The sequence below is a fragment of the Pristiophorus japonicus genome, chromosome 5 (assembly GCF_044704955.1).
Source record: "Pristiophorus japonicus isolate sPriJap1 chromosome 5, sPriJap1.hap1, whole genome shotgun sequence".
NCBI classification, from domain to species: domain Eukaryota; kingdom Metazoa; phylum Chordata; class Chondrichthyes; family Pristiophoridae; genus Pristiophorus; species Pristiophorus japonicus.
This window is the reverse complement of record NC_091981.1, coordinates 129,389,041-129,533,219: the sequence shown is the minus strand read 5'-3', so window position 1 is coordinate 129,533,219 and position 144,179 is coordinate 129,389,041. Positions and strand designations below refer to the sequence as shown.

At 42.4% G+C, this 144,179-nt stretch overlaps 2 protein-coding genes across 5 annotated transcripts; both read right to left on the bottom strand.

Moving 5' to 3' along the window:
* Positions 1–5,414: 5,414 nt before the first annotated feature.
* On the bottom strand, positions 5,415–28,176 carry LOC139264455 (ferroportin). 3 transcript variants are annotated; one of them, XM_070880962.1, is made up of 8 exons: positions 27,685–28,176; positions 27,438–27,505; positions 25,291–25,450; positions 21,039–21,154; positions 19,126–19,252; positions 12,640–12,903; positions 11,237–11,956; positions 5,415–6,347 (listed from the first exon to the last, which is right to left on the bottom strand). In XM_070880962.1, the coding sequence occupies exons 1-8, from the start codon at positions 27,761–27,763 to the stop codon at positions 6,097–6,099; spliced, it is 1,785 nt and encodes a 594-aa protein (XP_070737063.1). In that variant the 5' UTR covers positions 27,764–28,176; the 3' UTR covers positions 5,415–6,096. The 3 variants fall into 3 exon arrangements, with proteins under 3 accessions (XP_070737063.1, XP_070737064.1, XP_070737065.1); XM_070880963.1 differs by having other exon boundaries at positions 27,981–28,176; XM_070880964.1 differs by having other exon boundaries at positions 27,442–27,505; positions 27,981–28,176.
* Positions 28,177–36,145: 7,969 nt separating this feature from the next.
* hycc1 (hyccin PI4KA lipid kinase complex subunit 1) lies at positions 36,146–139,700 on the bottom strand. Of its 2 annotated transcripts, XM_070880967.1 has the most exons (12): positions 139,615–139,700; positions 110,171–110,250; positions 108,004–108,105; positions 103,391–103,570; positions 101,053–101,133; positions 93,975–94,090; positions 91,826–91,921; positions 75,859–75,972; positions 74,705–74,792; positions 52,814–52,973; positions 44,470–44,756; positions 38,861–38,947 (listed from the first exon to the last, which is right to left on the bottom strand). In XM_070880967.1, exons 2-11 carry the CDS (start codon positions 110,219–110,221, stop codon positions 44,503–44,505), a joined length of 1,242 nt encoding a protein of 413 aa, XP_070737068.1. In that variant the 5' UTR covers positions 110,222–110,250; positions 139,615–139,700; the 3' UTR covers positions 38,861–38,947; positions 44,470–44,502. The 2 variants fall into 2 exon arrangements, with proteins under 2 accessions (XP_070737067.1, XP_070737068.1); XM_070880966.1 differs by lacking the exon at positions 44,470–44,756 and having other exon boundaries at positions 36,146–38,947.
* Positions 139,701–144,179: the final 4,479 nt, after the last annotated feature.

The window sequence follows — 144,179 nt, the reverse complement described above, 5'->3', positions numbered from 1 at the left end:
CCCAGCACTGATCCATTTGGAACACCACTACCCACCTTCTGCCACTGTGAATAGCTACCTTTTACCCCTACTCTCTGCATTCTCTCTTGAAACCAGCTAGCTATCCATTCTACTACTTGTCCCTTGAGTCTGCATTCTCTGACCTTGTTCATCAGTATTATTGGGTACCTTATCGAAGACCTTTTGAAAATCGAGATAAATTACATCTACTGCATTACCATTATCTACTCTCCCTGTTACCTCTTCAAAAAATTCAATGAGGTTTGTCAAGCAAGACTTTCCCTTTCAAAATCCATGTTGATTATTCGTTGTTACTTTTTGGAATCTAGGGGGCTCAAATTCAGCCTCCCGAAAAGGCCTCTTACTACCAGTGGCCTGATTTGCGGTCGAATGACCGCCGCCAGCGAAATTCAACTTGGTGGATTTTCAGATTGTTCCCACTTTCGTCCAGCTGCTGCCAACCGGTCCTAAGTGCGTAATCAAAGTGCACACCGCCGATTTCCTGCACCTCCAGCCAAATTCAGCGTGAAAAATCTTTGATTCACCGCGCGGTGCCCACACCAGCTTTTTCTGTCGGTGCACCTTGTTTTCTGTGTGTGGGACATGACTGCGCGGTGGCCATTAAAGGCGTGGGCTAACTGATATAGCCATTGTTTTTTTTGTTGGCCAACTGCCAGGTCAGGCCGACAATTATGTCCTGGGTTTGGCCGGGCTACTAATAGGCAGCCTGGCACCCCCTCTTGGGTGCCAGGCCGCTGGCCCAGCCAAAACCCTCACTGCCAGGCCCAGTGGACCGAAGTTTTAAAATGGCGAAGACCACTTTTAAGTGAAGGGGGTTGCCGTGGTGACAAACACGTGTCATAACGTCATCACCGCTCGACTGATGATTGACAGCAGCGGTGACTCCGTCCCGCCTCCACTTCCACCCTTCTCGTTGTCGATCTTCTGCTTACCACCCCACTTGCGCCGCCATTATGACCAACTTCCGGTTCGCCTCACAAAAGAGGCCACTCATACTGCGCGACGGAAAAAACATTTAAAAAATGGAAGGTGCGCCAGGTTTCCAGCGGGTCAGAATTTCTATCTCATTGTGTTCTTCTATTTTCTCCATTAGTAGGGATTCCATTATTTTTCCTACTACCGATGTTAAGCTGACTGGTCTATAATTCCCTGAACATGTTCTATCCCCTTCTTCGAATGTGAAAATGAAAGAGATGAGAGGGTCATGGTTAACAATAAATTGAAGCTTTTTGCAATGCCTGAGGAACACAGTGCCACCTACAGACCGAGGGAGACAGCACCACCGAAAGCCCGAGGGACACAGCGCCACCTACACCTGTGGAACATCATCATCATAGGCTGTCCCTTGGAATCGAGAAAGACTTGCTTCCACTCTTAGCATGAGCTCTTAGGTGGTACAGACAGTGGTTAAAGGAAAGGATGGGCGGGGAACCTGGTTTGCCGCTCTCTCCTTCCGCTGCCTGTGCTTGATTTCTGCATGCTCTCGGTGATAAAACTTGAGGAGCTCAGCGCCCTCCCAGATGCACTTCCTCCACTTAGGGCCAGAGACTCCCAGGTGTCAGTTGGGATGTCGCACTTTATCAGGGAGGTTTTGATGGTGTCCTTGTAACGATTCCGCTGTCCACCTTTGGCTCATTTGCCGTGGACAAGTTCCACGTAGAGCGCATGCTTTACGAGTTTGGCATGCGAACTATGTGGCCTGCCCAGCGGAGCTGATCTAGTGTGGTCAGTGCTTCAATGCTGGGGATGTTGACCTGGACGAGGACGCCAACGTTGGTGCGTCTGTCCTCCCAGGGGATTTGTAGGATCTTGCAGAGACATCGTTGGTGGTATTTCTCCAGCGACGAGGTGTCTACTGTACATGGTCCACTATACTGTGGAACACAATGCCATCGACTGCCCGAGGGACACAGCGCCACCTACTGTCTGCTCCAGTAACTCATGAGTGTGGAAATTACAGTTGGAGGCTTGCAGCCGGCGTACACCTCCAAACCAAAAAAACCCAAACTTACCTGATATCTCCGGAACTTCGGACTGTTCCGGTCCTGGGCCTTCAGGTATATACCTGCATAAAGGCCCACTGATCACAGGAGCGCATACAGTTTGCAAGCGTCCCTGGGATCCGTGGGCCAAGCCATGGGGATTCCATTTACGTACGGAATCCCCTTAAGCATAATAGAAATCACAATAAATATTTTTTGAAAAATAACTTAAAATTTTAAAACTGGACAAAATTTACCTAAACTAATTTTAAATGTATGTGTATGTTTAAATCATTTTAGAAATGTTATTTTAACATTTATTTTAGCCCTTACACTGGTAAAAGCTGGGAATACTATTTACTTATGGTAAAAGCTGGGAATATTATTTGAATGGGGAGAAATTACAACATGCTGCGGTGCAGAGGGACCTGGGGGTCCTTGTACATGTATCCCAAAAAGTTAGTTTGCAAGTGCAGCAGGTAATCAGGAAGGCGAATGGAATGTTGGCCTTCATTGCGAGAGGGATGGAGTACAAAAGCAGGGAGGTCCTTCTGCAACTGTACCCCAGGGTATTGGTGAGGCCGCACCTGGAGTACTGCGTGCAGTTTTGGTCACCTTACTTAAGGAAGGATATACTAGCCTTGGAGGGGTTACAGAGATGATTCACTAGGTTGATTCCGGAGATGATGGGGCTACCTTATGATGATAGATTGAGTAGACTGGGTCTTTACTCGTTGGAGTTCAGAAGGATGAGGGGTGATCTTATAGAAACATTTAAAATAATGAAAGGGATAGACAAGATAGAGGCAGAGAGGTTATTTCCACTGGTCGGGGAGACTAGAACTAGGGGGCACAGCCTCAAAATACGGGGGAGCCAATTTAAAACCGAGTTGAGAAGGAATTTCTTCTCCAAGAGGGTTGTGAATCTGTGGAATTCTCTGCCCAAGGAAGCAGTTGAGGCTAGCTCATTGAATGTATTCAAATCACAGATAGATAGATTTTTAACCAATAAGGGAATTAAGGGTTATGGGGAGCGGGCGGGTAAGTGGAGCTGAGTCCACGGCCAGATCAGCCATGATCTTTTTGAATGGCGGAGCAGGCTCGAGGGGCTAGATGGCCTACTCCTGTTCCTAATTCTTATGTTATGTTCTTATGTTTTTTACCAGGCATAAGGGTTTCATGGGCATTCACTCAGCAGTAGTTGGGCAAATACCCAACTCTGCGCCTGCAAAAGTGTATTTGCAGCGATTGCAGAAACCCGAAACTTGCGGGGCCTTTCTGAAGGCTGCAGACAGCGTACGCTTTCGGAAGCACCGTAAAATGGGCCAAAAATTGCGGTCGGAGGCATCCCACAGGCGGACACCTCCGACCACAAAAAAACCCGAAAATACCTGGTCGTCTCGCTCCAACGAAAACTTTGGGTCCCAGGCCTAGCTGCACAGCCCAGCACAGAGGCACCCACATCCCAAGAGCGTAAGTGCTTCCTGGGATCACGTGGGCCTAGACCACCAATGAAAATGTAATACTCTCATGCATAGTAGGAGCTCGGAGCTCCCATTACTATGAATGGAGGAGACCTCTAAAAACAAAAAAGCCCTCAAACATTAATTTAAAAAAACACTATTTAAAATTAATAAAAATCGAATTAAATGGTTTAGAAAAAAAAATTATTTTTTTAAATTTTAAAAAAGTTTTAATAGTGTTAAACATAAACTTACCTTCCTGAGCAGGGTTTTAATATAAAGATAAGTAATAACATTTATTTTTTCTATCTTTTAAAACTCTTAAGCCTGGTAAACAACCTAAGAGTTTGAAGGACATTCGCTGGGTAGTTGAGCAAATAGCCCAATTCTCCGCCCGCGAAGGCCCAGGGAGGCATGCGATCTGTCAAAACATCGCAAGTGCCGGGTGCACATCTTACGGAGATGCACGGAGAAGTCGCAATTTACGGGCCATCATCATTCTTGCGTAAAGTGTGTTCAATCAGAGCCAAGATCCAAGTGGAAATGGATAGCCCCACTGCCGAAAGAGGACTCATCATCTCAACAGTCCACGAGCGAACGTCTCAGGGAAAGGAGATTGACGCAACCACACCGCTTGTGAGAATGGGAATTGTGAAAACTCTGAACATCGTTAATCACATGCAGACCTGGTCTATTTAATAGACTGGCTATTCAAAGCTGTTACCAACTCAGGAATTACACCAATTTAGAATCTCAGATTCTGGTCACCCCTATAGTTAATGCTTGGCAACCATTTGTGCTGATTTACAGTGATACACTAAATTGCCTGTTGTACATAACCGTTGCTTCTCATTTTGTTCGGTAATTAGCCCATTAATAATTTGTGCTCAACTGCTGTATAACCCTGATTATATATAGGGTTGTCAATTAAGCATGTGTGTATCCAACTTTAACTTGTGCTTTATAACCAATAGTGTTTAATGCATGACTTCTTCCTTGATAATTTGGCACTCACTCAGCAGCTGGAGGGTAACCGAAGGTTAGTAAATTAAATTAATTTTGATCCCACGGAGTTAAACATAAAACAGTTCAGTTGCCGAGTCAGGTACCACCCGGCCCTAGGCTGAGCTGGCAGGAACAATCCCAGACAATTCCTTAGTCAGGAATTAAAGGTAGGAATTAAGAATGTGACTCGTTCCTTGGCATATATTTGTCAGGATATCAAAACCCAGCTTTCCTACAGAATGCACTGGATGAACAACCCGATTGTTCCATGTTTGATTTATAGGACTCGAGACCAGTGTCGGTAAGACTTCACTCCCCAGACTGCCCTGGGAGATTCAGAGTTTGCAACATTACAACCTTTGGCATAAGACCTTAAAACTTGGTGCCCAAATTAACATTGAGGCTAATTTTAACTCCTGGGCGGGAGCGCGGCCGAATGAATGGCCAACTCGTCCGGGATCAACAGCCGGAACCCATCCGATTCTGATGGTCAGGCCTCAGTAACATGCCGGCTAGGAAGTCAACAGGAAGCGACAATTTGACCGTTAAAATCGGACGGCAGGAGGATGCCATCAGGAACCAGAAATAACAATCCCTGCCACTGAGTGGGTGGTATGGGGAGGGTCCAGATACGATCACGGTCAGGAGAGCCCGTGAGAGGGGCAGCTCAAAGTTTCCCGGTGGGGTCTGAAGGTTCACTTCTGCTGCGCCTAGCCCACAAGCAAATGACAAAAGAGTTAAGTAAACCTATCTTGCTGAATCTCTTCTGGTTCCAGCTACTGATGCAACCAGGATCCAACCTGGATTTTTTTTTAAATGACTGCTCCGAATTCACGTGAGTATCCTTGGCACTTGCAAATTAAAATTGCAGTCGGCATGATCAAGGTGAGAGAACAGCGGGTAAGTCTCCAACTGCATTTTTGTCAAAAATGAGGTCCGACAAATTATATTTTTAATTCAAAATACCCACAACCACAATTTTCTTCAGATTACCAATGGAGCAAGGCAAATTTCCTAAAATGTAGTTGTGAGTTAGTGCAGTTATTCATTTCTGTCCCACCATCAATGTCCCTCATCCTGCATGTTTTCATTTGCGGTATAATCAAATTACCAGAAAAGAGCTGAATTGTCTTTACATTTTATCTAAGACTATGCAACTTATGAAAGCACAAATTGTAGTCAATGTGACCCAATTAGGTATCTTCCCGATAGGCTGGAACAGTTGAGTTTTTGAAATACTGTAGTTTTGTTTTCAGCAGTCTGAAGTCCATATATAAAGTTCCTTCAATCTCTACAGGCCCATTTATAAATATCTAAATCGTTTATTTTTTAGGATGTGCTGTAAATACTTTTTTGCGTAAACCTTTGTTACGTACAGTTAAATAGTTGCGTTTATATTCTGACATCAGTGGAGGAAGTTGGGCAGTAGTTGACTAAGAATCTGCTGTGTCACAATAAGGAGTTAAAGAATTGCCATTTTCTTCTAGCAAAGCTGCACAAAAGTGCATTCTGGATTGGTAATCAGTGAAGTCTCAGATGAACCGTGCTTCTGTGTGCATCCTGTGATGTTTGGAGAAATTCAGCATTTTCCAATTTACTAGTTCTTTTTGCTTTTCTATCGTGCTCTAGAAGCATCTGTCATTACTTCTTTTTGTATATATAAAATACATTGTGTGCCCGGCCATTACAAAGGTAACCGAGATAATAACCAAGATCCCAAAATGTTGAGGATTGGGTGCAACCATGACCATAATGAAATGAAGCAGATCCATCAAATAGTTCATTGAACTCTGTACACCATTTACAATTCCTCGCTGGCATTCTGGGATATTCTCCTGTAGAAGTTGAGTCACGGTCAGGTCAAAAGCCCATAGACCTAAAAGAGAAACACAGGTTTGTAATCCTGTTCTAGGTAAATTGATTGTTATCAACTAGTAGAACAGATTGCTTGCATGATCCAATATTGCACAACTTGCTGAGTACAATTAATCACACATTTAATCCCATGTTTAGTATACATCACTTCAACCAAGAACGTGACCCTAATCATTTCACTTTTATTTTTGTCCATACACTCTTAGTGGGTAACTGTGAAGCACGTCATAAGCAGCAGAAATCATTGCCATTGGTAGCCATGCAGTTCCTCTATAATTCCATGAAAGCAAATATAATTAAAATACATCATTCAACTACTTCAACCGCTATCACTATCACAATGCATCTTCCTAAAAACCTATCAGTATGTCTTCAGGTTCCGGCTGATATAAATTTATGTTTGATGTTTTATTTTTATTTTTTTACCTAGACAATTATTTATTCTAATTTTGTACATGAGTCTGTATTTCAAATGTTCCTTATTCATAGATGTGGAATTTGAAGAAATTGTCCAAATTGAAAGGGGAAAAAACGCAATGTACTTTCAAAATCTGTTTGCTCAAAGCCAAGTTAATGTGTACTGAATACATTTTGTTTAAACAAATACATCCATTTATGGCAACATCCGTTTATGGCAAAATCCGTTTATGCATTCAACCATTAAGCAGCACAATATTCACAGATCACACACACATTTTCAAAAAGACAAACATATGAAGCATGATGATTGGCTGAGGGTAATTTTAACTTTTATCGCTGGTCAAAAACCGGTGATAGTGAATCGGCTGCCCATTTTATGCCTCATCTGATACTCTTTTCCACTGACTTCATCACATGACCGCCTGTCTCCAACCGCCTCGCCAAATAGCTACCCTCCCCATATCTTTATAACTAATAGACAACTATTAAAAGAACATTTAAAAAGTACACTTTTAAAAAAATGTCCCTACGGTTTTTCTCACAGGCTGTTTGCAGCAGTGTCCAGGATAGTAATCTATAAGTCCTGGAGACTGCAGGACAATCCTGGAGGGTTGGAAACCCTAGGATTACAGACATGTAGAGCTTTCAAAATGCACAGCCCAGAGGCCAAGGGCCACCAGAATCCTAACAAGCTGCCAGTGAAATCCTTCAGCCAGAAAGCACTTACTCCTTCCAAAGCAGCTTACTTCAAAAGAGTGGTAAATTAGATGTCACACATCTAATACCTAACACCAAACCAACTCATGCTGCAAACTCGCCAGTTAAATAAGTGAAAATTAATGCCCTGCACTTGACTTTAATATTGTACTGAATATTCATTTGTCACTGGTTAAAATATAAGATGGCATCAAAAGGAATGTGTATGAAAATGTTGGTTTCTCCATTCAAGAAATAATGATTTAATTGCTGCATTGCTGGTACAGCTGCCAATTCCCCATTGGTGTTTGCCATTGCTTTTCACTTCTCATGCATAGGCATCCTCTCAGGGTGGTTATGCAACACAGAAGAGTTATTCAAGATCCCTGGGATGTTATACTGCAAGGTTGCCACTGATCAGCCCAGATATGTAAAGCAATGCTTCAAGATATGAATGGTGTGTTTGATAAATCTGGTTGTAGAATAAGCTTCAATGTACCTACACTACTCTGTTTTAGTGCAGGGGCGTCATGAGCCACAACTGCATAGGGTAGCCTTGGGCTTCCTGGTGCCATCCTTCCACTCTTTATTCCTCCTTAAATAAAGGTGCCTTAAAATAAGGCATAACATCAGGTGCAGGGAAGCAACTATTATTCTGTGCTGTTGGTCATATAGGGAACAGTATTGTGCATAGAGGCCCAAAAGGCAGTATGGGTGTAAACAATGGCCCTCCGGACTCTTAAGAAAACCAGCATTTCTGTAGAATTATGTTGCTGCTGCTGCTGCTTTGGTCAGTAACCAAAGTGATGAAGACATTGGTCCTGCTGAATAATGCAACTGTGATCTCCATGATACATCTCTGAGCAGAAAACTAATTGACACTGCAAATATCTCCAGTGCTGGCCTGTAAGGAGTCCAACATATTAAAACTGTCTTTAGCAACCACTGACTGTACAGACATTGCACGTTGTCCAAAGACCTTCCTGAAGGAGATGGCACAGCCTCCACGCTAAATCTCAACCGTCTGAGGCACATCACTTTTGTCATTGTCAGGTAGCTGTAGCGAGTATGAAAGACTTGTGTAATAGAATGAGGCATGATAATAAACCACACAAGGAACCTGGCATCACTGGCTACCCCTTACCGCTGATGCTTTTTCTCCTTTGTCAAGTTCAGTACAATGAATGCAGTCTGCATAGTGCACAAAAACCCTAGCATGGGAAAAACTGAAACAAATTCACCTTTCAAATAAGGACTGCAAGGGAGAAATTTTAACTTTTGCCGATAGTGTAAAGCGGGCGATATTGGATCGGCTATGCCTTATACACCTCACCTAATTTTCCTTTCCATTGACTTCACGAGAAGGCATAACAGGTAGCCAATCCAATATCGCCAAAGTTAAAATCATCCCCCCAATTTTCTTACTGAAGCCTCTCCAGTAAAGCTTATTCCATGTAAGTGAGACAAAATACATTCTGCCAGAGATTTCTTACAGCTACAATATGGAGCACATCCCTCTTCTGTACCCAATATGCCATCAACTGCCTAGCACACAAATAAAATGAATTATCATTCGTCCTTCAATTTTATAAGTGTTGGGAAATGGATGATAAGCAAACACGATGCAGCAGTCCCGCCTTTGCTGGCCTCTATCACAGACATGTTGCTGCCATTAAGCTTCATGCCGACCTAAATTTCAAGGCTGTTAACTTATTTCCTCTGTAATCCAATGTCATTACCAGCCAAATTATCTTTTAAAACTGTTTTAGTACTGGTTACTAAGACTGAACCAAAACCATTTTTCATGTCAGAACACATCTCCAAAAAATAGCACTGAATAGTTTTCATAATTTGTATCAATGAACATCATTGTTTTAATGTCGTTTCCTGGGATATGAATGTAGGATCACATGATATCGTACATCATGTTGTACACAATGATGTGTTTAGAAAATATATTTAAAATGCCACATTAGTCTGAAAAAAATCAATTTGATCCAATTGAAAATTATTTTTCCTTTTGTTAATCCAACATAATTTATTAAAATTATTACTGTGAGGGATCTTCAGTATGGATGCATAGCTGTTATTCCCCAGAATTCCTGATGTTAGTCAGGCCAAGTAGTGCCAAAGTATTTTCCCACAGGGAGAGAAAATCAGACGTGGTATCAATCTTGTGCACTTTCTAATGTCCAAAAATAGAGTGCTGTAGCCAGGTAGCACAGTGATATGATGCATTAGTGCCATTTCAATGTACTGTGCCATGGAATGATGGATATTAATTTGTTATCTTGCTCTCCCATATCCTCATTTCAGCTATGCTACACTGGAGAGGTATGTAGCAGAGGCAAGGCAACACCAAACAAGGAGGGAAGCAAATTGGAGAGTATTCTCTTATCTGCTTCTGCACACACCCTTGTGGAAAATTTCTATAGATCCCATGTAATAAAACAGCAGAATTTGATTTTATGTAGATGTGCTGAATATTTAGTTATTTGTGTCTCTAGCCGGAGGTGCAAGCCTACAGGTACTAGCGATAAAAAAGGCAAATTCTGACTCCTCATCTCTCTCTCTATATGGTTACATATAGATCACCCAAGGCATTGCTCACAAGTAGTTTAGGAGCTAGGCTGCAGTTGCCGATGCTTAATCCTGGTCCAGTAGCAACCTAAATGTGACAACAGTGGGTTGCCCATCTATGTAATACAGCAAACTTACTGAAGCAATATATCATACACCTGGCATGCGGAAAAAAAATAATTCACACGTTGCTGATACTGAAAGATCAGTATATCATGGTTATAATATTTGTAATACGATTAGAAAAGTTGCTTAAGTTGCAAATAATTGTATTTCTTTCCTCCTCAAACCTCTTAGTCTTAGTCATCTACATTATGCATTTTATTTAGCCCGACCTCTTATGGTGGATTCAGCATTTATAAAATGCATACATTTTATTTATTTTTGCTTCTCTGCTCCTTCCTCCACCATCTTCCCCCACTACCACTGCAGCTGGAACCACTTTGCTTAATTTTTTTTTAATGTAGTTGATTCAAATTGCAGCATTTGAGTTGGCTGCTTTTCTGTGGAACCTTTCCTGATCTCGATTTCAGTAAGTCAGTATGGTTAAGTTTCTTACTTAAACAGAAAAATACAATATGTAATTATTTTCTGTTGTGGACAGAATGTGCTACCCTACACATTTAATGTGTGACATGTTGCATGCAAGACTTTCAATTATATACGCAGTTGCACACAAACATACATAAACACACAATTATGTATATTTAAGGAAAATAGGTATTTACATAAATGTTTCTTCCTTTCTCGCTTGGAGCCAATAATTGACCAGGAAGAAGAGGGATCAGCACCAACAAAGCAGTAGACCAGCAAGGAATCAGCATGGTCAGGGGGCGGCGAAGACATGCAAGAGGGGAGAAAATTGGCAAAAAAAGTCCCAGAGCAGCAAGGCGTGGTTTTATGACTGCAATTTCCAACATGGTCAACATTCTAATCTTTGCTAGGCCATCCTAAAAGGAGATGGTGAACATAAGACTAGTTATTTATACATAGAGGTGGGGCTCTTGCATATGACACTATAACCAGTTGTAAAGTGGCATTGGTAGAGGACTGGAAGACAATCAGCTCATTTTTCAGGCCAGGACAGTACTCAGGTCAAGGAGAGGGGAACAAAAAAAAGAACCGAAAAGAAAGTTTAAAAAAAAAATCAAGTGCTAAATGCTTCATTAACACATTGTTATTTCACAAACTCACCAATTCTTGCTGATATAACACCAGAAAAAAGTAAACTGATGGAGATGTAGGAATCTGGATAATTCCCAGCTGGGAGACTGTCATACAGCAAGGTGTTATTTGTCCAGTGAATAGAAGAGCGATCCGACAGCAATGGCTGATTCATATTTGTGCTCAGGAGGTAGGAATGCAATTGATTCATCTCTGTGTCTGGAACAGTCCAGTTCGCTAGTGAAACATTAGTATGTGGAGATATCAGAATGGTGCTCACATCCAAGGGACTGCCAGGTGCAAAAACAGAAAACACACAAAGTAACAAACAGCTTAAGTGCAGGCAACTGGATATGACTCCTGTAGAGACCAGGCCGTAACATTTTCGTAACAAAATGAACAAAACAGTGCCCAATAGTCCAACAATGGTAGAAATGCCAATGAGAAGGCTAAGAAGAGAGCCACTTATGCCTTGTGTATAGGCATACCCTGTGGTGATACAGTCAAATCCCAAAACTGTGGTGTACAGAAACGCTAAGCTCATTCCAGCTAGGAAAACCGACTGCTGGTAGTATGCTTTCCAACCGATTTTGCTGATGTACAGCATCCTCTGTATCCTTCGTAGAGCAGTATAAAACCCCAGAAAGTTTTGCTGAGCAGATAACTTCACATTCTGATCTGAATCCGAGGAGGAATTTGGAGTTATTTCTGATTTGCTGTTACATCCATGCTTGGAGAACCGCTGAACATCTATGAACATAAAATTAAATAATCTAATATACTGTTATGTAGCCAAACTTCCCATTTCTTTCAAGCTGTCTTGCTCAACATGTTTTAAAAACTACCGACACAGAAATATTTTATTCCTAACAGAAAAGACCAATGGCAAACTGCGTGGCAAGTGAATTTAGAATGACCCAAAATGCAATGAATATTAATTTGTGTTTAATGGTAAATACAACCCCAATGGTTCAGTTCAGAAGTGTAGTGCCTAGTGTGGAAATGCACCGTACAGCCCAAAGTTCCAGGTTCAATCTGCAGTCAATCTCCTCAGCATCTCTGGGCGAAGGAGGAGGGACAACACAGACAGTGCAGAATGTCCCGCTGCAGAATTCAACTTCGTGGCATCCATTCTGGACATCGAAAGTGTGAGACACACATTGCAATTTCTAACCCATAGTGTTTCTCATGTCTACAACAAGCCAGAACAGATCATTCAAAATGAAAAGTGGTTCAGATTGATTGATTGATCAAAAAATAAAGAACTTACTTTTCTTTATTGCGCTTTTCACGTCTTCAAGATGTCCCAAAGCATTTAAGTCATTGAATTACTTTTGATGTGTAGTCACTGTTGTTTTGTAGACAAATATAGCAGCCAATATGCACACACAGCAAGGTCACATAAACAGCAAATTAGATAAATGACCTTTTACCTTTTGTGCTTGTAGTCTCTCTCATTCTTTCGAAATAGTTAAGCTGTTCTTCATACCGTTCTGGTCCAGCCTTGAATGCAAGAGCAGGCACCATTCTGTAAACTTTTGATAGACAAATAAATTCAACCAGCAGTGAAATTAAGGTCCAGCCCAGAATGAAGACACAACCAACTACATTCGATGCTGAAGTCATGATCTGGCCCACAGTTACTGTAGCCAAGACGTTGACAACTTGGTCTATTCTTCTCATAGCAGCATTCACATCTGTAATGAATATACTAAATTAGTGTAGGATAATACTAGCCTTATATTTAGGATAATTCAGGTTATCAAACTAAATGAACACAGTTTACACTCTGCACTGTCACATCAGATTCTATCACATCAGATTTTTCTGCAATTAATTTCAGTCTTTGATAAGTCAATAATTTTAAGATGTTCAAATTCTAATTTAAAAGACAAAGTAAAGTTTGGAATAAATACCCAGCAATATTTTGAACTGGATTTTGCTTTCAGCGGCAAAGGAACAGCTTTCACCGCTCACCTTGCATACTGTTGCTCAGAGACTTTTTGTGGGTTTATCAGAGAGGATTTCCACTAATCCGGCCTCTGTTTCAGTGCGACAGCCTTTACAGGGGATCTGAACAGGACAAGCAACAGCTAGGCGCTTCAAATAATCAGATTGAAGTAACCATTCCCTTAATTAGACACACAGACTGCAAACCAGGAAGCAAAAAACAAGAAATATAAATTACATTTAAATCATTTACAGGAAGCGAAATAAAGATTGCAAAATATAGATGGAATTAAGGGAGCGAGATAAAAAACAAAAAACTTTCTGCAACATTAAGTTACTTCTGAGGAAATGAGACTCCACGCTTGTAAAATTATTTTTTCATGGCCAGAGATTGTTCAGCAGTAATTATCACATATTACACTGGTAAAAACTTACTTATTCCTAAATGCACCATCCCTAACTTTTTCAGCCATATTTAGTATGGAACTAGTGGGTAAGTACCCTAAATTTACGCCACTAGTGATTTCAGTGCCGAATCTATCGGCGAAGACTTCAGCAGCCACCCTGTGGAGGAGCAGGATATTCTCTGACAAAAACGTCTGGAATTTTGCATTTAACTGCACATGCATAGATGGCAGAAGTTGCTGTCAGATTTACCCTGTAATAATGGCAACGCTGATAGCCTCACTTATTATCGCAGCAAAATACGGACCAATATTTTAATAACTAGTCACAAGCAATGTTTATTCTACGGAGGAAAAATAAATTCAAGTGAAATAAATGATTTTGGGGAGAGTTCTTTCCAGGGACAGATGAAGGAGGACATGGGCTGGAAATAGATTGGGCTGGAAGTAGGTAGGGATACAAGGGTGGTGAGGGATACAATTAAGTGATCGTATATGGCCTTGTCTGTGATCGAGACAATGAGAGTGAGAGGCCATGCAAGGTGACAGTGTGTATATGGGCAAGTGAGTTTAAATGGAGGGAGAAGTTAAGAGAGGTCAGGAGGGCAGTGAGGGGGAAAGTTGAGATGGAGATTGAAATCATTGAGGATGAGGAGCTGCTCAATGCGGAGGCTGGAAAGGAGTGAGGATATCTCAGTGAATTGTACACAACACGCATTTTGAAGGAGAAGCAAAATGGAATGGAACAAGATGAAGTACTTGAAGAAGGAGAAGGTGCCAGAGGAGTTGCGCGGAGGGGGAAAGAGACCAAGGTGATTTGCATGGCAGATTGTCAAAAGTATAACCAGACAGGGAGGTTTCAGTAAGACATGTATTGCTACCCACGAGCAAAGTTTCTATCAAAGCCAGGATGTCAATGTAATGATTGTGGATGTCAAGGTCCTTGTTCCCAAGTTAACAGACATTCTGTAGACCAATGTCAAGAGAGACGGTGATTATTGATCTGCAGCACAGTCCAAGAGGGAAACAGTGGGTGGGATAATTGGGAGGGAAAAGAGATTGGTGAGATTATCTCCCAGTGGGCATGTTGGGTAGGAAGGGCAGAGAGAGGAAGATGTGGCAATTGCTGCTCTTAAGGCAGCAACACGGGTGCCTCGCGGGGAATGCTGAGAGAGGCACAGGTCTATTGGCTGAATTCAAGAGGGATTTAAGGATTTTTTTCCTTAAAAAATTAGATGACGTATTTAATGTAATTCATTCACACAACAATTACAAGATCCTGGGAACTTGATTTTCCATCTTGTTATCAATGTTGGTAATTTAGATGAGATCAATTTGAAAGGAAATACTGTTCATTTCCACAGTTTTATAAAGCACAAACACATTCTATGATAATACACAGCATATTTCAAGAACAATTACATGTTGTTGAGAAATAAATTCACTAATAGCAGCACCTTCATTACAAATGGTATTTATTATGTACATAACATTAACATAATCAGTCAGACCAATTACTTGCTATGAATGTAGGAAAGGGACTATAATTATCAGCAGTTAGATATTTTGCATAACCAAATTTCAGATGAAGGAAACACAAGACTATTAGGACTCATCGCAGTAGACAAACCACAATTATCCACTCACAATAGTCTCGGCTACAATTAGATAGATAGGCCGGAATTTTCCCTTTGAAATGAGTGTAGGTTTGCAAGCAGGTGGGCAGTTAAAAGCGCTGAAATGGACAGCGCGTCAGCAAGCTGCCTTCTTCTCGCTGACTTCTGCCTTTAATTCCGGCACGTTTCTCAGCGCGCCAGGGACCCACTCGGGAGAGATGGGCGATCTAATTCAAGCATTTAAGAGCTTGTTAACCGATTAACAGGCTTTTACTTCTTGTGCATGGCATTCATGGGCTTCCTGAAACTCGCCTGTCAAAGCTCAGCATGAGATGACCGGCTATTGAGTGAGTTCAACAATTGACAGTTGAAATAATAACATACTCACACCTGCTTCCTTGCCAGAGGGAAAGACTCTTGCTGATATCATTGGTGCAGAGATTTTGCTTTCAGGAGTTTTCAGGTGATTTCTGCAACCTCGGAAGTCACTCTCACTACATTGGAAGATTGTGTCTCTGATCTCCACTTTACCTGGCATCTATCAAATCAGCATAGGTGCAGCAAATGCTCTTTCATCTAGAACCTCAGATTCGGAACAAGATCAGCCCCAGCACCAACACCAGCAGCAGGAGCAGTCTTCTCCTCAACAACTTGCACATCGCTGGAGGAGATACCTCCAACACATGGTATACAGGCAGAGGATGAGCTTCTTGGTCACGACTGAACAGCAGTGCCTCAGGAGGCCCAGGCTATCACGTCAGGTCATGGCAAACATTTGTAGCTTGCTGGAAAATCCACTGCCAAGTGGACCTGGTGGACACATCTTAACAGTGGCTGTCAAAGTCACCATTGCCCTCAACTTCTTCACCTCAGGCTCCTTCCCGGGATTTGCAAACATTTCCAGGATCTTGCAGTCGGCCGCACACAGATGTGGGTGTGTGTTACTAGGTAGAGATTGTTGGTGGGTGAGTACTGGGGGTGTGGTGCATTGAGCAGTGTCTGAAGCTTGTGGTACAGATGGTGGCATGTAGCATTTGTTGAAGCCTTCACTCACCCTGACCACCTGTAGGAGCTCATTAAACTTCTTCCTGCACTGTGTGGGGGTCCTGGGGAGCGCAGTGCTGCCCGTGACATGGTGTGCCACCTCCCTCCACATAGTCTGGCAGACTTATGGCGGGGGCCTTCTGCCAGTTGGTGGGTACAGGAGCACCCGCTTTCTCTCCACCACTAAAACCAATGCTTCCAAAGCTTCATCGGAAAATCTCCGCGTTCTCTCCCCGAGGCATGGCGATCTGCCATCTGGATTTGTAAATAAGTGCTCCTTCTTATGGTTGTTGAGGTAGCGGAGGCCCCGACCTGCGTGAGAACACCAGCAGCAGATCGGGGCCATAAAACGAGCGGAGGTGCGGCGCTTGGGAGCAGCGTGGAGGCCCCGACATGCATGAGAACACCAGCGGCAGATCCGGGCAATAAAAGGAATGGAGGTGCGGCGACTGGGAGCAGAGTGGAGGCATACTACTTCAGGGAGCAGCGCGAGTTGCGACGACAGCGAAGACTGATGTCATCAAGGTCCAGGTCGGTGATTGGAGCGTGGGCAGATACAGCAGAAGTGGCGAGAGACTGTGGAGGGATGTGATTGGGGCCCAGAAGAGGCGTGAGTTTCTGGGCCAGGGGCAGCATGGGCCAGCCCACACTGCGATACCCGTGCATCAGAGCTGGTCTCCAGTCGTCTTGGATAACCCTTGCCACTGGACCAAGACCCAGCTCTGTCAAGCCCGTGTGGCTGGCGTGCAACGGTCACCACACGTTGAAAAAATTCACGCACAGGCATCTTCCACTCTTCAAGATGTAGTTCAGGATCTGGAATATTAGGTCCTTCATTGAAACACCCATGTACTCATCCTTTTTAGCGTGGAAGCAAGTCATCCTTGTTTCGAGAGACTGTCTATGATGATGATGATGACCCCCAACAATGCTGAGAATGAGGTGCTGCAGCATCAATGAACCTCCCCTTTATGTAGTGCAAATAGCCTGAAGCAATCATTACTTGCATTTAGATTGCCCCTGATATTGGTGCATCTTTTCAGTAGAACACCAATGAACTTGGGTTTTTTTTTAGACAAGAATCATGACTGCAATCATTTTAATGAGGAATGAGGATGAATTTTGTGTACACAGCCTTGACGATTTTCAACTGGTGCTACTTAACCATTTTTAGTCTAAACACTGTCCATTTCTTGGCAAAAGTTAATTTCTATGCCCTTTAGAAGCAAAGAACTTTCTTCCTTTGACACCAATCACTGTCTCTCCCACTAACCGCTCAGCACCTCCATTTGTACAATGCTCTTTTAAATAGGCAAGATGAAGTAAAGCCATCTGTGAAGTCATCGGACTCGTTCCACTTTAATTGGCCAGGAAAGCCACATAACTAATTCAATTGGAGTAGTTCAGTTAAAAACACACTGACTAGCACACTAAAAGAACATCCGGGATAGCGACCTGCTATCCCCCCCCCCATAAAGATTCCGGCCACGAATGCAACAATTTTTTCCCGTTATATTGTAAAGAAAAATCTAATCATAATTAAAATGGAATTGTACCAGCACTGTGTATGTATGCCTCAAGCAGTGAATGTTCAGTACTACATAAACCAAAATATTTTTGTTCTGCAAATTACAGCATAAATTAGATGAGCACAGTATCAATGAATAGAAATGAGCACTGAATCTGGAATATGAACCTAAACAAGGCTGAATAGAGTCTCTTCAGAATAGTTTGCAAATATCCACATTTTTGTCCTTTTCAAACAGTATGCTCATTCTGCAACAGAAATGTAATTTCAATATCCTACAGAAAGTATCTCTCTTCCAGGCACCTACTGAAAGAAATGGATAAGGCCCAGCTATATTTCATAATTCATACTACTGTAGCTCAAGCCACAGCAGTAACATTTTAATTCTAACTTTAAAGGCTAACCCCTGGCAATCGAACGTAAAGAGGATGGTGCCCTCAAACATTCACACCATCTCCACCCTGCCTCAGTCCATTTGCTACTGAAACCCTTATGGGAACATATGAACAGGAGGCAGCCGTTCCGCTCCTTGAGCTCGTTTCACCAATCAATTAAATCATGGTTGCTCTGTACCTAAACCCAATTTTATTTCTATATCTAAGAAAAATCTACCAATTTCAGTCTTGAAAGCTTCAATTGACCTAGCATCCACAGCCTTCTGGGGGAGATAGTTCAGATTTATACTATTCTTTGTGTGATGAGGTACTTCCTGATTTCATTCCTGAATGGCATGGCTCTAATTTTAAGATTCTGCCTTTGTCACTTCCAGACTCAATTACTTCAATACTTTCCTTGCTGGCCTCCCATCTGTCCATAAATTCAACTTGTCCAAAACTCTTCTGCATATATCCTATCCTGCACCAAGACCCATTGACTTATCATCCCCTCCTTTGCTGACCGACATTGGCTCCGTCATTCAATGCCTCATAATTACATTTCCTGTCCTTGGCTTTAAATCCCTCTATAGCCTTGTCCCTTCCTGAACTCAAAACTCCTCCAGCTCTACATCCTCCCCACAAATACTGCATTCCTCTGATTCCATCACCATGTGCACCCCCCCACCCCCCACCACCACCAGATACTGTACCTTCAGCCGCTTCCACTCTCTGGATTACCCACCCTAAACCTCTCTACCTTTCCAACTCCCTCTCCTCAAAGCTATAAACAGGAGCAATAATTGACAATAATACTCCCAAGTGAGTTGATCGTTACTTGTTATTGCTTTTCATCATTTCCTGGCACCGTTGTCTGAACAACAAAATTTGCTCTCGAGTTATGTTTATCATTTAGCAATACAAGTGATTTCAAGGGTCACATGGAGTTTATTTTTTTACATGATAATATACAAACACACATGATTCTCTGGAGCTGTCTTACCAGCAAGTCCACTCCTGTTGCATCCTGTGATTACAATAATCCAGTCCCTCTGAATGGCAACTGTCAAAGCTGTGCTTGCAAGGTTTGCTGCATCTGCTAGACCGATGACCACCATGTAACAGACCACCTTGTGTGAGTTACATTAAACAAATGGACAATAGATAACAGAAATGCTACACATACATTTACACATGCAATAACAAATTTTTTTACGGGATTTAATCTTAGCTTTAATCCCTACTTTAAAAAATTGTAACTTTTCTAATCTCTTGAGTTCTTAAACAGGAAAACATGTGTACCAATTTAGGTATGAAAGCTAAACATTCATATTTATTTCTGAAGTTCTTTATCAACATCAAAGCAATGTGCTCAACCATAATAAGTGTTCTGTTTTTTATTGTTTGGTTGCGAACTCAGAGCGAATTACTGTTAGCAGAATGTATTTTTCAGTCATCTGTTCATCCAGTGAAAAGTCCTTCTAGTTAAAAGGGATGTGTTGCTGTTGACTGCCAATGTATTCATATAAAATGGTCTTTAGCTGGTCTGCCAACACTACTGCCAGAACATACTCTTCTATGTTTTTTATTTCAGATTACATCTGTGGAAAGAATCAGATTTTTTCTTAGACTCCTTACTGCCATTCTACATAATCAGTTGAGAATCAGTTTCTCTTTCTCTGTGCATAGTTTTAAAGTAATCCCATTAATAACCACCTTAAAACTGAAACAACTGCAGTACCGAGTTGTCAACTGTTGTACAGTTTTATTGCCTATTTGACCCCTTTTCTTCCAACAATTTCCAGAATTTCTATTACGGTCAATGGGAAATGGCTGGAATGTTTTCCTCTGCTTTTGAGGGGGTGGGGGGGGGGCGGGGGCAGGGGAATAGTGTTGGGGTCATGCCAATCTATTGTTGCTATTAACATTGGTGTAGATTTCAAATGAAATTGCTTTACCATTGTGGTCAAGCATGTTGTATGTTCGGAGTTGTTTTGTTCATTTTGATGATTTAGCACAACAAGGTCTGTAGATCAAGGCCCACATTCACAGAACAAGCGAATATTATTGTGTGACTTTTATTCTTTGATGGTATTATGCAAAAACAAAAACTCAGGCAACATATTGAGTGAGAACTTCCTCCACTCACACTGAAAACCTGTTAAAAGGTCTGAGGTGAATGTACTAAAATGGCACATTCAGAACAGTTCACAGATATTGATTTATAACTTCAATTCTGGCAAAATTTATATTCGTTGGGTCATTGTGGTGCTTCAATCAGTCCTTCTGTTTTAATGGGGCATGTTTTTACTGCAATTAAAATAAAAAGGAAGATGCAACAGTTCTATTTTAAAAAAAACACATCAGTACCACATAACAAGCTCAATTACAGATTAATTAGGTCATCAAAAATACTTTAACATTAATTACATTTTAAGTACTAAGTTGGTTACATGGGATTAAATGGATACGATGGTCCTGAAAACCCACAATCACATTCTGCTACTGAAACAATGGTGGATCGTGACTTCCAACGCGCCCAAGAGTCTCCCCGACCCGGTCAGATTTCTGAGTTCAGGTAATTTGCATTTTGCTATCAGATGTCTGCTTCAGTTTTGACATGGTTAAGGTGCACATTGAGGGGGGTCCAGATAATGTGGTGGTGACCCAGCCACTTGGGGGCAAGGCTGGCAGTCATGCCTCCATTTATAATGTCAGGTTGCAAGGGTGTATATGCAACAACTGTTGTTCCCAGGAAATCTCAATAGGGTGGAGACCTGGAATCAGCAGGTGTCATCCCAATTTCTGCTGTTGAAGGTCTCTGCCCACCCTAAATCCACCAGTAAGTTCACAGGTTTTCACAGCCACTGTTTTGTTTAGTTTGGTGTTTTAAAAACATGCTCAACAGATACTTACAATGAGCCATCCATCCCAAGTTTGTTCAATCCATTTCTTGTATGAAAATACCAAAATCAGGATGATACTGCAGAGAATGACGGAACCATTCTGAATAAACAGGGATCCATGAGCAACTAGATATGATTCATAAAGGATACATTAAGTTTAAATTATTTATGCAAAAAGGTTTTATCTGAAGTATATTAACACAGGCCTCTGATTTCTTGTACTTTCTGGAATTACCCACCCCCACCAACAGTTAGCATGAATTTATTGGTGAATATAATGGCACGCAGCATTCGTAACAAACTAGATGAGTCGATGGCACAAATGGGTATGATCCGATAGACATTACAGAGACGTGGTTGCAAGGTGACCATGGCTGGGAACTAAATATTCAGGAGTATTTGACAATTCGGAAGGCCAGACAGAAAGGAGGTGGGGTACTCTGTTAATAAAGGATGAGATCAGTGAGTTAGTGAGAAACCTCAAGATCTTGAATCAGTTTGGGCGGAGATAAGGAATAATAAGGGAAAAAAGTCACTGGTGGGCATAGTTTGTAGGCCCCCTAACAGTAGCTACACTGTTGGACGGCATTTAAATCAAGAAATAATGAAGGCTTGTAAAAAAGGAACGGCAATAATTATGGGCGATTTTAACCTTCATATTGATTGGTATAAAGCAAATTGGCCAGGGTAGCCTTGAGGAAGAGTTCATAGAATGTATTCGGGATAGTTTCCTTGAACAGTACGTTGTGGAACCAACCAGGGAGCAGGCTATTTTAGACACGGTACTGTATAATGAAACAGGATTAATAAACAACCTCCGAATAAAGGATCCTCTAGGAATGAGTGACCACAGCATGGTTGAATTTCAAATTCAGTTGGAGGGTGAGTAAGTTGGATCTCAAACCAGTGTCCTAAGCTTAAACAAAGGAGACTACAAAGTATGAAGGCAGAGTTGGCTAAAGCGGACTGGAAAAATAGATTAAAGTGTGGGACGATTGATGAGCAGTGGCTAACATTTAAGGAGATATTTCATAACTCCCAACAAAAATATATTCCAATGAGAAGGAAAGACTGTAAGAGAAGGGATAACCATCTGTGGTTAACTAAGGAAATAAGGGATGGTATCAAATTGAAAACAAGGGCATACAAGGTGGCCCACGCTAGTAGGAGGCCAGAGGATTTGGAAACTTTTAAAAGCCAGCAAAGAACGACTTAAAAAAAAAGAGGGAAGATAGATTATAAAAGCAAACTAGCAAAAATATAAAAACAGATAGTAAGAGTTTCTACAGGTACATAAAAAGGAAAAGAGTGGCTAAAGTAAATGTTGGTCCCTTAGAGGATGAGACTGGGGAATTAATAATGCGGAACAGGACTTTGAACAAATATTTTGCATCTGTCTTCATGGTAGAAGACACTAAAAACATCCCAATAGTGGATAATCAAGTGGCTATCGGGAGGGAGGAACTTAATACCCTGTACAATCACTATCACTAAAGAAGTAGTACTCGGTAAAATAATGGGACTAAAGGCAGACAAATCTCCTGGACCTGATGCCTTACATCTAGGGTCTTGAGAAGTGGCTGCAGAGATAGTGGATGCATTGGTTGTAATCAACCAAAATTCCCTGGATTCTGGGGAAGTCCCAGCGGATTGGAAAACCGCAAATTAATGCCCCTATTTAAAAAAGGAAGCAGACAGAAAGCAGGAAACTATAGACCAGTTAGCCTAACATCTGTCTTTGGGAAAATGCTGGAGTCCATTACTAAGGAAGCAGTAGCAGGACATTTGGAAAAGCATGATTCAATCAAGCAGAGTCAGCATGGTTTTATGAAAGGGAAATCATGTTTGACAAATTTGCTGGGTTCTTTGAGGATGTAACGAGCAGGGTGTATAAGGGGGAACCAGTGGATGTGGTGCATTTGGATTTCCAGAAGGCATTCAATAAGGTGCCACATAAAAGGTTACTGCACAATATAAAAGTTCATGGGGTTGAGGATAATATATTAGCATGGATAGAGAATTGGCTAACTAACAGAAAACAGAGACTCGGGATAAATGGGTCATTTTTCGGTTGGCAAACAGTAACTAGTGGGGTGCTGCAGGGATGCTGGGACCTCAACTATTTACAATCTATATTGATGACTTGGATGAAGAGACCAAGTGTAATGTAGCCAAGTTTGCTGATGACACAAAGATGGGTGGGAGAGCAAATTGTAAGGTGGACACAAGAAATCTGCTAAACGAGTGGGCAAATATTTGGCAGATGGAGTATAATGTGGGAAAATGTGAGGTTATTCACTTGGGCAGAAAAATAGAAAAGCAAATTATTTTTTAAATGGAGAAAAATTGGAAAGTGCTGCAGTAGAGGGACCTGGGGATCCTTGTGCATGAATCACAAAATGTTAGTATGCAGGTACAGCAAGTAATTAGGAAGACAAATGGAATGTTGTCCTTTGCAAGTGCGATGGAGTATAAAAAAAGCAGAGAAGTCCTGCTACAACTGTACAGGGTATTGGTGGGGCCACACCTAGAGTACTGCATACAGTTTTGGTCTCCGTATTTAAGGAAGGATATACTTGCATTGGAGGCTGTTCAGAGAAGGTTCACTAGGTTGATTCCAGAGATGAGGGGGTTGACTTATGGAAGATATGCTGAGTAGGTTGGGCCAATACTCATTGGAGTTCAGAAGAATGAGAGGTGATCTTATCGAAACATAAGATAATGAGGGGGCTCGACAAGGTGGATGCAGAGAGGATATTTCCACTCATAGCGGAATTTAGAACTAGGGAGCATAATTTTGGGATAAGGGGTCACCCATTTGAAACTGAGATGAGGAGGAATTTCTTCTCTGAGGATTGTAAATCTGTGGAATTCTCTGCCCCAGAGAGCTGTGGAGGCTGGGTCATTGAATATATTTAAGGCAGAGATAGACAGATTTTTGAGCGATAAAGGGTTATGAGAGCGGGCAGGGAAGTGGAGCTGAATCCATGATCAGATCAGCCATGATCTTATTAAATGGCGGAACAGGCTCGAGGAATCAAATGGCCTACTCCTGCTCCAATTTCTTATGTTCCTATGTTTGCTACCAGAGTTTGGTTTCTACTGATAAAAGTAGAAATTTCATAAAACAAAGCATTCAGATAAATGTTCAACAATGTTAGGCATTTGACTATATGATAATGTTTCAACCTCCAGTCTTTCATCCAATTTTAGTTGAATTGAAAACTACAATAGACCAAAAATGGATTAAAATGTCATCAACTTTTCTGAAATGGAGATTTTAAAAAGTCTAATTTTCTTGCCATTTGCTTCCCCCTCTCTTTTCCAGAAGGCAGTAACTCAGGCACAAGTCTAGTTCCATGGACAATAACAGTCCTTCGACCAGTCAAGTGACCATGTGTTATGCACAAGTCCAGGTATTGTGGTGCTGAAGGGACTCTGTCATCTATGGGGTTATAACTCCAGCAGGAGTCAATGCCTTCAGGAAAACAAAGGATTGAAGTGCAAAAAGAATGCCATCAAAAGAACATATATGCTGGTATAAGCACCAACAACTTGTGTGATCCTGCTCCTGTCATTACATTGTGCAGACCCTATAGCCTGGTCACACCTCAAATGTTGTGCAGCATGGATTCTGGGATACAGTAAAGCAATTTCATTCCATTTAATAGACTTACTAACTTCAAACTTAACGGAGTCCTGAAGAAAGAGAGGGCATTTCTCTGCAACCTGCCAAACAGGACAGCAACATTCCATCACTGGATGGGTACAGGCTCTGTGGAACACTTATGCTGCCAAATGCAACAAGTAGGGCAGACCAAACCAAGGAGATGGAAAGTTCTAGTCAGAGGCTTGCATCCTTGTAGACAGATAGTCACAATTTCATTCACCTTTCTCAAAAGAATTATTGATTCTATCAGCAAGATCACTTCTATTAGTATCGTTAAGTCATCCATGAAAAGGAGGAAGGGGGCAGGAGATGCGGGTGGGAGGGATAAGCACACTTCCCTTAGGAATCCCTCTTCAGATATTATGTTACAACAATATATGCCCATTCATCAGGACTAGGTGCTCCCTCTGAGAAAGTCGCATGATATTTTGTTAGCAGTTTTAATATTGTAGTCAGAGAGGCTTTTCCACATTTAACATAGCAATAAGCTGCAGCTTATGATTTTGGTAGCTACATCACAACAGTTTATCCCAGTACTTTTTTGGATTCTATAATATGTATATGTATGTAATTACAGATACTGCCATGTTACCTTTAATTCTTGGATTCCTGTCAACCCAGTCTCCAACAAATGCACCAAAAACTAGCACAGATCCCGCTACGACCAAACCAACCACAGCAGTTAATAGCAAATTATGTCCATACAGCTCAATCAAGAAGACAGATATGGCAAAATGCCACATGCGATCTCCCTGAAAGATAAAACAAGAAATGAGATTCTGAACAATAACAGTTGTGAAAGTACTAAAAATCACAAAAAAACAAATGCATACAATACATTTTTAGTAAAGAAGCACCGTGGCTTCATTGATCGTAATGACAGTAGATGTTTTAACATTGTGATTCTAAAATCAGTTATGTGCATATATACATATTAAGTGAGTTACAGGCCTAGAATCCTGAAATCTTGCCAGGGCTAATTTTTTAATTGTAGGTGGGATAAGCAGATAGCACTTGCTCATTTTCACTTACTTACTTGTAAGATGATTTAAATTCCCAGATACTACTGGTGGAAACTGAGGGCTCAAGTTTCCACATGATTTGCGCCTGATTTTTAGGAGCAACTGGTGGAGAACGGACTATCTTAGAAATCGCAATTCTCCACATTTTTTTTTCTGCAGTTCTAGTCAGGTAGAACAGTTCCACTTTGGAACAGAATTTTTTCTTCAAAAGGGGGCATGTCCAGCCACTGACGCCTGATTTGAAAGTTTCCACAGTGAAAACGTACTCCAAACTAACTTAGAATGGAGCAAGTGAAGATTTTTGTAGAACTGAAAAAACCTGTTCCACACATTAAAAAATCAGGCGCAGGTTACAAATTAGGCGTCCAGAACGAGGGGGACGGGGGGGGGGGGGGGGGGGGAAAGGGAAGTCATTAAATTCTACAATAAATCCTTATTTATACTTATACAAATATTATACAAATAAATCCAACCTGAATAAAAATTTATAAGCAAAGAAAAGATTAAACCATCTTCCTACCTCTGTGAAAGTGCTTCAGCCAGGGAGAATGCTGCAGCAAGCCTCACAAAACGAGGCAGCCGTTCCCGAACGCGGGGGGAAGGAAGCCGTTCCAGACGGCGGGAGGGAGGGAACCGACTGCAGGGGGAGGGGGGGGAGGAAGCCGTTCCAGACGGCGGGAGGGAGGGAACCGACCGACCGACCAAACGCAGGGGGGGAGGGGGAGGAAGGAAGCCGTTCCAGACAGCGGGCGGGAGGGAACCAACTGACCGAACGCAGGGGAGGAAGCAGTTCCAGACGGCGGGGAGGGGAGCCATTCCGGGCTTCCTGCAGCCTTCTCAGTGCTGATGTGCTGATGGCAATGTGCTTTTATTAAAAAAATTTCAAAAACTGAACAGCTACAAAGAACTACAAAAATGGCTGAGTGCCAATGTTTCCTTCACACTGCGCGTGCGCGAACGCTCCAACGCACAGCGTTGCCGGCAGGAAAAAAACTAATTTAAATAGTACCCGCCCCATCGCATTTACAAATTCGGCACGAGTGTAGGCTCCGCCCCCTGGGCGCCACGCCAAACAGACAAGGAGCTGCAGGGGCTCCAGAATCGCGCGATTTTTTTCCGCCGCCGTTTTAGGCTCCAAGGGGCACCCGTTTTTTATCGTGTGGAAACTTGGGCCCTGAGAGTGGGTGAGCATTTAAAATGCTTCTTTACCTGCCGATTTCCTACCCGCTCTGCGCTGAATCGGATTTAAACTTGCTCTTCTGAGCAGGTAACAAAGGTTCATCTTGTATGCAGATTGGGGTCCAATGACATAGAACAGCTCAAGAACCAAATAGATCACTGGCTTCAGAGGAGTAGTTTGCCTCCATACAAATGGCTCTATTTTATATTCCGATAAGGAAATACTGCACTAGTGGAATAGGGATTAATGATACCCTGTGCTACTTGTACAACAAGTGAAGTTGTACCTTTGCATATAGGAATTTTAAAAACAATAGTAAAAAGCAGCACCATCTGGAGCAACCAATGTACATTATACACGGACAAAACAAGATTGTTCTACATTTTCTGCAATCACACAAATTACAATTTTATATAAATGTTCATAAGCTTGGGGCAAGTTTTATAATTTTAGAAATGAGAAAAACCTCAAAACCAAAAAGGTATCGTATATCTGTTGTGTTTTCAAATGTAAAACATCAACTTTTTTTTTGCTTACCCACATTGACAGCGCCCCACTGATATAAATCAGACACCTTGGCGTCTTAATGAAATTCAACACCAGACCTGAGAAAAAAAATTATTGGGAGAAACCAGTCTTAAAATACAAGTAACAATTAAAGAAAGGCAATTAACTTCTGGAGATTTAAAATCTTCAAAGTGCGTTCATCAAACTAATAATCTTCATGTAGCTGTTATTACTAAATCTTAAATTAGTTGCAAGAAAACTTGCGAAAACCACTCACCAAAAAGCCTCCTTTGCAAGTATTTTTTCCCTCTCCGTTTATCTTCTGGCTCAACGCGGACCCTTTTGCAGTTTGGCATTTTGCAGTGTGGTGCAATTGGTCAGTGTGTGTCGGTGCACTGTGATAACCAAGTGTGACAGCTGGCTGATCAAATTGGCTGCTCGCCGAACAATATAACTGGATATCGGATTTTTGGAAAGATTATTGTGCTAAGTATAAAACACATTCCTCTAAGGCAGTAAGTTTATAACTACATATTCCTGTTCACCATATATTAAATATGAAAATAACCTCACTCTTCTAGCCGAGGAAAAATCCACACCGACATCACTTTACTTGTTTTTGACCGTTTGCTTCTCCTCGTCTGCATTTTGTTAACTCGCAGCAATTACCATAAATTAAGTAACTTCGATGCGATAGACCGGTGGTCAAGTGACGCAATGTTGCTAACATTTGCTTTAAAAGCAGAAATGCTGAATTGTTGTCGATGACACGAGACCAACACACTGGAGGACACGTGACAGCACCAGGACAATCAGCCTCGAGAGCCCAGGGGAACAGTGAGGGGGCGCACACGAAGCGAGCTGCAGACAAATGTTTATTTGCATTCACCGTTATTTGTTACTACAAAGCAAAAGGACAAACTAGGCCATTACCTTGCACAAGTCAGGAGTGTGATGGAATACTCTCCACTTGCATTGATGAGTGCAACTCCAACAACATTCAAGAAGCTCCACAATATCCAGGACAAAGCTGCCTGCTTGATTGGCACCTGTTCCACCACCTTAAACATTCATTCTCCACCACCAGCGCACTGTGGCTGCAGTGTGTTCCATCTACAAGATGCACTGTAGAAACTCGCCAGGATTCTTCGGCAGCACCTCCTAAACCTGCAATCTCTACCACCTAGAAAGACACGGGCAACAGGCCCATGGGAACATAGTCACCTGCACGTTCCCTCCGAGTCACAAACCATCCTGACTTGGAAATATATGGCCGTCCCTTCATCGTTACTGGGTCAAAATTCTGAACTCCTTCCCGAACAATTCACAAGGACTGCAGAGGTTCAAGAAGGTGGCTCACCACCGCCTTCTCCAAGTCAATTGGGGATGGGCAATAAATGCTGGCCTCGTCAGCCTCACCCACATCCCAGGAACGAATAATAAACAAAGCACATTAAAAATACATTCAACTTTATTCTGAGCAGTTATCAACCTTGCCAGAGATGTACCATTCTGGCCTTTGAGTCAGAAGGTTGATGGCTTACGTCCCACTCCACAGACTTGAACACCTGTCGATTACATGACATGGCTTTTGTGTGGGGTGGAGACTGGGGAGTGTCTATATTGTGATACACAGGTCATTGCAGTTGTGTGGTACAGACAAGCAAGTCATTTCCTGTCATTATCACAGGTTTGTATGTTATTTAAATTATTGCGCAAGTTTGGTGAAATAATAGCCCAATCTCCCCTTAAATAACTCCGAGAGATTCCACGTTTAATGCTGGGAAAAGTTGTTAACACCAAAGGCAAGGTAGAGAAAAAAAAGTTGATGTAGTATGGGGTAAATTTACAAAATCTGACTCGTGCTGCCTAGTCTTGCCCGACCAGAACCACGCATCAGGAATTGGGATGTGAACCTTTCACCTCCCTCCTCTACCACCACAATTGTCCTTTCATTAAAATTAATGTGTACAAAATAAGTATGAGATCTTCAATCTCAACTCCACCTTCCTACACTATACCCATATACCTTGATTCCCTTAATGTACAAAAATCTATCGATCTCTGACTTGACTATCATCATCATAGACAGTCCCTCGAACTGAGGATGACTTGCTGCCACGTCAAAAAGTTCACAGGTGTTTCAATGATGGACCTAAAATTCCAGGTCCGAACTAAATCTTGAAGGGTGGAAGATGCCTGTGCTTGGATTTTTTTTTTTAAACGTGTGGTGACCGTTGCACACCAACCACCACACGGGCTTGACAGAGCTAAGTCTTGGTCCAGTAGCAAGGATTAACCAAGACGACTGGAGACCAGCTCTGCTGCATGGATCTAGTGCACACACCTATCGCAGTGTGGGCTGGCCCATGCTGCCCCTGGGCTCTCGTCTCTCCTGGGCCCCAATCACGTCCCTCTACATGACTTGAACATACTTAACTGAGCATCCACAGCCCTCTGGGGTTAAGAATTCCAAAGATTCACAACCCTCTGAGTGAAGAAATTTCTCATCATCTCAGTCCTAAATGGCCAACCCTTATTCTGAGACTGTGACCCCATGTTCTATACTCTCCAGCCAGGGGAAACATCCTCCCAGCTTCTACCCCATCAATCCCCTTAAGAATTTTATGTTTCATTGAGATTACCTTATTCTTCTAAACTCTAGGGAATATAGGCCTGGTCTGCTCAATCTCTCCTCATAGGACAATCCTTCCCGAACTAAGGAGACCAAAACTGTAGTCCAGATGTGGTCTCTCCAAGGCCCTATATAATTGCAGCGACTTCTTTACTCTTATACTCCAATCCCTCTGCAATAAAGGCCAACATGCAATTTGCTTTCCTAATTGCTTGCTGTACCTGCATGTTAACTTAAGTGATTTGTGTACAAGGACATCCAGGTATCTCTGAATACCAACATTTCCCAGTCTCTCACACCATTAAAAAAATTCTGCTATTCTGACCTGGAAATTGCAGTCAGAGATGTACCTCCAGAGTAAGCCTCTGACCCACAAAATATCTCTGCACCAGCTGCTGTCCTCTAAGCTGCAGAGAGTTCCCTTCTCGGGCCTCCATGCATACTACAGCGGAAAGGCCCACTGGGAGGTAGGCAATTTGGAAGCATCCTTGGGATCAGTGAGAAAGATTCCATTGCAGTCATTTAGAACAGAATCCCCTAATGACACGCAATAGAATCCCCACATAATTAAACAAATTAGTAAATACTAATATAAATGTTTTGAATTTAAATTTGTCAGAACTACTTTCATTGCAATACCATAAAAATGTTATGTTTTGAAAAATAATTTGAACATTTTAATCCGGGCAAATATTAAGTGTTTGTGATTCATTTTTAATTTTTAAATGTTTAAGATTTATAATAACCCTTACGCTGATGAAAGCGGGCCCGAGGCCTGCTTTTACCAGCCATAGGAGTTTTGTGGGCAATTGCTGTTGAAACCGATTTTACCTTCGGTTCATATATCAAGGCTTCCCATGACAGATCGTAAGTCCTGCAAGTTGCAGGGCCTTTCAGAAGGATTACGACGGCATACACTGAGCCAATATTTTTCCTACCAAATTGGATTAACTTCACAATTCTCCACATTATATTCCATCTGGCATGTTCTTGCCCACTTTCTTAACCCGTCTATGTCCCTTTGCAGCCTCTTTGCATTCTCCTCACAGCTTACTTTTCCACTTAACTTTGTATCATCAGCAAACTTGGATACATTACACTCGGTCCCCTCATCTGATTCATTGATTATACATTGTAAATAGCGAAGGCCGAAACACTGGTCCTTGTGCTACCCCACTAGTTACAGCATGCCAACACAAAAGTGACCTGTTTATTCCTCTTGTTTTCTGTCCATTAACCAATTCTCAATCCATGCAAATATATTACCCCAATACCATGAGCCCCAATTTTGTGTAATAACCTCTTGTGTGGCACCTTTTCGTTAGTCGTTCATGGGATGTGGTTGTTGCTGGCAAGGTCAGCATTTACTGCCCATCCCAAAGTGCCCTTGAAGGCAGTGGTAAGCGCCTTCTTGCACTTCTGCAGTCTGTGTGGTGAAGGTACTCCCATAGTGCTGTAAGGGAGTTCCAGGATTTTGACCCAGCGACGATGAAGGAACGGTGATATATTTCCAAGTCAGGATGGCGTGTGACTTGGAGGCGATGGTGTTCCCACGAGTCCGCTGCCCTTGTCCTTCTAGGTGATATAGGTCACAGGTTTAGGTGATGCTGTGAAAGAACCCTAGGTGAGTTGCTAGTGCACCCCCTGCTGAGGGAGCCAACGCACTCCCCTCATACCTACGTAGCTTGCTTTGTTCAGATGTAAGACCATAGTTTTGGACTTAACTTAATCACTCTTAAACTCAATATAAAATTCTATCATATTATGATCACTCCCCCATAGACTCCTTTACTACAAGGTTATTAATTAAACCTCTCATTGCACAATACTAGGTCTAAAATAGCCTGTTCCCTGGTTGGTTCCTCAACACACATCTAGAAAACTATCTTGAATACATTCCACAAACTCGTCCTCCACACTATTACTACAAATTTATTTTGTTCAGTCTTCATGAAGTTGCCCATGAATACTGTATTACCATTGTTACATGCACCTCTAATTTCCTGATTTATACTCTGCCCAACCCTACAACTACTGTTTGGGGGCCTATAAATTATTCCTATCAGTGTTTTCTGCCCCTTGTTCCTTAGCTCTACCCAAACTGATTCTACATCTTGATTTTCCCAAGCCAAAATCCTCTCGACTGTCTTTATCCCATTCCTTTATCAGGGCTATTCACTCCCAATCATCTTTTTTTCCCAGTTTGCCTCTCTCAGAAAAGTTAAGTATCCTGGATTCAGTTCTCAACCTTGGTCACTCTATAACCATGTCTCCTTAATGGCTATTAGATCAAACCCACTTATTTGCATCTGTGCTATTCATTTATTTTGGTGAATGTTTTGTGCATTTGGATATAGTACCTTTAGCTTTAACCTTTTTCTATTTTCCCTGATGTCACCAGTCTCTAATGTCCTATTACATTTGTTAAGGTCTGTCCCTTCCCGACCCACTCTGGTTATTTTTACCCAATCGTTACTCTGCTCTCCAGCCTTGACATTTCTCTCGCCACTTTTGAATTTCCCTGTTCCAGAATCCTCTCATCTCCCTTCATTAGTTAAAAGCCCTATCTATAGCCTTAGTTATTCAATTTGCCAGGACACTGGTCCCAGTGGAGCTGGTCTCAACAGAACAGCTCCCTCTTACCCCCAGTACCGGGCTCGGTGCCCCATGAAGTGAAACCTCTGCCTCCCACACCACTTTCAACTATGTATTTAACCTTCTAATCTATTTGTCCCTATGCCAATTTGCACGTGGCTCAGCTAACGATTGTTACCAGTGAGATTCTGCGTTTTAATTTTGATCCTAGCTCATCAAACTCACCCAGCATAACCTCATTCCTAGTTCTATTAATGTTGAATAAGGAGGGGGTGCATGTCTGAGTTCCTCGCATATGTTCCTAGGGGTGAGGGCTGTGTCTGGAGCATGATTACCCTTTATTTGTTTTTGCCATTGTGCCAGGCTTGCTCAAATGTCATTGATGACATGTTAGCAGTAGCAAAACAAAAAAAAAATTGAACAGAATCAAACGACTTTAATGTGTGTTAAGGGACAATTAATATACAAAGTTGGGTTTCTTCAAAAAATTACTAAAATAGCAACAACATTTTTATTAACTTCAGCTAAGGTCAATCCACTGTTGATACATTCGCTGTGCAAGTAATGCAACGTCACAAGTGCATACTGGTTTATGATTGTTGAATGTATGGTAACAGCTGAAAAGCAGTTCACACTTCAAACAGCTGAACAGCACTTGGAGAGAAGGACGGGGCAGAAGACTTGTTAATATATCATTAGTTGGCAAGCGAACAAAGAATAAATCATGACCATCAGAAGCCACATATGTACAGTTCTAAACATGATTACTGTTTTTGGAGGTCCTGGTATAGCTAGGTTCCATTGCACTAGTAAGTTACAATTTTCACTATCTAATACTGTTGGTCTAAGGGGACTTTTTATTATTTTATGTCCTGCTGTCTTGCCACTGTTCTCTAGCAGTGCAAAATGGCTATTATTTACCAGAGACTCAGCCTGATTTTACCCGCAATTAATGACAGATTAACAAAATTGTGACTTTGAAACATGATTTCTGAGATTGCAATTTTGTTAGGTGACTTGTCTTCTGTGGAAGGCACTGGGAATAATTAAGTTCATGCTACTTTGGTTGCACTGTGATTGAGCAATGGGGACTATGTAGAGGTAATAGAATTTGTTGAGGAAGGTGGTGTACTTCACTTCTTTTACTTGGAGTCCTCATCTGTCCCAGTGATAAGTAATGTTCATGAGAGCATCAATTTAATTTGTATTTTGTTTGGGTAATTTTTGGTTTGCCTTGTTTTGGAATGATCTTTATCCAAAATATTAGCTTGTTGTCTTTTTCAGATGTTGACAGACCACCAGTTTTTAATTTTGAATTTCTAGCATTCAGTTTCTTCTGTCCCCAATGGAATAGTGGATGAAGTCACCAGCTTCAATGGGGCCAAGTTTCAGCCTGAGTTGCTCCTGTTTTTTTGGAGCAACTGATTTAGAATGGAGTATCTGAGAAATTGCAATTCTCGGCATTTAGTTTGCTCCAGTTCGTCAGTTAGAACAGTTTCAGTTTGGAAGAGATTTTTTTTTTCAAAAGGGGGCATGTCCGGCCACTTACGCCAGTTTTGAAAGCTTAGGCAGTGAAAACATACTCCAAACTAACTTAGAATGGAGTAAGTGTAGATTTTTGTACGCTCAGAAAACCTTGCCTACACTTAGAAAATCAGGTGTAGGTTACAAATCAGGCGTAGGGAATGGGGGGGGGGGGGGTTTCAAGAGAAGTTTACAAACATTAAACACTTCAGTTTTACAAATAAAGTGCCATCATCAATAATAAATACATCAATAAATCAACCAATAAAAAAAATTAATAAAAAATAAGAAACATTTAAAAATCAATAAATAAAACATTTTCTACTTACCGACTGCAGCACCGGGAGCCCTCCACCTTCCAACAGCATGCTGGGACGCCCCCCCCCGCAGTGTGTGTCTGTCAGTGTCTCTATCTCTCTGTCTGTGTGTGTCTCTCTCACTCTCTGTCCGTCAGTGTCTGTGTTTCTGACAGCGAGGGGAGGGGGAGGGTCGGGTCCAGTCCGGGGTCAGGGGGGTGGGGGGGAGCTGGAGTTGAGTCGGGGCCGGGGGGGGACGGGTTGGGTCGGGTCGGGAGGAAGCAGGAGCTGGGTGTGGGAGGCAGCCTTATCCACGCAGCCCCAGTGAGGCCATTCGGCCAGGGCTAGGGTCTGCGTGCTTCGGGCCCCTCCCACACAGTTTTGGGCGCCTGGAGCTATTGCACATGCGCGCCCACTGTAGCGCCTGTGCAGAGGTCCCGGCACGGTTTTCAGCGCAGGGACCTGGCTCCGCCTCCCACACCTCGTGCTGCGCCGCGCCCGGCTCCAGAGGACCTGCAGGGAGCCGGAGAACCGGTAAGTACTTTTTAGGCGCACTCTCTGGCGCGAAAAACGGGCGTCCAGGTCAGGGCTGCGCCGTTCTAGGCGCGGCCTGAAACTTGGGCCCAATAGGTGGAATATTGCTGGGGTTTCCAGCAGGATCATGAGGGATGAATACATAAGCACTTGAGAGCCATCTTGAATTGGAAAGGGAATTGGAGGGTTACTTGACAGTCAACATTTCCACTGAGACTAGTGGCTGTTTTGCTGATCCTGATGCCAGTATTGCAGGCTAGGAAATGGAGACGAGTGAATTGTGTTGGAATATACATTTTTGAACTCTTCCTGTTACAGGGCTGACTTCATTAGCAAGTACGAGCATCTTTTTTGGGGACAAAGAGTTCTTGTATTGGCTGAAACACGTTGTGAGTGAGGAAGAAGGGAAGGGAGTCTTCTGGACATGTGCAGTGTATGCATGGGGTGGATATGGTAGAGTAGTAATGGTACTGGGTCAGCAGCGGAGGTAGAGTTCAAATCTCACCATGACAAGTTATGAAAATCAACTCCATAAGACAGTTGTCAGGACAATTAGGGAATGGCAATAACTCTGGTCACTCTCATCCAGAGAACAAATATGTAAAAAGAAAAAATATCCTGACTTTTTCTTTACTTACTTGGAAAATACTGATTGAGGCAGCTGTAACTTCTATGCAATTTTTTTTAGGTTTTCCAAGGGTAAATTTGAGCTCTCAGTCAAGGCAGTTTGTACACATGGTTTCATCAAATATAAAAAGCTATGTATCGATATTAACATCTAAATAAAACAAATTATAAAATACGCTGCAGAACGTTTATGCGGCCTCACTTCATACTGATAAAATGAGTCCGCCAATTCAACAGTTCAGATCGTCTGTTAATGATGTAAAGATTATACCCACTGGTAATTGCAGTTTTGCATCTTAATGGAGATATAAAAAGTCAACTTATGAGAAAATTTAAACTTCTCAATCAAAAATGCAATAGAAAGCAAGAGACATATTCATCAATTTTAGTGAAACTGACAAATCAGGACAATAAAACCGACTAAATCTTTTCCCAATTTATATTATTTGTCTACAACAAGGATAACTATGCAATGCTGATTTAAAAAAAAAATGATTTTTAATTTTCTGTAAAGGAAACAGTTAGTTACTCAAAGTCATCCCTTATTCACAAATGCAGAATACTAGTTTGAATTGTAGGCAGCATAATTAAAATGGTTACAAATATATTTCTGAATTCTTAAAGCCAGTATTAATACAAAAGTACACATTTCTAATCAAGACAAATTTACAAAATCTAGAAAAACAACCAAAGCAAATGTGCCTATTATCTAACCCTTCGAGAAACGCCTACCCGTCAGTTATCTTAAGTTGTTTTCGTGTTTTACAGTGCATGTCTGAAAAAATTTAAGATGGCAGTCACATGTTACTATGAGATATTTAACAGCATTGTGCAACACTTGATTAATTCACTTTTTAATCCAGACTTCAATTTTTATAGAATGCATGTGGTCTTTTCAACTGGCACCTCCCACTATTGCATCAAACTCCAAGGAATAAATCTGGATAATAAAGTGCTATATTGGATATTCTGAGAATATTAAATATCAGACATGTGGAACATAATCAACATTTGAGCAACAATCAAGCTTTTTAAATGAATACACTAATATATAAAATACAAAGTATCAGCTAATATTTGAGGAGAATACTGTTGAAAACAACCATTACATTTCTCAAATCTGTTTATCTATCCAATATAAACATGTAGTGATGACATTTATTAAATCATTTAAATGCTTATGCTATTCCATCATTAAAAGGCATCATGTAGGCATCCAAATGACTCAGTTTATAAAAAATACTCTTGGAACCATTTCATGCAGACCAGGAATGTCTAAAGTTTGATCCCTGGTCTGCACTAAGTTGTCTTATCTTAATCTGGGCACTACAATTTGCCTTGGACCAAGGAAGGGGAAAAATTGTTTATTTCCTGCCCTTACCGAGTCTCAGTGATCCTACCAAAAAAAATGCATGCGTAGAAGTTGAAATAAAATTGAGTTATGTTACAAAATGAATATACTCCAGTTTTGTACAAAATATTGCACAAATATAACTGCATAAAACAATAATACATGACTAGCAAGTGTTAATGGTTCAGTAAAATATGTAAACTTTAAAAATCCACTTTAATATTACTTTCTTTACTTTTTCAGCAACTGCAATATATTGTTGCCTGGCACAAAACATTTTTTTTTTTAAATTGAAAAATTAATAAAAATCTTCAAGATAAACAGCAATTTGTACAAAGGAAACTAAAAAAATAGATCAGTTATTTTGTACCAAATAATTTTACTCTTAATTGATTTTATTCTTCAACAAATATTTTAGTAAGGCAGCTGTTTCTAAAACTATAGATCAGCTTCACAATAATTGACATTTTAAAAATAATAAACTGTCCAACAGTCTGTAAATGTTACACTAAAATAAAAATTTCTGCTCAAAGTGCTATAATGGCAGCTAGAACCACAATAATAGAACTGATTTTTGCAAAAACCCAACCAGGTCTACTCTTTGTTCTACAAGTTAACATTTTCAATGCCTGGTACACTAAGATGAACATTTCTGCTCAAAGTGCTATAATGGCAGCTTGAACCACAATAATAGGACTGATTTTTGCAAAAACCCAACCAGGTCTACTCTTTGTTCCACAAGTTAGCACTTTCAATTTCTGGTACATCGAGGTTGACTGGTAACTTCTGTAATGGTTAATGAGAGGAGATCTTAGAATTAGAAACACTTTTATATTTACTGTTTTAAAGCAGCATTGTTTATAAAAAATGTCTGAAAAAGGGACCAAAGATGTAGATGTGCGTATGTATATATAATATACACACAGCTTAAATGACTATAAAGCCCAAGATAGCTACAAAATCTAGTTCAACTAAGTTCATATAAAAATTCTACATTTACATAATTACCTTGAACTCGCACGGCTTTTACACTATAGCAATTTTCAACCCTCAAACTACATTTCAATTGAATGTGGTAGAAATAACATAAGTTCGGTCGTGTAAAGAGCAAGATACAGATCACAACAGAAACAAATATTACAAGGCTGTTTCTTCAAGTGAGAAGGCGCTAAGTTGTTCACTATTATAATAGTCAATTTCTCAAGGTGCACATTAATGAAGGGTTCTGAAGTGTTATACACCATACTTTTCATTGTTGTTCAATGAATACGTGTTTTTACAGGCACATTAATGATTAAAAAATTTGATGCTTCACACAGTATTTATGCTCCGTAAAAGTAGTTTTACATTTGACAAAATCAAAAATTATACCAACTACAAAAAAAACATACAAACTTTTCTTTAATGTCCATGTTGAAAAGTTACATGTCTGTTGAGAGATGAACATTAAAGCTAGGCGAGCGCTGTTACTTCTGCTGTTGTGTGATGGAAGCTTGAAGGTCACGATCAGACACAAGTGCAAGCCTATCATCTTGAAGGCTGCAAGCTGAGAATCTGTTGCATTCTGCTATATTCCTACTCGTGGCACTATCTGGATTGCTTCCAATAAAGACACCACTAACCTGTTCAAATGATTTACTGAAAAGTGTTGTAGCAGTGTTAGCCAGACTGCGGCTTCCTGGCTTGGGCAGGGACTGGCTGCTCGTCAGAGTCAGTCTTTTCACGGACACGAGCTCTAGATTCTCACTCACAGCTCTTTGGGACTGCTTACGAGCAAGGTGTTCCCGGCAGGTCTCGTCTGCCATGTCTCTATCTCTGCCAGGTTTGCTGCCTAAAGATTTCCATTGACTTTTCCCAGCAGGTGTCTTGTTGGCTGTACTACCGATTATAATGCTCGTGTTTGAAACCCTGCAACAAAATCCTTCATCCACTTCAGAGATGTCCATAAGATCCTCCTGGGCTTTTAAATCAGTTGCTTCTAGAAAAAGACAAAGATTGATTCATTCTTTTCACCTCTACTTCCTAACAATAATAGCAGTTCTACATTTTTAACAATTTTCCTCATTTTATAAGCAGCAATAGCTTTAAAATACAATTACAACTGTTTTATTTCTACAAAGACACAAAATAAAAATGTGAAAGATATTATAATTTAACTGTTGAAGCTACTTAAAATGAATAGTCAGTGTGGGAGGGAAATACTTGAACATAAAGTATTTATACCATCATGCTCATTACTTGCAATTTCCCCAATGTTAACCTAACCTGCCCGGCGGGAACAGGGCGGATTCGGGTTGGACGCCTGTTTTACACCTCATTTTGCCTTCAACTGTGAAATCGGATGGGGTGTAAACAAAACCATTCCCGCCAGGTGTCTTGTTTATCAGTTTTCTTAATTAGTTGGTGTGACTCAGGCTACAAGGGAGAAGATATGTTCTCACCTTTTCCCTAATTAGCTTCCCTATTCCAAGGGAGGTTGAGCAGGCAAGCCATTCCCTTCCAAATCTCCAAAGCCACTCTGAAAGCAGCAGTTCTGGAGGATTCCTTCTGCTTTTCTCTCCCTCCCGGTGAAGAAACCACAAGGTCTCTGGGCCTCTCACCTTGCCAGTGACAGTACTGATTAGATGTAAAACCTTGCTATTCCTCTGTGCCACAGTAAATTAAAGTTCCAAAGCACCACATTACCACTGGAATGAAAAGGTCACAAGGAAGCATCAAATAACATTGGATTCATGCCAAACTGACAGCTTGTGGTAAGCTCGTCAACGTAGCACCAGGTGAGCTTAATTAAAAAAATTAAACTGCAAGAAAGTTTTATAACGTTGTATACAAAAGCTTTATCAACATCACGTGAAACAGCTGGAGCATAGTATTTTTGCTCCATATTCAACTTCTCTGTATTCGCTCCAGTGAGCTATCACATTCGCACACCAGCTATACTGCCATTTTTGTGTAGCTGAAAAGCAGTTTCAATTGCATATGAACACAAAACTTGCTGTATAGCTCAAAAGTGCTGGTGACACCCTGATTGAAGGCAAGAGCTGTGGAACTAGCTTCGGAAGGAAGTTTCACATAATTTGGTCTTCATACCGAGTTTCAAAACCAGGTGTAAAATAATTCTGAGGCAGTCCACTCTTTGAACTTCACCTTTAATCACATGGGGCCTGACCCCGAGGAGGGGGTGGGGCGAGTTATGGGCCAAGTACTTTATATCAGTATTTCCTCTGCACGGAGTTACTTCCTTTAACTTGGGGAAAATGTTTTATATAATTACACACCAATTATGAACTACTGAAACATGCAATATCCAACTAGGCTAATATACATTTATGCCAAATTTGAATCACTTTTATTCACTGATAAATTTTAAGTATGGTCAGTTGTACACTGGATTAGCTCATTTATTGCAGTCAAATTAACACAAAAATGTGGGTAGACATACAGATTTGGGTGATGCAGTAAATGAAAACTGATAGACAGCATTGAGCAAAGAAATAAACAGTCGTTAAAGCATACATAAGTGGCAAGGTTTAAGTGCGAAGTTTAAGTGGTAACTTCTCACCTTTCAACAAAGTGAACAAGTACTAAAGGGGTTACTGCTATAGTCACCTGGGTGAAAATAGCTAGGAGTCTAGGAAAGTGTGCTGAATGCAGAAAGCATAATTGAATGTTCAGTAGTAGTAGGTGATGAATAACAAAATCCACTTGCACTTCAATGGTAAACAGTACTTGATCAATCTTGCTTTGCCCTCCCAAGTTAGCTTTAACTGGCACATATCATCATAACCAAGACCAAAGACATTTTACAGCAAGGAACAAAAAAAGGAAACTCTGCAGTACAATTATCTAAATTCTATGGCAAAAAACTCATTATAAATGGCAAGACTACAAACTTGGGTTAAATTAGCAGTATTTTTTGGAATAGGGGAACATGAGGATCACTATTTTACTACTTTTGTCTCTTAATGGAGCACAACAAAGTATCTTAGTAGAGGTGAAACAGTCCTGAATATTATCCAAGGTAATTTAATTGGTTCCAAATATCAAAACAGCATTGCCAAGAACCATCAGGCCAGTTTGGCTTGACTGGTAGCACTCATCTTTGATGCAGAAATTTGTGGAGTTAAAACACATAATTTTAGGCAGACACTCCAGTGTACTTCTGAGGGAATGCTGCTTCGTTAGGGATGCCATCCTTTGGCTGAGACGTTAAACGATCTGCTATTTTAGCATTTCAGCTGGAGGTTAAGAATCAGAACTAGTACCACCAAGAACAGGTTAACAAGTCAGTTATCTCATTATCGTGAGATCTTACATGCAAAATAGCAGCCACATTTGACTATCTAGCAAAAGTCGCTGCAATTTATTGCATGTAAGACACAAAGGATTTCAGAGAAACAAGGGGCTGGAATTTCACCAGCTTTTTCTGCATTTTTCAACGGTATTTCTTCGTTTTGGGTGGTAAAAGATGCGGCGGGAAATTCATTGCAGTCTTCCACCGCGGTTTTGAAATACCGCTGGGGAGCGGACTGCAACACTCGAAAAACCGCTTCCACCCGAGTTTGGTCACAGCGGTGACCCGTAGAGGGGGAAAAAAAACGCCGAGGAGAAACAAGTCGGAGCAGCCCTTGGAACAGTGGTTAGTATTGAAACCTTACAAAAAAGGTAAGCTAAAGTTTTTTTTAAAAAAGACTATTTTGCAGCGATTCACAAGAAAAAGGTCTTGTGAATGTTTTGCGATTTAAAATTTTTTTGAAAAATAGTGTGTGTGCCCCCTCCCAACAGTATTGGCCTCGGACTAAAGTTGATGAGGATTGCAGTTTCCGCCGCGAATCCTCGAGCAACACCAATTTTTCCTGATGGGCGGATTTTTTCTCTTTTTTCCATGAATTTTCTGCCGAGAATTTATAGCGGAGTCATAGCAGTTTTTTGGGCAGCAAACTGCTGGTGGCGGTTTTTGATGAATTTCCAGCCCAAGGTACTTTAAGTGCAAGTCTTCTTCTTGAGTTTTGGGTTCAACATGCATACCTTTTGCAAATGTGGTGAGTTAGTACAGTGTTGTGTTGTTTCATCCACTCAAAAATGATACTTTTCACATGGAGTATCATTACACTAGCATGCATAGAAACCGTCATTTATGGAACATACTTGTTGATGAGATTCAACACCGCCTCCAGTGCGCCAGCGCAGCCTTCGGCCGCCTAAGGAAAAGTGTGTTCAAAGACCAGGCCCTCAAATCTACCACCAAGCTCATGGTCTCCACAGGGCTGTAGTAATACCCACCCTCCTGTGTGGCTCAGAGGCATGGACCATGTACAGAGAACATCTCAAGTCTCTGGAGAAATACCACCAACGCTGCCTCCGCAAGATCTTACAAATCCCGTGGGAGGACAGACGCACCAACATTAGCGTCCTTGACCAGGCCAACATCCCCAGCATTGAAGCATTGAAGCACTGACCACACTTGATCAGCTCCACTGGACAGGCCACATTGTTCGCATGCCTGACTCCCAAAGCAAGCGCACTACTCTGAACTCCTTCATGGCAAACGAGCCAAAGGTGGACAGAAGATTCGTTACAAGGACACCCTCAAAGCCTCCCTGATAAAGTGCAAAATCTCCACTGACACCTGGGAGTCCCTGGCCAAAGACCGCCCGAAGTGGAGGAAGTGCATCCGGGAGGGCGCTGAGCTCCTCGAATATCAACGCCCAGAGCGTGCAGAAAACAAGCACAGGCAGCGGAAAGAACGTGCGGCAAAACCTGTCCCACCCTCCCTTACCCTCAACGACTGTCTGTCCCACCTGTGGCAGGGACTGTGGCTCTCATATTCGACTGTTCAGCCACCGAAGGACTCATTCTAAGAGTGGAAGCAAGTCTTCCTCGATTCTAAGGGACTGCTGATGATGATGATGATGTCTATGCCAAAGTCAAATTTCATGGCTAGTCAATTGTAGAGATCGTGCTCATAATTATTTACAATTCTTACTTCATTCAATGATCGACTTTCTCTGATAACAATTTGTGCTTTCCCAATTCCTAAGATTTTCCATCATTATTACTGATGCCACATTGCAGACTTGGCTAAAAATTTACATTTCAGTGATGAGCATTTGATTTCTAGTCCTACAAATAAAATGAACTAACCATATTTTTTCTAAGTACACTCATGCAACAGTTGATAATGAAAGGAAAGACTTTATAATTTAAGTCATGATCCTGAATCTTACTGCAGTTGTACAGGGCCTTAGTGAGGCCTCACCTGGAATATTGTGTTCAGTTTTGGTCTCCTAGTCTGAGGAAGGACGTTCTTGCTATTGAGGGAGTGCAGTGAAGGCTCACCAGACTGATTCCAGGGATGGCTGGGCTGTCATATGAGGAGAGACTGGATCAACTGGGCCTTCATTCACTGGAGTTAAGAAGAATGAGAGGAGATCTCATAGAAACATATAAGATTCTGACGGGACGGGACAGGTTAGATGCGGGCAGAATGTTCCCGATGTTGGGGAAGTCCAGAACCAGGCGACATAGTCTTAGGATAAGGGGAAGGCCATTTAGGACTGCGATGAGGAGAAACTTTCTTCACTCAGAGAGTTGTTAACCTGTAGAATTCCCTGCCGCAGAGAGTTGTTGATGCCAGTTCACTGGATATATTCAAGAAGGAGTTAGATATGGCTCTTACAGTTAAGGGGATCAAGGGGTATGGAGAGAAAGCAGGAAAGGGGTACTGAAGGAATGATCAGCCATAATGATCTTATTGAATCGCGGTGCAGGCTCGAAGGGCCGAATGGCCTACTCCTGCACCTATTTTTCTATGTTTCTATGAATTCCTATAGTTGCGTATCAGTTTAGACAGAGAAATGCATTTTATGGGAAAGCAATATGTACTGATTAAAGTATTAAGAATTCGGTAAATTCTTCAATCCAACAATTCTCTTCAATTATTCAAGTTCAAACTCGTGTTGCCAGTCATAAATCTATTTTTAAGTGGCACGTGATAAAAGGAAATATAAAATAAAATTGTCTAGATATTTAGTGTGTAAATTTAGCTAGAGTTGCATTAGTTGTTATACATTTCCCATCCAGAAGGCTGCAGTACATTTCTGTTGTTGATTTCGAGTTTTAGAATGTGTGTGTTATCATATTAATGCTGTCGGTATAGACATTCATTTTGTGAGCAATTCTATTCAAGAAACAAATATATTAATGAGCATCACTCAGCCACTGAACACCTTTTAAGTAGCTATTTGAGTAGTAATCAACAACACTGCTGCACACATTAATTTTAAACAAAGGTTCTAATGAACAAGTTAGGTTATCAGTGCAGTTTTTAGATACAAGCTATGTTTTATGTTAATAGCCAGAATTGTGAATCATGCGCATTTGATATTTTACTAATAAGATTATTTTGCATTGCATTTAGCATCAATTCACATTAAGATTTCCTTTTTGGATTTCCAGAATATAGTAATATGCAATTCTTAACCCCCAACTCCCAGATACCTTTCGGTGCGAGCATAGAGCAATCAGTTAGTATTAGACTCTGCTAGAGGAATGTATTCCATCCTCCATCTTTTTCCTCAGAGATTTCTGTCTCTTGATTTCTTTGCCATCTGTCTTAGGATCTGAAGCTGGTTCTTGTACACCCTGATAATGCTGAGCATCATTCTCGGTTTGCGTTTTGCTTCTCTCCCCATTATCATGTTTATCTTCTGGCACATTTGTCACATTAGGGTCTGATAAAGGGAGCTTGTGAGATTCGACTGAGTCAGAATGGTTGGTAGATAAATCTAGGATTGAAGATGACAAGATGTATAATGGCTGAAACACAAAAAAAAACAGAACACCACAAAAACAGTAGAAAAAAATACATGGCAAACAAGTTTGATTTTAGGCCAATCTCAGATTAATGAACATTTTCCAAAAATGGACGGAGGGGGAAGTTGCACTTTTATTTAAAATTAATGCACCCTGATACATTGTAAATTGACATCCTCATCTCTTTTCCCTCCTATCCTAATAAAAAAGGTAGCATTTCGAACTATCACAATCATGAGAATTTTCAAAAGTAATTTGACATTACTATATCTTTCCATTAAAAAATGGCTTTAATGTTTACTGTTCTACAGCAAAAAAAAATTAAAGGGCAAACTAAAATGTTCCAGCCTGGCCAAAGCTTATTGAACAGCCAAGACTCACATCCTCACGTGACCAAGAGGAGGAAATGCCAAAAATTGTATTCCAATTTTTACCTATGTGTGAAAGTACATTTTCTTCATCTCACAAATGACTAAGTTATTGCTGCTTTAACTGCTATCAGCCTAATTATTACAAATTATCTACTATAAGGCATATTACAGAAAAAAAAGTATGTGGACCAGCAAATTCAGTGCCACATCATGAATTTGCATTATAGATCATATGGTCAGTCAGTTTAATGAAACAAACCCCAGACTTAAAACTGGAAATTTGTGTTATAGATTGCACCAAAGTATCACTATAGAATTTCCTACCATTTTCTGCAGATTTCTACAAATTTGTATCATATCCCTTTGCATGGATCATAATAAAATAAAATTTAGCAGCAAGAGAATCTTATGTACACTATTTAATCTACTTTGCCTTCAGAAAATAGTGTATTTGAACAATCTTACATTTATTATAAAATGATGGGATTCTGCAGTAGCAGCTATTTTTACATGCCAAGAAGACCATTAATCAAGTGTTCAGTTATGTCCTTTTTATCTCCAGCATTCGGACCTTAGATCATCAATTGTCATGTTAATGTTCCCTAGTAAGAGTTCTTCAAACTGAAGACTAGTTTCTACATCTTTCAGCCAAGGAACAAGATACTGTTTCACCAAATATTTTTGCAGCTTCCAAGTGCAGACAATTCAATCTTAGAGTTACAGGACAGGGTCTAAAATTGAACATATTTTCGAAGCAAATGTTCCTTTTATCTGATTCACTTTTATTTTTAAGCAGTAGTGGCAACTAAATGACTTGAGTGCAGAATAATTTTGATGAAATCAGTGTTTGTGATTGAGAATAGTGAAAACCCCCAAATTGAGACACAAACAAAAAGAACACAGATTTCTTCCGGTAAATTATAGATATAAAACTTTAGACAAGTACTTTTTTCTGAAGCAAATATGATTTGAAGAGAATTAACATTGAAAATTAACAAACTAAATTTTGCACCTTAAATTTCTAAGTTTGAAACAATTTGCTCTTGTGACTTTAGCCGTTGATACTTTGGTTTGTATACACAATCTCACATATATACAATGTAGAGAGCATTTTGTTGATTAAAAATCTTGCATATTCTGTAAAAAGTATGTAATGTTTTGATGTACAGATATAGGGGTCAAGTTTCGGCCGCCCGCTAGAACGGCGCACATCGGAGAGGCCCGTCTAATTTATAGAACAAAAATTGCGCCGAATACTTACCTCACGATTCTCAGATAGCTGTAGGCCCAATTCCACCTCGGCGCTGCGCAGCAGGAGCTGTTGGGGGCGGAGCTACAGCCCTGCGCCGAAAACAGTGCCGGCAGCTGCACGCGTGCGCAGTAACTGCCGGCATCTTGTCTCTGGGGCGACAACCCTATCCCAGGCCAAAAGGACGTCGCCCCTATCCCTGTGGCATGCGCATCTTACCTCGGCGGCCCGCCCGCCCGCATGGCCTCTCGCTGGGGCCGGGACCCGCCCGAAGAACTCTTGGCAGCCGGGGTCGTCGTCGTCGTCATCGTCATCAGCGGGGCCCGCCCGCCCGCATCTCACTGGGGCGGGCCCCGCCCGAAGAGACGTCAGCAAACCGGCATCAGCTGCATGCCCGAAGTCCTCGGCGGGGCCCAGCTTCCTCAACGTCGCCGGGGCCTGCCCGCCCTGCATCTCACTGGGGCGGGCCCCGGCCAAAGAGTCGGCGGCATCGGCAGCCTGGCATCGGCTGCGTGCGGGGCTTCTTCTTCGCCGTCTTCTCTCTCTTTGCCCCCCCCATCTTCCTCTCTTCTCTTCCCCCCCCCCCCCCCCCCAATGTTCTTCTCTCCCCCCCCCATATCTTCTTCTCTCCCCCCCACCCCCCTCTTCTCCCTGGTGCTGCAGCAGACTACCAATAGCCTCCTGAAACCCCTCTCCCCTGCACTCTCCAACAATAAGTGTGAGGAACTCATGGACTTCTTTGTCACTAAGGTTCAGACCATCCATTTAGCTGCCTCTATCGCATCCCTCCCTTCTTCTAGCCTACCAAGCCAAACTACCCCAAGGATTTCCCAGACCTTTACCTAGATCTGAACCCGCATCCTTCTCCTGTTTATCTCTCTGGACACTATTCCGACCATCCAACTCTTCCCTTCCCTGCCCCCATGCTAGCTGGTATTGCAAGTGGTACTGTCCGCCTCCCTTTCAAACTGCTGTCATCCATTCCCACCCCCTACCCTCCCCTCCCCTCCCGCCCCCCACCCGCCCAACAGCTTTTTGACACAGTTGACCACACCATCCTCCTCCACCATCTCATCTCTGATGTCCAGTTGAGTGGGACAGCTATCGCCTGGTTCCACTCTTACTTAGTCAGTCGTAGCTAGAGAATCTCCTGCAATGGCTTTTCTTTCTTGTGGTCCCAACATGGATCCTTTCAGAACACCACTTCCCACCTTTTACCAGTATGAATAACTACCTTTAACCCCTATCCGTTTTCTGTTTTGTAGCCAGCTTGCTATCCATTCTGCTACTTGTCCTCTGACTCCACGTGTTCTGACCTTAGTTTGAAGTTTACTATGCGGCACCTTATATGAATGTATATATTATAACCCTTGTCTACCCTTTGTTAATTCTTCAAATAAGTCAATAAGATTGGTTAAGCATGACTTTCCCTTTTGAAATCTGTGCTGACTATTCTTAATTATATTTGAAGTTTCTAGATGTTTCACTATTACATCTTTGAGTAAGAAATCATTATATTTCCCAACACCAATGTTAAGCTAATTGGTCTAGAGTTCCCTGGACTTGTTCTATATCTCTTTTTAAATATAGGAATCAGAATGCACGGATGCAATCCATCTGGACCTGGGGTTTTATCTTAACTTCCCTGCAACCAACATTAAACTAATGGACCTATAATTAATCCCCTTTCTTAAATAGCCTCCTTCCAATGTATTGAAGACAGCCAGACTTAAGTGAATACACCTGTCAGTGGCTCAGATAAACCTTCCCCATTTCTTTAAGCACTCTGAAGTAAATGTAATTAGGTCCAGAGCTGGGAATCTGACTGTAAATGCATATCCATTGTACCATATCTATGGCTTGAAATAGTGGGTGACCACATAGTCAAGGCATAGAAACCCTTCCTAGGTTGTGTTGCTGAAGCATGTGCACAATAGACTAATAATTTTCCCTTGCTGCCCAATTTGGTTACATAATTCTCCTTACTGTACTTAGATGTATTTCAATTGGTGTTGTTGGGAAGAGACACAATCCTAGTCCCCCTCACAATTTGAAACATTATGATTCCACCACTGACAACAGAATAAGCATTAGATGTATGGAGTAAGGAAGGAGAAATAATAGGGCAACACTACTGTACTTTTCCATGCAAATTAAACTGGCCTCCAGTTCCTATGCATTTCAAGTATATTCAGCACAGTCAAATACCACTAAAAAAACACAGCATTACAACCGTAGCATTTAATCAATTGGGGATGGGGGGGGGGGGAAAGAGAGGATTTAAAAAAACAATGACATCCGCTCCATGACTCCAATAAGAAGCAGCCAAAACAGGAATTCTGACAGGAAAACTTTTTGAGCAGATTTGAATTCTGAAAATATCAGACATCAGCTATGCAAGGTTTCCAGTTCTTCAACCACAATATTAGGTTGATCTGAATCGCCAAACAGTAAGCTGCCAGTTGTACTTAAATAATAAGGTTTTGCTACTTCATTATATATACTTCATGGCTACACATGTACATTTGTAATGTCCTCCCAGAGAACATCAGTTCACATATCAATTCTTCCTGGTCTGTAGCAAACAGGGATTTGTTTTTTTAAGCGTAAAACAAGCATTTTATATTCAATTCATCATCTGTCTCCTGATACAAGTGAATCTTTGTTGCATTAAATTTTCAAAAGTGTTGCCTCAGCCCTATGATCAATTACACAGGACTTTAAAATTCGAGTCTTTAAAATTTAATTTTCCACCCCTTCACTGTCATAGCAATGCTGAACGCCAGGAATGAACAACGTTGGCCTTCAGCATTATTATGGCCAACATGTAATGTCCTACACCTCAAAAGTATTTCATTAGCTGTAAAGCACTTTGGCACGTCCTGCGGTTGTCAAAGATGCTATATAAATGCAAGATCTTTCTTTCACATTCTTAAATTATATTTTTATTCACGTACGTATTACATTACTTGACAAGAGTCAGTTTCCACCCGAGTACAAGTCTTCCTCTGCATTGATGAATAGACATGGAAGTGGCTCCAATAAATCGAACAATTTCATTTAGGAGTCACTTCTTTGCCTTTGGAAGAATCATATTAAACTCAACACACTGAATTTTGATTTATATGTGCTGAACAGACACTGTTGATTGTGATAGAGAATGTACAATGCACTCATCAAGACAGGAAGCTAAGTAAATTATTAGTTATCAGGTTCTGTTGGAATCAGTGAATTAAAGGGAAGGGGCATCAATCCTGACAAGTAACAGATAATATATATTGTTGCCATTCCACCGCCCCCCCCCCCCCAACCCCACGTAAAACAGATAAAAATATGGCATTATCTGACAAAGTGCATTAAATGGTGAATTATTATAATTAAATTAGATACTGAAACAGCATTATGGCATGATAAGTAACTCTTAGCTGGGGGAGGTCAAAATTCAGATCATCATACTTCCTTCGCCTTCATTTGGATCTCTCACTTTTAAAGTTAGTCTTTTGCTATCTAGTTTCTCTATACATCATGCAGTCAATCTGTAACTGAGGGCCGAGCAGCTGATCATCTGGTTATCATTGCCCAAGCCCCTCAAGTTGCTTCTATACAGTGCAGGCATCCCCTTCACAATAACTTCATCAAGAATTTAAATTTGTTACCATAAATATAATTTCTTGTTTCAGTGTGAGTTCAGTATCTTGTAGTGTGCCTGAAAGATTAAACTAAACAAGTCACGGCTCAATTAGGTTCGACTAACCCAGATAAATGCAAGGACTAAAAATGTTTTTTAGTATTAATTCAAAATCAGAAGGCTCCTGTATCAGAAGATAATCTGAACAAGTGGATCAATTGGCTCACTTTTTGAAAGACAGCACATTAAATATTTTGAAGCACAAATTCAATGTACAGAGCTTATTTTTCTGTATATTTGTTCTTGGGACGCGGGTGACACTGCAAGGCAATATTTATTGCTTTTAGAGTATTAAGAGCCTACAACATAGCGTGGGACTGGAGTCACATGTAGGGCAGATTGAGTAGAAGTGGCAGGTTCCGTTCCCGAAAGATCTTTAATGAACCATAAGAACATTAGAACTAGGAACAGACAGTAGGCCATACGGCCCCTCGAGTCTGCTCCGCCATTCAATAAGATCATGGCTGATCTGATCTGATCATAGACTCAGCTCCACTTCCCTGCCCGTTCCCCATAACCCCTTATCGTTTAAGAAACTGTTTATTTCTGTCTTAATTTTATTCAATGTCCCAGCTTCCACAACTCTGAGGCAGCGAATTCTACAGACTTACAACCCTCAGAGGAAATTTCTCCTCATCTCTGTTTTAAATGGGCAGCCCCTTATTCTAAGATCATGCCCTCTAATTCTAGTCTCCCCCATCAATGGAACCATCCTCTCTGCATCCACCTTGTCAAGCCCCCTCATAATCTTATACATTTCGATAAGATCACCTCTCATTCTTCTGAATTCCAATGAGTAGAGGCCCAACCTACTCAACCTTTCCTCATAAGTCAACCCCCTCATCTCCGGAATCAACCAAGTGAACCTTCTCTGAACTGCCTCCAAAGTAAATATAATCCTTTCGTAAATATGGAAATGAAACTGCACACAGTATTCCAGATGTGGCCTCACCAATACCCTGTATAGCTGTAGAAAGACTTCCCTGCTTTTATACTCCACCCCCTTTGCAATAAAGGCCAATGATCACTTGCTGTACCTACATACTATCCTTTTGTGTTTCATGCACAAGTACCCCCAGGTCCCACTGTACTGCAGCACTTGGCAATCTTTCTCCATTTAAATAATAACTTGCACTTCGATTTTTTTTCTGCCAAAGTGCAACCAGTCAGGCTTTTAGAAGTTATGGACAGCTTTTGCGGTAACATTTCTGTATTTATAATGCAAGTGGAGGGAAAGAATTCCCACGTTTTTCTCCCATTCTCCAGGCCCATCGTCCTTGCTTCCATACAATTCTTTAAGATAGTACCCTAATAACCAGGTCAATGTCAAAGTCTCAAAGCAACAAAGTTCTGGGAAGTACTTGAAGAACAATCCAGATTGACTTGCTTTTTGATTTTATATCTCATGCTATTCAGCACCTTGTATTGGAAATCAAATGTTTTCCTCCCCCAACTAAAGTGTGAAACACTCTTTCCTACAACAAGGGGCAAATTAATTCATGGCAAGGTATGGGATGGCTGGGGGGGGGGGGGTAATTTTCAGCAGAGTGTTCAGGCACCAATGGGATGGGGGTAATTTTCAGCAGCGTGTTCAGGCACCAATGGGATGGGGGGTAATTTTCAGCAGCGTGTTCAGGCACCAATGGGATGGGGGGTAATTTTCACAGCGTGTTCAGGCACCAACAATCCTTCAAGATGGCCAAGATGGGTCTTGACCTGAAATGCCGGTTTAGTGCCCATTTTGGTAAAGGAGTTGAAGCCTGTGCTAGGAACTGCCGCTCAGCGGATCGTTAAAAACTGATTGCCACTTCAAATGCCTGCTAGTGCTGCATGGCATTTTGGTGACTAGCGCTTGTCTTAATGCTCTCCAACAGCGACCAGCTGTTTGGGAGTAAACACGGCACTGATGTCTATTTAACGCTACTGAAAGGATTACTCACCTTTTAATGTTCACTTGCTGCTGAAGCTGTGAAGAGCAACTCAAACACACAGGAGACTTTGAGCCACTTTGTCAAGACTTCAACACGAGTAAATTCTCTGAGGACTTCACCTAAAATGAGTAAGTGCTGTGCTATTCCATCTTATAGGTGTCACAAGGAGAAAGAAAATACTTGGCCACGGGTACCTTGCTTGGGGCTCCACTCAGTCTGCACGAGAAATGGGAGGAAGACATGAAGCCAGGCAGAGCAACATCAGCTGTTGCAGAAAAGGGGGACAGGAGGGCGAGGTGGCGTCCTTCCCACTAGCAGGTACAGGATATCCCTCCTCCTCTGGACTTCCTCCACTAGGACATCTATTGCTGTGTCCAAGAGCCTGTGCACCCTCTCCCTTGGTCCCCGAGACGTCCTGCAACATGCCGCTGTGCACCAGCCAGCATACTCCACACCTTCAGTGGAAGAGTCTCCTATGAGCCCACATAGACAGCTCCATGAAAATTGTATCTATTCAGCATTTGAGTGCTAAACCTGCAGGTGTGTGGTTTAGCACCTCCAGCCAAGTTCAAATTATGGTAAACAGCAATTAGGACCAATATTGTGTGCTAAATCCAGACTTTCAAACAGGCTACTCTTATTAGCACTGCACCCATTTAGCGCCTGTTTTCACCCTTTGGCTGAAATAACCCTCTAAATGTTTATTTGAAGTTGTGATTTTCATGAAACTTTATTTAATTAAATCTATTGAACTCGATACACTCTGCTCACACACTCATTTTTTTCTTACCATTCCTCTTCCATCGATGCCCTCGTATTGACAAACTGGTGACTGCATTCCTTGATATTCTGGAGGATGTTGGAGTTATCTCTACCTGAATACATCGTGGAGCATCTTTAGAAGATTTAAGGGCACCAAAGGGTAATATATTTTTGATTGCATTGCCAACCTACATAAAAAGGATCATATACAAAAAATTAAATATAAATTGTCATATTCAGTGTTTTGCCATTTAAAAAAATAGAAAGGGCTGCACAAATATACATAAACAAACCTCATTCTTTTTCAGTTTTAGGAACAAGAGGAGGCCATTTAGCCCCTCGAGCCTGTTCTGCCATTCAATTAGATCATGACTGATCGGTGACCCATCTCCATACTCCCGCCTTTGCCCCATATCCTTTAATACCTTTGGCTAACAGAAATCTATCAATCTCAGATTAAAATTAATAGACTCAGCACCAACTGTCGTTTGCAGCCCCATCCTTTGCTTGTAGAAATGTTTCCTAACTTCACTCCTGAAAGGTCTGGCTTTAATTTTTTGACTATGTCCCCGAGTCCTAGATTCCCCAACCAGCAGAAATAATTTCTCTCTATCTACCCTATCAGTTCCCCTTAATATCTTGAAAAATTTGATCAAAGTTTCTAAATTCCAGGGAATACAACCCTAGTTTGTGTAATCTCTCCTTGTAATTTAATCCTTAGAGTCCAGGCATCATTCTCAAACCTATGCTGCACTCCCTCCATGGCCAATATGTCCGACCCAAGGTGTGGTGCCGAGAACTGAACACAGGTGTGGTCTAACCAGGGCTTTGTATAGCTGCAACATGACTTCTAATCACATGTATTCTAGTCACCTGCCCATTATCCCTACTTTGTCTCCTGCCACCCAGCCAATAATTTGGCATTACAAAAATAAGTGAGTTTGTTGAGACCGTTGCTTAGACATTTATTTCAATGTGATGAAAGAATTAGGACAATGGGGAAAGAGATGAATATGGGGAAAGAGATGAATATCTGGAATGAGATGAATGTTAACAAGTTTGGGTATAGCAGTAAAAGGATTTTATATTAATTCAAAGCTTTCAGATTGCTGGAAATGAGTGTGTGTGAACACTGGATGAGGACATAACCATACATGGCTGTAATGACCCATGCAGTCTAACAGACAGTTAGCATTTGCTGATAAGGCTCACACGTGAATAATGGCCACAGTTGTGTCAGCCATGGCTCAGTGGGTAACGCCAGAGTCAGAAGGTTGTGTGCTCAAGTCCTAACGCAGAGTCTTGAGCACAAAATCTAATTGCCAGCCATTCACTGAATATTTTTATTTTTATTTTTACAATACAACTTATCAAAATATCCTTGGCATTGCTCACAGTGAATGGAAGGATGTGCTGTTTTATGACAGTGGCATTATCGCACAATTACACAATAACCTGATTTTTCTGATTATGGAAATTATGGGGCTGAACCTGCCCAGCATGCAGGCTCACCTGTGCAGGAGGGGTTGGCTGAATTTTCAGATACGAGTCCCTCCCTCATAATTTGAATAGGTCACAGATTCAGGAAAAGCTTGCTCAGAGCTTAGACTGTGGCACATTTGGTTGGAGACCAGAACATCTGCTGAGGCAGAACCTTTAAAGCAATGCAACTAGCCATTAAAAGGTAATTTGTAATAGGGACACAAAAGTGGATAAATTGATCAAATGGCAAGCAGAGACATGCGGGTAACACTGCTCCCTTTGACACTGAATAATTAAAAGGTCTTGCTTCAGAAATTGCACCAAAGGAGGGTGTACTCAAAATCAACCCCAATAAAACCACTGGTGCCAGCTGCATTGAGGAAATGTGCCAGCAACATAATGCAATTACTAAAATCCTTTGTACCTGGCTGCAAAAGAGGAGTAAGTTTGCAGGTCTCTACTCAAGAAAGGAGGGTGAGAGAAGACAGGGAACTACAGGCCCGTTAGCCTGACACCAGTTGTCTGGAAAATGCTGGAATCCATTATTAAGGAAGTGGTAACAGAGCATTTAGAAAATCATATTAGGCAGAGTCAACATAGTTTTATGAAAGGAAAATCGCATTAAACAAATTTATTAGAGCTTTTTGGATGTAACTAGAAGGATAGATAAAGGGTAAACCGGTGGATGTGGTATATTTGGATTGCCAAAAGGCATTCAATAAGGCACCATGTAAAAGGTTGTTAAGCAAGATAAGAGTTTATGCGGTTGGAGATAATATATTAGTACATAGATGAATGGTTAACGGACAGAAAACAGGCTGTAACAAAGGGGGTGCCGCAAGGATCAGTGCTTTGGCCTCAGCTATTTACAATTTATTTTCACTTAGATGAAGGTACCAAGTGTATCCATGTTTGCTGTCGATACTTTCATCCTCTGATTACAACCTTCATCTCAACTCATCATGCTCTCTTCCCTCGGAGTTCGCTGTCCTTCTATCCTCCCTTTAATCCCTCTCCTTATAAATTGTCCTACCATATTCACGGCCATCCCCCGACCTTGCTATTCACATCATGTCAATCACAGATAAGGCCATCTCTGATCACTTCCTTATATTGCTCTAAAATCCACATAGAAACATAGAAATTTACAGGGCAGAAGGAGACCATTTTAGCCCATCGTGTCCGCGCCAACCGACAAAAAGCTGCACGGCCTTCGGTCAGCAGCCCTGAAGGTTACATATAAAACTATGAACAATGGCGGAAAGGCAAAGAGCACCCAGCCCAACCAGTCCGCCTCACACAACTGCGACACCCCTTACACTGAAACATTCTACAGCCCACCCCAACCTGAGCCATGTGATCTCCTGGGAGAGGCAAAAACCAGATAAAAACCCAGGACAATTTAGGGAGAAACAAATCTGGGAAAATTCCTCTCCAACTCATCCAAGTGATCGAAACTAGTCCAAGAGATCACCCTGGCTGCATTAGATTCCCTGCAGTACTTACCATTATATCTGCTCTGGCCAACAAGAGGTAATCCAGTCTCATCCCAATTACCAGCTCTAGGTCCGTAACCTATCCAACCATCTCTTAAAAGTGGCGAGGGTTTCTGCATCCACCACTCTTCCAGGCAGTGAGTTCCAGATCCCCACAACCCTCTGCGTAAAGAAGCGCCCCCTCAAATCCTCTCTAAACCTTCCACAAATCACCTTAAAACTATGCCCCCTTGTAATAGACCCCTCCACCAATGGAAATAGGCCCTTGCTAACCACTATATCTAGGCCCCTCAAACTTTTGTACACCTCAATGAGGTCTTCTCTCAACCTCCTCTGTTTCAATGAGAACAAACCCAGCCTATGCAATCTGTCCTCATAACTAAGATTCTCCATTCCAGGCAGCATCCTAGTAAATCTCCTCAGCACCCTCTCTAGTGCAATCATGTCCTTCCTATCATACGGCGACCAGAACTGCAAGCAGGACTCCAGCTGTGGTCTAATCAAGCATTATACAATTTAAGCATAACCTCCCTGCTCTTATATTCTATGCCTCGGCCAATAAAGGCAAGCATTTCGTATGCCTTCTTAACCACCTGGACTGCAACTTTCAGGGATCTGTCCCTTTGTTCATCTACACTATTAAGTAGCCGACCGCTTAATGTGTATACCCTTTCCTTATTAGCCCTCCCAAAATGCATTACCTCATACTTCTGAATTAAATTCCATTTGCCACTGCTCTGCCCACCTGACTAGTAGATTGATATCCTCCTGCAGCCCATGACTTTCCTCTTCATTATTAACCACATAGCCAATTTTAATGTCGTCTGCAAACTTCTTAATCATGCTCCCTATATTCAAATGTAAATCATAGAAACATAGAAATTAGGTGCAGGAGCAGGCCATTCGCCTTTTGAGCCTGCACCGCCATTCAATAAGATCATGGCTGATCATTCAACCTCAGTACCCCTTTCCTGCTTTCTCTCCATACCCCTTGATCCCTTTGGCCGCAAGGGCCATATCTAACTCCCTTTTGAATATATCTAACGAACTGGCCTCAACAACTCTCTGCGGTAGGGAATTCCACAGGTTAACAACTCTTTGAGTGAAGAAGTTTCTCCTCATCTCGGTCCTAAATGGCTTACCCCTTATTCTTAGACTGTAACCCCTGGTTCTGGAACTCCCCAGCAACGGGAACATTCTTCCTGCCTCTAACCTCCAATGTCGTCAGAATTTTATATGTTTCTATGAGATCCCCTCTCATTCTGCTAAACTCCAGTGGATACAAACCCAGTTGATCCAGTCTCTCCTCATATGTCAGCCCTGCCATCCCGGGAATCAGTCTGGTGAACCTTCGCTATACTCCCTCAATAGCAAGAACGTCCTTCCTCAGATTAGGAGACCAAAACTGAACACAATATTCCAGGTGTGGCCTCACCAAGGCTTTATACAACTGCAGTAAGACCTCCCTGCTCCTATACTCAAATCCTCTAGCTATGAAGGCCAACATGCCATTTGCCTTCTTCACCGCCTGCTGTACCTGCATGCCAACCTTCAATGACTGATGTACCATGATACCCAGGTCTCGTTGCACCTTCCCATTTCCTAATCTGTCACCATTCAGATAATATTCTGTCTTCCTATTTTTGACACCAAAGTGGATAACCTCACATTTATCCACATTATACTGCATCTGCCATGCATTTGCCCACTCACCTAACCTGTCCAAGTCATCCTGCAGCCTCTTAGCATCCTCCTCACAGCTCACTCTACCATCCAGCTTAGTGTAATCTGCAAACTTGGAGATATTACATTCAATTCCTTCATCTAAATCATTGATGTATATTGTAAATAGCTGGGGTCCCAGCACTGAAAACCTGCGGCACTCCATTGGTCACTGCCTGCCATTCTGAAAAGGACCCGTTTATTCCGACTCTCTGCTTCCTGTCTGCCAACCAGTTCTCTATCCACGTCAATACATTACCCCCAATATCATGTGCTTTAATTTTGCACACCAATCTCTTGTGTGGGATCTTGTCAAAAGCCTTTTGAAAATCCAGATACACCACAGCCACTGGTTCTCCCTTGTCCACTCTACTAGTTACATCCTCAAAAAATTCTAGAACATTTGTCAAGCATGATTTCCCTTTTATAAATCTATGCTGACTTGGATCGATCCTGTCACTGCTTTCCAAATGCGCTGCTATTTCATCTTTAATAATTGATTCCAACATTTTCCCCACTACCGATGTCAGGCTAACCGGTCTATAATTCCCGGTTTTCTCTCTCCCTCCATTTTTAAAAAGTGGTGTCACATTCGCTACCCTCCAGTCCATAGGAACTGATCCAGAGTCAATAGAATGTTGGAAAATGATCACCAATGCATCCACTATTTCTAGGGCCACTCTGGGATGCAGCCTATCAGGCCCTGGGGATTTATCGGCCTTCAATCCCATCAATTTCCCTAACACAATTTCCTGACTAATAAGGATTTCCTTCAGTTCCTCCTTTTCGCTAGACCCTCGAACCCCTAGTATTTCCGAAAGGTTATTTATGTCTTCCTTCGTGAAGACAGATCCAAAGTATTTGTTCAATTGGTCTGCCATTTCTTTGTTCCCCATTATAAATTTATCTGATACTGACTGCAAAGGACCTACGTTGGTCTTCACTAATCTTTTTCTCTTCACATATCTATAGAAGCTTTTGCAGTCAGTTTTTATGTTCCCTGCAAGCTTCCTCTAATACTCTATTAACCCCCTCCTAATTAAACCCTTTGTCCTCCTCTGCTGAATTCTAAATTTTTCCCAGTCCTCAGGTTTTCTGCTTTTTCTGGCCAATTTATATGCCTCTTCCTTGGATTTAACACTATCCCTAATTTCCCTTGTTAGCCACAGTTGAGCTACCTTCCCAGTTTCATTTTTACTCCAGACAAGGATGTACAATTGTTGAAGTTCATCCATGTAATCTATAAATGTCTGCCATTGCCTATCCACTGTCAACCCTTTAAGTATCATTTGCCAGTCTATTCTAGCCAATTCACGTCTCATACTATCGAAGTTACCTTTAAGTTCTCTGAATTAACACTGTCACTCTCCATCTTAATAAAGAATTCTACCATATTATGGTCACTCTTCCCAAGGGGGCCTCACACCACAAGATTGCTAATTAGTCCTCTCTCATTACACAACACCCAGTCTGGGATGGCCAGGTCTCTAGTTGGTTCCTCAACATATTGGTCTAGAAAGCCATCCCTAATACACTCAAGGAAATCCTCCTCCATCGCATTGCTACCAGCTTGGTTAGCCCAATCTATATGTAGATTAAAGTCGCCATGATAACTGCTGTACCTTTATTGCACGCATCCCTAATTTCTTGTTTGATGCCATCCCCAACCTCACTACATTGATATATATCACAAAAAGCAAGGGACCCAGTACTGAGCCTTACCCAGTACTGAGCCTTGCGGAATCCCGCTGGCAACATCCTTCCAGTCACAAAAACATCCATCAACCATTATCCTTTGCTTCCGACTACCAAGCCAATTTTGGATCCAACTTGCCACTTTGCCCTGGATCCCATGGGCTTTAACCTTCTTGACCAGTCTACCATGCGGGACCTTAGCTTTGCTAAAGTTCATATACACTACATCGTACGCTCGACCCTCTTGGTTACCTCCTCAAAAAATTCAATCAGGTTAGTCAAACACGATCTTCCCATAACAAATCTGTGCTGATTGTTCCTAATTAATCCTTGCCTTTCCAAATGTAGATTTATCCTGTCTTTCAGGATTTTTTCTAAGAATTTTTCCACTACTGAGGTTAGGCTGACAGGCCTGTAAGTACTCGGCCTATCCCTTTCTCCCTGCTTAAACAAGGGTACTACATTAGCAGTCCTCCAATCCTCCAGCACCATGCCCAAATCCAAAGATGACTGGAAAATGATGGTCAAGACCGCTGCTATTTCCTCTTTTACTTCGCTCAACAGCCTGGGATGCATTTCATCTGGGCCTGGGGACTTATCTACTTTCAAAGCTGCTAAACCCCTTAATACTTCCTCTCTCACTATATTTGTTTTATCCAGAATATCACACTCCTCCTCGAGAGCAGTGCCCCTTTCCTTTGTGAAAACAGATGCAAATTATTCGATAAGAACCTTACCAACATCTTCCATCTCCACACAAATATTACCCTCATGGTCTCCAATAGACCCTACCCTTTCTTTAGTTGCCTTCTTGCTCTTAATATAATTATAGAACATCTTGGGGTTTTCCTTAATTTTACTCGCCAATAATTTTTTGTGCTCTCTCTTAACATTCCTAATATCCGTTTTCATTTTTCCTCTTAACTTTCTATATTCCTCTAAAGATTCTATAGTATTTAGCCGTTGATATGTGACATAAGCGTCCCTTTTTTTCTTTATCCTCCCCTGCAAGTCCCTACACATCCAGGGGGCTCAAGACATCTCCCTTCCCAACCCCACTCCCTTGTATCTGCCCCTGGAAAAACTCTCACCCCCAAGTCACTTACAACTGCAATTTAAAATTTATTGCACTTGTCCCCATTAAAACCGTTACTCTCCCTCACCCTGGTTGTTTCCTCGGTACGGCTCTCTTCTCTGATCCCTTAAGTCCAAGGAACACAGACTTGGATGTTTATGGCGGACAATGGGTTTAGCCATTCATCACCAGATCTGGCTGGACTACCTAAAGCACTATCAGGTCTTGCTCTCCTCGGCCAAAAACTGATCACTATTCCAGGATCATCTTAGAATGTCTTCTTAAATCCCTCCCCCCTGCCTCCTTCACCCTCACCTCCAACAACAAATGCGAGGAGCTCATGACACTAAGATTGAGACCGCCCGTTCAGTGGCCTCGGGCTGCTTCCCTTCCTTCCCCTAGCCCACAGAGCGCAATGTCCCCCAACCCTAAACTCGCATCTTTCTCTCATTTCTCTTCTATCTCCCCTCATTCCTTCTCCGAGCTCACCTTGACCATGAAACCCATCTCTTGCTCCCTCCCCATCAATCTGCCGGCCATCCAACTTTCCTTTCTGGCCTCCATGTTAGCTGATAGTTAACTGTATCCTTTCTTCAGGTACTGTCCCCTCCCCTTCAAATCTGCTGTCATCACTCATCTCCTCAAAAAATTCACCCTTGATCCCCTCTGTCCTTGCAAATGACCACCCCATCTCCAATCTCCCTGTCCTCTTCAACATCCTTGACTATGTTGTCGCCTCCCAAATCCATGCCCATATTTCCTGCAAATCCATATTTGAATCCCTCTAATCAGGTTTCTTCCCCTGCCACAAGTACTGAAATGGCACTCAAAGTCACAAATGACATCCTATGTGACTGAACGTAGTAAATAATCCCTCTTCATCCTTCTTGACCTGTCTGTAGTATTTGACATGGTTGACCACATCATCCTCCTCCATCATTATCCAGCTGTGAGAGAGTGCCCTCACCTGGTTCCATTCTCCTCTATCAGAGATTCCCCTGCAATGGCTAATCTTCCCACTCTTGCACCATTACCTTTGCAGTCCCCCCAAAGATCTATCCTTGGCCCATTCCTATTTCTCATCTGCATGCTGCTCTTTGGTGATATCATCCAAAAACATGTCAGGTTCCACATGCATGCAGATGACACCCAGCCCTACTTCACCACCACCTTACTTAACCCCTCCATGTTCTCTGATTGGTCACACTGCTTGTCTGACATCTAGTTCTGGATGATCAGAAATTTCCTCCAACTAAATATTAAGACCAAAGCCATTGTCTTTGATTCCAGACATAGGCTCCATTCCCTAGCCACCAACTCCATCCTTCTCCCGGCAACTGTCTGAGGCTGAACCGGACTACGGGTAACCTTGGTGTCATATCTGATCTCAAGGTGAGCTTCCGACCACATAGCCGTTCAATCAGCTAGACTGCTTACTTCCATCTCTGTAACTCTGCCCCTGCCTCAGCTCATCTACTGCTGTATCCCATCCATGCCGTTGTTACCTCGAGACTTGACTATTTCAATGCTCTCCTGGCCAGCCTCCCATCTTCTACCCTACATAAATTTGAGCTTATCCAAAACTCTGCAGCCCATATCCTAATTTGCACCAAGTCCCGCCCACCCATCACCACTACCCCCCCCAGTTCGTTAGCCTACATTGGCTCCCTATCTCAGTAACCTCCTTGAGCTCTACAACCCTCCAAAATCTCTGCGCTCCTCTAATTCTGGCCTCTTGCACATTCCCTCTTTTTAATCGCTCCACCATTGGCAGATGTGCCTTCAGCTGCCTGGGCCCTAAGCTCTGGAATTCTCTCTCTAAACCTCTCCACCTCGCGCCTCATTTAAGGCGCTCCTTAAAATCTACCTCTGACCAAGCTTTTGGCCATCTGTCCTAATATCTCATGTGACTCAGTGTCAAATCTTGTTTGATAATGTTTTACAATGTTAAAGGGGCTATATAAATACAAGTTGTCATCATCTCAGTCCACCATTCTACCTGCAACTTTATATTGTCAGAATATTTTTTGTTATTCCATGCATTAGTTCCATTGTTGCCCACTTAAGTCTTTCCCCTCTATTAACTTTCCCTAAAGGTAGGCATCAGTTCTGTATTCTGTGTATAATATTTCTACATGCAATTTGCCATTCTACCACCGCTTCCCAAATAAGTAAAAGAACACATTCAAAAGTGGGTATAAAGGGAACAGCTTGTTGTTAGTTGTAGATGGAGAGGTGGATGCAACTGAGAAACACGCTTATTAAATGCACTGCTACAAGGTATGAGTGCCTCCTGTTACATTGGCAGCCTTGGACATTTCACGTAACAGCTTTTAGCTTTGGAGTAGCCATACTTTTCTGGCGGTGGCACTTTATGCCAAAGCTCCTTCCACTGGGCCTAGCTCATATCCTTTGTAATCATAACTATGTAATTAGTGAGTCACCCTCCATCAGAAGCAAAAGGGTGGGTCTTCCTTTGCTGGATTACAAAAATTAATGCGTTAACTAAAGAATCTTTAAAATTAGTGAGGTTGGTGTTGTTAAGAATCACCAGCCTCAGGCACTGCAGTAAGCCATTTTGATCGACACAAAAATAGCTGGCTTTCTGATTCAGCAGTACTGGATTTTTGTCCAGATGCAGAATGCCTGTGGAGGACACTAATAGCATTGAAAACCCACCATGAATATTAAAGGAAGATGCACTGAAGAAAATGGGCCTGCTTCTCAGCAGTATAAAATCAGCAGACAGAGCTGACGTTCTGTTGCTATTTTGATGGTAAACCAGGCAGGAAGGAAAATACAGAACATTAGGTCTTAAACTGTGAAGTGGAATCGACCACTTCTTCCCTTGTGAAATCCAAACATTTTGGCTGAAAACATGTAAATAACACACTGTCAAGGCAATACAAACAGCCAGCTATCTTTTGATGAAGATTGCGAGAATCTCTGGCAGTTACTGTATTGAACAGTCATTTGTTATTCTGTACTATATTACCAGTGATTCATTTGGAGATAAAAAAACTTAGAAGTTACTGTTGGTGACTAACAGGCAAATACAACATTCAATGTTTTTTTTGGTTATTTTAATTGAGATCTTAACTTGTTTAAAATAAATGGGTCAATGTCTGTTAAAAATTCAAACTGGAAAATACCATACTAATCATCACTAACTAACTATTAGACTCAACAAAGTATAGAGGTACAGCAAGAAAAAAGATACAAGTATACCAGTTTGTTAATAATAAGGCAGCATTAGACGGCTTAAGGCTGAGGTCCAACAAAAAAATCCGGGATCTAAAGAACAGGTGGTGGATGGAAAAAGCACAGGAGATAAAGCAGCTGGCCGACAGCCATGATGTGCGAGGATTCTTCATTGCAGTCAAGGCCACCTACGGTCTAAACACCCAAGGCCCCACCCCACTGCTGGCCAAGAACGGGGAAACACTCATCAAGTATCATGTATCCTACATGGTTACTGGTTGTATTATTACAAGGTTTGCCACCAGAAGGCACTGCAGTGGGAGACATGTAGGTTACTTGTACAGGTGTGCCAGGCCTAGTATAAAAGGCAGGCCACCATGTGTGATCCTCACTCTGGAGTTACATTAAATGGACTAAGGTCACTACAGTTCAAGCACAACACATTGTCTCGTGGAGTCATTATCAGAGCATCTGAAGACATAACATCAAGGACACCGAGGCAGTCCGGGCACGCTGGAAGGAGCACTTCTCAATCGAGACTCTGCCTTTGAATCAAGTGTTCTTGATTCCATCCCGCAACATGCTACTCGCCACCACCTCAGTAAAACCCCAGCACTGCACGAGGTGGAAAAAACTATAAGACAGCTTAAGAAAAACAAGGCTATGGGAACGGATGAAATCCCACTGAGGCACTGAAGTATGGCGCAGAGACATTGTTGTCGCGAATACACAACCTCATCTCTCTCATCTGGAGGGAGGAGGGCATGCCGGGAGATCTTAGAGATGCAGTAATCGTGACCATCATTAAAAAAGGGGACAAGTCCGACTGCGCAAACTACAGAGGAATCTCCCTGCTATCAGCCACTGGGAAAGTCGTCGCTAGAGTCCTCCTCAACCGTCTTCTTCCTGTGGCTGACGAGCTCTTCCCGGAGTCACAGTACGAATTTTGTCCCCTATGGGGCACAACGGACATGATTTTTACAGCATGTCAGCTGCAGGAAAAATGCAGGGAACAGCACTAGCCCTTATACATGGCCGCCTTCGACCTTAAAAAGGCCTTTGACACGGTCAACCGTGAGGGTCTATGGAGCATCCTTCTCTGTTTCAGATGCCCCCAAATGTTCGTCACCATCCTCCGCCTGCTCCACGACAACGTGCAGACCGTGATCCATTACAGACCCAATCCACGTCCATACCGGGGTCAAGCAGGGCTGTGTCATCGCCCCAACCCTCTTCTCAATCTTCCTCACCGTCATGCTCCACCTCACAGTCAACAAGCTCCCCGCTGGAGTGGAACTAAATTACAGAACCAGTGGGAACCTGTTCAACCTGCGCCATCTCCAGGCCAGGTCCAAGACCACCCCAACCTCTGTCGTCGAGCTACAGTACGCGGACGACGCCTGCGCCTGCGCACAGAGACTGAACTCCCAAGTCATAGTCAACGTATTTACTGAGGCATACGAAAGCATGGGCCATACGCTAAACATCCGTAAGACAAAGATCCTCCACCAGCCTGTCCCCACTGCACATCACTGCTCCCCCAGTCATCAAGATCCACAGCGCGGCCCTGGACAACGTGGACCATTTCCTATACCTCGGGAGCCTCTTATCAACAAGAGCAGACATTGACGACGAGATTCAACACCGCCTCCAGTGCGCCAGTGCAGCCTTCGGCCGCCTGAGGAAAAGAGTATTTGAAGACCAGGCCCTCAAAACTGTCACCAAGCTCATGGTCTACAGGGCTGCAGTAATACCCGCCCTCCTGTATGGCTCAGAGACATGGACCATGTACAGTAGACACCTCAAGTCGCTGGAGAAATACCACCAATGATGTCTCCGCACAATCCTACAAATCCTTTTGGAGGACAGACACACCATTAGCGTCCTCGACCAGGCCAACTTCCCCAGCACTGAAGCACTGACCACACTTGATCAGCTCCACTGGGCAGGCCACATTGTTCGATTGCCAGACACGAGACTCCCAAAGCAAGCGCTTTACTCGGAACTCCTTCACGACAAACAAGTCAAAGATGGGCAGAGGAAACATTACAAGGACACCCTCAAAGCTTCCCTGATAAAGTGCAACATCCCCACTGACACCTGGGAGTCCCTGGCCAAAGACCGCCCTAAGTGGAGGAAGTGCATCCGGGAGGAAGCTGAGCACCTTGAGTCTCATCACTGAGCGCATGCAGAAATCAAGCACAGGCAACGAAAAGAGCGTGCGGCAAACCTGTCCCACCCACCCTTTCCCTCAACGACTATCTGTCCCACCTGTGACGGGGATTATGGTCCTCGTATTGGACTGTTCAGCCACCTAAGGACTTATTTTTAGAGTGGAAACAAGTCTTCCTCGATTCTGAGGGACTGCCTATGACCAGTGATTCATTTGGAGATAAAAACTTAAAAGTTACTGTTGGTGACACTAACAGACGAATACAACATTCAATGTTTTTTTTTGTTCTTTTAATTGAGATCTTAACTAGTTTAAAATAAATGGGTCAATGTCTATGTTAAAATTTCAAACGGGAAAATACGGTACTAGTTATCGCTAACTGTAACTATTAGACTCAACAAAGTATAGTGGTATAGCAAGAAAAAAATACAAGTATACTAGTTTATTAATAATAGTACGATTTACTATCTCAGTTCTCATTCCAGTCTATTGGGGTATATTTTCTTACATGAAATGCTACACATTTACTCAAACATTCACATATAAATAAGAGCTACTGGAAAATGTTGAAAAAAAGCAGTGCCCAAAACAAATTGGATTGCCTGGGTGGGGGGAAGGGAAGGGAGAGAGTAAAGAATATGCCACAAACTCCCACAGAAAATAAATCTGTTACATGAACTCATCATCATCCTCATCATAGGCAGTCCCTCATATCGAGGATGACTTGCTGGTCCTTGCAGCAGAGCTGGTCTCCAGTCGTCTTGGTTAACCCTTGCTACTGGACCAAGACCTAGCTCTGTCAAGCCCGTGTGGTGGCTGGTGTGCAACGGTCACCACATGTTAAACAAATCCACGCACAGGCATCTTCCACCCTTGAGGATGTAGTTTGGGACCTGGAATGTTAGGTCCTTCATTGAAACACCTGTGAACTCATCCTACAGTAAACACAGCTCTACAATTATCACTATACAGTTTCTTCCACAGATTATGAACAATCTGCCTAATTTACTTAAACATTTTGAAGAAAGATTCAACATAAATACTCCAAAGGTGCTCAAGCAAAACACTAGAATATAATCTATAACTATCTGTCTTAGATGAGTTGCTTTGTTTTAAGGTATCAGTCTTGGTTCAGTGGTAGTACTCTCATCCAATTCAGAAGGTTGGGGGGGTTCAGTCCCCGCTTCAGCACAGAATCTAGGCTGACACTTCAGTGCAGTACTGAGGGAGTGCTGCAATGTTGAAGATACCATTTTTCAAATGAGATATTAAACTGAGGCCCTGCCTGCCTGCTTCAGTAGACATAAAAGATCTTAGGGCAATATTTACAGAAAAGCAGAGTAGCTTTCTGATACCCTGGCCAACATCCTTCCCTCAACCAACATCTGGCCATTTATCTCATAGCTATTTTTGGGGCCTTGCTGTGCGCAAACTACTGCTGCGCTTTCTTACGTTACAAGTTGTTTTTTTCTCTACAAAATATTATTTTATGGTTTCAGCAATCAGGAACCACTGTCTTCCAAAACAGAATTTATAAACTCACTTGTATAAACTACAATTGTGTTCTTAACCAGCTATTAACATTATGCATTTTTATTGAAAAAAAAGTGCAATTTACACATTTTTTAACTGCTTTTATTGGGAAAGGTATGATGATAGTCGAGCAATGGCTAGCATTTAAAGAATTAATACATAATTTACAACATACATTCCTTTAAGGCACAAAAACCCCACAGGAAAGTGGTCCAACCATGGCTAACAGAAGTTAAAGATAGTATAAGATCAAAGGAAGAGGTTTATAATGTTGCCAAAAAGAGCAGTAAGCCTGAGGATTGGGATGATTTTAGAATTCAGCAAAGGAAGACCAAGAAATTGATAAAGGGAATATAGAACATGAGTAAACTAGCAAGAGACATAAAAGCAGACTGTAAAAGCTTCTTATAGGTATGTAAAAAGGAAAAGATTAGTAAAAGTAAATGTGGGTCCCTTCCAGGCTGAGACAGGAGAAATTATAACGGGGAATACGGAAATTGCACAGAAATTAAACAAATATTTTGTCTGTCTTTACAGAAGACGCAAAAAATCTTCCGGAAATAGTGGAGAACCGAGGGTCGAATGAGAATGAGGAAATGAGAGAAATTAGTATTACTAAAAAAATAGTACTGGAGAAATTAATGGGACTGAAAGCTAATAAATCCCCTGGACCTGATGGCCTACATCCTAGAGTTTTGAAAGAGGTGACTATAGAGACAATGGATGCACTGGTTGTCATCTTCCAAAATTGCAAGTATCGAGAACAATTCCAGCAGATTGGAAGATAGCAAATGTAACACCATAAGAACATAAGAAATCGGAGCAGGATTAGGCCACCTAGCCCCTTGAGCCCACCATTTAATAAGATCATGGGGCTAATCTGATCATGGCCTCAGCTCCACTTCCCTGCCCGCTCTCCATAACCCTTTATTCCCTTATCGCTCACAAAATCTGCCTATCTCCAAAAAATCTGTAACTCCGCCTTAAATATATTCAACGATCCAGCCTCCTCAGCTATCTGGGGTAGAAAATTTCATAGATTTACAACTCAGACCAAATTCCTGCTCATCTCAGTTTTAAATGGGCGGCCTTTTATTCTGAGACTATGTCCCCTAGCTTTAGTTTCCGCTATGAGTGGAAATATCCTCTCTGCATCTACCTTGTCGAGCCCCCTCATTATCTTATATGTTTTGATAAGATTACTTCTCATTCTTCTAAACGCCAATATAGGTCCAACCTATTTTCGTCAGTCAACCTCGTCATCTCCGGAATCAACCTAGTGAACCTTCTCTGAACAGCCTCCAATGCAAGTATATACTTCCTTAAATATAGAGACCAAAACTGTACGCAGTACTCTAGGTGTGGCCTCACCAATACCCTGTACAGTTGTAGCAGGACTTCTCTGCTTTTATATGCTATCCCCCTTACAATAAAGGCCAACATTCCATTTGCCTTCCTGATTACTTGCTGTACCTGCAAACTAACTTTTTGTGTTTCATGCACAAGGACCCCACCCCCCCCCCAGGTCCCTCTCTACTGCAGTACTTTCCAATTTTTCTCCGCTTAAATTATAATTTGCTTTTCTATTTTTTTCTGCCAAAGTGGATAACCTCACATTTTCCCACATTATACTCCATCTGCCAAATTTTTGCCCATTCACTTAGCCTGTCTATATCCCTTTGCAGATTTTTTGTGTAATCCTCACAATTTGCTTTCCCACTCATTTTTCTATCATCAGCAAACTTGGCTACATTACATTCAGTCTCTTCATCCAAGTCATTAATATAGATTGTAAATAGTTGAGGGCCCAGCACCGATCCCTGCGACACCCCACTAGTCACTATTTGCCAACCAGAAAATAACCCATTTATCCCGACTCTGTTTTCTGTTTGTTAGCCAATCCTCTATCCATGCTAATTTATTATCCCCAACGCAATGAACTTTTATCTTGTGCAGTTACCTTTTTTGCGGCACCTTATCGAATGCCTTCTGGAAATCCAAATACCACATCCACTGGTTCCCCCTTATCTATCCTGCTCGTTACATCCTCAAAGAACTCCAGCAAATTTGTCAAACATAATTTCCCTTTCATAAAACCATGCTGACTGCTTGATTGAAATATGCTTTTCCAAGTGTCCTGTTACTGCTTCCTTAATAACAGAGTCCAGCATTTTCCCAACGACCATTATTTAAGGAGGGTGAGAGAAAACGGGGAACGACAGACCAGTTAACCTGACCATCAGTAGTAGGGAAAATGCTAGAATCTATAATGGGCATGGTAACAGGGCACTTAGAAAATACTAATAGGATTGGGCAGAGTCAACACGGATTCATGAAAGGGAAAACATGTTTGACAAATCGTTTTGAGTTTTGAGGTTGTAACTAGTCGAATAGATAAGGTGGGACCAGTGGATGTGGTGTATTTGGATTTTCAGAAGGCATTCGATAAGGTGCCACACAAGAGGTTATTATTAAAGGTACAAGATTGGCAGATACAGCAGGAGCGTCGAGATCGAGGCAAAGGAACGGCAAGATACTGTAGAGGGACGTGATCAGGGCTGAGGAGAGGCGCGAGTTCGGGGCCAGGGCCCAGGGGCTGCACGGGCCAGCCCACACTGCGATATGTTTGCGCACTAGGTCCGTGCAGCAGAGCAGTTCTCCAGTCGTCTTGGATAACCCTTGTCACTGGACCAAGACCTAGCTCTGTCAAGCCCGTGTGGTGGCTGGTGTGCAACGGTCATCACACGTTAAAAAAATCCACGCACAGGCATCTTCCACCCTTCAGGATGTAGTTTGGGATCTGGAATATTAGGTCCTTCACCGAAACACCTGTGAACTTATCCCTTTTTGGCGGAAGCAAGTCATCCTCATTTTGAGGTACTGCCTTTAATGATATTAAACAAAATTAGGGCTCATGGGATTGGGGGCAATCTACTAACATGGATTGAGAATTGGTTAACAGACAGAAAACAGTAGGAATAAACGGGTCATTTTTGGGTTGGCAGACTAACTAGTGGAGCACCACGAGGATTAGTGCTTGGGCTTCAGCTATTCACAATCTATATCAATGATTTGGATGAGGGGACCATATGTAATATATACAAGTTTGCTGATGATACAAAGCTAGGTGGGAATGTAAGTGTTGAGGAGGATGTAAAGAGGCTTCATGGGGATAGACAGGCTAAGTGAGTGGGCAAGAACATGGCAAATGGAATATAATGGAGAAATGTGAAATTATCCACTTTGGTAGGAAAAATAGAAAAGTATATATATATTTTTTTCTTTTATGAACAGTGAGTGATTGGGAAATGTTGGTGTTCAGAGGGACCTGGGTGTACACAAATCACTGCAAGATAACATGCAGGTACAACAAGCAATTAAGAAAGCAAATAGTATGTTGGTCTTTGTTACAAGAGGATTTGAGTATAAGAGTAAAGATGTCTGACTGGAATTATATCGGGCCTTGGTGAGACTACACCTGGAGTATTGTGTACAGTTTTGGTCTCCTTACCCAAGGAAGGTTGTACCTGCCATTGAGAGAGTGCAACAAAGGTTCACCAGACTGATTCCTGGGTGGGGGTATTGTCCTATGAGGAGAGATTGAGTCGACTAGGCTTATATTGTCTAGAGTTTAGAAGAATGAAAAGTGATCTCATTGAAACATACAAAATTCTTACAGGGCTTGACAGGGTAGATGCAGGGAGGATGTTTCCCCTAGCTGTGGAGTCTAGAACCAGGGGTCACAGCCTCAGAATAAAGGGTAGGACAATTTGGACTGAGATAAGGAGAAATTTCTTCACCCAGAAGGTTGTGAATCAGAGGGCTGTGGATGCTCAGTCGTTGAGTATATTCATGACAGAGTTAGATAAATTTTTGGATATTAAGGGAATAAGGGGATAGTGCAGGAAAGTGGAGTTGAGGTAGAAGATCAGCCATAATCTTATTGAATGGTGAAGCAGGCTCGAGGGGCCGAATGGCCTACTAATGCTCCTATTTCTCATGTTCTGATGTCAGGTCTCACATCCAGTACGTTGAGGGAGGAAATACCTTCAGTATAATTTGAGTTGTGTTAATTTTGTTCATGGAACTTAAATTCCATGTAAATTTTATGTAAACTTATCTGTTTACATCTATGTTGTCCAAGCTCTGGATTACATTCCCGTTCCATTACGAAGATGATGCTTCCATTTTAGGAATTAAAATGAGCCTAAAAAGATCTTGATCTGCACTTTCAGAAAACAAAAGGATCTTGATTCAGTGCTAATGGAACACATGGGAGAAAGTTTTGGAATAACTGAAAGATGACTATCAAAGTAAGGAGTTACTGAGAAGCATTTTTCATTAATGTATAAATTGATGCATTTTAATCCATTTTTTATTGCCCCAAGATACAGCCATCAATTAAGCTGAATGCCCAATCTTTTATGAAAGTTTTCTCCTGCTAGATAGCAACAGTGAAGTGTACAATTCAAATAAGTTTGAGACATTCCATTTTGATCATCTATCCTTCCTGTGGAAGAGGAGACGGTTTACAGATATTTCCTCAACTTCTCTGTCCTGAGATCTCTACAAAAATTGGAGAATCTCAATATTCTATAGCCCAGCGCTGGTCAAAAATTGTCATTAGAATACAAATACCTGCTTGGTTTTAAAAACCTGCCTTGAGCAGTGAATAAAAGCGTAACTAAGAATCATAACATTCACAAAGTGAGTGTGTGCTCTAATTCTGTATTGTGCGAAGGGGCGAGGGAGGAGAAATAGAAGCAGATTTTGGAGAATTTACACAATATTTTGGTTCAAAAGCAAAGTTAACATGACTTGTAAAAGACTAAGTTAAATTTAACAGGAACTGATTCAATTTGCATGTTGCAGTGGCTCAGATATATGTTACCGATCCCATGGAACAATTCAAAGAAGAACGAGGTGTACTCATCATGTCCTGGCCAATATTCCTTCCTCAGCCAATTTCAAAAACTGATCATTCAACTCACCGCTGTTTATGAACTGCTGTTAGCACAGAATAGATGCCCTGTTTTCTTACTTAACAATTACTGCACTCCAGAAAGTAATTGATTATGGAAGTGCTTCGAGAAATACTGAAATTGTGATCAGGTATTATGTTCTTATGTAAATGCAAGTATTATAATTTATGTATGTGCAGATGTAGAGAGCTTGATTTCAAACCTAGATTTGGGAGATACTGGATATATCCCAAGATCAATGGGATAGAACCTGGACACTAAAGAGCAACTTTAATATTGTAAGCTTAGTTTGTCCAAAGCTGCCCTGATTTGTCAGCTGTGCTAATAAAAAATACATCAGGCACATCAGTTTTGAGGTTCTGTTTGTGCTTTTTGTTAAGTTTCTCTACTTTTTCCTTCATCTGTTCACTAAAGAGGCCATTATTGGTCAAGATCAGGTCAGGTCAAATTAACTTGGCACAAAGACAGACCACAAATGCATGGCCAAGATGCCGACTGTTGCAGTAAGTAGCAGACAACAAATTCAAGTCAAGAGCTTATATTATACAATGAAGTAATTAATATGAAGCTCTTTGACCTATGAAAAGACAGGTGACTCTCGAAGAGAACCTGATTTTTGACATGGAGACAGTTTCTTAACTTGCATCACACCATTAAACTAACAGATCCTGGCAAAGGCTTTACCGAAAGAAAATTGGCCAGCTTTTGAAACCTAGTTCATGCAGTTCACCATAGCTATTGTATAAGACTTGCTTCATCTTGCTATAAATCTAGAGCTGTAAGTTGCTAAAGAAAAATTTGCTCAGAGGCAGGAAGCAAAGGATAATGGTTGATGGATGTTTGTTACTGGAAGGCTGTATCCAGTGGGGTTCCACAGGGCTCAGTGCTTTTTGTGCTATATATCAATGACTTGGACTTGAATGTTGGGGGTGCAAGAAGTTTGCAGATGACACTCAAATAAGTTGTGTGGTTGATAATTAATAAGAAAGCTGCGGACTGCAGGACGATATCAATGTACTGGTCAGGTTGACGGAATAGTGGCAAATGGAATTCAATCCAGATAAGTGTGAGGTAATGCATTTGAGGAGGTCTAACAAGGTAAGGGAATACACATTAAATGGTAGGACACTGAAAAGTGTAGAGGAACAAAGGGACCTTAGGGTGCAGGTCCACAGATCCCTGAAGGTAGCAGGCCAGGGAGATAAGGTGGTTAAGAAGGCATATGGAATACTTGTCTTTATTAGTCGAGGTGTGCAATACAAGAGCAAGGAGGTTATGCTTGAACAGTATAAAACACTGGTTAGGCCATAGCTGGAGTACTGTGCACAGTTCTGGTCACCACATTACAGGAAAGATGTGATTGCATTGGAAAGGGTGCAGAGGAGATTTACAAGAATGTTGCCTGGACTGAAGAATTTTGGCTAGGAGGAAAGATTGGAGATGCTGGGTCTGTTTTCTTTGGAACAGAGGAGGCTGAGGGGAGACCTTACTGAGGTGTATAAAATTATGAAGTGCCTGGATAGAGTGGATAGGAAGGACCAGTTTCCCTTGACAGAGGGGTCAACAACCAGGAGGCATAGATTTAAAGTAATTGGGGGAGATATAGGAGCATGAGGGAAAAGTTCTTTACCCAGAGGGTGGTGGGGGTTTGGAACTCACTGCCAGAAAGAGTGGTAGCGGCAGAAAGCCTCACCACATTTAAAAAATACTTGGATGTGCACGTAAAATGCCGTAACCTACAGGGCTGTGGACCAAGAGCTGGAAAGTGGGATTAGGCTGGATAATTCTTGGTCGGCCGGCGCGAACACATTGGGCCAAAATGGCCTCCTTCCATGCTGTAAATTTCTGATTCTATAAAGAACATAATTTAAAAATTACTAAATTATTGGGGTTCCCTGGGTTTTTCTATCTTGAAACTGTGTGCCATTTTGGTGTTAGTTAAACGTGTTCTCAGTGGGACCCAACACTAATGAATATAGCTTGGCCGGAACGGCCACAATCTTCCTCCACAGATTTTATTAGAAGGTCTAGTAACAAATGTACATTCATGCACCACCATATCTCTCATGACTTTCAAAGCACTTTACATACATGGAATTACTTTGAAGCACTGTTGCTTTGGAGATGAACATGACAGCTTTTTTCTTAATACACACTAATGTCCAATAAATAGTAATAAGATCAATTAATCTATTATTGGTGGTGTTAGTTGAGAAATATTGGCTAGGACACTGGAAAGACTTCTTGTTCTTCATACAGTGTGGATAGCCTATTGTTGATGGGAAACAGAGACCATACACCCTGGTAATTCTTTATAGAACCATGCATAGTTGAGATGCCTTCACCTATCACATCTTGTAATTGAAGAAAGTCTTGTATTGGCAATAATCTTTGCATAAGAAAATTGAAAAAAAACAGTATCTATGAAAAAGTCATAGAATACAGCAACTGCAAACTGCAATAACAAATGCACTTTTTTCAAAACAATGTTCTCGTCCTTTTTCCAATCATTACACATCATGTCACTCATTTAAGCAGAAAGCGTCAGATGACTACCCACCAGCAAAGGTTCTGGAAACATCTCCAACTGTGCTCTATACAACACATCATCCAATGCTTGGCAGGCCAAGTCCCCTTCTCCATTATACCTGAGGAAACCATGAAATAAATTTTAAGCTGAAACGGTATGCAATGTCAAAACAACTACAGGTTGTACCTCTCTAGTCTGGGACTCTTTCATCCGGAAACATCCATGGTTCGGCCTGCGGGAGAGGAGCGTTTATTTTTTTTAAAGTTCCGACTGGCTGCAATGGCTGATCAGTCTGTGTTTGGTGATCGGCTGGGAATGTCTGTCAGTTAGTGAGTGTGTGCGCAGGTGCTGCTGTGGCAGGCACTCACACAGGAGCCCGGGCGCTATCCACCAGTACCAGTAAGCGAGGCCTCCCATGGTTCAGGAAATTCTCTATTCCAACACCAGTCAGGTCCCAAGGGTGCCGGACTGGAGGTGTACAACTGTATTCTGTTTAACTACATTGTAACAGATATTAATATGTACATAATATAATTGTTCAAATACAGGTACAATGTCCGGAATCCTCAGGACCAAATCCGTGCCAGTTTTTATTTTTTCCACATTTCAGACAAGAAAATCAATAGTTTGAAATCTGGAATCCTCAACCGAATCCATGCCGGGTTTTGAGAGGCAAGGTCTGAAATCTGGCAAAACCCAAAATCCGGCACGGATTCGGTCAAGGATTCCAGATTTCATACTTAATTTTCTTGTCTGAAATTTGGAATCCTCGACAGACTCCGTGCCGTATTTTGCCTCAAAAATGTCTGGTTTTCAGACAATTCCATCAGCTATGAGCAAAATGTCCGGTTTTCGGGCAATTCCGGATTCGGGGCGTTGCACCTGTACTGACAAGAGAAAAGCACTTTTATGGCACATCTTAATGTGAAGATTCTGAATGAGAGCACCTGAACTCCTGGTCTGTTTGCAGTGTTGAAGAGATCCAAAAAAGACCACTGGAATAAACTTTAATATGGTACGTGGACAAAGTATGCCATCTCTTGAATAAATGTTCAGGCTCTGTGGACATTTCATACACATCTCCTGCAGGTAGCCAACTATTCAATCAAGAGCCTATTCTATATCAAAAAGAATCTTAAGCAGCTCATAACATATAAAAGATTTAATACAGTAGCTATACTTACATAGCATAATAAACAGCTGTTAACATATGCACCATAAACTCAGGAGATACAGGTATTCGGTTATTGACTGTGTGTATTTTCTGCAACTTCCTTGGATATCCACTAACACATATTCTGTAAGTGAAAAAAAAGTACGCATAAATTTTTAAATGTTATTAATTTAAGAGCCCAGAAATTCACAATTTTATTCAAATTCTCCCTTCCTCCTCCCCGCCCCCTTACAAGTGGTATGTTAAGCAAATGATCATAATGGCCTGGAATTTGCAATGGGTAATAACAGCAAACGAACAACGAATCTTGTTGAAACTGACCGCAACATTAGGGTTTAGTGTATGCGCATCCGAACGTAGAAATCCTGAAGTTGTGGTCATTCACTGCTCTCCCCCCGCCCACCCAAACCACCACACAGCCAGCAATCAGTGAAATCGGTGAAACTTTCATGGTCATTTTGCTGCTAAATACCCCATTAAAAGTTAGATCCTTTTAGATTAGGTGTAACTGGGTTTTAACAGTGTATTGACTGCTAAACAAATGTTATGGCCCTGAAAAACTAAGTTTAATTTTGTGGAGTGTCAAATTTATCCATTTTAATAAAATAATTTAAGAAACTTAAATTAAAGTTTTTTCACCTTTATTTCAGATTTACCTTTTCCCTATGAGAGAGCCCCAATCTCTAACATTTAAAAAAAAGTTAGAATAAAAGGAGCTTATTCACTTCCGTGTTCCCGGTCTGTGAGAATTCTTTATTGGGATTGACTGCTTAGACAGCTTGTTGACACCACAGCAGCTCATTAGGGATTCACCATTAACTTGCACTGATCTTAACTGAATGTTGGAAAAGCCAACTTTTCACGACAGAGATCGCAAGATCTTTGTGGGAACCTTACTTCGGAACCAGCGGCCAATGCCACTGCTTTGCCACTGACCAATAAGTCGAACATAAAATACGCAAATGGCCACGTGCACGTGTGTATTCATCAGAGGCATTGAAAAGCCAATCTGCACCATTTGGAAAGAAGTGAATAAAGCATGACAATGATGATGCAAATAGATATTTTCCACAGCACACTGTACCATCTGGTTAGATAAGAAAAAACCTTTGCTGACTAAAATTTTTAGTGCCAATGGGCTAAAATTTCCCCAAAGCCTGCCAGCGCCCAATTGCTGCCCAAAAAACTGCTAAGGCTGGGAAGATTATCGCTGGCGAAAACTTCCCGAAAATTTTTTTTTTTTAAATCCACCCAGCGAAAAATATGGGCCTTGCACCTCCAATCTGGACGGAAAAGTGCAATTTCGGCTAGATTGGGTGGTGTCTAAAGAAAATGGACGAAAAATGTAAAAAAAAAAAATCGGTAAAAATTTACACCGAGGCTACGGGTTGGGCTTAACACCAAAGAAATAAAATACATTTTTAAAAAACCTAACTAAAAAATCCAAAAAACATTCCAAAGACACTTTTAAATTTTAAATTAAATCACCAACAGATTTTGAAAATAACCCTAACCCTACTTACCTACCGCCCAGTTTTGCTGATCCTCGTGGGCGTTTAAATGTTAAAATTTTTTTTATATATACTTACCTACGGGTCCCTGCTCAGCCAAAGGTGATCTGTGGACGTTGCACGCCAGCGGTCCGCTCCCCAGCGGTACTTCAAAACTTCAAAACTGCCAGCGTGCCTCAGCTGTGGAATTTTTCACCAATTCGGTTCTCGCCCAAAACGACCAGTATCACGGAGAAACCAGGCAGTGAAAGAGTGCAAATTATAATGTTTCTCAATGTGTGATAATCAAAATGTAAATTAAAGAAAGAAAGGCCAATTGCATAATGGCAATGGTGCAGATAATAAATAATGTGAATGAGAAAACCATTAAATAGAATAGCCAGGCTCAGACTCTACAGGCAGAAGTAGAGAGATTGAAAAACGAATTGGGTGCTGTACAGGCAGAATAGATTAACTACCAACAGTTGGAGATGCACCAATTGTGCGTCCAGCTGCGGAGTTCTTCAGAAACAATAGTTAAGGTACAGGGAAAATTTGATGATACCAAAATATCTTATCGAGTAATGCGGAATTTGTCACAGGAAAACAAGGAAAGAGTGATGGTAAGGCAATGGAAAGAGAGACGGGGAACAGCAGAGGACAAGAACAAGATTAAATAATTAAAAGTTAGAGTGGCATTTCTGAGGAAGAATCCAGTACTGATGACTAGGATGATCCAGTACTCCAAACAGCACCCCCACAGTTCAGAAGACCACTGAAGGTGGAGGTCTCTTATGCCAAGCAGAGTGGAAGTGATACTTCTAGTATCAGTCATAATTCAGGGTGTGTCGACAATTATACCCAGTCTAAAAGAGGACACAGCTCGGGGTACACAGATCTGTTAAGATGGCCCCCATAATTACCAAAAACCTACACACAGGAGGGGGCGACAAACAGGGATAATCAAGTAGTATATGAATATGAAGATAAAGAAATAAGTCGAGATCTGATCCTTTCAGAATTGTGCCAAATTCAGTGGCCAATTGTCCAAATATGAGGGAATAGAAGACCCAACTCAGTTACGAACTAAAGTTCAATTGCTACAGCAGCCACAGACAGACAAGGATGCAGGCTGCCTTTACCTCCAGGTGCGAAATTGCCCGAGAAGTTTATGGCGTAAATAGCAGCTAATAAAAAGCCTGGGTTGAAGACTTGATGTGTAACATGGGTTAAAAAACTCAACTACAATGTAAGAAGAAAGACGTTTACAAAACCCACAGCCAAAGTTAAAGAAATAGGATTGCTGTGAGAAAGAAATAGGATAAGTGGCTTCAGCATGCTTTGTTTTCATTTTAAAGAAAGGGAAAAAGTTTCCAACAGTGCACGTGAATGTTTCTTGGCTCGTGACCAGGACATATCAATTTTGGCACTTTGAGTTCATAACCCAGTGCAGGGATCAAGGGAAGGAAAAAATAGGAGACTGGTCACCTCCAATAGGGGCCAAATCCAAAGGGGAAAGAACCAGAGATAAGAAATTAGTGTCGTTTTCAAGCAGTCCAGACGGGGACTCTTATCAAAACCCTAGGGAATTAAGGGGGATGGACTCAAAAAAATGTTGAGAGGAGCAGAGATAAGAAATATTAGAAATTATATTTCTAAGTTGCATAAAAGTGTGAATATAGTTGATTGGGTATGATTGTGCACCCAGAATTTTTTTTTTGGGGGGGGGGGATGGACGACTCAACTACAATTTAAGTTAAAAACATTGGTGTGGAAAATCTGAGAAAAGCCAAAATAAGTTTGTTTAACTAAAGTTAAGTTTCAGTCCAAGCTTCAAACTTGAAGTTACGGTTGTCATGGCAGAAAATGAAGTTGAACTTTTCAAAACATTGGGCTTTTTTTTAAGTTTAAGTTGAGAGTTTTTTCAGTATTGTTTTAAATCAGTTTGAACAATTACAAAGCGCTGCTATTGCAAGTCTACCGATGACACAAGGATAGGCAGCAATGTAAGCAGTGTAGATGGAAGCATAAATTACAAAAAGATATTAACAGATTAAATGAAGGGGTAGAACTGTGACAAATGGATTGTTATGTAGGCAAATGTGAGGTCATCTACTTTGAACCTAAAAAGGATAGATCAGATGATTTTCTAAATGGTGGAAAGCTAGAAACTGTAGAGGTCCAAAGAAACTTGGGGGATCCATGTACATACATCATTGAAATATCATGGACATGTACAGAAATAATCAAAAAGGCTAATGGAATGCTGGCCTTTATGTCTAGAAGATTAAAATACAAAGGGGTAGAAGTTATGCTACAGCTATACAAAGCCCCAGTTAGACCACATTTTAGGAAGGATCTGTTGGCCTTGGAGGGAGTGCAGCGTAGATTTCAAGGGTTAAATTACGAGGAGAAATTACACAAACTACAGTTGTATTCTCTGGAGTTTTTAAAAAGTGGGGGTGGGGGTGATTTGATTGAAGTTTTCAAGATATTAAGGGGAACAGATAGGATAAAAAGAAAAACTTGCAGATTGATTACTTTGACCACTGTCCGACAAATCTGAAGGGTAACAAGTATGTCTTGGTTATAATTGACTGCTTTTCCAAATGAGGTTACGTAGCAAACATCAGAAATTGAAAATTGGTTCGAGGAAAAAAGGATAAGGTAGTCAATGATAGAATAAAGAAGAAAGGGAAAGATTCTGTCCCTTTTCTACTGTTAAAATCTGAAGGGTAACAAGCCTGTGAAAGTTTTTTGTGCCAGTGTGCCTCCGCCCTCTTTTCCCTTTTGTGTAAGTGTTAAAAGTTATGTTTCACTGAAAAGTTATATGCAATATTTTTTTTTACAGTCAAAGACCTGAAGAAAAAGAAAGATGTAATTTACTGTAAGCATGTGCTATTTTGTTTCATTCTATCTGTTCTGTATTGTGTTTAGTGAATAAAATATTGGTGTGAATTAAATTAGAACTATTGAGGTTTAACTAACCTATTAAATGGTGAAAACCAACTTTCATTGTGGCCACAGTGAAATTCTGCGTAAAAGATCTCTAGTTTTGGACATGAGGTTTTCATTGAGAAAAAAAGAGAAATACATCCTATAGTTACACAAGATGGAACAGAATTAGTTCACAGAATATTTAAAGCTAAGTGATGCTGATAATGATTTTTGCTGGTTTTAACTGAATTTTAATTATTATAGTTAGATAAAATTTGGTAACATTTTTGTGCCTTCATGGCTCACATTTTGAAAATTGGAACTAAAGGAAAAGCAATTTATTTATGAATCTGATAGCATCAGGACATTTTGTGTAAGTTTTAAAAGATACAATGACTGAGGAAAAAAAATTAAAGATGCCGTTTTGTTTGAGAAAGTTTTCTTAAATTTACATAAAGTGACGCAATGGCATCTAACAATGTTTCGCTCAGCCTTTTTATAAACCTACAAAAGGGGTTAACCCTTTCTGTTGACAGCTGTTTTCTGAATTCACCCAGCAATCAATTTTGATTTGCTGAAAGTAAATTATGGGAAATTATTAAATTTAAGTTTCTTAATTTAAGTAGATATTTCCCCACAATGACAGAAGGAAATTATGAATTAAAAACAAACCCCTTGGGCTCTTAAACATCCTTCTTCTTAGGCAGTCCCTCGGAGTCGATGATGACTTGCTTCCACACTAAAAATGAGCTCTCAGGTGAATGATGAGTCTAATGTGGGACCAACAGTCTCTGTCACAGGTGAGGCAGATGGTGGTTGAAGGAACGGATGCTTGGGTTGCCATGCGCTCCTTCTGCTGACTACGCTTGACTTCAGCTTGCTCCCAGTGAAGAGACTCGAGGTGTTCTGCGCCTTCCCAAATGCATTTCCTCCACTTTGAGCGGTCTTGGGCCAGGGATTCCCAGGTGTCGGTGGGGATGCTTCACTTTTTCAAAGAGGCTTTGAGGGTGTTCTTGAAGCGTTTCCTTTGCCCACCTGGGGCTCGCTTGCTTTGTCGAAGCTCAGAATCGAGCGCTTGTTTTGGGAGTCTCGTGTCGGGCATGTGGACGATGTGACCCGTCCAACGGAGCTGATCGAGTGTAGTCAATGCCTCGATGCTGGGGATGAACACTGATGTTGGTGCACCTATTCTGCCAATGGATTTGCAGGATCTTGTGGAGGCAACATTGGTGGTACTTCACCAGTGTTTTGAGGTGCCTGCTGTACACAGTCCATGTCTCTGAACCATATAGGAGGGCGGGTATCACGACTGCTCTGTAGACCATGAGCTTGGTGTCGGGTTTGAGGTCCTGGTCTTCACTCTCTTCCTCAAGCAACCGAAGGCTGCACTGGCACACTGAAGACGGTCTTGTCGTTTATGCCTGTCCTTGTTGACAGTAAGCTCCCAAGGTATGGAAAATGGTCCACGTTGTCCAAGGCCTCGTCGTGGATTTTGATAATCAGGGGACAGTGCTGTGTGGCAGGGGCAGTTTGGTATAGGACCTTTGTCTTACGGATGTTTAATACAAGGCCCATGCTCTCGTACGCTTCAGTGAAGGTGTTGATGATGGCTTGGAGTTCGGCCTCCAAGTGTGCGCAGACACAAGAGTCATCTACGTACTGTAATTCAATGACCAAGGATGGGACGACCTTGGATCTGGTCTGGAGGTGGTGCAAGTTAAACAGATTCCTGTTTGTTCTGTAAATTAGCTCCACTCCAGCAGGGAGCTTACGGAGGGTGAGATCGAGCACTGCATCAAGGAAGATCAAGATTTCGCCCTTCAAGGGCTCCGACCTAACCCAGTCAGTGTCGTTTGTATCTCCTGAGAAAGCATGCTTCAGAGGGGGAAGATATGGAAGTTATCTCCAAAGTAATTGTAAGCACTTCTGTCTCTAATGTAAACCATCAAGTCTAGGCATTACTTATTTCTGAAATTGGAATCGATAAAGATAAATTGATAAAAAATAAAGTTGAGATGAGTTGCTGTTTTAAGTACTCGAGAAGGGAAAATTGAACTGAAGTTTAATGGAATAATCAAATTTTGATTAAAATAAGCTGGTTGAGAGCAGTCAAGGTGGTTCCTGGAAGAAAGCTTTTGGAGAAATAGAATTGGACTGACCTGTCCGAAATGAAGAAAAAATGGACTCGGGTACAATATATCAGGTTGTTTTAGAACAATAAATGGTCCAAGAAGAGGTATGGTTAAATAAAATGAAACAAACAAAATGTGTTAAAACTTGGACCAAATGGGAACATTTGATCTATGTTTTAAAGATATTATGATAATGTTGTATTCAACAGTAAAGTTCTTCCGGGGCTCATGAACTAAATGATAGATACTGTGCAAAATTGAACAAGAGGAAGTGAATGAGGATATAAGATGAAAACAGGAAAATTATGCCACCAAATGGGAATTTTTCTAAAATCATTCTTCTTAGGTGAATTGGCATAAATCACCTGGGTGCAATCTGGTATTAACATATATTCTTATGAAAGTCGGGGAAGTGTAGTTAAGAATAGTAAATTGATTAGCTTTCTCTTGGAGATGTGTGTGTCATTGCCTAAACTGAACACTAAGCAACCTGCATTTGATAGCCTGGCCACAACCCAAGACATCGATGACCATGCAGAGGGATATGAGCATGGATCTCCAGACAAACCACGAGCTTTTGATACGATTGCCTGAAAGCCCAAAAATCTCCATAGAGAAGCCAACTTTGAAATAATCAGGGTAGAGTTAAACACACTGCTACCTGTCAGATGGATTAAAATGAAAAGTAGAGCATGCTGATCAAGTTAGAATTTCCTTACAGCTAGAATGGTTATTAGTTTCAATGCCTCCACTAACTGCTGAACAAAGAAAGTTTGGAGGGAGGCTAAAAAAAAAAAGGAGGCCGAGGCCCGTCTCTGTCTGGACAAGGGGGCCGTGGTCATATACAAATCAGCTAAAAGCTGAAGGTGGGAGACAAGAAGACCATACCTTGTAGGTTCCATAACAAAACATGGATCCAAGTGAGAAGCAACATCCATGAGGAAAGCAGGAGACCTCAAAAGGGTTAGGTTTGAAATCAGTGATAAACCAAGGTATAGCCTCTCAAAAGCATTATTTTGGTGGTATTGGAGAAAGAACCCCAAGGAAGGCTTCTTGGGAAGATCAAGAGTCCCATATGCAGGAGACCAGGAAGACTCCCCTAAACCAAGTGGGATGGGACACACCCCGACTCCAAACACTAAATTGGTGTGGAATCGGATTCAGTTAAAACGTTAGCATCACACTAGGACAAAAAGTAATTCAAGAACACTGTAAAAGACTTCAACACAAACTTAAAAGATAATGACAGCAGATTATTTTAAAGTAAGAAAGGACGTGATAGTAAAAAATAGAAAACAGGAACCAAGGGCTAAGGCAGATGGGCAACACAAGGAAAATTGACATTCACTACAAAGAACCCCCATACAGAATTGGCACTCACTGTTAGATTCCCCATGAACTAAACTCCCTTCCCATTCACTCTCACTGTACAGAATCCCCATGAACACGATGAGGTAATGAAGAGTCTATTAAAAAGATTATTGGCAAACAATGAGGCTAACCAGAATCAAGACATTACTAGAGTTATCATGCGTAGCCTTTATGCGACATTTGTGATGAATGTGATACATAAGGGACTGGACAACAAAGAGAGTATGTTGATAAGTAATGTTAACTATTGGATGTGCAAAGTACAAACGCTGATGATTATCATAACACTAAAACATATGTGGGACCAAAAAAAAGACATCCCATCTCACAAAAAAAACTCTACCTGTCCGATCCAGCAAATGTCAATGGACAAGAAGTAATTGAATCAGGAAATGTATTATATAACGATGTGCATTTAAAAATCATACCGGCTGTTTAGAGAAGGTTCACTAGGTTGATTCCTGAGATGAGGGATTGACTTATGAAGATAGGTTGAGTAGGTTGGCCTCTACTCATTGAAGTTCAGAAGAATGAGAGGTGATGTTATAAAAACATAAGATAATGAGGGGGCTCAACAAGGTGGATGGAGAGAGGATATTTCCACTCATAGGGGAAACTAAAACTAGGGGGCATAGTCTCTGTTTAAGGGGCCACCCATTTAAAACTGAGAAGAGGAGGAATTTCTTCTTTGAGTTGTAAATCTGTGGAATTCTCTGCCCCAGAGAGCTGTGGAGGTTGGGTCATTGAATATATTTAAGGTAGACATAGACAAATTTTTGAGCAATAAGGGAATAAAGGGTTATAGGGACCGGGCAGGGAAGTGGAGCTGAGTCCATGATCAGATCAGCCATGATCTTATTAAATGGCGGAGCAGGCTCGAAGGGCCAAATGGCCTATTCTTGCTCCTATTTCTTATGTTCTTATGAACTTGAAACTATTAATTAGATTGTGAAGGGAGTGATTGACAATTAATAGACAAAATGGTAGGAGAAGTAGTAAAAGACGTGATAGTAAAGAATAGAAAACAGGAACCCAGAACTAAGACAGATGGGGAACACAAGGAGAATCAGTTTACATCGCAAAGAAAGTGAGGGTAGACAGAATGGCTAGTAATAGGAGCCATGGCAAGGTTAGCAGGATTAAACAGAATAGCTACAGAAAGCATGTGGGAACATGAGGTGGTAAAAAAAAGGCAATTAAAAAGATTATTGGCAAACAATGAGGCTGACCAGAATCAAGACGAGAGGTATCATGCGACATTTATGCTGAATGTTGTACAGAAGGGACTGGACAACATAGAGGGTAATCAAATCCCTTTGTTTATGCAAGAACAACTGAGAAAATGTTTCAAAAGGAACCACGGATATAGACTATAATATGATGCACTAGATGGGAATGGGATTATTGACCCCCACCCCCCCCCCACCCCGAAATGAGGGTGGGGATGAGGAAATCACTTTGACGGTACAGGTACAGCATCCAAAATCGGAAGTTCCGGAATCCGGACTGATTGGTGGCAGGGTTGTGCGGAATCAGTAAAATGTTCCGGAATCCGGACCCGCTGCTGTCTGACCTTGGGGCCCCCTTGCCGCCCCGAACAGCTCCTCGGCGGCGGGGGCCCGGCCCGAACAGCTCCTCTGCGGAGAAATAGGAACAGGAGTAGGCCATACGGCCCCTCGAGCCTGCTCCGCCATTCAATAAGATCATGGCTGATTTGATCATGGACTCAGCTCCACTTCCCCACCCGCTCCCCATAACCCCTTATCCCTTAAGAAACTGTCTATTTCTGTCTTAAATTTACTCAACGTCCCAACTTCTACAGCTCTCTAAGGCAGCAATCTCCAGAGATTTACAACCCTCAGAGAAGAAATTACTCCTCATCTCAGTTTTAAATGGGTGGCCACTTATTCTAAGATTATGCCCCCTAGTTCTACTATCCGCCATCCGTGGAAACATCCTCTCTGCATCCACCTTGTCAAGCCCCCTCATAATCTTATACGTTTCAATAAGATCACCTCTCATTCTTCTGAATTCCAATGAGTAGAGGCCCAACCTACTCAACCTTTCCTCATAAGTCAACCCCCTCATTCCCGGAATCAACCTAGTGAACCTTCTCTGAACTGCCTCCAAAGCAAATATATTCTTTCGTAAATATGGAAACCAAAACTGCACGCAGTATTCCAGGTGTGGCCTCACCAATACCTTGTATAGCTGTAGATAGACTTCTCTGCTTTTATACTCTATTCCCTTTGCAATAAAGACCAAGATACCATTGGCCTTCCTGACCACTTGCTGTACCTGCAAACTATCCTCTTGTGTTTCATGCACAAGTACACCCAGGTCCCGCTGTACTGTGGCACTTTACAATATTTCTCCATTTAATAACTTGCTCTTTGATTTTTTTTTCTGCCAAAGTGCATGACCTCACACTTTCCAACATTATACTCCATCTGCCAATTTTTTGCCCACTCACTTAGTCTGTCTATGTCCTTTTACAGATTGTGTGTGTCCTCCTCACACATTGCTTTTCCTCCCATCCTAGTATCGTCAGCAAACTTGGCTACGTTACACTCAGTTCCTTCTTCCAAGTCGTTAATATAGATTGTAAATAGTTGGGGTCCCAGCACTGATCCCTGCGGCACCCCACTAGTTACCAACCACAGAATGAACCATTTATCCCGACTCTGTTCTCTGTTAGTTAGCCAATCCTCTATCCATGCTAATATATTACCCCCAACCCCATGAACTTTTATCTTGTGCAGTAACCTTTTATGTGGCACCGTGTCAAATGCCTTCTGGAAGTCCAAATACACCACATCCACCGGTTCCCCTTTATCCACCTCCAGCAAATTTGTCAAACATGACTTCCCCTTCATAAATCCACGCGGACTCTGTCTTACCGAATTTTGCTTATCCAAATGTCCTGCGACTGCTTCTTTAATAAGGGACTCCAACATTGTCTCAACTACAGATGTTAGGCTAACTGGTCTAGTTTCCTGCTTTTTGTCTGCCTCCTTTTTTAAATAGGGTCGTTACATTTGCAGTTTTCCAATCTGCTGGGACCTCCCCAGAATCCAGGGAATTTTGGGTAATTACAACTAATGCATCCACAATCCCTGCCGTTACTTCTCTTAAGACCCTAGGATGCAAGCCATCAGGTCCAGGGGATTTATGTGCCTTTAGTCTCACCTCCTTAGTGACTGTGATAAGTTCCTTTCCCCCTATAGCCCCTTGACTATCCACTGTTGGAATATTGTTAGTGTCCTCTACCTTAAAGACTGATACAAAATATTTGTTCATCTCCATGTTCCCCATTACTAGTTCCCCGGTCTCGTCCTTTAAGAGACCAACATTTACTTTAGCCACTCTTTTCCTTTTTATATATCTGTAGAAACTCTTGCTTTCTGTTTTTATATTTTGCAATAGTTTGCTTTCATAGTCTATCTTCCCTTTCTTAATCATTTGTTTAGTCGTTCTTTGCTGGCTTTTAAAAGCTTCCCAGTCTTCTGTCCTCCCACTAGTTTTGGTCACTTTGTATGCCCTTGTTTTTAAATTGAATACCACCCTTTATTTCTTTAGTTAGCCACGGATGGCTATCTTTTCTCTTACACCCTTTCCTCCTCACTGGAATATATTTTTCTTAAGAGTTGTGAAATATCTCCTTAAATGTACACTATTGTTCATCAATCGTCCTACACTTTAATCTATTTTCCCAGTACGAACGCATACCACACCAACCTGTGGCTTCATAATTGATGAAAAAACACCCAATTGTAAGATAAATCTAAGACTTTTGGAAGAGAGACAGATTAATATAGCCTAAAAAAGCAAGGAAATATGCTGCGTGACCACCACAGCTACTTTTATGACTTTTTGATTAAAAGATGCCGCATACAGGAACACCAATTTTATGCATTTCCAGCTGGAAAAACCCCAGATCAGTGCTAAAACATTGGTGCCAGCACACCATGACCCACCTCCAACCAAAGAAGTTTTGGAGAATGAGGCAATTCAAGCACTCTCACACAATGGACATTATGTACCCCCTTTATCCCCCAGTTTGAAATCCATAATCTACAGAACGAGAACCTCGCCGATGCTTCAATAGAATAAACAAATAACAATTAAGAAATTAAGAAATCATGAATGGTGGGAAGTAGTCTCTTTTGTGGAACTACATCCTTAAGCTCAATTGTTCCAGATGGGATTGGCGATAGCACAAATGATAACTTGAGATTCTGGTCATTGCGTTATGCTGTGCAAGGAAATCAATAAGGCATATAGAAAATATAAGGAAAGACAAGGGCACTAAGCGGAAGCCAAGCTTATTAAAGACAAAGAAGGATATAAAACACTTTGCAAAGAGGTAACGTAACCTATATAAAAAAAATTATATATGGAACTCTGATAAGTCAGCTTCTGAAAGGTGTTCAGGTTTAGTTCATTCAATATAGGGGGAAAAAAAGATGGATGGTATCATTAGAGAGATGGAGAGAGATTTCACTTAGCAACCAACCAGCCTTGGATATGTTCATAATCAAATGTTGGAATATAAATGTTATGTTTATGATAAGAATGTCGAGAGACTGGAAGGGTTATGCTTATAATGTTGTTGATGTATGTTGAAGAAAATGTAGACTTGTGTCTCTGGACTATGCAGTAAACCAGAGACTACCATATTAGGCAATGCCAGTTCGATAAGAAAACAGTGAATAAATATAAGCTTTTTCTTTTGTTCAAGCAGCTTGAGAAAGAACTCATGCTTAAGTGTGTACGCTCTGTGACTATACTCTGCTTGTAAATTGCTTTTTATGCTGAAGTTAAAGAATAAAATGATTATAACCATAAGACTGAATTTGTTACTGCTCAAGTGAACAACAGAAGGTCGTTTTAAAACAACACGTCGCACTCTGCAAACTTGGACCTCAAGGCCGAGTCCTAAGCTTGCTTTGAAAAGCGAGCATTCAGCAAACTGACAGATGCGATTAGCATTTCTTAAAAGGACACACGCATCGTTCAGATAAGTTTGCATTTAAGCTTTTGTACTAGATTTTTCTTTATTTTATTTAAGTAGTAGCTCTGTGTAATATTAAAAAAGTGCTCCAGAACTAGCTGCGCCTCTAGTCAAGCTGTTCGAGTACAGCTGCAACACTGGCATCTACCCAACAATGTGGAAAACTTTCCAGGTATGTCCTATCCACAAAAAGCAAGACAAATCCAATCTAGCCAATTAATTGGCACCCCATCCACCACCTTAAACATTTAGTCCCTCCACCAGCGGCCTACCTTGGGTGCAGTGTGTACCATCCAGAAGATGCAATGCAGCAATTCGCCAAGGCTTCTTTGACAACACCTCCCAAACCTGCGACCTCTACCAGGACATGGGCAGCAGGTGCATAGAAACACCAGCACCTCCAAGTTCCCCTCCAAGTCGCACACCATCCAGACGTGGAAGTATATCGCCATTCCTTCATTGTCACCAGGTCAAAATCCTGGAACTCCCTCCCTAACAGCACTGTGGGAGTACCTTCATCACACGGACTGCAGCGGTTCAAGGCGGCAGCTCACCACCACCTTCGAGGGCAGTTAGGGATGGGCAATAAATGCTGGCCTTGCCAGCGACGCCCACATCCTAGGAACTAATTTTTAAAAATGGACCCGTTTTCAAGTCCAAGATTCTTCGTCAAAACCAGTCTGACAGTCATATCTAGCAGCCAATATCCCAGGATCCTCCATCACCATGACCTGTGGACCCCATGAAGCACCATGGCTTCCGATCAAGCAAGGGCACCTACCTAAGTCTCCCTCCATACTGAAGGAAGCACCAAGAAATATACAGTGGGTGGAGGACTGTCCATCAAGTGGCCCAGTAGTACCACCAATGACTGTGCTGGTTGAATCCTGAAGTCATAACTGTTAGACTGGGTCTGGGTCAGATGGAGAGGGAACCAAAATAAAGAAATAACCTACTTGAGCATCTCCCCACCAACCTATCTAATGTAGACATGTCTGCCTATGACAGCAGTAATGGGAATGACCACAGCACAGTCCTCGTGTAATGTAGGACAGCCTGAAGCAACCATGAAGCAAGGCACTGTGGGCAAACAGCAGCAGAATTGTATACAGGTGCAGCGCCGAAAATCCAGAACCCTCGGGACCAAGGCCTTTCTGGACTTTCAATTTGTTTTCTGGCGTCACGAATCCGGAAACACCCGAGCCCAGATTTGGGTATTTCTGGATTTCGGAGCGTCAGAAAGGTGGAGAGGGGGAGGGAAGAGATTCCCGCTGAAGAGCTGTTCGAGCGGGCCGGCCCCGCCGAGGACGACGTCGTCGGGTGGGCGGGGCCCCGCCAAGGATGTCGTCAGGCGGGCAGGGCCCCGCGGAGGTGGCGTTCGGGCGGGCCCCGCCAAGGAGGTCGTCGGGCAGGACGGCGAGGAGGCTCAGAGGTAAGGGCAGCGACGGTGGCGAGGCGAGGCTCAAGTTTGGGCGGTGGCGGGGCCCAGAGGTTGGCAAGGTCCAGATTTTGGAACATTTTACGGATTCGGACGACCCTGCACCGATCGATCCAGAGTCTGGAACATTCCGGAACTCCAGATTCTCGACGCTGCACCTGTACCACAGTTTGTAACTGCAAGGCCCGACACATCCCTCACTGCTACATCACCACCAACTTTGGTTCAATGGCAACTGTAGAAGGGTATGCCAGAAGTACCAGACATACCTGACAATGAGGCACCAATCTAGTGAGGTTACAACAAAGTGCAGCAATCTATAAAAAACTAAATAATCCCACAGCCAACAGATCATACCACATCCAGTCGAGAATGACAGACAATCAGGAAACTAACCAGTGGTGAAGGCACCACGAACATTTCCATCCTCAACCATGACAGCGCGCAGCACAAGTGTGAGACACAAGAATGGTGTTTGTTGCATCTTCAGTCTAAAGTGCCCACAGAACACTATCGGCAAGAATCCTACTTGGCATCCTTCCAAGGTGCCTCCCATCATGGATACTATTGAGCAGCCAAATCAGTTCACTCCATTTGACAAAGAAGCGGTTGAGCAGAGGCTACGACCCCCGACAACATCCCAACTGTAGTGCTGAAGACCAGAACTAGCCAGCCCACTTGCGAAGTTAATACAATATGCCATTATATATCTACCCAACAATGTGGGAGTGCCAAGATAGGTTTCAATCCACAAAACAAAGGACAAATCTAACCCAGCCAAATTACTGCCCTGTCAGCCACCCAATGATCAAAGTGATGAATGAATACTCAATACTGCCATGAAGCAACAACTACTCTCCAGTAACTCGCTTGTGGACCCTCAGTTTGTTCCAACAGAATCATTTGGCTCTAGACCCCATCGTAGCCTTTATCTAAACATGGAGAAGAGCTAAATGCCAGTAAAGAGGTGGCTATGGCTGCTCTCATCAAGGCAGAATTCAACTAAGTATGGCATCAAAAAGCCCTCGTAAAGAGGTTAATGGGAAACTTTTCAGTGGCTGAAGTCACACTCATAGGGGAAACTAAAACTAGGGGACATAGTCTCAGAATAAGGGGCAGCCCATTTAAAACTGAAATGAGGAGGAATTTCTTCTCAGAGGGTTGTAAATCTGTGGAATTCTCTCCCCCAAAGAGCTATGGAGACTGGGTCATTGAATATATTTAAGGCAGAGATAGACAGACTTTTGAGCGATAAGGGAGTAAAGGGTTATGGGGAATGGACAGGGAAGTGGAACTGATCAAATCAGCCATAATCTTATTGAATGGCGGAGCAGGCTCGATGGCCTAATCCTGCTCCTATTTCATATGTTCTTATACTCAACACAAAGGAGGATGGATGTGCTTGCTGGAGGTCAATCACTGCAGACCCAATCCCATGGGTTTTTGGAGGTTAAAATTACCCCCTTTGTTTTAGAACTGCCAGGACAGGCCGAACCAAAAGTGCATCTATTGTCCTCAAGAAAACTTAATTAAATTGTGATATTTCTCAATTTTCAACAAATTGTTTTTCAAGTTGTGAATTCTCTGAATCTCACCTGGAGCATGTATGGCACAGAGACTGCAGAGAAGGACTAGGCATGTAGATTATGGTCGCATTGTAACAGAGCAATAGGAATGTCAACACTTCAAACCTGTTTAATAAGTAAAGGAAAATTAATTTAACTTAATAGCATAACAAAGCATAAATGCAAGTTTCCAATTTTGCATTTTTCCATGTCTCATGCAGTTTTCATAGCTGTTTGCTGATATTTAAAAATTAGTGTATACAATTTAATCTGTGGCTAACCAAAATCTTGATAATCCCTTCTGTTATGGATACATTAATGAGTGGTTCAAATGTGGCAGTAGTCTGAATAAATTAATAATTAATTGCTAATTCCCGACTCCCGAGTAAGTGTGACTGAGTAAGAAATATCTATCAGAATGTGTAGAAATGATCTTATTTATGGTAGAGTTTATGGGAATAACGTAAAGATCATCGGCTGCAAGATTGACTTTGCTGTTGAGAAGACCCGGCATTGCTTTGACTTCAACGGCTGAACAGTGTCAGTTTCATTTTAATGACTGAATGGGGTCAGTTTCATTTCTGGATGAAATCTGACTCGACATTCCTATCAATTTATACGGAATCAATTTATCTTCATAAATCTATAATCAGTATTCCAGCATTCCAGTATTCAAATCACCATAGGAGCATTATATTTTTAGCAACAGTTGGATCAACGGTCTTTCGAATGGTGACATCTCATTGAGCCTTCTGATCTCCCGGAACTGACAGCAAGAGAATTATTTAAATTTTCACTCATTCAACTTCTGATTTTTAATGAACTTATAATTAATCTATAATTTTAAAAGAAAAATCATTTCAATATAATCAATCCGGATTCTCAATTTGACAGTTGAAAAATTAAGTTTCTCTACTGCGACTTTTAGATTCCTCCGTGATTCCACAAGAAACTTCTAACCTGCTGGAAATTCACACCTCGATGCTCTGCGCATCAAATATCTGGATTAGGACATCATTTATCATTGATTTACTCAACCATCATCTTATCAGACATCTGACTTTTAAATCAGCCATTGGCAGCCGCGCTTTCAACTGCCTCGGTCCCAAGCTCTGGCATTCCCTCCCTAATCCTCTCTGCCTTTCTACTTCTCTTTCCTCCTTAAAACCGACCTCTGACAAAGCTTTTGGTCATCTGCCCCGGTGTCAAATTTTGTTTGATAACACTCCTGTGAAACGCCTTGGAATGTTTTATTACATTAAAGGCACTAAATAAATGCAGTTGTTGTTGCAAAATCATTCAACTAATTATTCTGAATGATGGAAATAGCTGGATGAGCTGAATGCCTCATCTCATTTCTATTGTACATTATGCAAAAATGAGGCCATCATTTCCACAAAGCACTTTTGTACTTCATGAAGATGAAACCACAACTGCAGACAGCGCTCCGAAACCAAAACCAATCTGTAATCCATGCATTAATTTAGTTCTCACAAAAATCAAGTTTAATCAATTTAATTGTTTACCTAATGTGGTATAAATGAATAGTAATAAACCAGAGTAAAATCCATATCCCATTGACCTAACACACTCAACAATTCACATGTGATTATAAACTTGAAGTGCCATAACCTACAAGGTTACGAACCAAGAACTGGAAAGTGGGATCAGGTTAGATAGCTCTTTCGGCTGGCATGGACACAATGAACCGAATGGCCTCCTCCTATGCCGTCAATATCTATGCTTCTATGAAATCTCTTCACATGGTTATGTATTAGCAATTTAACCAAACATCAAACATGGTATTGTTCCACAGATTTTAATTTCAAATAATACCTTAAACCTGACTCATTTTTGAGCTGAAAAACACTTTAAACAACTGCTAGTAGCCATTTTATGGAGGGATAAGCCACCTGAACCTACATGAATTATATTTAGTGAACGATCTTCAAAATGTAGACCTGCAAAAGCCTATGTATATTTTGCAATGAGATTGAAAAAATGCTTTTACTATATTCTCCTTAAGTATTCTTTTAACAAATGCACTTGCATACTGAATTTTATTTAAAACTGGCAATGATTTTTACAGTTGAATTTTAAAACTATACTACATTATTGATTCAGTTGTTAATTACTTGTGCTACTTTACAAATATCTGCAGTTTAATTAATAATCTTACCTGTTTTGTGCTGTAAAGGTTTCCCTTTGAGAGTGAGGTCCAGTATGTACAACTCTAGTCAAGCCATGTCGAGATAAAGCGCCTTCTGTAAGTGCCATAGAACCAAAACTAGAAGGCTAAAGCACCATTTGAAAAGGTTAATTAACAAAGTATACATCAAATAACAAAATCTGGAAATGGTGGAGATATAATTCTACTACATAATTTTTTGAAAAACAACTATGTTGCATGGTAATGTGCGTAATGCAGCACATTGCAACATCAAAACATTGTGCCATGGACTCGTATCAATGAGATCTCAATCTTAGTCACAATGACTGTCAATATTGCAAAACTGTCTCGACAGAGCTAATAAAATTACTTCTCAGTTGCCCTCTACAGCTTACACCATATTACCACAGATGTTTAGGTTAAGTAGGTAATCCAAATACTGTCCTGGTGATGCGATGTAGGGAGTTCAGATTCTTAAATTACCCAAAATTCAGCTTTTGAAAACCATGTTTGAGCTCCCATTTTAAATATGGAATTAAATATTTTTCTATTTCTGACACTCCGTAACATCAAGCAAGCAAGAGATTTGCCTGGCTGCACCTGGCCTAACCTACCTAGTTAGAGTAAATACTAATCTCTTTTAAGCATCCTTAAACTAGTATCCAATAGGCATTGCCTGAGTGCCCACACACAATACTACAATTAAAAGCACTATTACTAAAAGAAGGCACGTGAAGAGTTATTATTCTGATGCATCCCAAAATTGTCATTTTCACTGCTTTGGGATTTCTAGTGCAAATTGATCTGCTTGGACAGAAAACTGTGCTACACACAAATGTAAAACAAGGATTTGTTGCAGAAAGTTGCATCACAACAAATCACTTGCTCTATCTCAAAGATAGGAAGGAGTCAATAAAGCACGAGGAAAGCAAGAATTCATTAAAAATACATTAGAATCAGAAAAGAAATGGAGAACAGGTGAGCTCTGATTAATATTTTAAGGAGCTTTCAAAATAAAGTTCACGACAGGAGGATAATGAATATTTACAGTATCAAATCATTTGAGACCAGTTATTCTAACATGTGGATTAAAGAACATGCTCAAGAACATTTGATAGATTATTAATGCTGATTTAAAAAAAAGAGCATCATGACCCATAAGAAATAGCTTAGTTTTAGAAGGAATTAGAGACACTAAGTTAACATACTGAGGCCTAAAAATTCAAACATGTAGGGGGTGCGGGGAGGAATCCCTGTCTGAATGGATAGGCCCAAGTAATATGGGGCCTCAAGCTTCATCATCATCGAGCCAGCGAGCTGCAGACACCTAATGAATGTTTTGGGAACCCCTCCCCCACCCCACATTCTTCTTTACGCCCTACAACCATGTTCTCGCCCTATGCTCAACCATGTGTGCTTTTCAGCAGAGCTTGCTAGATAGAAACTTAGAAAATAGGTGCAGGAGTAGGCCAGTCAGCCCTTCGAGCCTGCACCGCCATTCAATATGATCATAGCTGATCATGCAACTTCAGTACCCCTTTCCTGCTTTCTCTCCATACCCCTTGATCCCTTTAGCCATAAGGGCCATATCTAACTCCCTCTTGAATATATCCAACGAACTGGCATCAACAACTTTCTGTGGTAGAGAATTCCACAGGTACACAATTCTCTGAGTGAAGAAGTTTCTCCTCATCTCAGTCCTAAATGGCTTACCACTTATCCTTAGACTGTGACCCCTGGTTCTGGACTTCCCCAACATCGGGAACATTCTTCCTGCATCTAACCTGTCAAATCCCCGTCAGAATTTTATATATTTGAGGTCCCCTCTCATTCTTCTAAATTCTAGTGAATATAAGCCGAGTCGATCCAATCTTTCTTCATATGTCAGTCCTGCCATCCCGGGAATCAGTCTGGTGAACCTTCGCTGCACTCCCTCAATAGCAAGAATGCCCTTCCTCAGATTAGGAGACCAAAACTGTACACAATATTCAAGGTGTGGCCTCACCAAGGCCCTGTACAATTGCAGCAAGACCTCCCTGCTCCTATACTCAAATCCTCTCGCTATGAAGGCCAACATGCAGTTTGCCTTCTTCACGGCCTGCTGTACCTGCATTCCAACTGTCAATGACTGATGTACCATGACACCCAGGTCTTGTTGCACCTCCTCTTTTCCTAATCTGTCACCATTCAGATAATATTCTGCCTTCCTGTTTTTGACATCAAAGTGGATAACCTCACATTTATCCATATTATATTGCATCTGCCATGCATTTGCCCACTCACCCAACCTGTCCAAGTCACTCTGCAGCCTCTTAGCATCCTCCTCACAGCTCACACTGCCACCCAGCTTAGTGTCATCTGCAAACTCGGAGATATTACATTCAATTCCTTTGTCCAAATCATTAATGTATATTGTAAATAGCTGGGGTCCCAGCACTGAACCCTGCGGTACCCCATTACTCACTACCCGCCATCCTGAAAAGGACCCGTTTATTCCTACTCTTTGTTTCCTGTCAGCCAACCAGTTCTCTATCCACGTCAATATATTACCCCCAATACCATGTGCTTTAATTTTGAACATTAATCTCTTGTGTGGGATCTTGTCAAAAGCCTTTTGAAAGTCCAAATACACCACATCCACTGGCTCCCCCTTGTCCACTCTACTAGTTACATCCTCAAAAAATTCTAGAAGATTTGTCAAGCATGATTTCCCTTTCAGAAATTCAGCTGACTTGGACCGATCCCGTCACTGCTTTCCAAATGCGCTACTATTACATCTTTAATAATTGATTTCAACATTTTCCCCACTACCGATGTCAGGCTAACCGGTCAATAATTCCCTGTTTTCTCTCTCCCTCCTATTTTAAAAAGTGGGGTTACATGAGCTACCTTCCTATCCATAGGAACTGATCCAGAGTCAATAGAATGTTGGAAAATGACCACCAATGCATCCACTATTTCTAGGGCCACTTCCTTAAGTACTCTGGGATGCAGCCTATCAGGCCCTGGGGATTTATCGGCCTTCAATCCCATCAATTTCCCTAACGCAATTTCCTGACTAATAAGGATTTCCTTCAGTTCCTCCTTCTCGCTAGACCCTCGGTCCCCTAGTATTTCCAGAAGGTCATTTGTGTCTTCCTTAGTGAAGACAGAACCAAAGTATTTGTTCAATTGGTTTGCCATTTCTTTGTTCCCCCATTATAAATTCACCTGATTCTGACTGCAAGGGACCTACATTTGTCTTCACTAATCTTTTTCTCTTCATATATCTATCGAAGCTTTTGCAGTCAGTTTTTATGTTCCCTGCAAGCCTACTCTCATACTCTATTTTCCCACTCCTAATTAAACCTTTGTCCTCCTCTGCTGAATTCTAAATTTCTCCCAGTCCTCAGGTTTGCTGCTCCAGTTGTAGGACTGGAGGAGATTACAGAGAAAAGGAGCGGTCAGGCCATGGAGAGATTTGTAAACAAGGGTTAGAATTTTATAATCGAGGTATTGCTTAACCAGGAGCCAATATAGGTCAGCGAGCACAGGGGCGATGGGTGAATGGGACTTGGTGCAAGTTAGGATATGAACAGCCAAGTTTTGGATGAGCTCAACTTTATGGAGGGTGGATGATGAGAGGCTGGCCAGGATGGCGTTGGAATAGTCGAGTCTAGAGGCAACAAAGCCAGGGTTTCAGCAGCAGATGATCTGAGGCTGGGGCTGAGATGGGCATTATTGCAAAGGGGGAAATAGACAGCCTTAGCACAGATTGTGGTTGGAACCTCATTTCGGTGTACAATAGGACACCAAGGTTGTGAACAGTCTGGTTCTTCCTCAGACAGTTGTCAGGGAGAGGGATGGAGTTGGTGGCTGGGAACAGAGTTTGTGGCAGGGACCAAAGACAATGGCCTCGGTCTTTCCAATATTTAGTTGGAGCAAATTTCTGCTCTCAAAGTACTGGATATAGGACAAGCAGTCTGACAATTTAGAGACAGTGGAGGGGTTAAGAGAGGTGGTGGTGAGGTAGAGTTCACATCAGCATGTTGTTAACATACCTGTGGAACTTGACTTTGTTTTCAGTGATTTGGCTGAGGGGAAGCATGTAGTTGAGGGGGCCAAGGATAGATCCTTGGGAGACACCAGAGGTAACTGTACGGGAGCAGGAAGAGAAGCCTTTGCAGGTGATTCTCTAGCTCAACTGGATAGGTAACAATGGAACCAGGTGAGTGCAGTCCCACACAGCTGGGCGACGGAGGAGAGGTGCGGAAGCTGAATTGTAGGGTCAAAAGTGTCTGCAGACAGGTCGAGGAAGATTAGTTTACTACTGTCACAATCACGTAGGATGACTTTGATAAGAACCATTTCAGTGGCAGGGGCAGAAGCCTGAATGGAAGGATTCAAACATGAGTACCGGGAAAGATGAGCACAGATTTGGGAGGCGACAACACGTTCAAGAACTATGGAGAGGAAAGGGACGTTGGAGATGGGGTGGTAGTTTGCAAGAACAGAGAAGTCAAGGTTTGGTTTTATAATGACGGCAGATTGAAAGGAGAGGGGGACAGTACCTGAGAACTGTTAACAATATCAGCAAATGTGGGAGGTCAGCAGTTTAGTGGGAATAGGGCCGAGGGAGCAGGAGGTAAGTCTCATGGACAAGATGAGCTCAGAGAGAGCAGGAGGGGAGATAGGAGAGAAACTCGAGAAAGATGAGAGTTCAGGACTAGTGCAGGGGGGAATCTTAGAGGAAGTTTGGCCCCGTGGGTTAGGGGAAGGGAGGGAAACGGGAGAGGCAGTTAAAAGGACTGGCTCAATCTTAGTGACAAAGAAGTCCACAAGCACCTTGCAGTTGTTGGAGGCGAGGGTGGAGGAGGCAGGGTAGAGTGGTTTAAAGACGATGATTTGCAATAGAGAAAAGAAGCCAGGGTTATCTTCATTCCATGATGATCCTGGGATAGTGAACAGCCTTGGCAAAGGAGAGCAGGATCCGATAGTGCTTTATGTGGTTCAGCCAGATATGGTGATGAATGGTTAAACTAGTTGTCCACCATATACTCAAGTTGGCACGTCTTGGACTTAAAGGAGTGAAGATGAGGGGCAGGCCAGGGGAACGACCAGGGTGAGAGAGAGTAATGATTTTAATGGAGACTACGGCATCAAAGGTGGAGGTGGGGATGTGGTTGAGCAGATTGGTAGCTGCAGAAATGTCTTGGTGAATAGAGGGCCACAAGCTGGACAGTGGGATTTTGAAAATGCAGTTGAATGTGAATTGGGAGTTTTTTTCCAGGGGTTGACACAGAAGGAAATAGGGTTGGAAGGGGAATGTGGGTGGAGAGAGATACAAGCACGTGATCAGCGATGGCCTTATTTGTGATAGACACGAAGAGTAGTGAGGGCACCAGAGATGGCAAAATCGAAGAGATGCCCATGAATATGGGTAGGGGAGTTTATATGGAGGGAGAGATTAAGGGAGGATAAGGGGGCAGTGAACTTAGAGGGGAGAGACTGGAGATGGAGACTGAAATTACCACGGATGAGAAGTTACTTGGTGCAGAGGCTGAAGGAGGAAAGCAGTGAAGATACCTCGATGAGAAAATTGTCATGGTACATGGGTAGACGGTAAAGAATGAGGATTGTAAATGAGAAATGAGAGGGGTGGAACAAGGTGAAATGATCAAGTGAGGAGAAGGTACCAGAGGAGTAGGGTGACAGATGAAGGTGTGATTTGGTGAGCCATAGGGGCCACCATGGCAGTTTGGTTGTGGTAAGTGGTGGAAGGTATAGCCAGGCAGGGAGGTTTCATTTGGGGGATGATGTCATTACCCCTCAGCCAGGTTTTTGTCAAGGCCATGATGTTGATGCAATCATTCACAAAAAGCTCATGGCCAGTAAGGACCTTGTTCACAAATGAACGGATATTCTGGAGGGAAATGTAGAGGGGCGGTGATAGCTGCTCCAGTGGCAGAGTCCACAGGGTCAGCACTGGGAGGGTTGAGTGCGACAGGAAAGAGGTAGAAAAGATAAGCCCCCAGCGGGCGCTCTGGACGTGAAGGTTGGCGAGAGAGTAGAATGGGGCAGTTGGGGTTGCTGCTCGTAAGGCAGCAGCAATGAGTGCCTCGATCGGCCCTTCGGAGGATGCCAAGGGAGGCAGAGAGAGAAGTTGTAGGTTTATCCAAGAGAGAGTCAAGCCAGGGACGGTGGCAGGAGAGTAGGAAGGTTGAAGGGTGCTGAAGGGTTGGGGTAGGGCTTTGGATGGGCAGAGTACCCAAGAGGATAGAAATGAAAGAAGGCATGATGACAGGAGAGAGGGGTCTAGGAGGGGCAGAGAAAAAAAAAGAAAGAAAAAGGTGGAAATAGAAGAAGTGATAGGCTCGGGTCCGGAACAGCAGCCAAAAGGTCCATGCGAATGGACACAGGAAAAACTCAAGTTTCATAGGCCTGGTTACATAGCAAGATTAGGATATATATATCCTGGAAGAGGAGTTAGCATGTACTGTATATGACCAATCTGTTTCCATATTTTAGATAAGCTTCTCCATTGAGACACGCATTTACTTATTCCATTTGGTGCATATGCTTTTGTATTATATGCCAGAGTTCCAGAAAGGAGGAATATAGCTGGGAAGGCAGGGAAGAGAAATAAATTAGTTCTATTGCTAAGGGATCCAGGACAGTGCTGCATAACAATGTTACAGTTGCACCCACTCGAATAAAATTGACTCGAGTTGCACATTTATTTGAATTCCTCCCCTACTTTACAACTAACCACAAAAGAAATAGATGGGAGAATACGGGCATTTATTTATATAGCAACAGCATGGATTTGCATTGCAAAATATTAACTAAAAAGCTATTTTAAATTAAGCTCTACTTTGCTAAAACTATTTACTCAAAACAAAGAGATCCTGTTTAGATGCAAAAAAAACCTCCTCCAGTATTAAAAGTAAAAGCACTTTTACCTTTGTGCGTTCTGGTAATGACAAAAATATAATTACAAACAAAATTGCTAAAAATTGTTGCTGCAGCACCTTAAAGTAATAAAAATGTACGTGATTCACCAACAAGCTTTAAGACTATATAGAATGCACTAAAATAGGCCTCTTACCTCATGATACACTGAAGGTTTTGAAAGAGATGGGATTGTAAAAGACTGCACTTTGCTACATCCGTCTTTATCTACAATTTCCTGGAAAACAATTCTAAACTTTAATCTTTGATTTAGACAACAATTTGGTGTTTAAACAAAACCAAAGTAAATAAACAAACAAACCATTTGTTCAGGGATGTATTTTACCCCCTTAATGAGTGATCAGGTTTAAACATAATGGCTCAGAATTTGCTGCCAAAATAATGACGAATTTAATGCACACGCCACTATAAATGTATAAATCATCCAACAACTTGTGGGAAGGAAGAGATACCACATGAATTGTGAATCGCCACAAGTTTCCAGACGAATTGCACCACTTCACCGTTAGTCTTGTGAAAATGGCAGCTCGCCCTAAAACTCCCTGTGAGTTTCATGAAGTTACATAAGAACATAAGTTGCTGCTTTTGCATATTAAAACTCACGACAGAATGTTAATTCTAGTAATTAATAGCATAAGCACTCTTTAAACAATGTGATAACTGTTATTGCCTGCCATTCAACGTCTCTGGCACAGAAAGTAAACAATTTAAACTGTGGAGTCTCATTCCTTCAGGTAGTGGATTTTAAAAATGTCAAATGTTTAATTTTTTTTCTTGCTTTTCCTTTCTCTCTCTCTAAATCCAATCTTTCTTTTTACATCGAATTCACCCACTCTCATTTACACGTCTTTCTCTTATTTCTCAATCTTTAACTCTCATTGGTTTAGGAGATACACTCTTGGTCCCACCGTTCATTAAGGTCCCAGGTGCCCTGGCCACGCTGTTATCAGCTTGCACTTCCAGCAACTTACAGGAAAAAGTCTAACTAACCAACCAAGTTACGTGATGCCCTGCTCCAGTAAATTCCAACCAACTGGCCCGTAAATTGCTGGAAGTGCGAGCTGATAATGGTACGGTGAGGTCAATGGGGCATCTGGGACCTTGGTATATGACAGGACCAACAATGTATTTCCTTAACCAATGAACCTTAAGGTTAGAAAAAAAAGAGGAATGACAGACAGAAAATAGGGCGAATTAGAGTCAAACTAGGTACAGAAAGAAAAAGAGTGTAAAAGAAAGATTGGATTGAGAGAGTGAAAAAAAAACTGAGGTAAAGGAAAATATTGAAAAACTTATCAATTTTAAAAACCTCCGAAGAACAAGTTACTAACTGCAGGAATGAGACTCCATAGTTTCAATTGTTCCTTTCTGGGCAGAAGATGTTGAATGTCATTGCTGGAACATAAATTGCATCATTAAAAGGGTCCTTACATCATTAAGAACCAGCCTTAACTTTCTACGACAAGTTTAATTCATCTTAAGAGCATAAACTGAAACTCACGAGAGGTTGACAGTGAGCTCCCATTGTCGCGAGGCTAATGCCAAATTGTCTAGTATTTTGTGGTGATTGCAACCCATGGCGTATCTCTTCCTCGCCACTAATTGCTGGGTTATTTACTTACTAATAATGGCGTGTGCATTAAACTCACGTCAGCAAATTCTGGCCCAAAATGCAAAAGGCAACGTTAAGCATGAACTTTTCACAATTAAGACTGCAGTTTTATTCCAGGAACCATAAGTCATAGCATGTTATGATAACCTATGAATTCTGGTTTATCCAACAGAATGAGTGTAGAAACACTAGTTTTGAGCTATTCAGTTTTAAAACCTATGTACATTATCTGCTTATTGAAATACACAAGTTCATAAATAAACTCTCAGAATTGTTTACATATAAAAGCTGATTTTACAAAGGCAGCACTGATGTGGAAATGGATAGCATATTGGTAAATCGCAGGCATGCTGCCATGATTTTCTGTTCATTAATCATTGTCTGCAATTTTCTGACATGTGACTAGCAGTCCAGACTCTATGCCAGTAACGTCCATGTGTAGAAATTGGCCTAGAAGTCCTAACTATCTTCACTTCTCGAAGGAATTGGATAACTGTACAGAAGCTGATTTACTTGTCTCCTTCTTCAAAAAAACATGTTATGATAGATTAATAAAAATGCTCCTTTGGATGTCAATTATCTTTTGCAGATATCATTAACCTCCAATTTTTGATTGCATTGAATTTAGACAGAGAACTTGCAATTATATAGCACCTTTTCAAGATGTCCTAGAGCCAATGAAGTACTATTTTTAAACCAGTCACTGTTATATAATTGAAGTTATTATTAAAAGATATGTCACACAGAATGCAAAAGACTATGGTGACCCTAAAAATATCAAAACAAAGTTGAAATGACTTGTATATTGCCCTGAGCTCTTAAAATAGATTTGGTTACAGAATCACAATTTATTATTACATACCAAGTTGTAGATGCCCAAGAGGAGTGCCTCAATGCAGCCACTACTGTGTGTATCTCGTGTTGCTATGACCGAAAGGTAGCTCCATAAGAGTTCAGGAAGAAACTGCAATGTGAATCTCTTCAGTGCGACCTCGCCACTGCGATAAAATTCAAACAACTGGTGGCAAACTGGCTCTAGCAACTAAAATTAAAATCAAGATGTGAAAGTTTCTAAAAAATAGAAATATAATTTTATAAACAAGCTGAAGGAGGACATGAAATATAAAATCTACAGCAGATCAATAATATGTTTTTAAAAACTACAAACCGGACTGCTCTCATTCATCTTGCAGAACTCTGGCATCCTCTTACTTTGGGAGATTATTCTGAGGCCTATCCTGAACCCTGTCCTGAAAGCTCCCCTCATTAAAGAGCAGCTGGTGTAGTCTCATGGCGGAGGGGCTATTTACAAGGTTTGGCACCACCATAAAGACAGAAAGGTCGCCCCACGTTCTATCTTGTTCGCTTATCTCACAAACGTGTTGCAGAACATCCTGACCTTTAAACGTTCGTTGCGAATGCTTTGGAAAAATCGCAATGCTAACCAGATTACTCGTAGCTTAGAAAATAGGTGCAGGAGCAGGCCATTCAGCCCTTCTAGCCTGCACCGCCATTCAATGAGTTCATGGCTGAACATGAAACTTCAGTACCCCCTTCCTGCTTTCTCGCCATAACCCTTGATCCCCCGAGTAGTAAGGACTTCATCTAACTCCCTTTTGAATATATTTAGTGAATTGGCCTCAACTACTTTCTGTGGTAGAGAATTCCACAGGTTCACCACTCTCTGGGTGAAGAAGTTTCTCCTCATCTCGGTCCTAAATGGCTTACCCCTTATCCTCAGACTGTGACCCCTGGTTCTGGACTTCCCCAACATTGGGAACATTCTTTCTGCATCTAACCTGTCTAAACCCGTCAGAATTTTAAACGTTTCTATGAGGTCCCCTCTCATTCTTCTGAACTCCAGTGAATACAATCCCAATTGATCCAATCTTTCTTGATAGGTCAGTCCCGCCATCCCGGGAATCAGTCTGGTGAACCTTCGCTGCACTCCCTCAATAGCAAGAATGTCCTTCCTCAAGTTAGGAGACCAAAACTGTACACAATACTCCAGGTGTGGCCTCACCAAGGCCCTGTACAACTGTAGCAACACCTCCCTGCCCCTGTATTCAAATCCCCTCGCTATGAAGGCCAACATGCCATTTGCTTTCTTAACCGCCTGCTGTACCTGCATGCCAACCTTCAATGACTGATGTACCATGACACCCAGGTCTCGTTGCACCTTCCCTTTTCCTAATCTGTCACCATTCAGATAATAGTCTGTCTCTCTGTTTTTACCACCAAAGTGGATAACCTCACATTTATCCACATTATACTTCATCTGCCATGCATTTGCCCACTCACCTAACCTATCCAAGTCACTCTGCAGCCTAATAGCATCCTCCTCGCAGCTCACACTGCCACCCAACTTAGTATCATCCGCAAATTTGGAGATACTGCATTTAATCCCCTCGTCTAAATCATTAATGTACAATGTAAACAGCTGGGGCCCCAGCACAGAACCTTGCGGCACTCCACTAGTCACTGCCTGCCATTCTGAAAAGTACCCGTTTACTCCTACTCTTTGCTTCCTGTCTGACAACCAGTTCTCAATCCACGTCAGCACACTACCCCCAATCCCATGTGCTTTAACTTTGCACATTAATCTCTTGATGCCAAGAGCTATACAGTTGGCTTCATGTTTCTTCAAGATATTTGTCCCACGCTAAGGGAAGCAGTCAAATGCCAGAAATGGGATCGAGTGGTTATCAAAATCCATACAACAGTTTTTGTTGGAAAACATCAACTTGGATTGTTAGCTACATCCCGTTTGGTACAGACTTAATGGTATGCATGCTAATGAACAGGTTTAGATGCAGTATATTCATGTAGGACTTTGCATCACACACTACAAAAACGGCTGCTGCCATTAGCATCAGAATTCACATGCTATATTGATCTTGACTCCATTTTTCAGACTCTGGGGTGAGAACAAAAAGGTGAATAACCCGAAAGCATTCCAGTGGTCAAGAACCTAAGACTTTAGTCATAAGCCAACAACAATTTGCATTTTATATAGCACCTTTAACAAAAACAATTTCCAAAGCACTTCACAAAGGCGTAATCAGACAAAATGGATGGTGAGCCAAAAAAGGAAATATTAGGAGGAATTACCAAAATCTTGCTCAAAGAGGTGGGTTTTAAGGATGGTCTTAAAGGGAGAGGGGGAACTGATGGCAGATTTTTAAATGGAGGCATTGGGAGACTGTGAGCCAATGTCGATCAGCAAGGACAGGGTCCTGAGTGAGCAGGACTTGATGCAGGGTAGGATACAGGCAACACAGCTTTGGACGATTTGAAGTTTACAGCACGTGGAGGATGTGAGGCCAGCAAGGAAAGCATTAGAACAAGAGAGTCTGGGCGTGACAACGGCATGGATAAGAACAGCAGAGTGGCTGCAGCAGAGGTGGAGGTTGGTGATGTTACGAAGAAAGTTGGCAGTCTGTGTGATGGAGATGATAAAGGATCTGAAGTTCAGCGCAAGGTCAAAAAAGTATTAAGGCTGCAAACAGTCTGGTTTAATCCGAGACAGTGGCCGGGGAAAGGGATGGAATTGGTGGCAAGGTTTTGAACTTTCTGGCTTTGGTCTTCCCAATGTTAAACAAGGAAATGGCGGCTCATCCAAGACTGGATCTTGGACAATCAGTCTAACAGCACAGAGACAGTGGACAGGTTGATATAGGCGGTGGCGAGCTGGAAATGGATGTCAGCAGCATGTAAATGAGGAAGAAAGTCAAGCCATTGCTGGAGATGCTGCGGCTGTGAATAGACATTAGTGGAACGAAACGATGGCAGTCCCATTGAGCTGGACAATGGATCTTAGTAATAAAGAAGTTCAGGTGCTCCTTCCACCTGTTGCTGGAGGTGAGGATGGTGAGGGAAGGTGTGAGTGGTTTAAGGAGACGGTTGGTGAAAGAAAAGAAGCCAGAGTTATCCTTGCTCACTGCAGGAAGATGCTAGAATAGTGGGCAGTTTTGGCAGAGGAATGAAGTCCAGTAATGTTTGATGTGGTATAGATAGATCTGATGATAGATGGCTAAACCAGTTGTGTACCAGATACCCTAAAAGCTGTACCATTTGTACTTCAGGGAGTGAAGATGGGGATCATACCAGGCGAATGATTGGGATGGGAGTAAATAAAGCTTTTATTGGTGATGAGGGCATCAAACGCAGAAGAAACAAAATGGTTGAGCAGATTGACAGCTGTGAATGAGAGCCATTGTAAGTGACTTGGGCGAGATATCTTCCTTGGGCAGATGCAGGAGGAAGTGGGGTTGAAAGGGGACGCTGATACAAGCAAGTGATTGGAGATGGCCTTGTCTGTGATGTAGATCATGGGAGCAGAGTGGCTGTCTGAGATGGTGAGGTCGAGCGGGTGGTTGTGACTATGGGTAGGAGAGTTTATATAAAAGAGATTTAGGGAGGATGGGAAAGTAACGGAAGCAGTGAAGAGAGTGCAAGGAGAGTTGAGATAGAGATTGAAATCACTGAGGATGAGTAGACAGTCAGTGCAGGCAGGATATCTCGGTGCAAAACTCTGAGGAGGTTGGGGGGGGGGGGGGGGGTGGAGCTTGGGAAGCAGTAGAGAACTAGGATTTTAAGTGAAGCAAGAGAGTTGGAATTAGGTGATGAAGATGACACAACAGAAAGAGGGGGTGGGTGGGGGGAGAAGACAACCAAAATGAGATTTGCCGATAACAGCCACACCACTACTGCAGCAGTTTGGGTGGGGAAGGTGGTGGAAAGTATACGAAGGTAGAGATATTTCAGTAGGCGCAAAGGTGTCACTGTCTGTGAGCCAGGTTTTATGTCAAACACAGGATGCCAATAAGGATGATAATTGCCTTGTCTGCAAGTGAGCAACATTCTGGAAGGAAACACAGAATGGTGGTGTTTGAGACGGGTGGTGATTATTGATTGCTGGCAGAGTCCAAGGGGACAGTGATGGATAGGGTGAATTGAACACAGTGGCTAGAATTTTCAGGAGGAAGGCGGGTTGGTGGCTGGGGCGGGGGGGGGGGGGGGGGGTCTCCGATACGGTTTTAACAGCAGGGCCTTGATTGGCATGCAAAGCTTCAGTTTCCCGCCCGCAGCCAGCCAGATTGAGAGGCTGGCTGGCTGCGGTTGGGTAAGCCTTAGACTGGACAGGGGAGGGAGGGTTGGTTCGGTCTTCGTGAGGGCTGGGCCTTTAAAAGGACTGGATTGGCCTCAGCATCATGGGGGGGGGGGGGGGGGGGGAGGGGTCAATGGGGAAGACACATCACATGAGCAACAAGAATGTCAAGCCAGAAGAGGAAAGATTAAGAAGGGTGACCAGAAGCTTGGTCAAAGATGCAGCTTTTAAGGAAGGTCTTAAAAGAGGCAGAACTAAAGAGGCTGAAGGATTTATGGGATGAAATCCAGAGCATGGAGCCTAGGTAGCTTAAGAATTAAGCAGAACTGGATCCGAAGTGAGCGCAATTATACTTTTATTCCTACCTCACTATGTGGGTCACAGATGACAATGTACAATTCCGAAACCAGAGTACTCTTGCCTTTTAAACTTGAAGCATAGCTGGATATAGAGGTCTCAGGCAGTGTCTGAATTCAAAATAAAAGTAATACATTTTAAAACTACAATATAAATTGACCCATATTTTAAAATATACGTCCATTAACTCGTGCAATTTTCAAAAATTAAAAATCTATTTGAAAATGTTTCTTTCAATAGTAAGGGTCATTGACCCAGAAGGGCCTTGGAGGATTTACTTATGCCCCATTCATACAGTCACATCTGTTGTGGCAGATCTAAAACAATTCTGGTTTAATCACAATTCCACCCAAAGCAGATGATCAGTAAGAACAAGTTTGCTGGATCTGCTCTTGCTTGCTACCAGGAAATTTGGTAGCATCTTTAATTGCAATTTACATCTAAGATAGTGGGAGAAATTTAGTCATCGTAAACAATGCATTATACTGATAGTGCATGATGCAAGTCATTAGCATACATTGGCCCGGTGGGTTAGGGGTAAGGAAGGGAAGTGGCAAAGGCAGCCAATCAGATAGTCTCAATTTTAAGGACAAAAGTCCATGAGCTCCTCACACTTCTTGGAGATGAGGGAGGAGGAGACAGGGGAGAGGGATTTAAGAAGATGGTTTGCAGTAGAAAAGAAGTCAAGGGATATTTTTGCATTCCAGAATGATTATGGAATAGTGAGCAATTTTGGCAGATAAGAGCAGGACCCAATAATGCTTTGTGGTCCAGCCAGATCTGGCGGTGAATAGCTAAACCAGTTGTCTGCCATATACTTTCAAGTCTGCGTCCCTTGGATTTAAGGGAGCAAAGATGAGAGCCGTACTAGTGGAATGGTCAGGGCGAGAGTGTAATGGTTTGTAATAGGGACTAGGACATCAAATGAGGTGGTGAGTGTGTGTGGTTGAGCAGATCGGTAACTGCAGAAATGTTGTGGTGACTGGAGGGCCAAAGGCTGGACAGTGAGGATTTCATAAGTGCAGTTTTAAGTGAGTTGGGAGAGAGTATTTTCCAGGGGCAAACACAGAAGAAAGTAGGTTTGGGTGAGAGGTGGGGGAGGAGGGAATGTGGATGGAGAGTGATACAAGGAAGTGGTCAGAGATGGCCTTATCTGTGATGCAAGTAGCGAGGCCACGAGAGATGGCAAGATCATGGGGGTGGCTGTGAATATGGGTTGGGGAGTTTACACGAAGGGAGAGATTAAGGGAGGATAAGAAGGTAGTGAACTTAGATGAGAGAGAGAGCATGATGAATAGAGATGGAGGTTGAAATCACCGAGGATGAGAAGTCACGGTGCAGAGGCTGAAGGAGGATAGTAGTAAAGATATCTCGGTGATAAAATTTTATGGTACTTGGGTGGGCGGTAAAGAACGAGAATTTTAAATGAGAGGTGAGAGGGAACAAGGTGAGATGCTCAAAGAAGGAGAAAGCACCAGAGTAGGGGGAACAGACCCAGGTGTGATTTGGTGATGACAGCCACACCGCCACCATGACGGTCTGAATGGGGCAATTGGTGAAAGGTATATCCAGGCAGGGAGGCTTCATTTAGGGGTAAAGTGTCATCACTACTCAGTCAGGTTTATGTCTTGGACATGATGTCGATGCAATCATCCATGATAATACTCATGATGGCAAGTGAATTAAGCCAAGAAGTCTTACACAATATTCTCTAGTTGCATGCAAAGCATGACATGTTACCTTCTGTGTGAATAAATGAAGGGAACTGAATGAATATGTTTAATTGAAAACTGCTGCCAATACATAAACTCTAGAGATATCATTATTTAAATTAGGAAGTACCAAGTGAACGCGGCTTTTGGATATCACCGTAGCAGATCAAATCCTCTGTTAGCAACTAATTTTTTTTAAAGTTAACTGAAGCGTGAATGCTGCTTCTGTCCCTGCATTGTATGATTCATAATTTCTTCAATATTAGCTGAAACCACTTAGGTGATTAAGTATAAAAGGCAATTGCACCTTAACAAGGTACAAAGTACTCACTGAACACGTGTTTCTGCCCCTAATAGCCATGCTTTCAGTGGTGCTTTTGTAATCAACATTAATGGTTATGGCAAATGGTTTACACTATTTTCTCAATTTAAACATGGGCAATTTAAGTGGTGAAAACTACACCTTAAATTCTGACAGCCATTCCTCCACAACTCCTTTGCCTGTAGCCAACATCTTTGCACATCTGTTGCACTTGGCTCTACCTTTTAAAAAGGAAAGAGAAAGACAAAATTAGAATTATGACATCTAAAAGAATTACATCAATCTAATTTTAAATATAGAGAAACATAATTTTGTGCGCTCCTTATATTCTATGACAACTGGGTCACTTTCAAAGAAATATGATTCCATGAAACAACTAAACCACCATCTACAATTAATAAAATGAAAGTTAAATAAACTCATATCATAAGCAGTCCCTCGTATTGAGGATGACTTGCTTTCACATCAAGAAGGGATGAGTTCACAGGTGTTTCAATGAAGGACCTAACATTCCAGGTCCCGAACTACATGTTGAAGGGTGGAAGATGCATGTGCGTGAATTTGTTTAACGTGTGGTGACCGTTGCACGCCAGTCACTACACGGGTTTGACAGAGCTATGTCTTGGTCCAGTAGCAAGGGTTAACCAAGACGACCGGCGACCAGCTCTACTGCACGGACCTAGTACGCACACATATCACAGTGTGGGCTGGCCCGTTCTGCCCCTGGGCCCTTGCCTCTTTTGGGCGCGTCAAGAATATAAGCATGACAATTAGTTTGGCTGTGTACACTAAATGGGACTAACGGCAAAAGTTTATTTTAGTTGTTGGTACAGGATTATAAAGACAGTTTAGTATAAATCCCAATCATAGAAAATAGGTGCAGGAGTAGGCCATTCAAACCCTCGAGCCTGCACCACCATTCAATGAGATCATGGCTGATCATTCCCTCAGTACCCCTTTCCCGCTTTCTCTCCATACCCCTTGATCTCTTTAGCCGTAAGGGCCATATCTAATTCCCTCTTGAATATATCCAATGAACTGGCATCAACAACTTTCTGCGGTAGGGAATTCCACAGGGTTAACAACTCTGAGTGAAGAAGTTTCTCCTCATCTCAGTCCTAAATGGCCGACCCCTTATCCTAAGACGGTGTCCCCTAGTTCTGGACTTCGCCATCATCGGGAACATTCTTCCCGCATCTAATCTGTCCCGTCCCAACAGAATCTTATAAGTTTCTATCAGATCCCCTCTCATCCTTCTAAACTCCAGTGTATATAGGCCCAGTTGATCCAGTCTCTCCTCATATGTTAGTCCCGCCATCCCGGGAATCAGTCTGGTGAACATTCGCTGCACTCCCTCAATAGCAAGAACATCCTTCCTCAGGTTAGGAGACCAAAACTGAACACAATATTCCAGGTGAGACCTCACCAAGGTCCTGTACAACTGCAGTAAGACCTCCCTGCTCCTATACTCAAATCCCCTAGCTATGAAGGCCAACATACCATTTGCCTTCTTCACTGTCTGCTGTACCTGTATGCCAACTTTCAATGACTGATGAACCATGACACCCAGGTCTCGTTGCACCTCCCCCTTTCCTAATCTGCCGCCATTCAGATAATATTCTGCCTTCGTGTTTTTGCCACCAAAGTGGAGAACCTCACATTTATCCACATTATACTGCATCTGCCATGCATTTGCCCACTCACCTAACCTGTCCAAGGCACGCTGCAGCCTTTTAGCGTCCTCCTTACAGCTCACACCGCCACTCAGTTTAGTGTCATCTGCAAACTTGTAGATATTACACTCAATTCCTTCATCTAAATCATTAATGTATATTTTAAAGAGCTGGGGTCCCAGCACTGAGCCCTGCGGCACCCCACTAGTCACTGCCTGCAATTCTGAAAAGGACCCGTTTATCCCGACTCTCTGCTTCCTGTCTGCCAACCAGTTCTCTATCCACGTCAGTACATTACCCCCAATACCATGTGCAATGTGTGGGACCCTGTCAAAAGCCTTTTGAAAGTCCAACTGCACCACATCCACTGGTTCTCCCTTGTCCACTCGACTAGTTACATCCTCAAAAAATTCTAGAAGATTTGTCAAGCATGATTTCCCTTTCATAAATTCATGCTGACTTGGACCGATCCTGTCACTGCTTTCCAAATGCGCTATTTCATCTTTAAGAATTGATTCCAACATTTTCCCCATTACTGATTTCAGGCTAACCGGTCTATAATTACCCGTTTTCTCGCTCCCTCCTTTTTTAAACAGTGGTGTTACATTAGCTACCCTCCAGTCCATAGGAACTGATCCAGAGTCGAAAGACTGTTGGAAAATGATCACCAATGCATCCACTATTTCTATGGCCACTTCCTTCAGTATTTTATCGTATCGTATTTTATCACACTGGTGCCAGCCTAAGGTACATCACAGAGGGTGCAGAACATTCCACTGGGGAAAGGGAAAGAGCCAGACGTCATAGTCCATATCGGAACCAATGGCATAGAGAAGAAAAGGGTCGAGGTCCTGCAGTCAAGAGTTTAAGGAACGAGGGAGGAAGTGAAAAGCAGGACCTCAAAAGACAAAAATCTCTAGATTACTCCCAGTGCCACGGGCTGGTGAGAGTAGAAATCGGAGAATATGGCAGGTTAATGCGTGGCTAAAGACATGGTGCAGGAGGGAGTGCTTCAGATTCTTGGGATATTGGGACCAGTTCTGTGGCATGAGGGTCCTGTTCAAGACTAGTGCTGAGGGGTGGGTTTAAATTAATTTGGTAGGGGGTTGGGCACCAGGATGTGGTATTAAGTAGAAACAAGGTTCACAGAGGACTGGGGGAAACAGAGTTAGACAGAATGCAAAATTATCTGCTCTGACGATGCTACCTTTCACACTGTAGTGCCTCTGACATGTCTTCCTTTTTCCTCAACAGAGGAATCCCCTCCGCCGTGGTTAACATGGCCCTCGACCGTGTCCGTTCTATTTCCCGCATCTCTGCTCTCGCCCCTTCCCCTCCCTCTCAGAGTGATCCCCCAGGAATCACTGTTGATAAATCTAAAAGTCGCAGTAATGAAACTCCATTTATCCAACTGTCAAACTGATAATCAGAATTGTTGAGGTTGGTGGCTGTGGAGGGAAGATCTCCAGAGATGAGATGGTGTCAGTCACGGTCTGGGAAATGATGGCTTGATGTTCAGTAGTGGGGTCATGGCCCAGGTGTCGTCAGATAGTTGGCGATCAACTTCTGCAAGGTAGAGGTCAGTTCGCCAAACAACAACAGCATCACTCTTGTCAGCAGGTTTAATGACAAGGTTGGGGTACGATCTGAGCGAGCGGAGTGCTGCAATTTCAGAGGGAGGTAGGTTGGAGCGAGTGAGGGGAGCAGAGAAAATTGAGATGGCTGATGTCCCGTCGGCAGTTTGCAATGAAGAGGTTTGGAGAGGGTAAGAGGCCAGAGGGAGGGGTCCCAGACAAATCTATATTGTCTGGTCAGGCAGCATCTGTGGAGAGAAAGAGTCAATGGGGCAGAATTTGCGGTTGGTATGACAGCGTACTCTTAGATTAGCACATGCGCTAAATCCTGAACTCGATTGGCCAGGTTCTGGCTTGACAGATCATCCGCTGTGACTGCGAAATCTTCATTGTTGGCACAATTACGCAAGAAAATGTTATGGCTAGTGCAGGGGCCTGTTTACAGTGTAAGGAGGGGTAGTTGTCCATACTGCTTTAATATTCAACATAGCTTTGTATTGCCGTACAAACACCGCCATTACTTTGTATTGTTCTCACTCTGTTGTCAATCACTCTGATACGAATTATTCCCAACCACCAGACTTTTTGCACAATAAATAATTGGATATTGTTGAAACAAGATTTTCTGCCTAATATTTCTTTGCCGTACCTTGCTTTGAATAATTATTGTTTTTGTTCATTTCACTCTATGCAAGTAAAACATGGACAGATCATTCAAACGGAATTTGCGTTTATTTTACAAAAATATTCCATACTAGTTTAGCTTGAATGTTATAATGATTATTATTTACAATGGGAGTGATAAGTCATCACTACAAATCAGATTAACTGGCCATTCATCTCACTGTTGTTTGTAGAACCCTACCATGTCAGAGGCGGGAGTCGGCGAGAGGCAGCGGCCTATAAAGGCTCAGCAGTCGGGCAGTCCGGGGAGAGAGGCGGGAGTCGGCGAGAGGCAGGGGCCTATAAAGGCTCAGCAGTCGGGCAGTCCGGGGAGAGAGGCGGGAGTCGGCGAGAGGCAGGGGCCTATAAAGGCTCAGCAGTCGGGCAGTCCGGGGAGAGAGGCGGGAGTCGGCGAGAGGCAGGGGCCTATAAAGGCCCAGCAGTCGGGCAGTCCGGGGAGCGTCGAGAGAGGCGGGAGTCGGCGAGAGGCAGGGGCCTATAAAGGCTCAGCAGTCGGGCAGTCCGGGGAGAGAGGCGGGAGTCGGCGAGAGGCAGGGGCCTATAAAGGCCCAGCAGTCGGGCAGTCCAGGGAGTATCGAGAGAGGCGGGAGTCGGTGAGAGGCAGCGGCCTATAAAGGCTCAGCAGTCGGGCAGTCCGGGGAGCGTCGAGAGAGGCGGGAGTCGGCGAGAGGCAGGGGCCTATAAAGGCTCAGCAGTCGGGCAGTCCGGGGAGCGTCGAGAGAGGCGGGAGTCGGCGAGAGGCAGGGGCCTATAAAGGCCCAGCAGTCGGGCAGTCCGGGGAGCGTCGAGAGAGGCGGGAGTCGGCGAGAGGCAGGGGCCGATAAAGGCTCAGCAGTCGGGCAGTCCGGGGAGAGAGGCGGGAGTCGGCGAGAGGCAGCGGCCTATAAAGGCTCAGCAGTCGGGCAGTCCGGGGAGAGAGGCGGGAGTCGGCGAGAGGCAGGGGCCTATAAAGGCCCAGCAGTCGGGCAGTCCGGGGAGTGTCGAGAGAGGCGGGAGTCGGCGAGAGGCAGGGGCCTATAAAGGCTCAGCAGTCGGGCAGTCCAGGGAGTATCGAGAGAGGCGGGAGTCGGTGAGAGGCAGCGGCCTATAAAGGCTCAGCAGTCGGGCAGTCCGGGGAGAGAGGCGGGAGTCGGCGAGAGGCAGCGGCCTATAAAGGCTCAGCAGTCGGGCAGTCCGGGGAGAGAGGCGGGAGTCGGCGAGAGGCAGCGGCCTATAAAGGCTCAGCAGTCGGGCAGTCCGGGGAGAGAGGCGTACTTGTGCAGCTCCAGCGGGGAGAGAAGGCAAAAAAGAAGTAGAAAGAAATCAAAAGGTGACGTCACAGCCAAGGGGGTAAGTGATTGGCTGGTGATTGCTGAGTAGCTTTTCTTTTTCTTTTTTATATCAGTAAGTAACCTTTAACATCGTCGTTGCCAATTTAAGTGTATCTAAGGGTTAAGTTATGGCAGGGGAGCTCGGTCACGTGATATGCTCCTCCTATACCATGTGGGAACTCAGGGACACTTCCGGTGTCCCCGATGACTACATGTGCAGGAAATGTATCCGCCTCCAGCTCCTGACGGACCACGTTGCGGAATTGGATTGGAGCTGAGAGTGGATTCACTCTGGAGCATCCACAATGCTGACAATGACGTGAGTAGCACGTGTAGCGAGTTGGTCTTATCCCAGGTGAAGGGTCCACAGCCAGCTAGGGAATGGAAGACCAGCAGGAAGAGTAGTGCAAGGAAGGTAGTGCAGGGGTCCCCTGTGGTCATCCCCCTGCAAAACAGATACACTGCTTTGAGTACTGTTGAGGGGGATGACTCATCAGGGGAGGGCAGCAGCAGCCAAGTTCATGGCACCGTGGCTGGCTCTGTTGCACAGGAGGGCAGAAAAAAAAAAGAGTGGGAGAGCGATAGTGATAGGGGATTCAATTGTAAGGGGAATAGATAGGCGTTTCTGCGGCCGCAACCGAGACTCCAGGATGGTATGTTGCCTCCCTGGTGCAACGGTCAAGGATGTCTCGGAGCGGGTGCAGGACATTCTAAAAAGGAAGGGAGAACAGCCAGTTGTCGTGGTGCACATTGATACCAATGACATAGGTAAAAAAAGGGATGAGGTCCTACGAGAAGAATTTAAAGACCTAGGAGCTAAATTAAAAAGTAGGACCTGAAAAGTAGTAATCTCGGGATTGCTACCAGTGCCAAATTGGTGGGATTGAAGGCCGATAAATCCCCAGGGTCTGATGGACTACATCCCAGAGTACTTAAGGAGGTGGCCTTGGAAATAGCGGATGCACTGACAGTCATTTTCCAACATTCCATTGACTCTGGATCAGTTCCTATCGAGTGGAGGGTAGCCAATGTAACGTCACTTTTAAAAAAAGGAGGGAGAGAAAACAGGGAATTATAGACCGATCAGCCTGACATCAGTAGTGGATAAAATGATGGAATCAATTATTAAGGATGTCATAGCAGCGCATTTGGAAAGAGGTGACATGATAGGTCCAAGTCAGCATGGATTTGTGAAAGGGAAATCATGCTGGACAAATCTTCTGGAATTTTTTGAGGATGTTTCCAGTAGAGTGGTCAAGGGAGAACCAGTTGATGTGGTGTATTTGGACTTTCAGAAGGCTTTCGACAAGGTCCCACACAAGAGATTAATGTGCAAAGTTAAAGCACATGGGATTGGGGTAGTGTGCTGACATGGATTGAGAACTGGTTGTCAGACAGGAAGCAAAGAGTAGGAGTAAATGGGGACTTTTCAGAATGGCAGGCAGTGACTAGTGGGGTACCGCAAGGTTCTGTGCTGGGGCCCCAGCTGTTTACACTGTACATTAATGATTTAGACGAGGGGATTAAATGTAGTATCTCCAAATTTGCAGATGACACTAAGTTGGGTGGCAGTGTGAGCTGCGAGGAGGATGCTATGAGGCTGCAGAGTGACTTGGATAGGTTAGGTGAGTGGGCAAATGCATGGCAGATGAAGTATAATGTGGATAAATGTGAGGTTATCCACTTTGGTGGTAAAAACAGAGAGACAGACTATTATCTGAATGGTGACAGATTAGGAAAAGGGGAGGTGCAATGAGACCTGGGTGTCATGGTACATCAGTCATTGAAGGTTGGCATGCAGGTACAGCAGGCGGTTAAGAAAACAAATGGCATGTTGGCCTTCATAGCGAGGGGATTTGAGTACAGGGGCAGGGAGGTGTTACTACAGTTGTACAGGGCCTTGGTGAGGCCACACCTGGAGTATTGTGTATAGTTTTGGTCTCCTAACTTGAGGAAGGACATTCTTGCTATTGAGGGAATGCAGCGAAGGTTCACCAGACTGATTCCCGGGATGGCGGGACTGACCTATCAAGAAAGACTGGATCAACTGGACTTGTATTCACTGGAGTTCAGAAGAATGAGAGGGGACCTCATAGAAATGTTTAAAATTCTGACGGGTTTAGACAGGTTAGATGCAGGAAGAATGTTCCCAATGTTGGGGAAGTCCAGAACCAGGGGTCACAGTCTAAGGATGAGGGCTAAGCCATTTAGGACCGAGATGAGGAGAAACTTCTTCACCCAGAGAGTGGTGAACCTGTGGAATTCTCTACTACAGAAAGTTGTTGAGGCCAATTCACTAAATATATTCAAAAAGGAGTTGGATGAAGTCCTTACTACTAGGGGTATCAAGGGGTATGGCGAGAAAGCAGGAATGGGGTACTGAAGTGCATGTTCAGCCATGAACTCATTGAATGGCGGTGCAGGCTAGAAGGGCCGAATGGCCTGCTCCTGCACCTATTTTCTATGTTTCCATGTCCAAATTGGCTGCTGAATTTGCCTACGTAACAATAGTGATAAAGTAATTATATATACACATTAATGAGCAGGACTTGGGTATACAGAGCATAATTTCAAAGTTTGCAGATAACGCAAAACTTGGAAATGTAGTAAATAGTGAGGAGGATAGTAGCAGACTTCAGGACTGGTGAAATGGGCAGACACGTGGCAGATGAAATTTAATGCAAGAAAAGTGAAGTGACATTTTGGAAGGAAGATTGAGGAGAGGCAATATAAACTACAATGTGTCAAATGATCTCGAAAGTTGTATGTGAATAAACATTAAGATAGGCTACATATTGAAATTTTATCTCAGCAGTATTCACAACAGTGGCTGCAAGAAATCAATGTCACTCTGAAAAGATCAATACATCAGGGAGAAGAGAGATATTAATTCAGTACTAAATTTAACTATCGCAAGAAATCCAAGCTTTTTGCTGTTTACACACCAAAAAGTTACTCAGGGTGCGTTTATATGAGAGCAGGAGCTGCAGAATCAGTTCGAGAGAGGTAGTACAGTACTTGTTTATACTGCCCATCTCAATAACAAATAAATACACCCAGAGACATAAAGCTCAATTTTCCCCAGTGATTTCCTCCGTTTTTTTTTGGAGAAGGCTGCTCTTTTTGGCCTACGTTGAAAAAACAGAGTTTCCCCAATCAATTGGCACCAGTGTAACTCAGTTACGATTTTTTTATGTCAGTTTTTTTTTTCAGCCAAAGGGGGCGTAACCAGCCATCCGCGCCAATTCAGGTCCATTTATGGAAGTTTGGCCAGCTGAGTTACTCCAGTTCTGCCAGCGTATGTGGCCTCTCCAGAAAACCCTTGGAGAGTTAAATAAATTGGGCGCAAGTAAGGAAATCGGCGCAAGTAAGGAAATTGGCGCAGCAGGTGTCCGGGCACACACTAAAAAAATTGAAAAACACATAGCAGCAACTTACCTCCAATCCCGCCCGAAGACCCATTCTTGGTCCCCATTCTCCCAGTCCGGTCCCATTCTAGGTACCCGGTTGAGGAGAGAGAGAGAGAGAGAGAGAGAGAGAGAGAGAGACAGACAGAGACAGACAGACAGACAGCGACAGAGACAAAATGGGACTGGGGACCGAGAATTGGACCGGATCGGGAGACTGGGGACCGAGAATGGAAACAGGCCAGCAAGCCCTTCGGGCGGGGTTGGAGGTAAGTTGGTGTTGTGTTTTCAATTCTTTTAATGTGTTGGGAGCTGGCTGTATACTTCACTTTGCAGCCTCAGCTGTCCCTGGTTACCAAAGCAGCCCAATCATTTTGGCGCAGATCAAGGCTCATCCCCCAAAACTAAAAGACAGGTTTAGGCCATGCCAAAATGAAGAAATCCAACATAGAACTATTTTTTGGCATACTTAGGCCCCCAAAAATTGGACGTAACTCTTTAAATACACCAAAAAAAAGCTTTGGGGAAAATTGAGCCCATTGCTCTATGCAAAGCATGCATTAAATTTTAAATATTAAGTGAAAGGCAGAGCTTGCTTTGTCAAAACATTTAAAACCCTTAAGTTTAATAAATGCTGAAGGCTGTACTCGAACTGTATAAAACACTAGTTAGGCCACAGCTGTATACAGTCCTGCTCACCACACAAGAACATAAGAAATAGGAGCAGGAGTAGGCCATTTGACCCCTCAAGCCTGCTCCACCATTCAATAGATCATGGCTGATCTGATCCTGGCCTCAACTTCACTTCCACGCCCGCTCCTGGACTCCCTTATCATTCAAAAATCTGTCTATCTCCACCTTAAATATATTCAAAGACCCAGCCTCCACAGCTCTCTGGGGTAGAGAATTCCAAAGATTCACAACCCTCAGAGAAGAAATTCCTCCTCATTTCTGTTTTAAATGGGCGACCCCTTATTCGGAAACTATGCCCCTTAGTTCTAGATTCCCCCATGAGGGGAAACATCCTCTCTGCATCTACCCTGTCAAGACTCCTCAGAATCTTACGTTTCAGTAAGATCACCTCTCATTATTCTAAACTCCAATGAGTATAGGCCCAACCTGCTCAACCTTTCTTCATGATAACCCTTTTATCTCAGGAAACAACCTCGTGAATCTTCTCTGAACTGCCTCCAATGCAAGTACATCCTTCCTTAAATAAGGAGGCCAAAACTGTACGCATTACTCTCGGTGTGGTCTTACCAACCTTGTACAGTTGGAGCAGAACTTCCCTACTTTTATACTCTATCCCCTTTGCAATAAAGGTCAACATTTCCTTTGCCTTCCTGATTACTTGCTGTACCTTCTCTCAGAGTCTGCTCCCCATGTTCACTATCCAGTGAGTACATTTCCTTTTGAATCTTATCCTTATTTGAAGTTTCTGAATTTTGTTTATGCGTCCTCTCATCCTATGATTACTCACCAAGTTAAATAGTTTGCTTACTTTAACTTTATTTAGATGTGACACTATTTTTAATTGCAAAAACTTCAACTGCAAACAAAAGAATTTCTAGCCAAGCTTTTGTGAAATATTTTCAAGAATAGATTTCCTTATTTAGTAATGACTTAAAGAACATTACCCATTATGGCTTGAAAATTAGTTGTGCCATGTTCTGTACTTCAAACTTATTCAGTGAGTCAACAGAAATAAATTTTGCATTCAAAAGATAATGATAACCGAAGAATAATAATTTAACAATCATTGCCCTCATCCTTGCAAGGCAAGAACATTTAATTTCATAATTCATAATGAATCACTAAAAACAATTGTAAACACAGCTCTGTCAAATTGGTGTAGAATCTTTTAATCCATCATAATTAATCACAAATATCTTTCTACCCTTAAAGGACTTGGCTGAATTCAGCTACATCACTTTCTACCAATTTACCTCCTGCAAAACCAATTACAGGCTATGAGTTTCAACTCTCAACTTAAGGGCAGAACAGGCTCAAAGGGCTGAATAGCCTACTCCTGTTCCTATGAGCTTGTTACCTAAATTTATGCAGATAAATATTTGTACTGCACATTTTATTCATTACACTTGGATATCAAACTTGAGGTTCACTTTCCAACTGCTCATTTTGCATCACACTTCAGTCCGGAGTGGCTCCAATTTCATTCAAGAAAAAGCAAATCAGAGAAGGCGAGATAAACAATGTACCAAACATGGGAAAGTGGGTAAATGAACACCCAGAGAGAGAGTACTAAGTACATATGAAAACCACCAATGAGTCGGCAAAAGCCAACTAAAAAACCTAATGAAACTGCTCAAAATATTTTTCAAAAGTCTTTTCAGCAGTCTTCATTGTTTCTTCACACCAACGTTATACCACTAGAAATAAGATTTGTGATATAAAAAGACATTTAATAATTTACAAGAAAATCAAACTTACCTATGCAAATGGATTTTCTGTATGTAAAACATTGCAAAGTCTTGCCATCAGATGTCTGATTATTTGAAAAGCTGGAGTTCATAGCGGGTTCCTGCAGCAATCACTCACAGCTGAAGAGACTCAGCAAAGTAATAGTCCACAGCTCCCAGAAAACACATGTGACAAGGTCCAGAACTTTTTTTTAAATGATTGACAGTAATACTAGTCATATCAAAGTTGGCTAGGCATTGCTGTTGATAAACCCCAATCCTGATATTCATTAGTTGAAAAGGACTGGTAACTATAGCCTCCAGGGGAGCCATTACTGAAAGCAGTTAGGATTTTATAAACTAAAACAAATGTAAGATATCTATTTTGGAATTGTAAATAAAGTAATTTTCTATGAAAGTAAGTTATTACATTCAAATCAATTACCTTTCATCAGAACTCTGCTTTACATGAATTTAACATTTCTAACAGGTGCATTTATTTTATTTGAGAGAAAATGAAAAATTACAGTGGAAAGAAAGGCAATTTCGAGAAGGACAGTTCCATTATTCAATTCCAGAGGGAGGCTCTGACTAAGTCTGGAATTTAAACATTTATTTAAGCAGAACCATCGGTAATACAAAGGATGGTGCTAGAAATATTTGGTAAAGAAAATAGATGTAATTTGTTTGATCTCTTCAGGGAAGCTTTTGCAATAATGTAATCTCCATGACAGTGAACAAAGCCTTAGGAAGGCTGCAATATTTCGTTATATACAGCACTTCTATTTTCTGTGTGTCAGTGATGCGCAACTAGATCAACTTCAGGGTTTAGAATGTACCCAGTAAGGTATACGGCAGGCACATTTGATTAATTTTATTCGCCTCTGAGAAGTACAATTGCATTTGCTTCGCATTAAGTATCAATCAAATAAGGATAGATGTGATGACCCGTACAGACTCTGAATGCAGCACTGTATGACACCATGGGGCCGAACTTGCACTCTGCCCCAATCGGGGCACACCTACCGTTAAGATTTTTCTCCGCCCCAAATTCATCGATTTTAAGGTCTTCATTTTTTTCTTGGTGTCGGTGCAGTGCTCCGGGCGGCTGATTATCAAATAAGGACTTGAATGAGTGATCGCCTTTCACTCTATGGTACAGTGCACTATGCACAAGACACCAACACCTTTCGGGCTATTTTTAATGTAAAACTCTGCTTAGTCTTCTCCTTGCTCACAAAATTTCTCAGAGCACAGCATCCTTAAGTTTTGGAAGAGCACACATTTGTAAATATGAATTTTAATTATATTCATACATTATAATGACCCCCCCCCCTTCTTGGATTACTGTTTTATATCCAGAAAATATTTCATTGCAAGTCCGAGCTGGACACAATCTCTGGTCCCAGAGATGAAAGGTATATTATAGTAACACAGTATCAATCATATCCACTTTGCTCTCTTGAACATTTCACAGATCCCATCTACATAATGGCTTAAAAATTCTCAATTTCACTTACCATTTTTATCTTCATGCATCTAAAGTTTTGAATTTAATATACCTGCCTGTAAGTGATCAAATCAGCATTTACACTTTTCTACTGTAATTTCCCAAACTTATTTCAACTGAAATCTGTGAGGATCAAAGGGAGACAGACTAATATAAGTTTTCAGCAGTCTTCTCTCGGCAATCTAGCAGCAGTTCCTGCAAATGGACCTTTGTACCCTACAAACTGGAAGCATTTTTTGTGCTGTCTTTACAGGTCTCAAGAAATGTATGATAGAGCAGCCAACAATGACCTCATTTGCAATAATCTGTTTTTCACAATACTTTCAAATTCTCTTTGAAATGGCATAGATCAAAGACAAAAAGGAAGTGGCTCTACTTGGAAGGAGCTTGTTAATTCTTTAATATTTCTGAAGGCCAGTTCTGACCCAAGCTTTCAGGTAGACACTAGGCCACAGTCTTCTGACTTACAGCTCACGATTGTATCTGCCTCGATACATGGGGGCTGAAATTGATCCTTTTTAAAAAATAAATAAAAGAGCGGTGTACGGGACCGGTCCAGCCGTCTTCCTGCCCAGTCAGGCACGCGGTGACCCCCTTTCTGCCCCATGTGGGAAATTGCCCCCCGACAGCTTTCCACGAAGGGAAGCTTCTTGTGGCTGGGCGACGTGTCCACCCTTAAGGGGGAGGGCGCACTGCCACGGCTGCCATTTTATTTTAATTGTAAGCCAACTCCAAGGTCGGCCCAACAATGGTTTCCACCGGTTTGGCCAGGCCGGCAATAGGCAGCCCAGCATCCCCCCCTTGGGTACCAGGCCGCTGGCCCGTCCGAAACCCTCCCAGGTGACAGTGGACCTTACTGATATAAATACAGAGTTCGCAGCAGCCCTCCCATTTAACTGAAGGGGAGGGATGTTGTGACGCGTCAGTGCGGCGCTGATGAGTCGGATTGGCGGCCAACCCAACTCAACGGCATTTCTGCTCCGCAGCCACCCGGAGCACCGCACCGACACTAAGAAAAAATAAAGACCTGAAAATCGATGAATTTGGGGTGGAGAAAAATCTTAAACAACGGTAGGTGCGCCCCGTTTGGGTCAGAGGGCAACTTCAGCCCCATGGTGTCATACAGTGCTGCATTCAGAGTCTGTACGGGTCATCACACACTGGAAAACAGTCAAATTGAACAGAGGATTGTACTTTACCACCTAACAAGCTGTTTTTGCAAGTGTGCTTTTCATTTTGTATATGATTGAGCTTTAACCACAGACCAAAGTGCACGACCTTCATATTACCTCAGGTTTTTAACATGATTAATCAAGGTCAGACTAGTTAGGTGCACAGCAGGAAGATACTAATTATACCCTCTTATGAGGTGATCCCCTGCATTCAGCCTTCACTAGTGTCCTCAATATTTTCTCTTACAGTCCTGTTCCTCCCTTCAGTCTCCATGGGACCATGGTTCTGCAGCCAACCCATTTTGCTTGTGTCTTACATTCTGGATTTTGCAACCTTGTCAATTTGGGTTTGGGAAAGAAGGCTGTATACTAGCCCTCTTTCACTACATCTCTTCCCCCATCACCAATTTCCCTCCACACACACAAGGCTAGTTGCATGCCGTTCTGTTGCTTGATACTTTCTGGCAAACTGTTAACTGAATTGTACTGTCATACTTGGTGTACAATTTCCCACAATGACACCTCCCCACCCCCGTGTTACTACTTTATAGAGCGCATAATCGAGGTGGGCACCAGGACAATCATGAGGAAGCGTCGTATTGTCAAATTTACAATTCCTCCAATGGGAAAAGAGCATGTTGCACTATTTAAAGAACATGGAGCCATTAAGACCATACTACTTCTTCTTAGGTGGTCCCTCATATTAAGGATGACTTGCTTCCACACCAAAAAGGGATGAGTTCACAGGTGTTTCAATGAAGGACCTGATATTCCCGGTCCCAAACTACATGTTGAAGGGTGGAAGATGCCTGTGCGTGGATTTTTTTTAACGTGTGGTGGACATTGCACACCAGCTTGAAGACCATAATGTCGCAGGTGAATTAGCTGAGCTCAACCAAGACAATGGTGAAGTGCTGTAATGAGCTCAGCAGCCTTAGGCTAGGAAAAGGGAAAGTTCCTGCTACTGACTGGTACCTAGTATTTACTGTGTACAATTCTGGTCGTCATATTATAAAAATAGATAGAGGCACTGGAGAGGGTGCAAAAAAGATTTACAAGGATGGTACCAGGAAAGGATGAACAGGCCTTCTTTTCTCTTGAAAACAGAAGGCTAAGGGGTGACCTGCAGAGATCTTTAAAATTATGAAAGGTTTTGATAGAATAGACAGTGTTTCCAGTTGTGGGGAAGAGCAATACTAGAGGCCATCAATACAATCATGAAGAAATCAAATAGGGGATTAAGAAGAAACTTCTTTATCCAGAGTGGTGAGAATGTGGAATTTGCTACCAGTGAGAGGTGAAGCAAATAATATAGATGCATTTAAAGGGAGGCTAGATAAGCGTATGAGGGAAAAGGGAACAGAGGGTTATGCTGATAGTTAGATGAGGAAAGACAGGAGGTGGCTCAAGTAGAGCAAAAATGCCGGCATGGATTTGTTGGTCCAAATGGCCTGTTTCTCTGCTGTATATCCTATGTAATTCTATGTAGGCTCCTGCTGGAAAGTGTACATATGGGCAAGGACAGGATCAAGCATGATCATGATACTTACACCCCACCCCAAAATACAAAAAGCTTGCCACACTGACCATCAAAACTCATGCATGAAGAATAGCCACTTGGGCCAAGTTGTCAGAAGGCTACCAGTACCCATTGTATCATACCCCAGCAAAAGTCAGCATCAGCAGGAGAGGAAAGCTAGACAAATTTTGGATCTGGCTGCAGGTGGGTAGGAAAACAACTGCATTCTGATCAACTTTTTTTAAATTGCCATTTTATCTGATTGACTGGGAGGTAGAATCTCAAATACTCTGTTACAATTATACCTGCTGCAAAGAAGAGTAGCTCGTATTTAAGAGGTGGAATCCAAACATTGTATTCTGAAGCACAGACCGTTGGAATCCACATTTGGAAGTGGCTGATACAGTTGTTCTGGTCATAAGACGAATATTTGAAGATTGCAACACCACTGTAAAGCAACATTGATTATTAATTTCTCCCTCCCCTCATTTAAAAAAATAAGAACCAGCAAGTGAAACTATGCTGTAATTATACTTACCAACTAATACTTGTAAAATTTAATTCAACCTCCAAGCTTTGTAAAATAAGGTTTCATTTATAAGCAGCAATGGCTTGATTTTATTTCCACCACCCTGAGTTATTCTCTCCCACCTCCTTAGACTTCATTACATACTATCCCCATTGTATTATTCTTAGATCTACAGATTACATTTTATGCTTTTGCGCAGTTCCACACTTAATAATAATGTCCCCTACCAGCAGCACTTGGCTAAACAGATCTAGTTGTATATATAAAACTATTTGCATATTGCTTGGGAGAGCATCATCTAAAAATTACACTGATCCTTATACAAAATGTTGTCACTTTTAGTGCAATATCCCATGTTTGTTCAATGAAATTGCTAGATTGCAATGACAGCTTCATCTCTATGGGTTTAATTTTCCCCCAGTAATTTGCGCCATTTTTTGGAGTAGGCTGCTTTTTTGGGCGTATTTTTGGCTTTTTTTTCCAAACTTTTCCCCCTGCGATCTGCGCCGGCGTAACGGACTTAGTTACGATTTTTCTAGGCCAGTTTTTTTTCACATCGGGGGGGGGGGGGGGGGGGCATTCCCTCATGTCTGCGCTGGTTTTTTCAATTGTTCGCGGTTTGGCCAACATTTTTTTCTATTACGTTGGCGTATCTGGCCACTCCTAAAAAACCTTCTGGCGAGTTAAGAGACCAGCGCACATTCACAAATCTGCGCTGAAAGACGCCATTGTTTTTAAATCGAAGATTTTGGAGGGAGTCAAGAACACTGTCAAAATCAATAATAAAGTTCAACTTTTTTTTAACCTGTCAACGTAGAAGTGTAAATTTGTTGGATTTCACAAGTTCCCATTTTTTAAACTCACTCACCACACGCCACCACTGAACTGGAAGGTTATAAGTTTGGCCAGCAGAATGGGTCTTGCGTCCGGACACAGTGGCTCGGGGTTCGGCTACAAAATGCCATACCTTGTGCAAGCTTTCTGCATCATGGTGCTTCGTAGAAGACAACTGATTAGAGCTCATCGCATCAGGAATATCAGAGCCCATAGGATACTGGGTAGGAGGCCTTACCCACCTCGGGTATATTGAGACAGGCGTTCATACTGTGATGCAGATTGTGTAAGAAGGCTGGGTTTTCTCAAAGAAGTTGTCCGTGAGATCTGAGAGTTGGTGAAACCAGACCTGCAGCCGAGAAGCGTCAGGAGGACTGCTTTGTCAGTTGGTTCCAGCTGCACTTTCATTCTATGCCTCCGGATCGTTTCAAGCTACAAATGGGGATGTGTGCGCCATCTCTCAGCATGCAACACATGTCCCATTTGCCAGGTCACAGCTGCACTGTATGCGCAGAGGAATGACTTCAAGTTCCCAATGACCGCCCAAGCAATCCATGATAGTGCTATGGGTTTCTCAAAGATTGCTGGCTTCCTAAAGGTGCAGGGCTGCATTAATTGTGCCCACATCGCCTTGCGAGCACCTTTGCGGGATTCCGAGATGTACAGGAATAGAAAAGGCTTCCACTCCATTAATGTGCAGCTCGTGTGTGACGACATGCATCGCATCAGGTCAGTCGATGCAAGATACCCTGGCAGCACCCATGATGTGTTTATCCTACACAAAAGCATTATATCTGCCATGTTTGAGCAGCAGCTAGAAGGGCAGAGCTGGCTACTGGGAGACAAAGGGTACAGCCTGGCCACCTGGCTCATGACGCCCCTACGCGTAACACAGATGGAAGCTGACTGTCAATACAACATGTCGCACATTGCGACGCGCAGCATCATCGAGAGGACCATTGGCATATTGAAACAGCGCTTCCAATGCCTGGAGCATTCCAGAGGCTACTTGCTGTACTCCCGAGACTGTCCATCAGTTCACTGTTGTGTGCTGCATGCTGCATAACTCAGCCATCATGAGGCAGCAGCATCTGGTAGTAGAAGACGCACCTGCGGTGAGAGTGGCTGATGATGTGGAAGATGCAGGTGACGAGCAGGAGGATGATGACGAGGATGAGGAAGCTATGCAAGTGACTGAGGCCGGAGCATGACAGCGGAGCAGGGCGGGCCATCGTGCTTCTTCAACAATTGCTCGAGCCTTGCGCCAGCAGTTCACCCGTGAACGCTTTACTGATGCCCGAGGGCTCAGCGACAACTATTCCACATGGACATGTTTATTGTTTGGAGCTGTTCCATAATGTTGTGTTGTGTTAATGGAACATGATTCAGTTTTAATGTAAAATATATTTTATTCAAAAGTTAACAATGTACTTAACTTTAATAAAATTATTCTTGTATCAAACTTTACTTTAATGTCACTCTAAGATCACTTAGAAACTTGTAAATTTACATAACTTACAAAAAACTTTTAATGTGAGAACAGTTACAACAGTAACAACAACAGCAGCAAAGAAAGGCTGCACCCATCTCTCCTCCCCCTTAGTCTCAGACCGCCCGCTTGGTCTTGGACTCTCCACCACCCTGCCCGCAGGCGGTGGCGCAGTGTTTTTGGGCTTGGTACCGAGCATATTCCTTCTAACATCCGGGTACTGCGCACCTCGAGGGTGGGGGGGCGTCAGCATCAGGCCACAAGTTGGAGGGCCCGTCTTTGGGCTCTTCAGAGCTTGGTGTGGGGATTGTAGTGGGAGTGGCAGTTGATTCTGTCAATGGGTGCGAGGTCTGGGCGTGTTCCCTTATTGCAGCAGCTAACTCACACATGCTGTCCCTCATGCACCTAGACAGTGTCTCAGCGGACTGCAACAATCCCTACCTCTGACATAAAAACTGACTGCAAAAGCTTCTATAGATATGTGAAGAGAAAAAAAAGATTAGTGAAGACAAATGTAGGTCGCTTGCAGTCAGAATCAGGTGAATTTATAATGGAGAACAAAGAAATGGCAGACCAATTGAACAAATTACTCTGGTGGAATTTTGAATGCTGTTTGGAAGCAAGTCATCCTCAATATGAGGGACCGCCTAAGAACAACAACTTTGGTTCTGTCTTCACTAAGGAAGACACAAATAATCTTCTGGAAATACTAGAGGACCGAGGGTCTAGCGAGAAAGAGGAACTGAAGGAAATCCTTATTAGGTGGGAAATTGTGTTAGGGAAATTGATGGGATTGAAGGCCAATAAATCCCCAGGGCCTGATAGTCTGCATCCCAGAGTACTTAAGGAAGTGGCCCTAGAAATAGTGGATGCATGGGTGGTCATTTTCAAACATTCTATAGACTCTGGATTAGTTCCTATGGATTGGAGGGTAGCTCATGTAACCCCACTTTTTTTTTTAAAAAAGAGAGAAAACATAGCATTATAGACTGGTTAAGCCTGACATCAGTAGTGGGGAAAATGTTGGAATCAATTATTAAAGATGTAATAGCAGTGCATTTGGAAAGCAGTGACAGGATCGGTCCAAGTTAACATGGATTTATGAAAGGGAAATCATGCTTGACAAATCTTCCAGAATTTTGAGGAGATAACTAGTAGAGTAGACAAGGGAGAACCAGCGGATGTATTTGGACTTTCAAAAAGCTTTTGACAAGGTCCCACACAAGAGATTAGTGTGCAAAATTAAAGCACATGGTATTGGGGGTAATGTATTGACGTGGATAGAGAACTGGTTGGCAGACAGGAAGCAAAGAGTAGGAATAAACGGGTTCTTTTCAGAATGGCAGGCAGTGACTAGTGGGGTACCACAAGGTTCAGTGCTGGGACCCCAGCTATTTACAATATACATTAATGATTTAGACGAAGGAATTGAATGCAATACCTCCAAGTGTGCAGACGACACTAAGCTGGGTGGCAGTGTGAGCTGTGAGGAGGATGCTAAGAGGCTGCAGGGTGACTTGGACAGGTTAGGTGAATGGGCAAGTGCATGGTAGATGCAGTATAATGTAGATAAATGTGAGGTTATCCACTTTGGTGGCAAAAACAGGAAGGCAGATTATCTGAATGGTGACAGATTAGGAAAAAGGGAGGTGCATCAGACCTGGGTGTCATGGTACATCCAGTCATTGAAAATTGGCATGCAAGTACAGCAGGCGGTGAAGGCGGCAAATGGCATGTTGGCCTTCATAGCGAGGGGATTTGAGTATCGGAGCAGGGAGGTCTTACTGCAGTTATACAGGGCCTTGGTGAGGCCACACCTTGAATGTTGTGTGCAGTTTTGGTCTCCTAATCGGAGAAAGAACATTCTTTCTATTGACGGTGTGCAGCGAAGGTTCACCAGACTGATTCCCGGGATCGACTAGGCTTATATTCACTGGAATTTAGATGAATGAAAGGGGATCTCATAGAAACATAAAATTCTGACAGGATTGGACAGGTTAGATGCAGGAAGAATGTTCCCAATGTTGGGAAAGTCCAGAACCAGGGGTCACAGTCTAAGGATAAGGGGTAGTCCATTTAGGACCGAGATGAGGAAAAACTGCTTCACTCAGTTGTGAACCTGTGGGATTCTCGACCACAGAAAGTTGTTGAGGCCAGTTAGTTTGATATATTTAAAAAGGGATCAAGGGTTATGGTGAGAAAGCAAGAATGGGGTACTAAAGCTACATGATCAGCCATGATCATATTGAATGGTGGTGCAGGCACGAAGGGCCAAATGGCCTACTCCTGCACCTATTTTCTATGTTTCCATGTTTCTCTGCTTTTAGGGCAGAAGTTTCGGGTGGAGTTGCTCCTTTTTTTTGGAGCAACTAGTTTAGTTTGGAGTATCTTAGAAATTGCAATTCTCGACACTTAGTTTGCTCCAGTTCTAGTGAGTTAGTTTAGGTTCGTTTTAGTTCAGGTATTATTATTATTTTTTTTTTTTTTTTTTTTTTTAAACGGGAGTGTGTCCAGCCACTTAGGCCTGTTTTGCAAGTTCCGGCAGCGAAAACTTACTCCAAACTAACTTAGAATGGAGTAAGTGTCCACTTTTGTAAGTTCTGAAAAACCTTACCTAGAGTTAAGCTCAGTGCAAGCACAGCCGGAGACAGGGGGTGGGAAGCATTAAACACAAAAAGGACAAAAGCATTAAACACATCACTTAAAATGGCCTAAAACCTCTCGATTATATTTTTCCTTATATCTGCTGAGTAAGGACAGTTGTTTCTCTTTTTATAAATAAACAAGTGCTCCCGGCTGAGGCAGGCACATCAACACCTAATTGTGACTAATTTGATCCTTTGGAAATCCCATTAGGCTCATCTCGGACTAGATTATCTCATTTGTAAAAACTAACTGTTTGGCATTGTGCCTCGGTCAGGGACTGACTGTTAAGAGTAACGTGTTGTAACCCACCCTAACCCACCACTGTCTCCCACACCCCTAACAGCACTCTTTTCCCCCCCCCCCCCACCTCCCCCCCTCCCAGCCCATCCCCAACCTACCTCCCAACTCCTCGCAGCCAGCAGCAGGACCAATCTGTGCGTCTTCGATACTGTAGGGCAATCAGTCACTGGCTTCCTCGGCCCACGGACACCCATCCCACTGCAGCTGGAGAGATGTCAGAGCCACGACACACCACACCAGCACGCACCTCGGTCATGGCTAGGTGCGGGAGGCAGGCATGACTTATGGGGTGAGGGATGTCTATCTTTTGCAGGTGTTCCTAAATGTTGTGTTTGGTATGATAATAGACCATGATTCAGTTGTAATGTTAAGTAATAAACTTTATTGAAACGTTTACAATGTACTTTACTTTAGTGCAATAATAAAAGCACTCATCATGATTTAGTTTCAATGTACAATATATTTCATTGAAATTTTTACAATGTACTTTACTTTAGTGCAATAAAATCATTCTTGTATCAAATTTGATTGACTCTTTCCGATCACTTAAAAACTCCAAATACTTAAAAGTTTTAAAGTTAAAAAACTTAGTAAACAATTTCAATGTGAACAAAATCATTGAAAAATCTTAAGATAATTTTTAACACAGTAAATTTAAACAACTTCTTAAAGTATAAATGTTATCACATTTAATATCACTTAAAAACTCTAAGATCACATATACTTGTAAAGTTACAAAACTTAGTGCACAATTTCAATTTGAAAACAGTTACAACAGTGGCAACACCAGCAGCAAAGGCAGGCTGCACCCAGTTCTCATCCACATCTCAGTGCATGTGCACTGCCTCATGGGGGAGGGGGAGGGGAAGAGAGGGGGTGGGAGGAAAGAGAGGGGGGTCCCAGCAGCTTGGGTCTCTACAGAGACGGATACTGGGATTGCAGTGGGAGTGGCATTTGATTGGCCGGGATGTGCGCTTATTGCAGCAACTAACTGCCTGATGGCCTCTGCCAGCATTTGCGCTGCCCTCACGTGGCATAACTGCTATTTGTCCAGACAAAGCTGTTAACTCATCACCAACCCCTCTGATGGTGCCCTCGAGTGAACAGGTAAGGTAATTGCCCTCCACACCCAATGCAATGTCAAGCGCATTTGCTGAACGCTGCATCTCAGGAGAGCCTACTCAGGTTCTCCTTCCTCTCGCCCCAGCTCTGCCTCGCAGCACCACTCCAGTGTGAGGTGCAGGGTGGGACGGTGAGGCCTTGGGTGTTCCACACTGCATTCCATCACCACCACCAGGACCCGCTTCCTCCGACAGTGCGGCCCTGAGTGTTACAAGCTGCATTATACCACCACCACCACCACCACCGGGACCCGCAACCTTGGAGGATGTGAAACCATGGAACGTCTCACCAGAACTTACATCACCAAGCGCAGATGGGTACATGAGGAGACGATGACATGCCGCATCAGAACTTAAAGCACCATGCAAGGATGGGGGGCTGAATGAAAAGAGTGGAACGTTGGACGAGAACTCGTGGTATTGCCTGGGAGAGGGAGGCCCTGCACTATGGACTGATCCATATTACGGATCAACATTCTCCCCTGAACACATATCCATGCCCTCCTCTCCTCTTTCTTCTCTCCCCCCCCCCCCACCCCCCACACCACACCACCTTGGTCTTGATCGCACACATCTGAATCTTCATTGGCATCATGTGCTGCAAAATATAACCGAACAGTCAAATGGTTAGCAGCACAGGAGTGGGCAGGATGGGTAACATGGATAGTGTCTCACATAGCAGACTCGGCAGCAGGTTGATTTGAAGAGTCATGATGCATTTTCAGGACTTACCCTCTCCCAGGCATGTGGGCCCAGCTTGTGAATCACTGATTCGTGCCTGTAGAAAAGCACTAATCAGGGCAGCGACCCTCTGTTCCAAGGGTGTCAAGTTGGTGCAGATTTGGCAGGCCTCCTCTTGTTCGTGTTCATTCCCTTTTGTTGTGAGCCAATTTCTTGTGTAAGGATGAAAATATAACTTTTTAAGAGGTGCCTTTCTGCTGAGTGGGACATATACAGCTGGTCACATTTACAATGGCAATTCCATTGAGCAAAGGAAGATATTACTTACACTAACGACTTGACCAAGGTCCTGCCATTTCTTTTTACACTGGGCCCCAGATCTCCTGGTATTCACCACTCCGCAGTATTCGGCTGCAACTTGGTCCCAGCGTTTTGATTTCTTTGGGTGTCACCTTTGTGTGGCATATTGCTGGTGTTCAGCTCCTACCATCTCCCCTCAAATGACATTAACTAGTGTATCCACTTCTTCATACAAGAAGTTCTTCGTTCTTGCTGCACGTTCTTGGATTGCTGCACTGGATTTCCACTCAGTGATTTTTTTTTTTTAAAAACAGTCCTTTCCTTGCATGCGTGCAGCACTCCAAGAATCACTTAAAGACCTTTCACTCCTTCCCTTCCTGCACCAAAAATCACACAGCTTGCTTTAACAGAGTGCCACATTCTCCCTTTAAATGACCTTGCTTGCACCTATGCAGCACTCCAAGAATCAGTAAAATACTTTTCACTCCTTTTCCTACCTGCAACCAAAAGTCCTAGCTCGCTTTAAATGAGTGCCTGCCACGTTCTCCTTTTAAATGGCCGATTGCCAAGGTCGAAGACCCATTGCGCACGTGCACATGCTGTAACGTGCATGCGCAAGGGTGCCGACTGTGAAAGAGACGCAGGGCCCTAGCCCCGCCGCCCCTGCTGGCCTGGATCGACTTGCTCCGCCCCAGGGAGACTCCGCTGCGCCACACCACGCTCCAGGACGACCGGATAAATCCCCGGTAAGATTTTGGCGTACTTTATTCTCCCCAGACAGGTTACGTAAATCACGGAGGTGCGCAGTTTTCTGCAGCATCGGAAACTCTCCTTTTTTTTGGAGCAATTTGATTTTTCTGGACGATCATTTTAGTTGCAATTCTGGCCATTTAATTTGCACCAGTGTAAGTGAGTTAGTTAAGATTTTTTTAGTTCAGTTTTTTTTTTCCCCAAAAGGGGGCGTTCCCAGCCACTTAACCCTGTTTTAGGCGTTTGGCCAGCAAATAGTTGCTCCAAACTAACTTAGTTTGTTGCCACTTCTATCCACAGAAAAACCTTACCCAGAGTTAAGGAATCAGCGCAAGTAACTACATTTAAAGCACCACCAAGCACCAAACAAAGCACAAAAAGTAATAAGCAATTAATTAACAAATAAAATAGAAGGAACCCTGCACCTAAAGCACCAAAAATCAATCAGTAAATAATAAAAAATAGAACTCCTACCTTAAGGAACGCAGCAGGCCACCGATGAGGGAGCCCATTCGGCCAGGGCTAGGGACAGCGTGCTTCGGGCCCCTCCCACAGAGCCTGCAGCATGCGTTTGTAGAAACGGCCTGCCAGGAGCTACTGCACATGCACGCAGACTCTAGTGTGCATGTGCAGAGGCTCCACCCCCAATCCATTGGGCCACGCTGCGCCACACCACGACAGAGCAGAGGCTGGGGAGCGGCCAGAATACGGACGTCTTTTTTCGACGTGCTTGGAGGCAGACAAAAGCGGCGCACCTCAAGTGAGGGCGCCAGAAAAATAGGTTAGGGAAACTCTAGCCCTATCCCCCTTGCAATAAAGGCCAACGTTCCATTTGCCTTCCTAATTACTTGCTGTACCTGCATATTATCTTTTTCATGCACAAGGGCCCCCGGGTCCCTCTGTATTGCAGCACTTAGTAATTTCTCTCCATTGAAATTATAATTTGCTTTTCTGCCAAAGTGGATAACCTCACATTTTCCCACATTATACTCCATCTACCAAATTTTTGCCCACTCACTTAGCCTGTCTTTATCCCTTTGCAGATTGTGTGCCCTCCTTACAATTTGCTTTCTCACCCATCTTTGTACCATCAGCAAACTTGGCTACATTATACTCAGTCCCTTCATCCAAGTCATTAATATAGACTGTAAAGAGTTGAGGCCCTAGTACCGATCCCTGCAGCACCCTGCTAGTTTCTGTTTGCCAACCGGAAAATGACCCATTTATCCCAATTCTGTTTTCTGTTAGCCAAGCTTCTATCCATGCTAATATATTACCCCCAACCCCATGAACTTTTATCTTCTGCAGTAACATTTTAGGTAGCACCTTATCGAATGCCTTCTGAAAATCCAAATACACCACATCCACTGGTTCCCCCTTATCCACCCTGCTCATTACATCCTCAAAGAACTCCTGCAAATTTGTCAAACATGATTTCCCTTTCATTAAACCATGCTGACTCTGCTTGACTGAATTATGCTTTTCCAAGTGTCCTGCTACTGCTTCCTTAATAATGGACTCCAGCATTTTCCCAATGACAGATGTTAGGCTAACTGGTCTATCGTTTCCGGCTTTCTGTCTGCCTCCTTTTTTAAATAGTGGCGTTACATTTGCAGTTTTCCAATCCGCTGGGACCTCCCCAGAATCCAGGGAATTTTGGTAGATTACCTTCTTTTAGGACCCTAGGATGCAAGCCATCAGGTCCAGGGGGACTTATCTGTCTTTAGTCCCATTATTTTATCAAGTACTATTTCTTTAATGATAATGATTGTATTAAGTTCCTCCCTCCCTTTAGCCCTTTGATTATCCACTATTGGGTTGTTTTTAGTGTCTTCTACCGTGAAGCCCAATACAAAATATTTGTTCAAAGACTCTTCCATTTCCCTGTTCCCCATTAGGCAAGTTTTTTTCTCCTAACTCAATTTTTCTGAAATCAGGCATCAGAGTTGTGGCTCTACTCTGCAGTGCCTTCAGGTTTTAAACATAATTCATGTGTTCCAGTGGCCAAAATTGGACACTGTGCTTTGACTACAACTGCACACTTTAGGTATCATATCTTATACTTTTTTAAAAAAATAATAAAGTTGAGGATTTTATTTTGATCTGTTGATTGTTGTACAGTGATTCAACATATTAGGTGACCAGTCTCTTAATATTTCCCAATCTATTTTAACACCTCCCCCCCCCCTCCCAAATCTCCCTTAGCTAACTTAAGACCAGAGTATCTGTCACCTATTTTCTGCCTCTATGCCATACTTTGCACTATTGAAATTCATCTGTCACTGGTTGTCCAATTTACAAATTCCATCTAACTTGTTTTCTAACACTTTGGGTTGGGTTTTCAGATTGAATTGGCTGTGCTACAACTAGTCATTTCAAGGTTTGGTATCTACAAATCTGATCTGTTTACATTGAACTACTAGGTTTATTAGCCTCATGAAGCCAAGATGGTAGTTCTCACTGGTATGATGTGTGAGATATTTCCACTACCACTAGTTTGAACGTCAATTGAAACGCAGTATTTTACATTTAATAAATTGTGTTTACTGTAGCATTACACTCCTCTAAATCATTAATGTATAGCTTGGCATAAATTCTCAGTACAAGACAAAAGAAAACATGATCCCATGACTGCTCCATAACCCATTAAAGTTTCTGTAGTAAAAATCCTCAGAGCAAAGGTTAAGTTTCCAAAAGGATAGTTGCATCACATTTTTAAGAACTTCAAAAAAAATGTTCCATCTGTTAATGAAAAGTAATCCCGTGACTACAAAAATCTATTGTTGGCTTTGTTACTAATTATACATCTGAATGTTCTGACAGTTGCCAAGGCTGGATTTCAGTACTGCTGACTGCTTAGAGGCAGATTACTAATCAGAAGCACAACCATAAATTATACCATAAATAGGGTGTATGTTTTTCTGGACCTGCAGCATTTACATAACCAAGGCAGCCCCACAAAATTGATTTAATTAATGCACTGCTATAAAATTAGCATAAAGTCTGCTAAAATCATGATTTGTTAAGTACATATGGAAATACAATCACTCATGGGAAATGCAAATCTATAAAGATAGTAAAATGCATCACCCCAGTTTCCTTGTAATTGTAGGTGGCATGATTTAAGATATTTTATTAAATTACATTTCTGGCTGTTAAAAGACCATGAAATACAACTAAAAATTAAATGATCTCGGACTTGCATTTCACCAGCACAATGCCACAATAAAAATGTCAAAACTTGGCAACATAATGTTAGTATAATTTTTCTGTTTAAATGCTATAAAAAAGGTGAAAATTAACCTTTTTTAAAACTATAAATGTCCAAAATCAAAACATCCTAATTAATGGCAACATTAATTTAAACTATATATGCTGCCTCCTATATGGTGCCTAAACTTCAAGATTCCTTGAAGTTTAGGCACCACCAACATGCGTCACCATCATGGCCACGCACCTAATATCCAAGCATTACTTTTGATAATTCTTTGCCCAGTGTTAGGCACTATATGTCATTGGTAATGGCAAAGGAGGTCAGACTTGTGCTGCAATTAAATTGTCCTGTTACAAGACGGCCAAATTATTTGCACAAATCAATGTTGGTGTAATTTAGATTTGTCTCGTTTCAGTTGTAGGTTTTATGCTACTGCCAAATCCAACAAAGATAGTATAAACTGGCAGCAGACTTATAACTATCCTCCTGCACCTTAAGTAAGGCCCTCATATACCATAAAAAGCATTTACACAAGTATGTCTCATGTTGCAATTATGACTATTAAATAGATCAGCTCAACTCAACTCAACCCACCCTTTGAATTCAATTACTGAACCCTGATTACAGGCTACAAGAAGTCTAATCAGATAGTGTCACAAGGCAGTGTAACAAAGACAGATGTTTCAAAGTTATCCCTGTAGTTGCTTGCAGAACAGAAAGATTCAGCTGCAAAACAACTTATATCCTGTAGTCAAACACATGCTCCACTTATTTACAGTGCTCTGCACTAAGATGGTCACTTCAGGGATATTGTTCCCAGAACTGCCAAAGGAGCAAATTGGCACAGAATGAAAAAAAAAAACAAATGTATGTAGCACCTTTCACAGCCTCAAGATATCACAAAGCACTTCACAGCCAAGGAACTACTTTTGATGTATAATCACTGATGCTACATAGGCAAACATAACCAATTTTCAAACAGTAAATTCCCACAAATAGCAATGAGATGAATGAATTGATAATCCATCTTTGTGATATTGGTTGAGCAACAAATGTTGGTCAGACCTCATGTAACTTGCTATCACCATTTTTGGCATTTCTCTCAGTAACCAGCCCATCCATACTAGACAGAAATATTCCTTTTTCTATTCTTGTACAGTGTCAGCTGTGGCACTGTTGGTAGCACCCTTGCCTGAGTCAGAAGGTTGTGGGTTCAAGTTCCACTCCAGAGACTTAAACACACACATCTAGGACACTCCAATGCAGTACTGAGGGAGTGCTGCACTGTCACAGGTGCAGTCTTTCACATGAGACATTAAACCAAGGCCACTCAGGTGGAAGTAAAAGATCCCATGGCACTATTACAAAGAGTAGGAGAGTTCACCCTAGTGTCCTGCCCAATATTTATCCATTAATCAACATTATTAAAACATTATCTGGGCAAACTGACTGCTGCATTTCCTACATTACAACAGTGACTACACTTCAAAAAAGTACTTCATTGGTTGTAAAGTGCTTTGAGACATCCGGTGGTCATGAAAGGCACTATATAAAATGCTTGTCTTCATTTCCCAGTTAGTGGTCAGAAATGAAAGTTACCATCACAATGTTATTTTGTGCTTCTCGATTGTGTTGTAATTCATGTTGCAACATAAATGGAAGGAATTCCAACAGCACTGGCAACCAAGACAAATTACCCATCAGCAACATATTGCAGAGGAGTGGTGGTAAAAACTCCTCTGTTTCCTGTTAGAAAACTTACAGGCAATATTTGCATTTCAAAGAATCATTTATGCATGCCTATGTATCGTGGAGTGGGGGAACTCAATGCGAGGTTTACGCAGGGGGAGAATTAAAGCCAAGGACAAAATTTATACGCGAAATAAAATTCAACTCTTCCCCACCGCCCCTTGCATTTCACTCCCTTTCACCACCGACAACTTTTATACATTCAAATGTGCGCGCGGAGTCTCGCTAGCTGCCTTTGTTTCGATAACAGCTGCCTCGCACCTCAGGCTGTGGGTGTGTCTCACTAAAAGGGAGCGAGAGATACTTCACCGACCCAGGAAGCCTGGTCTTTCCGCTGCTCAGTACGAGTTAATTATAATTGAGCAGTTTACATTACTTGGTCCATTGCCAACATCAGGGGGCCGGCAGTAAGGCGCCGAGAAGCAGCAACTCCCCTCCGTCCTACCAACTCACAGAAAAGGCAACCAAATCCTCCGGATTCACACACAGCCCGCGCCCGAGAATCGATCGGACCGCCCGCCCTGAACTCCATTACTCGCCGCCTGGGTCAGGTGGCCCCACACCGAGCGCAAGCTGAACTCAGACACGGCCCGTCGCCGTGTGTCCCGGACCGAGCAGCCGCTTGCCCCTCACTAACCGCCACCGCTCGCCCGAGACCCCGCGAACGCTCCTCGTCTCACTCAATAATAGAGAGCGCGCCCACCTCCAGCCAGGCCTCTGGTCCAAGTCACTCTGCTCCCAAACCTGACCCACTCCAAGCCACCGGATCCCGCCCGTTTTGGGCCGACTTTCCCTGCGCGACCTGCCCGTGTGTGGGGATTGGCGGCCGGAGCCATCCAACCGCAAGGCGGCATCAAGTGGACGACCAATGGCGGGCCGCCTACGTCAAACAGGCAGGCCAATGGTGGAAAGGCGGGGACTGGGCTTTGACGGCTTGTGCTGCTGTGGAGCGGAGTGCAGTCCGTGCCATTGCAGCGGAAGAGATTAGCGCAACGAGAAGGCACCCATGGTCGACTGAAAGTTGACTTCAGAGCAACTAACTTTTAAAAATCGGAGACCATAGCCTTTTTTTTTAAATCATAGGCCATTCGACCCATCGTGGCCGTGTTCAAATAGCTACCAAACCTAATCCCATTTCCCAGTTCTTGAACCATAGCCTTGTAGGTTATGGCAGTTTTTAAATGGTGTGAGGGGTTCTCCCTCTACCACCCTTTCAGGCAGTGAGGTCCAGATCCCCACCATCCTCTGGGCGAAAACATTTTTCCACAAATCCAATCTAAACCTCCTACCACTTTAAATCTATGTACCCCTGGTTATTGACCTCTCTGCTAAGGGGAATAGATCCTATCCACTATCGTCGACAACGAGGTTCAACACCACCTCCAATGTGCTAGCGCAGCCTTCGGCCGCCTGAGGAAAAAAGTTCAAAGATCAGGCCATAAAATCTGGTACCAAGCTTACAGTCTACAGGGCTGTAGTGATATCTGCCCTCCTGTATCGCTCAGAGACGTGGACCATATACAGTAGACACCTCAAATCGCTGGAGAAATACTACCAACGATGTATCCGCAAGATCCTGCAAATCCCCAGGGAGGACAGACGCACCAACGTTAGTGTTCTCGATCAAGCCAACATCCCCAGCATCAAAGCACTGACCACACTCGACCAGCTCTGTTGGGCGGGCCACATTGTTCGCATGCCTGACAAGACTTCCGAAGCAAACGCTCTACTCGGAACTCCTACACATGGGAAGGCTTCTCCTCCCACGAGTGGGCCCTCAGAGATAGAGGGTCGACGCTTGCCCCAACCCGCGTAGCAGTTCTCGAAGTTAGCAGACAGAGACGGATGGCAAGGTATAACGATCTTTAATTACGAACGTCCGGGAACACCTCTCATCACAGCCACCTGTGAGTGGAGATGCTCCCCAAATAGCAAAATCGTAGATCATTTATACATTTCATAGACTCCTTCGCTCCCCAGTACGACCTCCCTCAATCTCTAATTGGGTTACCTTATCAGTAATATTTTGGATTGACAGACCAGGATCTCAAGGCAACCTCAGACCTTACCTGGGATGATAGAATTTGCTGATTGTACACGGCGCCTAAAAGTTTGTTTAAAGTCTTTTCACAAAGTCTTATCAGTATCTGTTTCGAGTCTTCCATGGTGTCTTATTTTGTCAGAGTGGACGTACTTTAATGTTACCTAGTATCCTGGTACATCAATGTTGAATCAGAGGCCTTGGTACTGGAATGTGTGAGGTCAGCTAGAGCCTTTTCGCCTCTTTTGCTAAGCCGATGTAAAAGCCGGCACTTTAAACTTTATTTCGCTTATACCCCTAATGCCAAATTTCTCTTACAGCAAGCGAGCCCCAGGTGGACGGAGGAAACGTTCCAAGGACACCCTCAAAGTCTCCTTGATAAAATGCAACATCCCCACTGACACCTGGGAGGACACTGAGAAGTACAGAGGAACAGAGGGACCTTGGAGAGAACAGAGGGACCTTGGAGAGGGCCCTGGGAATCCCTGGCCAAAGACCGCCCTAAGTGGAGGAAGAGCACCCAGGAGGGCACTGAGCACCTCGAGTCTCATCGCCGAGAGCATGCAGAATGCAAGCGCAGGCAGCGGAAGGAGCGTACAGCAAACCAGACTCGCCACCCACCCTTTCCTTCAACGACTGTCTGTCCCACCTGTGACAGAGACTGTAATTCCCGTATTGGACTGTTCAGTCACCTAAGAGCTCACTTTTAGAGTGGAAGCAAGTCTTCCTCGATTTCGAGGGACTGTCTATGATGATGATCCACTACCTCGGCCCCTCATAATTTTATACACCTCAAGTACGTCTCCCCTCAGCCACCTCTGATCCAAGGAAAACAACTTCACTCTATCCAATTTTTCCTCATAGCTAAAATTCTCCAGTCCAGGCAACATCCTTGTAAATTTCCTCTGTACCTTCTCTGGTGCAATCACATCCTTCCTGTAATGTAACCAGAACTGCACGCAGTACTCTAGCTGTGACCTAACTAGTGTTTTATACCGTTCAAGCATAACCTCCCTGTTCTTATATTCTATGCCTCGGCTAATAAAGGCATGTATTCTATATGCCTTCTTAACCACCTTATCTACCTATCCTGCTACCTTCAGGGATCTATGGACATGCACTCCAAGGTCCCTCTGTTCCTCTACACTTCTCAGTGTCCTACCATTTTTTATGTATTCCCTTGCCTTATTAGTCTTTCTCAAATGCATTATCTCACACTTCTCCGGACTGAATTCCATTTGGCACGGTTCTGCCCACCTGATCAGTCCATTGATATCTTCCTGCAATCTACAGCTTTCTTCTTCATTATCAACCACGTAGCCCAATTTTTGTATCATCTGCAAACTTCTTAATCATACCCCCTGCATTCAAGTCTAAATCATTGATTATATACTACAAAAAGCAAGGGACCTAGTACTGAGCCCTGTGGAACCTCACTGGAAACAGCCTTACAGTCACAAAAACACCTATCGACCATTACCCTTTGCTTCCTGCCTCTGAGCCAACTTTGGATCCAACTTGCCACTTTGCCTTGGATCCCATGGCTTTTACTTTCGTTTCCAGTCTGCCATGCGGCACCTTATCAAAGTCTTGCTAAAATCCATATACACTACATCACATGCACTACTCTCATCGACCCTCCTTGTTACCTCCTCACAAAATTCAATCAAGGTAGTCAGACTCTACCTTCCCTTAACAAATCCATGCTGATTTTCCTTGATTAATCCGAGTCTTTCGAAATGAAGATTTATCCTGTCCCTCAGAATTTTTTCTAATAATTTCCCCACCACCGAGGTTAGGCTGACTGACCTGTATTTACTCGGTCTATCCCTTTTTCTCTTTTTAAACCATGGTACAACATTAGCAGTTCTCCAGTCCTTCAGCACCACAACTGTAGCCAGAGAGGATTATAAAATGATGGTCAGTGCCTCTGCTATTTCCTTTCTTGCTTCTCTTAATAGCCTGGGCTGCATTTCATCTGGGCCTGGGAATTGATCTACTTTCAAAGATGCTAAACCCCTTAATATTTCCTTTCTCACTATGTTTATTTCATCCAATATTTCACACTCCTCCTCTCTGATTGCAATGTCTGCATCATCCCTCTCTTTTGTTACTTTTATTGTCCTTAATAGGTCGTACTCTCTTTAGTTATCCTCTTGCTCTTAATGTATTTATAAAACATCTTTGGGTTTTCCTTGATTTTCTTTGCCAATATTTTTCACACCCTTTCTTTGCTTTCCTAATTTCCTTTTCTGCAGTATTGAGCCCTCGGTATCTGTCATAAGCTTGCCTTTTTTTACTTTATCCTACCCTGTATGCCTCTTGACATCCAGTGGGCTCTAGATTTGTTAGTCCCACCTTTTTTCTTTAAGGGAACATACTTGCTCTGAACCTTCACTATCTCGTCCTTGAATGCCTCCCGCTGTTCTGACACTGATTTACCTTTTAGTAGCTGTTACCAGTCCATTTTGGCAAATTCACATCTCAGCTTAGTAAAATTAGCTTTTTCCCAATTGAGAACTTTTATTTCTGGTCTATCTTTGTCCTTTTCCATAACTAACCTAAATCTAACTGAATTATGATCACTACCACTCCCACTGACACACCTTCCACCTGCCCAGCTTTATTCCCGAAAACTAAGTCCAGAACTGCCACTTATCTTCTGGCTTGCTACATACTGGCTAAAAAAAGTTCTCCTGAATACATTTTAAGAATTCTGCTCCCTGTATACCTTTCTATTCTATTCTATTCCCAGTTAATATGAGGGTAGTTGAAATCTCCTTTGTGAAATTTAAAAGACACTTTAAAATTTTACAAAGTTGTTGCAATTACAAAATGATCTGCCAAGTCTATTTTTTCTTACATAATCACAAGTAACCTCTTCCTAGGACTCCATTATTTAGAAAACAATCTTATTTCCATAAATTTGTAATTCATATCACTTTTTTCATAGAAACTCACTGCTTTCAAGGGCGTGAGCTTAGTTCTATTTCTGTCTGGACCAGTGTGCCCGAATCAAATGCCATCATTAAAAATACAACTCCAAGTGCTACTTCCTCAGAAGAAATATAATATAAACAGTCAAGCTAAAAATGTGTGTATAATAAGTTGAATGGTGATTCAGTTCTTATTAGCCAATGTCCTGTGGTGTCCTCCAGTCACAGAAGGATTCAAGTGAACCAGTGGGCACCTCATGATTATGCTCCAAAGTCACCCAGGCATGTTCC

Coding starts and splice junctions, on each gene's coding strand:
- LOC139264455 (XM_070880962.1), bottom strand. CDS start 27,763: ATGCCAAACTGCAAAAGGGTCCGCGTTGAGCCAGAAGATAAACGGAGA. Junction 19,253..21,038: donor CTTGGGATGGATGGCTCATT/GTAAGTATCTGT, acceptor AACTCACACAAG/GTGGTCTGTTACATGGTGGT. Junction 6,348..11,236: donor TGTTATATCAGCAAGAATTG/GTGAGTTTGTGA, acceptor TTTCTCTTTTAG/GTCTATGGGCTTTTGACCTG.
- hycc1 (XM_070880966.1), bottom strand. CDS start 110,221: ATGTTGGCTACAGGCAAAGGAGTTGTGGAGGAATGGCTGTCAGAATTT. Junction 108,106..110,170: donor AATGGCTGTCAGAATTTAAG/GTGTAGTTTTCA, acceptor TTTTGAATTCAG/ACACTGCCTGAGACCTCTAT. Junction 94,091..101,052: donor AACCTTCAGTGTATCATGAG/GTAAGAGGCCTA, acceptor ATGGTGCTTTAG/CCTTCTAGTTTTGGTTCTAT.